Source organism: Phoenix dactylifera, chromosome 18, assembly GCF_009389715.1.
Source record: "Phoenix dactylifera cultivar Barhee BC4 chromosome 18, palm_55x_up_171113_PBpolish2nd_filt_p, whole genome shotgun sequence".
NCBI classification, from domain to species: domain Eukaryota; kingdom Viridiplantae; phylum Streptophyta; class Magnoliopsida; order Arecales; family Arecaceae; genus Phoenix; species Phoenix dactylifera.
Window position 1 is genome coordinate 4,104,707 of NC_052409.1, and position 140,911 is coordinate 4,245,617.

The following is a 140,911-nucleotide window of genomic DNA, read 5'->3' on the forward strand; positions in this document are numbered from 1 at the left end:
CCTATCTGTAATGACTAGGTGGGATGCCAAGGGCCATCCAGAAGTAGCTTGTTCTAATATAAGAGATTGGATGAAAAATCACATGAATGAAGTTAAAAGAGTGAAGCACAAAGAAAGCGAAATCACAATTTTGAAACTTGGATACAAAGTTTCCATGAGTAAATCAACTGAATGCTTGAAACTCGAGACCAAATATTTTTTCCGCAATCAACAAAACATTCCATCTTTTATGCTCTACAATCCTTATTTGATACTCATAGCAAGAGTCCGCCTACTCTGATTCACATATAAAGCATAACAAGATAATACAGGATCCAATTTGGAATCACAGCTCATTAGCTGATTTGGGTGAACAAGCACTATTTGTTTGTCAAATGGCTATGTTTTGTTTTGTTCTTTTTTTTTTTTTCAAAGATAATAAATGACTTTTTTGATCAATATTAATGAAATCAGGGCTGATATGTGTAAGCTGGCAACTAATTAGTGGCAGATTGACATATATCAGCCATGATTTCATTAATATTCATCAACAGAGATGAACATTTCCAACCAAAAAATCTGTTATAATTAAAAATATTTAAGAAATTGTTGCATAAAACAAGTGCACAAATCTCACATGTCCTGTATTAAGGAAAATAAAACCAAAATTAATGTGCAGTTCATCTTTTTGAATTTGAGAATCTAATGATTCTTTGGCTATCATTTTCAGTCCACACATTACAATGTTCTGAACTTGATGATGCATATGACTGAGCCAACCAAAAAACCAACACTTATCTTCTATTTGCAGCTTATGTTCACTTAAACATTACGATAGGACTTTTTTTCCCCCAATTTTCCTACAAACATTCCAGTCTCTACGTATAATATTTATGTAGAAAAAAATCTGCATTGAAAAATATATGCGGACACCCGCACTCGAGGTCGGGGAGCGGAAGCTTACGCCATCGGATGAGAGTTGCTGGCGAGGCGGCACGTGTCCGCCATCAGCTTGGGGGACTTTGGAATGTTTATTTGTACTTGCAGGGACTTCCTTGTAAGTTTGTGATTCATCCGTTCACCGGAGCTCTGCCCTTTCCATTTCCCTTCCCCTTCCCCCGCGAGGCAAAAAAAAAAAAAAAAAAACCATGGAGATTTTAATCTCCCATAATTCCCTTGTTCCTTTATCGGTTCCTCTCCTCTCTCGACCCCTAAATCCCCTTCGTTTCAATCCATCCTCCCCGAGAAATCCTACCTTTTTCTCTTTGCGTTCTTGGAATCGTCGCCGGAGGAGGCTCATCGCGACCTGCCGCTCCCTCTCCGCTTCGTCCGACGTAGTTTCCTCTAATTACGGTGGCTGGGACGATCTGGAGCTACTTGGTGGATCCAATAGGTCGGGCGAACTCGATCCGCTGCGGAGCTTCTTGGTTTCTCTTGGGATTGATGATCGGAAATACGCTTTCCTCTTCGTTTTAGGGTTTCTCTCAGCTTTGGTGGTGTCCAGGGTTAGGGTTTCCTCGATGGCGGTTTTGCCGGTCTCGGTTGTGGTTTTCGTGGTTGGGTTTTCGGCCGGAGTGGCTCAGTCAATCATGGCAAACGGGTCAATTGGAAACGTTGGAAGGAATGGAGTTGATTTTAGGGTTTCTGATGAGAAAATGATGGATTTGGGAGCTGTTTTTGATGAGTTGGAGGTTAAAATGTCGGATTTGGAAAATGAATTGGAAGGAGGCATTGGTTCAAATCAGTTAAAGAGGAGCAAGATTAAAAGTTTTCTTGATAATATCGAGCATATAAGAGCAACAATTGGGCGTGGCCAGAAAACAATGGAGGCTCTGTCTGCAGGTGATGTTGTAGACGGGCATATGGCTTTTGATCGGGAAGGAGGTAGGAAATTGAATCAGAAGTCGATTCGGAAAAGAAAGGAACTGGGATCAATTGCTCTCGATCTTGTCCAATACTTTGGGAGCTTGTTTCAAGAAAACATAATTGGGATGACGCCCCCAAAAGGAAAGGACCCTACCACCATTAAGGGAGAACTCAAAGAGCAGGTGGCTTCTCCTGTGGAAGACCATACAATTCCAAATGCAGTGAGAGCATCTAAAACTAATGAGAAAGGTTCGAATATATTGCCAAGTAAAAGTCTGGACAACTGTAAAGTAGAAGGATCTGAAGCCTTGTTCGGAAGTACTGAAGGAAATGGGGCGGAGAAGGCTAGGAATGTTGAGATGGTAACTGACCATAGTGAGGCAGTTCAGATTGGAGAGAAACCCAGTCATTGTAGAGATGGTAGATATAATAATCATTTGCTTTCATATGATGAGGAGGTTAATAATTTGAATGCAAGCTTGCACTTTGCATCCAAGCAAGGAAGTTACCAGAAAATGATATTCAGTCATAATTATGGTCGGATAACGCAAAATGACATGCAGAATTCTGCTGATCATCATACCAGTCATAGAACAACAAAAAGCATGGATTTCTTCACAGAATCAGAGACATCGTCACTTTTAAAGCAAACCTTTGAGATGCGTGATAAGTTGTACTCAAATTCTCTTGGAGGCAGTAGCAACAAGGTGAAGGTTGAGCAGACTGGTCCCCATGGTTCTAAAGAAGCAGATGTGAAATTTGAAGACCAATCTGTTCAACAATCAGTACATGGTGATGGTATGGAAGAAGGCCACACGTCGTCATCTTCGATGCTTTCCGGTGATGACGAATTTAATCAAAATGTGAAGGAGGCATCAGAGCTTCTAAAACGGGCAAGGGAATATATGATGAATCAAGCTGATGAAGAAAGAGCAGATGCTGTACTGTACAAATCTGCAAGGTTGCTTTCCACAGCTGTAGCTCTAAGGCCAGTGAGCTTGCTAGCTGTAGGTCAGTTAGGAAACACTTATCTTCTTCATGGAGAGCTTAAGCTGAAGATCAGTCGGGAGCTGAGAACTCTCCTATCAAGAAGTGATACCATATTGAGTGGAAAAGGACGTGGCTTCTGGTTTAAGAAAGTGGAGACTCGCATTCTGAGCAGAGAAAATGTTGCAACTGCCCTTACTGACGTGTGCGAAGAATGTGAAGAACTCCTTGTCGAGGCAGGCAGAAAGTACAGAATGGCCTTGTCTATAGATGGGAATGATGTCAGAAGCCTTTATAATTGGGGTCTTGCTCTATCCTTCCGTGCTCAGTTGATTGCAGAGATTGGACCGGTAAGCATTCATATGACTTTCTTGTGACTTATGCTTAGATGTTCAATGTAATGTATAAGAAACCAATGTATCTCGCCAAATGCACTGACTGACTCACAGCTAAAGAGGGGGAGTCATGAGTGGTGAAATTTCAAGTGGTTCCTATGTTTCTTCTTGTGATCTTTACCACATATATATGTTTGTTACATTTAAACATATTTTGTTTGTGCTTACGCTGGTGTTTTGGTATGTTCTTTTTTTATTTTTTTGGAGGGGAGGGGTTTGAGGTGGGGGGTGCACACATGTGCTCATTTGTGTGAGTGGAGTGGGACAGAAGATATGTAGGCCAAAATATTTCCCTAACTTTATAGTTTCTTAGTATATATTTGAACAAAGCATGATAGCCATGACTAGTGGTTTTTTATTTCTGTTTTAGCCGCACCAGGGCATATAGAGCATGATAGCCATGTCAAGCGATGACTAATACTATCTGAATCCAACTTATAGTTTTTGCTGAATGCAAAATTCCATATCAAGCTCGTTCACGAGCATAAGTCTGTCCCCATGTCTATTTTCTCAAAAGTTGCTTGGTTAGATTCTTTTGAAGGCAGCTAGTCCAACTGGTAATCCCATGTATACATAGTACAAACTACAAACTTTTCGCCGTGTCTGCTTCCATGAAGGTCGTCCTGTCAGATAATTATAAACCTTATGTGCTGAATAATTTTTTCTCTCTTTCTTCTTCCTCCAATTTACCTGCAAGTTCTCACGCTGCAAAATCATATAAATTCTGATGAATGTTAATTTTGATGTAGTATGTGTTTGGCGGATATGACATGGGTTCCCCATTTTCAGGATGCAGCTTTTGATGCTGACAAGGTGTACATGGCAGCAATTGATAAGTTTGATGCTATGATGTCCAGAAGTAATGCTTATGCACCAAATGGTATGACTTAGTAATCCATCATACCTTATCCAGTTACTCTTAGTGTTGTCAAACAAATGCATTCTATCAGCCAACAGTTAGGCCTTAGTCTAATGACCATGTACTGATACATGGAAGCTTAATCCTTCTATCTATACTTATAGAACATAAAAAAACAAGAGAGAACTTTTCTAGAGAACCATTTTACTGATGGTCAATATCTGACTTTCCCATCCATGCAAATGACATTAATATCATCTCTTTCATCTTGCATGGTTGTTTGGAAACTATTGCAGGTTCAGTAATATTTACAATCACCTTACCATACTAAAAAAAAATAAATAAATGCAAGAAAACTCAAGAGCCATCTTCATATTATTTTTGTGCAGATTCGTTCATTTGTCATTCATTTATCTATTTATTCGTTTTGACTTGTGTCTATAAGTCTATCAAAGTGAAGTGCTGCTGCTGCATAGTTTTTAACTAATATAGTTTCTCAGTCCTGCAAATTCTCACTTAAAATGTCTTTACAGTTTCTTATAGTTATGGTGCATAAGTGTCATAACTCTGGTAATCTGGAATTTTTAAAGCTATTAGGGATCACTAGATTTGAAATTTCTTTTCCTTGTTTGACAAAGCTTTTTGTTTAATGTACTTTCTGTCTGTGTTTAAGTACTAGCGTGAGGTTTTCTGAAGACTGACAAAAGAATATTTACAACAAATATGCATTTGTAATTCTTGAATAATGTTGTATTTATATAAAATCAATAACCTATTTGCAAGGAGAATTTGGTAGTCCAAGTCAGATGCAGTGTTTGTGGCTGCTTGTACATCGAGTTCCCAAGCCTTAGAAATCCAACTCGTTAGTGGTCAGATATGATGCTGTTTGCTTAAGAACATGAGGAATGAAGTTACAAAAATTAAACTTGACTGGCAGAGAAGACTGCTATATCTAATAGGGTGGGCTTGCATCTGAATGTTCTATTCCAGAAATTGTAACTATGCTAGAGAGAAGTTGGAAGACAATAAAACAGATTTAGAGAGGGAAGGATGTTTCAGAGAGTGAGGAAAGAGAGGGAAGATACATATTGAGGGCAGAAAAGAGAAAGTATGATGGAGATAGAAAATTGATAAATAATTAAACTCAGGGGGTAGAGTGGGAGCAAGGAAGGCATAGGGGGATGTAGTGATTGAGCAAGAGTTTGGAGGCTTTGGCCAAAATCATAAGCCGAGCTCTTTTGCAAAGATCCTTAAACATTATCCAGTTGAACCTTAACATGAATATTAACCTTCAGGTTGTATCCCATCTGTTTAGATCAACCTTATGATTGGAGATTAACTAATCCAACTTTGATCCAGCAAAGCTCAGCAAACTTTATAAAATGATCCCTTGATAAATATTTTGTGAAGCAGTGTCCAGCTTCATTTACTGGGCAACTTGCTGGGACATATGATAAATCAAAAATTACAGACCATAACAGATAAATAAATACATGAAGATCTCCATAAAATCTTGTCTGCAGTAATACCTCTGAGAATATGACAGGATAGATCTCTCCTTAATTTCTCCTCGTCACTTGAATATAAATGCTAAGTTTGACTGTCCTTTACTTTGGCTGTTGTCATTTGGTTCCACACATCCTTAGTCTTATTTTTTATCAGTCCATGTGATCTTTTTCTTTTTTCTGTTTCCCATGAAGTTTATGCCTTGTGCCTTTATGTTTTATTCCTTGTCCCACTGAAACATTGAATGCCTAGGACTGTCTCTCGGCCTTTCTCAACAATAAACTATTAAAAATAAACAATCTTTCAATCGCAAAGACCGATATTTGCAGTGACTAATAAGTGGAGTCTATAGTATCAAACTCTTGATATTTTGACAACATTTTCTTAATGTGGGTCTGGCTTTTCAGGAGTAACGCTAGCAAATGCATGACATAACATGGGATGCCCATATTAAGGAATGATTGACATTTTTTTGCAAGCTCTTTCTTTTATTAAATGCAATCTGCAATCTTCTTTCCCTTCTTTATCTCATATGCCACAAATTTTTCTACTTAAACAATTTGTTGAACGCTTTTCTGATACGTGCATGACTTGCAGCTCTGTATAGATGGGGAATGGCACTGCAGAACCGATCTCATTTGCGTCCACATAATAGCAAGGAGAGGATGAAACTGCTGCAACAGGCAAAGAGTCTATTTGAAGATGTCCTTCGTGTGGAATCAAATAACAAACTGGTAAGAGAGGCTCTATCTTCATGTATATCGGAGCTCAAATACAACAGGCAGTGGTAATCACTGGCTTAAGGGCTCAAGGAGATAAGGTCCAATTCCCTCTTATTCATATGATTGCTTGCATCTGGAACTTCCAAGAGGGTCCAGCAATTCTTGTCCAGCCTCGTATCGACATTTCTGTCATCCATTGGTATATATGGCTGCATGACAAAAAATGCAGCTGTTATCAGTATTTGGACTCTGGTACTCAAATGCAAGTCAGAGGCCAGCAAGTTTTACAGTGCATGTCTTCTGTGCTTCATGCACATCCCTTCCAGGTGGAGTCCTGAAACAGTGCCTGTTGAAGTATGAGAATATTTCTGCAAACAGTGCAGCAGCTTTTTTTTTTTTTTTCTCTTAGTTTTGCCCGCAAACAGCATGGTTGATCTCTAGGCTCCTGTTGGATTATTTAAACAAGTCTCATGTGTAGCAGAAAGATGGAAATTGTACTGACCAAATGAACAAAGAAGAGAAAAGCTTCGACTCTAAAAACTAGATTTTTTTCTGAAGCTAAAAAGAGAAAATACTTCTTGTGAAATTATTATCATTTAATAAACTCTGTATTTGTTCGTCATGCATCTCAGATATACAGCTGCCATGGTTTTTACCATTCCTGGAGTTTGATAGGGAAGCAACTTTTGTGCTTTCAGATTCATGCCTGTCAAGCTCTCGGATACAAATCGATCATTTAATTTTCTGAACAGATGTGACATCAATTCAAGCACTTTTAAGTCTCAGGTATTCTGCTCAGGACTCACTCCAATGTAAAAACAGTACATAAATAAAAGACTGCTGCAGTACAAAGATTTGAATAGGATATTTAATTCGGAAACTAAAGTGTTTGATCCGAACCAGGATGTTAAATCCTGATCCTTTGCAACGACCCAGATCCTTTTGCAGGTATGAAGGTTCAGCCAATAGGTTCTGGATTGAGCTTTGCCAAACTCTATTCTCAATAATAATAATAAATCTTTGGCTATAGAGTTTTCATGGTGAAAATTTTCATGGTGGGCTGTCATAGCCGGATCTCTTATTTCTCTGTGTTGGATGTTTAAGATCACATCTAATGCAGGGGAAATGATCAGTCGAGTCCGGTCTTTGTCTATAATTACCGATCAGTGATCAGTCGATCAGCCCACTTGAGCAATCCAAATTCCAAAGTGAGTTACCATTGCATTTAATTATTTCTAGCGAAGAGGGAAAGGAACATGATCTGATTCGAGAAGCATGCAGGTGGCAAAGGGAAATTTGCAGGGTAAAAGTGCAGCAGAAAGGGAATGGTCGAACAGGACCAATGTATTCACCATATCAATAGTATTACATACAACTCCAAACATAAATGACCATCCAATTTAAGTCTCATTCAATTAGAAGAATGAAGTCTTTTCTTTGCATTGTGTTAGCAGACTATCTTAACTAGCATGCAGATCGAGCTCTTCACAGAATATTAAGCTAGGCTTCGTTACAGTGGGTGTGTTGGTGAATTAAGAAGATGATGGTATTGAAATCGAGGACCGGCTATCCTCTTGCAAATGAAGAGCAAGGCATTTGAAAGGTCGAAGCCACATGAGAATTCAAACTTTTCTTTTGAAGTGAATCATGGCAATCTTCCTCGCTCCAAACTTGATTGATCACTTTAAAATCACTACCTCCTTCACTCGAATGCGCCTCCCCGTAGGATTTTCAGATATTGAGTAAGCCAGATATATCACAATGAAAGAGTATTAGTCATGGAATGAGCTCCATGACATGTCAGTTTTCCTGCACAAAAGCTCTAACTTGCTTGATAATTGCTTGTCTGATGCCCAAACGAAAGGAGTTGACATATTATGATTTTAATTTCTTTTTAATTCAGATATATTACGAATTGAATTCGACCCATTACCTGGATTCAAGGGAATTTCGCATCTATCCACTCTGACCTTGATGCCACCTGGTTCTCTAGTTATGCAAGTATATGTAGATTCAAGGCCATCAATTCTACATCTAGAGAGAAACCAACTAGCATGTTAATTAGTTGATCGACCGTGCAATTAATTGGCTGTTGAAGTTGAACCAACCAATCTCTTTGCTGAGATAAGTAAAGGTGAGGTAGCACTCATCATGGTGAGAATACAACTATCTCTGACCTTGCTTATACCTAAATTTTGCCCATCTCTTTTTTTTCTTTTTTTTTTTGCGCATTTTTGAGATAATCTAGGAGTAACACTAGAAGGTGCATTTATAGTTCTCATCTTAGCCAACATCTTAGTTGAGAAATTATTTTGTATCAAACATCAATGTCAACTATTTGTTTATATGTTGTTTGTAACGTATTGTTACTATCTTGGCCAATATTAAATGATAATATGGTGTATTCAAAAATATCAACCGACCCAACATCTTGATTGGTTAAGATATTTTGACTTTTCTAATTAAATAAATATATGAGTTCGTGAGCATTAACACCGCAGCCTAAATTTAAATACTTAATTAATGGTTATGTACTAGATATGGTCTCTTGATATCTAGATTTCTTTCCATATTGGAGAATTAATTTTTAAAGTAATTAAAAAAAAATATGTCTCTATTGTGATAATATAAAGTATTCTAACCTCTCATGGATAACCTCTAAGCCTTGTTGCAAGCCTCGCATTCACCAAGGTCAACTGCAGTTTCCCAATGAGCATCGAAAAAACAATAAAAAAATTAAGTGATACCACACTTTGTGATATCTTTATCATTTATGTAAAAGTCTGCGAATCCTGTGCAGTATTTTGGAAGTCCCTTTGTTTAACGCGCACGACGCCTTCCCGTCCACGTGGCGTCGAAGAATCCTTTCTTTCCTTGTTTGCGTCCCACTTCCTCTCTCCTTCAAAGCAACGAATACAAGAAAAGGGGAAAGGTGTGGGGTTTGGAGGTTCGAAAGGTTAGGGTTTTGGGTGGGAGAGGAAGGAGAGTTTGAGAGCGAGAGAGAGGAGAGAAATTAGGGTTTCCTCCACTGCTGGATGATTTTTTCCGCAGATGTTCCTCGTTTCCATGCGGAAATCCTTCAAGGACTCCCTCAAAGTCCTCGAAGCTGACATCCAGCACGCCAATACACTGTAAGTGGAGTTCATCATTTGTTCTTTTTTTGATGAATTTGAAGTTGAAACAGCTATTCTCCAATCAAATTTCGCTTTTTTTGGTTACAATTTGAGATGAGATATCTTTTCCCCCCTTCTTCTATTTTCTTCTAGTGGTTTGAAGAATTCTGGAAATCTTTTCAGCTAACCCGGTTCAAAAGTTGTAACTTTTTTGTTCTCTCTTTCTGCATTCTGGGTCATTCTTTCCGTCTTGTGTCAAATTTTGATTGTCATTTGAAATTTTTGGACTTTTTTTTAAGGCTTTTCTAGTCCATGGTTATTGGTTAAAGAATATATCTTTGGGCCATAATTATGGTGATTGGATTTCTAAGCATGTTCCAGACCGATGTTTGACTATAAGTAAAATAATAAATTATGCAGATTCCTTTGATAGAATATTGTAATTCTGTTCTTGCATTTTAGTTAGCAATTTTGAATTGTAAAGTAGTAACTTGTTTTCTTGAAATGATGTAGAAGGTGTGACTTAAAGCTAAGTAACTCTGGGCCCAAATGACAGACGCTCCATTTATATGCTGTGTGATTTGGGGAACATGGACCTTTCAGATGGCTCAGTAATGACTATATTGACACCAGAATTTTTGTTAGTAGTTGTTCTATCATCAACCTTTGGCTTGTGGAAGTGCTCGTGGGATCAGATTAGAGGAAAACTTCATATATATCATGACGTTCAATGTGCATTAGCACACACAATCCACGCGTATCTTGAAAAAAGATTACTTGATATCAAAGCAAGAGAAGGAAGATTTTGGATTTGTTTCCTTGCTCATGTTGTAGAAAAATGGTGAGGACAATTGAACATGATTGAAGAGGAAGAAAGAACAAAAAGGATCCTATCCTTGTAGATTGAAAACACAAGGGAAAAAAATTCTCACAAATGTGCCTACTACTCGCTTTTTTTTTTTTCTTTTTTTTTTTTGAGGAGATGGGAGGCTTGGCCATCCGGAAAAAAAGGTGCCTCCTGCTCACAATTTTTTTAATTTAGATGTCCCTTCAGAGGCATCCGATAAAAAAGTGTCTATTGCTCATATGTAGAGTCTATAGATGCAATTGCAACCTAAGAACCTAGTTTCTAATCCCAAAGGGCATTCTGGTCAACTCACTTGGAGTTCTGAAGCAATTTTACGTTACAAACAGAAACCTAGTCTTTAAGATGCTTTATTCTATTAAGAAATTTCCAAAACGAGTAACTCTTTTTACCGAAAGGCTAATATAGAAAATTCTTTAAGCAAAACAAATGGGCAGTAACGAATTACCTAAATATTCTGATCTGTTTGTTACCTTTGCTCTCAATCTACGTAAAATTGTTTGTTTAGTTTTTGTTTCCAATTTAATGCATTAACTATGGGAAACGAAAAGGGCACTTTGGTGTAGGTCATAGAAGCACAATGGAAAAGAAAGCAGAATAAAGGTGGTTATGATATAGATCTTATTACATAAGTTAAACTTCCAGGAAACTAACTATTTAGTGAGGAGAATCATTCCCGAATTTATGGTTTTACTTGTCCTGTGGCAGCATCTTTATCTCAATGCCAAAGAACTACAACTTAAAGTTTATAGAATTTGGTTGTAGGGTTGGCATCTGTTTATCAGTGTTCATGATTCAGCACAGGCAATTTGATAGTTGTTTTTTAATTTGGCTCCTACCTAGAGTGTACTTGTTTCCTGCTGCTTCTCTCAGCTTATAAACAATTCAGTAAGTGTTACTGACTTACTGTCTGGTTTTCCTTCTACAGTGTTTTCCTTTTCTTTTAATACCATGATTGACAAGAAGTTCATGATTACTATGAGTTTTAGATTCACAACAGTCTGCTCCCTTTTCTAGTTGCTTTTCTCTGGGCCCTTTTCGTCATGATCTTCAGCATTGGTAGCTCCTTTCTTTCTGTATAGAATTTTCTGGTTCACATAATCCCAAAATTTCCTTTCCCCGGTTTGTTGGTTGTTTTTGTACTTGCCTTTATTCCTTTAATAATGGAGAAGGCCAATTTTTCTTTTAATTTTTTAATTTTTGCCTTTTTTGGCTGCTATTTTAAATGGAATAACCACATAAAGGACTTGCTTACGTGCATGTGGGCTTTTCAACATACACATCCTATTCCCTAGACTGCTGTCTCTCTTGTAGTAATTTGGGTGAGTTGACTTCTTGTCATATTTGATTTGGACCATCAAAACGGTAAATACACGTTTTCTAATTCTAGCTTCTACTCCGTTGTAATTTCTGATGCTTAATTGCAAGGTGCAGGGCTTCGGAATTCCGAAGGGAATATGATGGTGCCTGTATTCAAATGCGAATGTCATATAGTCCAGCTGCACACTTATTTCTTTTCCTAGTGCAGTGGACAGACTGTAGCCTTGCAGGGGCTCTCGGTTTGCTGAGAATTCTAATATATAAGGTTGAGATTTCATGGCTTTCAATTTTGAATGCTGCATCTATAGTCAAGGACTTCTTGCATGCTTCTTTCATGATGATGATGCCATTCTTAAGGAACTTCTTGCATGTAGGTTTATGTAGATGGAACAACAACCATGTCAACCCATGAAAGGAAAGCAAGTATCAGGGAATTCTATGGTAAATCGATTGGTTTGCAGTAAATAGAAAGTTTCTCTCTTCAGATCAGAATTTGGTCTTGGTTCTTATGTTGTTGTTCATGAGCAGCTGTGATTTTTCCCTCTCTGATGCAACTGCATAAAGGGATCACTGATATGGAAGATAAAAAGCAAAAGGCTATTTGTATGGAGAAGTACAGGAGAAGAGATGAAGTTGAAAGGAGGCAATTCTCAGAGATAGATGTTGAAAGAGAGGAAGAATGTGGGATCTGCATGGAGACAAACAGCAAGGTTGTGTTGCCCAACTGCAGTCATGCTATGTGCATGAAATGCTTCCGCGAATGGTATGGTCCTTCCTGTCTTGCTCCTCCCTTTCTTAAATTTCAATACATTGCATTATTTTGGTTTTCTGGGGTATCATATATATCAGAATGCATTTAACTCAATGGGGGTAAGGCATTCCAATCGACTTATAATCATATATTCGCAAATAGTAGTTTACATATATGTTATGCTTATGGGGAGACCATATCCTACCTACTCGGCACATATTGAGATACTTCTAGAAATATGGACTGTATAGGAGTATCTAACTGTATGTGATGGAAACAAACACAAACATATAAGCGTGCGATATGGAGCCAATTTCCCTCTATGATTAGATCGTTGCATTATCACCTCGTAATCTTCAACTTACATCATATTACATTAGAGTCGGGGCTTGAACACTATTCTTTGATTCATTTACTGCTACTGCAGCGCTTATAAGAGACTTCTGGTTTAGCTCCTTTTGTTTACAGTGTCTGGCCATAAGTCACATTATAGCAGATGGAAGACTAAATGCTACTTCAATTCTCATCTCTCATCCTTCTGTTTAGGAAAGTTGTGGTCCTCTGCTCTTCTGTACTCCCATTGTTTGTAAGGGTCAATAAAGGATGCAGAAAAAGTGGTAGATACTTTGTGTTACACAAGCGCTCACTGCTGATAAGCATCCTGTTGGTAATCTCCTTCGGGGTCTGCTCCTGAGTGATTTGGTCCACGCTACATGGAATTTCTTCTTTCATTTCTTCCTCTGCAGGAAATGCCCATAGATCCATGAAAATCATTTACTGCTACTAGAATGCATCTACCTCCTACCTCCTAAAGTCCCATGTCTCCAATATTAATGTGAATAATTAGATTATCAAAATCAGATTGTTATTTATATTATAAAATATTTGGAGCTACGAAATTTTATACCATGTGGACAGAATAGCATGGCATGATATCCTGATGAAATTAATGGTTAATGTATTACTTTAAGGCAGGCCAATTGTTTCCGTCACTAAAATAATGAGGGAAAGGGGAAAAAAAAAGCAAAGCTTTCACATCCCAAGGAACAACATTGTCAGACAGAAGGGTTTGAACGATTGTGTGCAATAGTGGCAGTTGTGGCCTTGATAATCATTATTACCAATGAGGGCCCAAATCATATATCATTTTATTATCCATGCAATTTCTGTCTGATCCCTATTTTTTTTTTTTTACACGAGATTGAAGGGATTCTTGCAACTTTGTTGAGATACAACTTTGCTCTTTGCTTTCATGCAATATTATTTTCTTCAAAAATTGCATTTGCTTATTTTGGCTCTTGTGCTAGAAGAAAGAGGGAATGGTAAAAATAGACCATATGGTTTCATCAAATGCTTGGCTCTTCAGCACAGTTATATGCTCCTACCTATAATGTTGTACGAGATTTTAATCAAATGAATGGTGGATGCAGGCGTTTAAGATCGCAGTCATGCCCCTTCTGCCGTGATAGCCTCAAGAGAGTAAACTCAGGTGATTTATGGGTATTTACCGATAGCAGTGATATTGTTGACATTGCGACAATGTCAAGAGAGAATATGAGACGCCTTTTCATGTATGTGGATAAGTTGCCTCTAGTTATCCCAGATTCTGTTTTAGATGCCTACGATTCTCATGTGAAGTGACCTGTTCGGCAGTCTTATGGCTCCTTGTTATAGACCACCCAATTCTTTGAGCCAGTGCTTGTTAGCTGATTGATTTATCCAAAGGATAGTATTTTAATTCCTGCTTTAAAGCTGGTGCTACTTTTTAAGCGGCTGTTGAGCTTGAGGATCTGTTCGAGAAGAGATCTGTAAATTGTGTTCAGGCTGCTGTAAATATTTGTACAGTTGTAAGTTGGTCTTTGTCCAGAACCCAACAGTATCATGTAAACAGACAGCTTACTGTAAAAACTTGACTCATGGATTAATGTGTTGTGGGTTCCTGTATCAGAATTTTATCCATGTATTGAAGCCATGCTGGTACCAGGGAATAGTTAGGGACTGCATATATGGAAGGAAGGGGTGAGGTGGTAGGTTTCATCAGCAATATGATTTCTCAATATGAAAGGGTGACTGTTAATGGTGACAGCTTTTTGCAACTTGTTATTCATTTCTAGAACTACAGTGCTCCAGATTTGATCAGTCTTGGCAGCACATTATAGACCTTGCTGTTGGAGGTTCGCTCATATATGATTTCTCAATATGAAAGGGTGACTGTTAATGGCGACAGCTTTTTGCCACTTGTTATTAATTTCTAGAACTACAGTGCTCCAGATTTGATAAGCCTTGGCAGCAGAGTATGGACCTTGCTGTAATTTATAAGGTACTGTGGTACTTGGATTGTGGATTGTGTTCTTTCCTACCCCCCTCATTCATATTTAATCTATGAGATATATAGATGTCTATCAGTCAGGTGAGCGGGCATATCTTGTGGATTTGTGAATAATGCATGCAAATAATCATAGCTGCTTGTCCCTGTAGTCGAGATGAACGTTTGATGAAGGAGGCGCATCTGTGAGCGAGCAGTGGCATGGACATGGTGTATGCAATGTAGGGTATAATTTCTTTAGGAACAAATATTCTTCTATCCATACATAATAAAAACCAATTGCAATTGGAGAGGTGGTTTGTTACTTCAAAAAAAAAAAAGAAAAAAAAAAGAAAAAAAAGAGGAAGTGGTTTGGGGTCCTCCATGTGTGAGCTTTTTCTTCAGTCATTTTGTTAAAAACCCCCTATCTGTTAAATGACTGTCTATCCGTGGGGTGTTTTATGAGGGAAAAAGAAAAAAAAAATATTTTAGTTGCATTTTAAGGGTTACAATATCGGAAAGGTGAATAGCCATCTGCCAAGGTCAAGTGGGGAGCAAGGTAAAATACTTTGACCATAACGGCTTGTCAGCCGAGAGCTTCACAAAGGCACCTTCACATGCTTTAGCCTCCTCAACAGGTAAAATACTATAAGAGACTTTTGGCTGAAAAAGGAGGGCTTATTCGGAGTGCTTTGAAAAATGTTATTTTTTGATTTTTTTTGGATGCATCCGTATCTATTATTAGTTGATACATCCGTTCTAATAAAAAAACAAAAACAAAACAAACAAAACAGGTAAAGTACTTTATGTATAAAAAAAAAACAAGTAAAATATATTAGAGCACCAACTAATGCACATCAAAGTTTTCTAGCCCATAAAACCTTGACTTGGCAACTCAATATTCATCATCCTCCTCCCGATATCCTATCTTATACCATATATTGTAAAGGGAATACGCACGAATGAAACGGTATCACTCGTTGAACAATCCATACACATCAATTTCTCGTGCCCCAGAAGATGGCTCGCACTTCGTTTTTCCTTCCTTTGCCCCCCACCACAAAAAATAAATAAATAAATAAATAAATAAATAATAATAATAAATAAACTAAGGAAGAAAAAAAAAAAGAAGAAAGAGAGAGAGAGAGACGTTATATCCGGTGTTCGGTGGCGCGAAACGAGGGTCGGACCCCACGGGACCCTCAACCGTACATGAAGCTTTCCATTTCTGGGCGTTCTCCTCGTCCACCGCTGCTGCTTGAACCGCGGCTTCGGCCGGCATTCTATAAATGCTTTCGAATCTTCACCCTTTTCTTTTCCCTAGAAATCCAACCCCTCTTCCCGTTTTCGTCGTGGTCTCTCTCTCTCTCTTTCGCACGGCGATTGGGTCTCAGAGAGAGACGGAGATGGGTGGAGGAGGGGAGAAGAGAGGCGACGGGGAGGAGGGGGTGATGGCGACGGACTTCTTCTGGTCATACACCGACGAGCCGCACGCCTCCCGGAGGAAGCAAATCCTCGCGGAGTACCCCCAGATCAGAGAGCTCTTCGGCCCCGATCCCTGGGCTTTCCTCAAGGTATAAATAAGACCCTTCTAACGCCACTCTCTCTCTCTCTCATTCCGCTTGCATTGCTGATTTAATCGTCAAGATCTCCTCTTTCGCACAAGGTTTTGGTGTTCTGGTTCGTTTTGGGTGGGGCGCTTCTTTGTTTTCCTTGGTTTGGCTTTGTACAGTGAGAAAGATTTGATCTTGGTGAACTTTTGGCCGACTCTTGTTCCATTTGATTATGGTGTCTAGCCACATTAATTCGTCCGATTCTGACGTTTCGTTTCTATACCAGTGTGAAACCATTCTTTTAGAATTTTTTTGCCAGGTAATTGATTTTAAGCGTTTCTTCTCGTGGATTTTATTAGTGTTCAGTTTAATATTGCTTAACTAATGTTAGATCCAATGCTTAAAATCTAGGAAAGGTCTGTCTTGTCCCAACCTATTTAATATATTGTTATTAATCAGGGTTTGATTGATCCAATTACAGCTTCCCTAGATATATATCTGCAAGAGATCTCATCAGTGGTAGGCTATTTTAGGACTCCATGGTTCATTTCAATCAATATCCTTGGAGCCCTGATACATATTTTGCATCTATTGATATGCAATATCCGAAAAAAGCTACCCACAAAGTGGGTCATGTAACTATGTCACAGCTGCGATGCTGAGGAATACTAGAAACATGATTCCGTTTCAATGCATATCTGTGCCTGAGTTTAATAGTTTTCAGACTCTGAAACATTGTAGGTTTTGCAGTTCCTTGTTTGCAATCATTCTTAAGACGCAGTCCAAAAATGTTAGTTATCTATTTGATCAGTTATGGTGCTGCTTTTTCTCATAACACCTGATTGTTTGCATTTAAACTTCAGTGCATTTGCTCGGTTACAAGATTCCATAGTTCCCTTATGATCTGAACATGGATAATCAGGTAGGTGGCAGTCCCCTTTTTCACTTTAGGGCTCGTTTGGTTCGCGGGAAAAGAAAGGAGGAAAGTGTGGTCAATGAAAAAGTAATGAGATGCCTCTTGTTTGGTTGGAGTTTTCAAAGGAGAAAGATGGAAAAGTTATATTCCCATGGGAATATGATTTTCACATTTCATGGGAAATGAGGTGGAAATTACTCTATCTTTATTTTTTTCCAAAAAGGGCCTCCAGCATTAAAGAGGCATTAAAGACCTAATTTTTATTACGGGTATAATAGGAATTACACATAACTTTCCTAAGAAAGTGGATAATCAACCAAACATAAGCACTCTGGAAATCTGTCATTTTTCCATGTTTAACCAAACATGCCAAAAGTACATTTTTATGCATTCTCTTCCTAAGAATCTTTTTTCCAAGAATCATATTCCTAGGAGGGAAAATGCTTCCCGCGAACCAAACGAGCCCTTAGTATATACCACTTACCTTGCACCACTTTTTTTTTATTATGAGCAAATAACAACTGATGCTGTACTGTGATCATAAATGTCCCATCTCGGTTTCCTCATAGTTTTTGGATGGATTTGAATAAAGGATTAGTTGTGTTCTTTGTCGCACTCTACGATAGTTGAAAGATTATTTCATGCTCCAGTTTATCTTCTTGCCCAGTTCTAATTCACTGTTCTTATCCTTTGTTTCTGGCACAGATTACTGCAGTCGTTTCTCTTCAGCTAGGTACTGCAACTTACCTCCACAGCTCCAGCTGGCTGAAGATTTTAACAGTTGCATACTTCTTTGGCTCGTTCCTCAACCACAACCTCTTTTTAGCCATCCATGAGCTCAGCCACAACCTTGCCTTCTCAACTCCAGCCTACAACCGCTGGCTAGGAATCTTTGCCAATCTCCCCATTGGTGTCCCTATGTCCATTACCTTCCAAAAGTATCACTTGGAACACCACCGCTTCCAAGGTGTCGACGGCATTGACATGGACATTCCCAGTTATGTAGAGGCTCATGCTGTCACCAACATTGTCACCAAATCCCTATGGATCATCTTCCAGCTCTTCTTCTATGCTCTGAGGCCACTCTTTCTCAAGCCCAAACGCTCTTGTCTGTGGGAATTTATCAATTTAGTAACCCAGCTAGCTCTTGATGGCTCGCTGGTGTATCTCTGGGGTTGGAGATCTCTTGCTTATCTTATACTTTCAACATTTGTCGGCGGCGGCTTGCATCCGATGGCAGGGCACTTCATCTCCGAGCACTATGTTTTCAATCCAGACCAAGAGACCTACTCATACTATGGCCCCTTAAATCTGATGACATGGAGCGTGGGATACCACAATGAGCACCATGATTTCCCAAGAATACCAGGGAGCAGGCTCTACAAGTTGAAGGAAATGGCACCGGAGTACTACAAGAACCTCAAGTCTTACAGATCATGGAGCCAGGTGATTTACATGTATATTATGGATCAGACCATCGGACCTTTCAGCCGGATGAAGAGGAAGCAATCCAAGAACAATGGGGATGTCAAGAAAGGTAATTAGAAACTGCTGCATTAATTTTGTTGACAGTTGCCATACCTTTCTGTATGATATGATACAAACTAGGATGGCAAGTGGAGATTCCTTTTAGCCTATGATCTGCGAGGAAGTTACCAATGAATTTCTTTAACTTAAATGCAATTTTTTGAGTAGGCCTCATCTAGGCTTCATTTGGAGAAGTGAATGATGTTCCTTTTTTTTTTTTTTGTTCTCATTTGAAACGTGGATCACAAATTTTCTATCTCAAACAAAGATATTAGAGTTACAACAATCCACAAAGATATTAGAGATCGCATGGGGCATGCCCAAGTATTGCCATCAGAGAATTGACTGCTGCATCTCTGAACTCACTCCATGTAAATTTACACCTCTTCAACATGGGGATTTTCAGTCAGGTTACAATCTTAAATTCTGCTTGCAAAGAATTATTTCGACAGGTGCTGGTTGGTGAAACAGGTGTATGAATACAAACATGAACATCCACAAGCTTTTTAGTTGTCATGGAATCGGTGGGATTCACAAAAACAAATTATTCTGAACACAAAAAAGAAATACAAAAATATCCTTCAACATAAAGTTCCATGATAACAGTGACATAAACTGGTCGCTGAGCGTTTCCATCAGCCCCTCCCCATGATTGCTGCCCCGGAGGCATTGCTACATTATGGAAGTCAGAGGATGATGGTTAATGAAAGCATGTCTGCTGAAATGCAAGCTGCAAAGGCTGCTGTCATGCCTAACCGCATTACCGCACGTAGAACTCCTGCTACAACAATTGATAGCTTGCACAAATTACCTTTGGAAGTCAGAAGTCAGACAAGGCCGATGCCCATCTTGCTGTATCATTGTGATATAGCTTCATACAACTACTACTGTGTAAGAATGATGTGAATAAACATTTGTGCAGATACTACAGCACTTCCAATGCCATTTACAGTACCTATTTTTCACCTACATGTTATAATCTCTGAGTACAATACCACAGCATCAGCCCCCCTCTGGACATAATTAAATGTTGCCATAAACTATAATGAAATTATAGTTTCCAGAAAGGAGGTATTTTGGTTAGATCTTTCACCTGCTAACCTGCATGATAAATGTGGAAAAAGAAAATCATATAAGAGATGCAAAGAAGTTCAAGAAATTAGGAGAGCAGACAACCACAAATTCCAAACAACATTCACCTTCTGGTGCATTCTGACTTTCCAAGAATCATTATTTGATAAATTAGGTTCAACGGTGTATGACGTGTGGTGAACCTGGTTTCTCAGGAGCGGTAATCTTGCATGTACAATATCATCATCACTATCATCGTAACTTCCATAGTCTGGCCCAAGAACCCTAAGCACAATGGCCAGGAAGATGGACAATGCCTAGAAATTTAAAGCAAAACACTTCGTGTTAGCAAAATGGAAGCAAGCAATTCCAGTCTAGACCAACTTCGTGGGAAAAAAGGTAAAAGATGTGAATTTCACAAAAATAGACGGTGAGTTGGTTTTCATTTTCATTTGTCGGGGTTTTAGGGAACAGCAAAAAAAAAAGGAAACAAAGAATATACAGACAAAGTTGAGACACCCACACAAGATTGCATGGAACAGGAAGCTCAGCCAAACCATAGAAAAAAAGTATGACGAGGTCATAACATTTGTGAAGCCCTAAACCATTACAAGGAGGAGGCAAAAACAAGCTTGAAGCACTAAACTGCAAACTGACTATATAGCAGTCCCAAGGTCGATGATGGCCCATGCATAACATCATAGCAATCCCACAGTCATGATGCCCACAAGAAGTTTAGATGGGAACATGGGTGGATAGGATGTTAGGGTCCACCCTCGTAAAGGGTTACTCACAAGGAATATCAGCATATTAGGGAAAACGATAAATTCAAGAAAGCACACGGTCTAGAAGATTGCTGCTGCTGTAAAGGAACATGAGAAAAACTGGTATAGGAAGTACTAAGTGGCATAATAAAAACTATTAATGGGCTCTGCACAAATATATCAACTGATTGTGGCTGATTAAAGAATTATATCACACTGTCCACAAAAGAAACATGGAAAAATTTCTCACCATAACTTGAGAACCATAACAGGATAATAACTGCTATCATCTTCAGAAAATAGAACTAGCAACAATCTACTGAAGCTTCAGCTATGAAAGTCCTCATACAGTGGCATTTATATGTTGTACTACAATTATATTTGCCATGTAGACATGCATTATCTAAATGAAATACTTGCCTGTGCAGCCACAACCAACAATCCTATCCATTTGCACATCTCAAAATTTGATCTCACAAAATCCTTAAGCTCATCAAATTTCCCTGTTGGATCCTCTGGGAAATCCTGATGCAGGATCAAAGCAAATTGAAACAACGATGAATAACATAGAGCATACCTAAAGGGGAAGAAAGCTGAAAATAAAACAGTCAAGGAGATCCATACCTCTTCCCAGTTTCTGTTCAGAAATATATCTGCAGTAATTGCCGCCTCCAGCATAACAAGCAAAAACACAAACACCATGTACTACACACCCGTATAAGGTAAACAAGATACACCTCTTATGTTCATAAGAATCATGCTCATGGAAATGAAAACGGCGATTATAATGAAATTTTCATAAAATGTTGTACCAAGAAAACGGATATAATACTATTGCTAGGTTGAAGAAACTGGGGGAGTAAAAGGACTTTATTTCTGCTATTTTTGGAATTAAGGTCATGTTCAGGTGTGCTGGGCATTATGCACATGTGATGTGAGAGTAATGCACATTATACTAGTAAAAGCTGCACCTATGTTCAGGGGATTGGTAATGTTTAGGGTATGATCATAGAGTAGATGTGGATATAATGAGAGTCTGTTTCCTAACAACATTGATTAAGTGCTCTATTGAAAGCTTATTTTGTCTCAAATTAAGCTCCCATTACGAGATTCCCTTCTTGTTTCTACATGGGAATGAGCTGAGCTGTGGGATGGCAACTATTTTTCAATGACTTAACTCATTCTGATTCCACCCTTTTCAATCCTATCCAGTTAGAGTTATCATAATTCAGTATGACCCTAACAGATGTAGAAAATGGAAATAATTCAAAGGACTTCCTTTAAAATGTGAGAAACAAAACCTGGTACAAATCTGGGAACAATTCAAAGAGACTTCATCTGGTGAGGACAGGATGAAAAAAATAACCTATTGCTCCATAAATGGGCAAGACAGCTAAAAAATTGTTGTGCTGACAACAGTCTAATAAAAATGTCAAAATTCTACTGCATCTGAGAACTGATGCTCTGCTATATAAATCCATAGCACACGGGAATAGGTTTCAAAGGTAAGAGAAGATCATAGATAAATTTATAAGGTCTCCAAATATGTTAACTATTTATGAACATCTTCATGCTGGAAGAGGAAGTCCAATACAAGGTTTTGAAACAGGAAGTGCTCAGTAGGACATAAAGCACTCACAGGGGCCTTCGTAAAACTCTTAAGGATGGGAAAACATTAACAGGTAAAAATGTGCAAGCAGCAAATGTAGAAAAGAGCTATAGCTATGGTATTGGCTTCAATAGTCAAAAGCAAAGCCAGAGAACATCTACAGCTACTCACCATTCTTGTAGAGTTTGTGTCTTTCCATCAATTGGCATGGATTAACTATGTGAATTTTTAAATATTCAGACTCCTTTCCATCAAAAATTTCTTCAATTACCATAGCAATGGGGAGACGAGGAGTATCTTTTCTTGCATATAGAGCTGGCACACTCCAATTAGGCATGTGCATGGATTAATAAAAGATAACATGATTCCACATGGAAACTTTTGTATGGATTATTGGTGTGATGTCTAGGATAAGGATGTTGATGTTAAAATTATGGGGAATCCTGTGAGAAATCCAAGACCAGCTGTACATGCAGGAGCGGTGAGTAACAACTTTCGGGAGGTTTAATTTAAGATTTTCAAATGCATTGAATTAACACTTCAGATGAAGTGGAAGATGAAATGATAGCCATGCCAGAAATGCATCAACTGGTGATAGGAAAGGAATAGTACAAGAGACTGAATTAAACCTTTGCAGAAGGATACACATGAGAGGCAATGACTATTAGCAGTTTCAGCAGCAATATGGCCTGAGCAAGTTATCAAGCATAAGAAGATTCCTAGGCCAAGAAATATGTAAACAAACCTGCATGTCAAAAATAACTGACTCAGAAAGATCACAATTGCATCAAAAACAGTAATTTATAATATGAATAGAAGAATGTATATTCTAATAATAGACAAATCACTGTTTAAAATTTTCAAATTAGCGATCTGAAGGATGTGCAGCTTTATAAGACTAATATTCTTAGTTATTTTTTGAAATAAAAAATATGGGCAATACCACCTGAAACAGGCATTCGATGAATCAGGATGCACACATCCACACTTCAAACAAAAGACAATATCCAGACATCATGCTCGCATACAGCAAAGGAAAGCAATATATTTACAAGTGCGTGGATTTAGTGATATCAAAATACCTAATAAGTACCTATTACTCCAAAAATATTACATTTCAAAAAGAAGATATATGGTAATGAATATCTATTAATAACATGCAAAACTAATTAAGGCAATGCCTTTGGGCTCGCATGAACATATAATGCACTGATGGAGGATGCAGTTGCCATGAGAAATGGAACATGATATGATCTCAGGATGAAGGACACCATTAAAAGTCAACGATTTAAGTTGGTCGTACTCCACTCCTAAGATCATAACAGTACCATCCTTATGAAACCAAATCATCAATAGGGTCACTAAGACAATACCTTATACCTCCCCTCTTTTAGAGAGGCCATACAAAGGATAACTTACAACTAAAAACAGGAGGAAATCAAAGATCCCAGCAAGGATGAATTACCCAGACTTCCAAGTTATTAAATATAAAAGTAAACTAAATAATAATTACTCTAAAACAAAAAGGACTCATCTCCTCCATCCAACCCTACATACCATATCCAGCCCAAAAAAGCATATCCTGAAGTATAATCACCTAAAAAGTGGTAAAATATACGAAACATTTAAGGTGTAAACGCCAAGATTACCCCTTTCAATCAACGAAGGGAGGGAAAAAAAACTCAAATCGCTAGAAGGAATTTAAAGACGAATTTTTTTCAGCAAGAAAGAAACAGCAAGGGAGGAGATGCCACACAAACCATGAAGGGGTGGAAACTAAGCCACCGCTTTGCTTGTACCAAACCCGCATCATCCAGAGGGAGTAAAGAATCATTCCCATCCCCGCCAACCCAATCACCGAATTCACGAGCTTCAGCACCGACTGCAGGCAACTCCTCAACATCCTTACCATCCAATCCCGCCTCCCTATAATCTCTCTCAAATTTGAAGAGACTGCAACAAATAGAAGACACCGCCCGGATCGCAAAAATCCTATTTTTAACCCCAAAAATGGTTTTTTTGGGGTGGATTTCCTTCGGATTTTTGAGGAGAGAGGAGAGCCGTTTGAGAGAAGGGGATGAGTTCTCCGATCATTACATGACTAACGAGTTTCTCTACGATTTTTATGAAGGTTGTGGTCAATTTCAGGCCAAAAATTCCACGATATTTATGAAGGCTGTGGTCAATTTCAGGCCAAAAAATGGGAGTTTTTACGCTGGGAAAAAAGGGGGCGGGCTTTGGATTCTATGATGGCGGACTCGCGACCACCGCTCGCGGACTGGGGTTTTGTCCGCGTGCCGGTTCGTCGGTCCGGACTTTGATATCCGTGCGCGATTTTGGAACCTGAAGGATGGTACGACACGAATCTCAAAACTCACTGTGCATGAAAGCCGGCTCCAAGTCTGAACCTGACTTAGAAAATGTAGTTATTTGGCGGTTGACGCTGGTTAATTGCAAAAGTATTTTCTATCCTTGAATTCTTCTACCATACATCCTCCAAAACTTAAGAAATTTGGTATGGATGATGGAGAAATAATGCGTACGCCAGAGTCTTACTCACATAGCATGATTTGGCTGTTACTTGATAAATTATAATGATCCACTTTGAGATGGAATTACTTGGATTCGCTATATGGAGCATGATAGTGTTAATCTAGTTGACATGATAAAACAATACAAGGTACAACAATTCGCGAGAGCCTCTATTATTTATTTTTGAATAAAAATATAATTTTACTTGTTGATATGTCAAGGGCTTATCCGCCGTCAAGAGCCTTCGTGCTGCATTGGACATCAATTTAAAGTTAGATATGCATTACATATCTCATAATAACTTTTTAGAATATTCAAAAGAACAATAAATTATAAATTTTCATAGATTGATAAAAAAGGCAGCTAATTGTACAAAAGCTAAAAAAATATGCTCACCTTGATAATAATATAAGATTTTTGATATGACATGCAAGGCTATCAAGAGCAATACTTTTATTCAAATACCTAAAAACAAAAAAAAGTCTAACCAATTTTCAAAGTCAATAAAAAATGGTTGGAAGATATTAATGGCTTTCTAAAAGAAACCGTTTTGCAGTATAGCAAGAGAAAGAAAAAAATTGATGATACCTCTATCATTGTCAAGTTATGCATATTGAAGTAGATGTTTTTATGTTGTCATCTAACATCTCCAAAAATCTTGATTTCAATTTTATTTTTATTGTATATAAATGAAGTTGTAATTAGATAAGAAAATAGGTGGATGCATGTAATTTCTCTAATAATTTATATGAATTTTTATCCAATCTGATCCCCCCTCCCTTTTTTTATTATCTATTCAATGCTCAGCTCAACCTAAGGTCTTGAAAGGTTTACTTTGTAGCAATAAATATGAATATATATTATGTATATCTACTTTTCTTGTATGCTAGTTATAGTGCACACGTATATAGATAGATTTTCTTGGTTGTTAAAAAAATTATGTTCAAACTCTCAGCTCTAAAAAAACATCAGAATAATTGATATATAATTTTTTATTTAAAGTATATTATACCGCTTATTTTCAGTATACCTTCTTCTTCGTGGAAAGTTTTAGAACCAACATGTACTAAGATACTTCTTCCAGAAATGTTTGAGATTATTTTTATATAAAATTTCTAGCATGTTTTAAATATTTAATTAGAATTCTTATAGAAATATTTTGAATTTTAGTAATCCGGTTAGGAATTTTGAAATTGAAAATGAATAAATTAAGTTATTTTTTATATAATTTATTTAAAGTTCATCTTTGATAGGAATTTTGTATGCGTATCTAGATCCGGCGTCAATGACACGAAACAAAGTAGACGCTATCGGTTTAAAGCGCCGTCCCAAGCCAGACGGACGGCTGATATTTGATCCCGCATACAAGCTTCTATGCACCCGTTCTTTTGTTTAAGATGAAACGGTTCCCTTCCGTCAGTCGCATAATCCTGAGGGAACGGTCGCTTGATGCGCCCCGAGCCCAATTTGCCCTCCGCGAAGTAGGGAGGGAGACAAGAAGAGAAATCGAGGAAGACGAGAGCCCAAAACCTAGAACCTAATCCTTCAAGATCGATCGAAGAAGGCGAAGATGCCGGAGGTGCGGATCGTGGCGAAGAATTTTATGGACATGGTGGCGGCGCTGCCGGCCATGAAGCTCGACAAGCTCTACAGCAGCACCTTCATCTGCGAAGCCGTCCTCAGGTCATCCCCTCTTCCTCTGCTTTCTTCTTGCTTGGATTCTCGTTCCTCTGTCAAAATTGGATCTTGAAGGGTTCTCGGAGCAAGAGCCGCTACTTTCCTGGTTCGCTTCACTGAAATCGCCCTTTTCGAGGTCCTGGAGCATCCCGGTTTTATAAAAAAGAACCTAGCGGTTCGTGTGTGGTTAATTATGTAGTCATAAGGAACGAGGGATTTGATAGCAAGGATATCGGTGTGTCAGGAGATTCTTGATCCAGAAGATTTTCTTCGAAACTAGGGTTATAGGGATATGTTGATCGGGTTATTTTTGGGATTATTTATTATATAACATGCTTGTGTGTGTGTGGAGAAAGTTACCAAGAGTTGGGGGCGTGAGCGTGATGCCACATGAGGCATGCTCGGCTGCTTCACTCCATGTCTCGACGAGTTTCTCAGGAAGTTTTTCTATTTATCCATTTAAATACTTGTGCGCATTTGGTTGTCATGATAAATGCTATAACTGCTCCCATAAAGATAGGAAGGAATGGTGGTTGAGGTGTCGAAATTTCTACAACGAGGCAATTCCCTATCAAAAGTGTATTTACAAAGCATTAGTAGTTAAAGCAAACATGCTTGGACATTTGATATGCTTCCTTCACAAAAAACATCATCATTATGCTTTTAAGAGTGTAATCGTTTATTCACCCAAAAAAGAAGAAGAGTGCAATCGTTTGTTTTCTTGGATTCATAAAATAGGTTGATTCTGTAAGTTCTCACAATTAGGTGTTTGGGAGCACATATGTCAAGTAATTCGTGAAATTTACGGTATAGCGTCTTACTCATAAGAGGCGTCTTTAGCCAATGAGGTTCGGAAGTCATTTCCAGGAAGTTGGAAGCAGCCATGGCTGATGAGGTGCAACTCAATAAAATACAAGTCTTGGTTTACTTTCTCAAAGTATCTTCCTTGTAAAAGGGATAACATCTTTATATGCATGGAATGTCTTTTTGTCAATGATGAATATTTAACTTCTTAATCCAAATTTGGATTTTTATTTAAACCTAAGTTGCATTCTTTTTCTTTCCCTCCTTCTGGGACCTGTCATTTTCTTCATCTTCTGGTGTTCAATTCAGAGCTTCTTATTTTGGCATGGATATATGCAGTTAGTTAGATGCATGATATATTATATTTTCATGAAAGGGCCAACGGCTGTAGGATTTATTAAAAGTTTTTGCTTAATTCCTCATTTTTAGGTGAACATCAAACTGAGTCTGATGTTCTTTTGTGCCAAGGTCTTTGCCTCCTCTGGCTAAGAAGTATGTTTTGCAAATGCTATTCGTTGATTCCCCAGTAACAGCCAAGTCAATGGAAGAATGGCTCCTTGCTGATGGATATTCCAAGCACAAAGTGGCGATTGATCGGTTACTTCAGCTGAGAATCTTCCTTGAAGTCAATGATAGGTACAGTACATCTAATTTCTATATTTGAATGTTACTCCACATCCTCAAGTTGCCACTATTTCTGAGGGCAAGATGTACCATCATTATGATTTGTGGCTATGCAATTCTTGTAGAAAAAATTGCTACTATGTGTACTTAATACTTTATTTGCATGCACTAGTATTCAATCTATGTAAGCAATTTTGCAATCTGTATTGAACGCCCGAAACTTTACTATGCAGAGCGAAATACTTGTTGTTACTCAGATATTGTACACAGGGCATCATTTCTGCTCTAGAGTCCCACAATGATTCCTGCTCTTGCTTTCTAATGGAAATATTTCATTCTTTTGCCTCTGTTGTATTTAATTGTAATTTTATCAAGACTATGTGTCATGCAATGTGATATTGATTTTGAGATAGAAAAGGTTCCTGGAACTGCCAAAAGAATAATAATGTCAGGCATCGGCACTCGGCATCAACTTACCATTTGAAGGAAGAGGGTTTGATAGATCAACTATAAATATGCATATACATATGTTTCTTGCCAAGGCATTTTTCCCCCTTTTCTAAACAATAAAAACTGGTGTATGTTACATGCAAACAAATTAAAGTGTTCTTTCTTTATCTCTTCTCTTGTATTCTTTCCGGGTGCATATTAGCTTTTGGTTTCTTGGTTGTGGAGAATCCTTAAATATTGAAATGAATCCAAGTGTCAATACATTTTCACCTATAAAACTAGCCATGTAATTTTGTGCAACATATATATTCTCGCTTCTGCACCTGAATTTGCTCACTCTTCCTTTGCATTTGGCATAGGGTAATAATTATTTTTTTCTTCTAATTCTATATCAATGTATTGACAGAAAAAAGGAGACTAGTTACAAGATGAACACGAAGTTCCAGAGTAATATGCAAAAATATTTGGTGTTTGGGTAAGTTATTGTGGATGTTGCATTTTTTTTTAATAGCAAGCTTGATTTTTGTAAATAGTTTCAATGCTGAAGACTTGTATATTGAACATTTTGTAGCTGACTAGTTTTTGCTTGTTAATAAAATATGTATATTTGAATGTTTGTTAATATTGTCTTGCTCTCAAAATATATAATGCACTCATCTGTTTTTTGACAATTGAAGCATGAGAATCAGCGTCAAATGTTTGTATTCTATATCCAATAGTTAGCATTTGAAGTGACCTTTATACAGGTACATTGAATCTTTATTAAAAAGCTCAATAGTTTCAAGCAGCAACTTTTCTTAATCCCCCCCCCCCCCCCCAACCCAAAAAAAAAAAGAAAAAAGAAAAGCAGCAACTCTGCATAAATTTCATCTATGTGAATTGCTGAAAATGTTCATGCACCCAAATTGTCTTTTGCAATGGGAAGGGCGCCATTGACACATTTTGTTATGGCTTTCGTGCCTGTTCTTATTTTCACCTATCCTGGTCACAATGAACTGTTGCTGTCTATTTTCATGTTACATATTTCTTGCACATCATAAAATTCAGATTGACGATGATCCGTACATGAACAGCATAGATTTTTTATTCTCTCTTTATCTTAAAATTTCATGGTAATATAAGGTTTACATCTTATACTTTTAAGATCAAAGTAGAGGTTGAGATAATTAAGCAAGAAGTGGACTACAAGAATGGTGTGTTGATGAGTTCCTCCGGATTCACTTTGAAACACCTTCAGGTGGAGGTGCTTCCTATTTCGAAATAGGAGCTCTGAGAGGAACCAGTATCCAAACAGAGGGTCAGTATTTTGATGGAAAACCAGCTTCTTTTTTTTATGCCATTTCATTTGTAAGACTCAAGAGTTCTTCTATCCTGTGACACCTATTGCTTCTTCATTGGTGAGAAAAAATCTATGCCTTCACAAAGAAAGGAGGGGTATTGAAATATATTTAATAATGTGGCAGTAGCTTAGGTTGTATGGTTACAGGGTGCTAACTTCCTGTGCTTATGCATAAGCAATAGTTGTTGACGTGTACGGACAAATGCAGATGTATGATGGTGCTGTCTCTAACAAATTCATGCTTCTATTTTGTCAGAAATAATGACTTTTTTGTAGTCCTTTATTCATGTATCTAATACCCTTGCTAAATAGTAGCATCATAATATATAGGGTCTTTAATAAGATTGTCATATGTATTCTGGCAATACCAATCTAAGCTTACATACTCTGTAAATCATAATCTTCAATATGATAAACCTGTTATTTTAATTTGTATGTTTATAATTGCAGTGGAACTTTACCGAGAGAGCCGATGCCCTTAAGTGTCACTGTGAGATTGCCAACATTGGAAGATTTAGAGGTCTACGCTCTAGAACAATGGGAGGTTGCTACTCTGGCACTAGGTTTTCTTAAATTGTTCTTTACCATGTATGTCTAATGGCAGTGTTTTGTATTGTTTGTCTTGCTTTACCTATACCAATTTATGGATTGATGAAAATTATTTTCTGCTTCTAAAAATTCTGGGAGTTGCTTACAGTTTTTTTTTTTGGATTGATCTTGCGCCAATTGCAGTGCTTCTTGTTGCAACTTATAAACTCAGCTCAAGCGGAAAGATCAACAAGCTTCAGTTCATCTATGATGAGAGTTTTCCAGCGAGGACTTTTGAGTGCAAGGTCCTTAATCTTTGAAATCTCCCTTTTCTGATGCAGCATGTGCTCTGCAACATCTACAAGTATGCATACATCTACAGGTGAATGGAATACTTGCAAGTGCTGATGTAACATATCTGCAGGGAAAATGGAGCTCCAAAGCTAACAGAGAATGGCTTCCAGTTCCTTGTATGTGTTGCTCTAAACTTTATTGGCATATTAGCATTTTACATTTTTTAGCTCCTCCTAATCTCTTCTTAAACAGCTGATGGATACAAATGCCCAACTTTGGTACATAATAAGAGAATATATCTCTTCCTCTGAGGTATCAATTACATCTTATGTATCTTTTTTATTTCCAGAAAACTCATTCATTTATTTATTTATCTCATAAAGTTTTCCTTCAAAAGTTTTCTTTTATCATGGTATAGGATCGTGGAGTGGATCCGACGGATTTAATATCCTTTCTCCTTGAGCTTAGTTTTCATACCCTTGGAGAGGTATCAGATGAGTTTTCCTTAATTCTCAAACTATTTTCTAAAAAAAGAATTAGTTATATTGTTCATTATTAACAACTTAATAACATAATGGCACATTTTCTTGGTAATTTTTTCCTGCTAGTTCATTGAATATCAATGAGCATCTATAATCTTTAATTTTTTTTGTAAGAATAATGAATTTTCACACTGTATAAATAAATCAAATATTGCTTATGCGCAAAATTAAAAAAATTCAAGTTAGGCATGCTTAAAAAGATGACTTAGTACATATCTGTTGTTTGGGGTTTTCTCATTATCTTCAATTTTGACTTGTTGGTATGTGAGCATAATGAAGAAATGATGTATCACACAGCAACCTGGGCCCACTGAACTCACTCTGCTAAGATATGGCACTTTGATATTAGCTAAGGTGTATCAGCTTTGATGTTTGTAGATGTCCATTCTGAATACCAAATCATTATATTAAAAAAAAGAATATATCCTGCCAATATGGGCTTCGGTGACCATCAAGCTACCAGAAGGGGACAAAAAGAAGAAAAGCACTATGCAGCTGTCCAGACAATTTATTAGCATTTTGAAAAGTTGTCTTCAGTTCATTATAGCTTACACGTATAATCTTTTGTCTTTTTGGTATTACAAGTTCAATTTGATTAGTTAGTAAAGCTAATTTCTGTGATTTTTATAGGCATATAATTTAAATACCCTAACTGATGTTCAAAAACATGCTATCAAAGACCTTGCGGACCTGGGATTAATCAAACTTCAACAGGTGAATACGTTATTTGTTCATTTGTTAAATCCTTCAGCTGGTAATAAGTTAACTTTATGAACCACATATTTGAACTCATAAATTTTCTTATATTGCAGGGCAGAAAGGAAAGTTGGTTCATACCTACTAAGTTGGCTACTAATCTTTCAGTGAGCCTATCAGATTCATCATCACGTAAAGAGGTTTCATTTTATGACTTGAATAACATGCATTCTCTATTATTATAGTCTTTGTTTGCTTTTACAGATTCTTGTATGTGCGCTGCTGCCATACCACACTCTTACTTTCTGTTAATAAATTATTACATGTCAAGAATTGTAGTACCATTCTTTTTCTTCCTCGAAAAAAAAATTAGAATTGTAGTACCATTTCCCCCCTTTCCACCCCCCAATGTTTCATACCTATCTGTTATTAAGCAATTCTACAGGGTTGTAGCCATAACCATCAAATCTTGTGCCATTGTATATCTTGTTTGGTTTTATGAAAGCTCATTTATCAGTTGTTCCCATTAACCATTTTTCGTTATTGGAAGCTTTTCTACAATCTCCCTCATAACTTCTATCATGCTAGCTTAGAGTTCATCTTCCCTATCCAAGCCCGTCATCTCAATTTTTTCCGTGTCAATCTTGTTTGCTACATCATGACATGGAATTGAGCATATATTCCAATTATTTGCTCCAGGCATGCATACATGCCACATCAGCAGGAGCTTCTCCACACATAATTACTATATATAGCTAGTGTAGGTTGGTAAGTAGTCTGTCGGCAACATTGTGATTGTTGCATGCCTGACAGAAAGTAAGGTAATTTTGTGGTCCTCGTAATCCACGTAATTGTACATATCCAAATGTTTAGAAGTATACCAAGCTTATGGAAATGAATAGATGAGATTGCCTGGGTTGCTGTATTAAAGGGTTATGAAAGATGTGCTTAGAAATGAATAAACTAAGGTGTCGTGTTGCAAAATTAAAGCATAAAAATGGTTCGTAATTGATTGGAATGGTAGGGCGTGTGGAGTAAAGTTTCGAGAAGTTTACAGTTTGCTATAAGTGGTGTAACTAGGTTTTCTTCCAAAGCATCTGTAAATAGGAAGGAAGACCTAATCAAACCTAAAGGGAACTTCTGGATAGCCTTTATCGGGAATAAATGTGAAAAAGATTATGAAGCCAATTTGAAGTAGTTGTCTGAATCTTGTTGGTTATGGTTGTACTTGCTATATCATCTCAAAGTTTAGCAGGTCATGTTATCGATATTTTCAGGTTAGCATATTACATGATTTTATTACATGGACATCTGTCATCTGCAAGATAACCTAGAGCTGGCTGTGATGAGTAGGTCAATTTTGGCTTTGGTTGGAAGGTCTGGATAAGGTATATGGCAAGCAGATGAAGACCCGAATGGAAGTGATGATAAGATTTGGTGGTGGTGGTGGTGTTGACCCAGCTATATAACCCAAAGCAGCACAAATGTTTTTTTTTTTTTTTTTGAGGAGGGGGGGGGGGTCTTGACTCAGATAAAATAAATGGGATGAGATTTGTTGGTTACAATCTCTGATAGAAGTTGTACGAGCTGTCTTTGCTGTTCCACTCATCCTCTCTTCCATCTACATCTGTCCACACATGCACCTTTCTATCTGCTTTTGAATGTCACTATCAGAAATACATAGCAGTGCATATGTAGTGGCTATAATTTTGTATGTTATCTGTTCACAGGGTTTTGTAGTAGTGGAGACAAACTTCAGGATGTATGCCTATTCGTCATCCAAATTACATTGTGAGATTCTACGCCTCTTTTCAAGGTACATTGGACTTTGCTTATATTTTTTGGAGGCAACTTTTCAACCAAGGCTGCTATCTTCAAAGTACCTTCTTTTGCATGTACAATGCATCGTGTGCACATAAAACATATCCTCTTACATCATGCCAGTCTTTTTAGCATGTGTACATTTGTGTGTGCACGCACATGTGTATGCCTATCAGTTAATTCTAAGCAAAATTTAGCCAACATTAACTTTGACTTATGTTTTTTGAAGTGGCTAGCCTGTCCGTGTATGTCACTGTTGTGAGCATTGCCAGTTAGGAATTTGAAGACCTTTTTGCCTTTAAAATAGTATATATGAGTAAATTTTTATTGACTGGTGTTGGGGTAATTTTTTTGTGGTGTTAAACTGCAGGATTGAATATCAACTTCCTAACCTGATTGTTGGAGCTATAACAAAAGAAAGTCTCTATAATGCGTTCGAGAATGGCATTACTGCAGAGCAGGCAAGAATTACTGTTATCTGATAACCTTTCTATACCCTTGCAACCAAAGTAATATATGAACTTGTTGCTTAGCCCCTATTCCTCATGACTCGGGAGTTTGCTGATTCCAACTGCATTGCTATGTCCCCCTTATATGGCTGCTTTTTTTTCTATATTTCTACCTTTCTAAATTGCTCTTATCCATTATTTATGTTTTAGGTAGTTATGACTCCCTGAAAACCTGAAAACCAAAGAGATAAATAGGGTGACTTTATTGTATTACTTTTTACAGATGGTATGAACAAAGATATCCGGTAACTGGGAAAAGAGGGAATTAAGTTTATATATGTCTCATCTTCTTTACCACGTTTCTTTTAACCTGTCTTCTTTCAGATTATTTCTTTCCTTCAGCAGAACGTGCATCCTCGAGTTGCAACGAAGACACCGGTGATTCCAGAGAATGTCACAGATCAGGTGCTTTTTTTGCAGTAAAAGAAAAAGTAAAGATTTTCAGTTAGAAAGTGGGGTTTTCAAATTTGTAGTTAAATCTGTCAATATATTAAACCACATGATTCCTAGGAAATAAGAATTTTGGTTTGGAATTGGCACTTGAATTTTCAAGCTAGATCAACCAAAATTCATATATTTAACAACGTCTCAAGTTTCCAGGTTGCTTCTTTTATTGTAATAGACAAACATAGTTGCTTCCCTGAACTGTTCATGTGACAAACTGGAAGATATCATTCTGCAGATTAGACTGTGGGAAACTGATCGAAATAGGGTTGAGATTATTCCTTCACATCTTTATGAAGATTTTCCATCAAAGGTGACAATTTCAGCGTGTTAATTCGTGTATCTTGCATATGTCAAATTGCCATGGCCATTTCTTTACCTTGGCTTTTTCTTGATACCTTTGCTGTTACTTAGATATGCTATCTATATGCAGGAGATCTTTGAAGCAGTATGCGACTTTGCAAGGGAGATTGGTGGATTGCTGTGGGAAGATTCAAAGAAGATGAGGTTAATTGTCCGGGGAGAATACCACCAACACATGCGAGATTTTCTCCGTCATCAAAAGTAAAGATGCATTTCCTGCCTTCTGTGAAGGAATTTGTTGAGAAGCCCATCAACAGAACTTTTGGTGGAAAGTAAATTAGTTTATAAGATTGAGAACTGTTGTACTGACATGTTTAAGAGCAGCTTATGATCATTGTTCAGATCTGTGAATCCATTATCTGTCGAGCAAGGGATGTATTCTTCCTCTATGTTTATTTTCATGTATTATGACAATCTGTATGCATGCATCATGCCATGTCATGATGATTTTTTGTCTACCACTACTCTGAAGAGCTTATGCTCTGATTGCATGTCTGTTGCAAATTATACAAGTTTGCTTGAGGTAGTGCACTTTATTTACAAGTCGAAGGTACTGCTACCAAGCGGAAAGAGTCAATGCTGTGCATCTTCAGAAGTCGTGAAATATACTGCAGATTGTACAATCCATTCTTTGGCCAGTATCTAGGATCAAGGTTTGCAGTCTCTCATATTGGTGCCACACAGTACAGTATTGGTACAGTATGGTACAAAATTTTTGGCATATTGAGATGTATTGAATATCAGTATTGAATCGATATATTACGATATGTCTTGTACCGTCTAATTTGGACTGATATAGCATATTTTGATTAAAACATTTGGACTTTGTTATCTTTTTTTATTGACCTGTGTAGCAGCCTCTGCTGAGCTTTTCTTCCACCAGAAAATGTTCGATGCGGGTCGCAAGTTTACGCGTGCCCTCTTCGACCCGTGGGTTATTCAATATATGAGTACGTTATTCCAGCGCTATCTCAGTATCAGCTGGATTAGATGGCCGTTCCACCGAGCGTGTCCGAGGTGGAGAACTCTATATTTAATTGATGTTCACGCATTTTGAACTTAGACTGTGCCGGTGGAAAAAAAAAAAGCTCCGTTCTAACTGTGCTACCATCTTGGTAGCTTGGAAAACCTTTTCAACGGTGGATGGAAGAACATCTGGTGCACCTGCGCGTACCCAAAACCAGTCCTATTAGGGATCCCTAATCGAGCTACTAATTATTTAAAAGTTCCTACCTCAGTTTTTTATTGGAAAACCCTTTTCAAGTCCTTGCGCCACAACTTCGATAAAAAGTCGGCCGCGAGTTGCATGTGCTTGTCACGTGCAAAACCGATCCTTGGGCTTGATCCAAAACCGATCCGTTCCACCGAAACAAGTAAATGGGTGCATTAAGACGACCCAATTGGACCGTCGTGGACGCCGGTTCAATACTCCGCCGCCTTTTTATTTACTTAAACCAGCCACGTGATGTCACGTGCTCGTCCTCCCCTACCAATAGCACGGGCCCCACCCCTGCTCTCCTCTTTTCCTTCAAAACCCTAGTTTTCCTCTCCCGGCGGACGTCCGCTTGGAAAACCCTAAAAGAAGAATCTTTCTTCTCCTTATTCTCAGTTTAGGTTCGATTTGGAGAGGCTTTCAGGCCGCGGAGATGGCGAAGAAGAAGGAGAAGAAGGTTAACGTCTCAGGGAAGCCGAAGCACTCCCTGGACGTCAACCGCAGCAATGGAGCCGATACGAAGGGCGCTCGGACAGCCGCCACTGTGCGGCGGCTTAAGATGTACAACACCCGGCCCAGGCGGGACTCGAAGGGGAAGATCTTGAAACACGAACTCCAGTCCAAGGAGCTTCCCAACTCCCGCATCGAGCCCGACCGCCGATGGTTCGGTAAGCCTTCCTAGACCGCTTTTCAATCTCTTTAAAGCTTTTTCGCTTGTTTTCTCTTTTCAATCTTCTTGAAATTCTATATAAACAAGAGTCAAAACATCTTTAGTTAATCTGTTTTAATATAGGTTGATGTGGTGGGGGTTTTTAGTCATTGTGAATTTTATTATCAAAACTTTGCATGACAAAAATTTCAGAAAGTTTTCAAGATAAGAGCTTCTGCACGAATTCTACCAAATGACATGCATTTGATCTTTAAATTCACAACGTTATGCAAATGTTTGAGAAAAATGAGATTTTCAGATATAACAAGCGAAGTTCAGTTCTAATTCTTTAAAATTGGCTCACGATGTTGCCAATAATTGGGAGGATTTCATTATGTCTTGACTTAGGGATCTGCCAATGCTGAGTAATTTAGTACTTAGGCATTCAATCTTGAAGATGATCACCTCTTGCTATAAAGTTTCTTCATTGTTTTTACTTGTTTATAATTCATTTAGTTGGGTTTTTGTTAGGACAGCTTTTCCTTGATATCTCACGATTAATCGTCAGATTCATTCATGATATATGTGACCACTTTCTTGAATTTCAGGTAACACACGGGTCGTGAACCAGAAAGAACTTGAATTTTTTCGCGAGGAGCTTCAAAACCGACTTTCAAATAACTACAATGTTATACTAAAAGAGAGGAAATTACCACTGTCCCTTTTAAATGACCACCAACGGGTAAGAACTTCTTTGTAGCGCCATTGTATACATACGCTTAAACCTTGACATAAACCACAGCCTTGTCTATCAAGTTTGGTTGACCTCTTGCTTTTACTGATGATCAGTTTATCTGAAAGAAGAAATGTTTCTAATAGGGTTTGTACGCTGCTGCTGTCATCTTGATTTTTCCCCCTATTTCAGACATGCTTAAAAAATAGTGTTTCCAGTTATACCACAACTTATCAAATTTGCTTTATGATCACTTATAATGCTATTATTCCGAATTGATATTTTTAGAACTACGTCGGTGTGAAATTAGGAATAGCTTAAAAGGGGAGTTATAGAATAAATAACAAGGTTATACCTGACTGGAAGAAAAGGCATTCCATAAATTTGCTAAATTTGCTTGTGTCAGTAGTTCATCTAGATCAAGCATGAAGATCAACTGTACTCACATATATGCTCCAAATTGCGTGCTAATTCTGGACTGTAAGGAAGTTTTATATTTCTCCTTCATGTCATGAAAAATGCCTATGAAGGCACAATTTAGTGTAAACTATTAATGTGGAGTTGTTCTTTTACATGAATTGTCTACGCAGCAAGCAAAGGCACATCTTCTTGATACAGAGCCTTTTGAGGATGCATTTGGACCGAAGAGGAAAAGAAAACGCCCAAAGCTTTTGGCATGTGATTATGAATCTTTGGTTAAGAAAGCAGATGGGTCTCAAGGTACAAAATAATTTGTTATGAAGTCGTTTATTTGTTGAATGCCTTTGAGTTGTTTTAAAATTGTACCTTCTATAAAATCTGAGATTTTCTGGCAATTTGTAGTTCTGGTTCTCATATATCACCTTATAGTAAAGAGTAGACTAAAACCTTCTAATTTTATATGTAATCCTCAAGTTGTTCATTTTTTGTAGATGCTTTTGAGCAGAAATCTGCTGCTAGGCAATCTAGGGAGGAGGATGAAGAATGTGGCTTAAGAGACGTGGTCAGGCACACAATGTTTGAAAAGGGGCAGAGCAAGCGTATCTGGGGTGAACTCTACAAAGTTATTGATTCTTCAGATGTAGTTGTCCAGGTTTGTTTCTGCCAATCTGTATCGTAATGCCTATTGTGCTAGTAAATTTTGAAGTATCCAGCATTTGTGATAGCATCTTGTGGGAGGTTGGAGATGTATTGAACTGGTGCATGTAATTTGGAGTCTGACCGTACATGCATCTATGTTTGAATGCCAGCTTCCTTGCTGGAAGAGACATGACATTACTTTTAGACTGAACTTAGGGTGACATGGACATATCTAAGTACCGTTTTAATTGCTGACTTGTAGAGGTTCCTATAATTTAATCTTGAAATATTTAACTGAGGGTCCAGATGATGCCATCACAAATGTTCAACATGTTTGTGTTTTTAACATAAATTATCTTATTTGTTTGCTTATTTGTATCATTCACCTTGATTACAGGTAATAGATGCTAGGGATCCACAGGGAACAAGGTGCCACCATTTAGAGAAACATTTGAAGGAGCACTGCAAGCACAAGCACATGATTCTTTTGCTGAACAAGGTTCGCTATCTCAACAAGTTTGTGTTTGCAGTATTACATTTGGAGTTAGATTTTTGATGGGCTTTACTTACAAATCCTTTTTAAAAGTTTAATAATGATCTGATTGGTTTATTTTCCTACCAATAAAGTGTGATTTAGTTCCTGCATGGGCAACAAAAGGATGGCTGCGGCTGCTATCAAAAGAATACCCTACACTAGCATTCCATGCAAGCATCAACAAATCCTTTGGCAAGGTTTATATTTTATCTCTTTCACTTGCTTGCTTGTAGCGCATTCTTTGGCTTTTATGATTGTATCATTCTTGAGTTACTTTTTGCATGCCACAGGGTTCTCTTCTATCAGTATTGAGACAATTTGCTCGTCTGAAGAGTGACAAGCAGGCCATATCAGTGGGATTTGTTGGATATCCTAATGTTGGGAAGTCATCAGTTATTAATACATTACGCACAAAAAATGTATTTTTCACTGTCACTTTCAATACCAAAAGATGCTGCTTTATCCTTTTTTTAGTTTACTAACTTTAAGTTCTTTCTGTGATGCTACATGGCACATTTTTGGTTGATTTCGCCACAGAAAAAAAAGAGAACAGTTCGGCTATTTTGTAAATTCATAAAACTTCATGGCAACACACTTTGAAAAATAAGTTCAGAAGCCTAGTATATTTGGAGTGCAGAAAAGACGTCATTTCAAGAGATTGTGTCCTAGTAAATAAGCTAGTAAAAGCTTTTGCTTTCCTTTACATTGGCTAAAAGGCTTCCTTTTATAGCTTTCTAGGCCAGCATAGCATTTTCACTCAACCCATTAGACATACAGTTACACAATGCATCAAGCTTAATATTTTTATTTGACCATCGTGTATAATGATTTCCATGTTCCTTTTTTCAAACTTTATTAAGCATTGAGGAAATTGTTGCCCCTTAAATCAAACTTTTAGCATAATACAGCCATCCACTGCCTTAATTGATGTATTCACATCTCCTGTCACCTTAGGTTGAAGTATGCTGATACTGAAGTATAGTTAAAGATGACGAATTTGCATTATGAAATATTTTTATATTGATACAGCTTTTGTAAGGATATTGTGGACTAAGATTCTCTGTCACTGCTATTAATCAATTTTAATGTACCAGCTTGTACTGATGAATCATATGAAAGCTGAACAAGATAACTGTTTCTGCATTTTCTCGCTTTTATGATAATTTCAACAATGTTCTTATGTCTTTCTCGAGCTGTTAAACGCCGTTTGTCTGATTTGGATGAATTTTTCACTTTTTGGTTTTCTGAAGGTCTGCAAAGTGGCTCCCATTCCCGGAGAGACTAAAGTTTGGCAGTACATTACTCTTACCAAGAGGATCTTTCTAATTGATTGTCCTGGAGTTGTATATCAAAACAAAGATTCCGAAACCGATATAGTCCTTAAGGGTGTGGTACGTTTATCTTACTTTGCCTTAATAATTGTAAATATACATATGTGCATATAATATAATATTTTTATCATTTGGTGTCTCTTTTCCCCCCTACTTTTTAAGCGGTCTATCCATTAGAAGTTAAAGGAGTTAATCGTCTTACTATTTTGGTCATCATGCGTTGTTGAAAAACATGTGTCAGAATTTCACCAGTGAGGTGCCCCAGTCTGGAGTTCAATTGCTTTCTATAGTACAAATTATTTTCAGTAACTTAATATTGCTGATGACATGAATATCTAACTAACATGTTTGGAAGACTGCAGCTTTGGTCAGTACCTACATATTAGTGATATGTGGATATTTAATAATCAGCATTGACGTCATATATATACACACACACACACACACACCTTGCATTACACTGACAAACTCAAGCCTCTTCGATGCTCCAAATTCTGGTTGTCTCAGTGATCGGAGTCTGCTGATCGATATGGCATCAGTTCATGACAGTGCTCTTCTTGTTTTGATTTTTTTTTTATAAATCTTAGAAGTGTGACCATATTATGGTATGTGCACCTACATAAGCTAAACAAATGCACATAATTACCAAATGGTAGGGCAACTATTGGTGAATAGGATCTTCCCATCAGATCCGATTGGTGGCCTTAGTATTAGTTCATGAGGATAATCAATTGGATAGCCTTGTAACCATATTGCTGTACATCTTTTAAGAATTCTACTCCTTTCTTTCTACCCTGTTGTTGTTTGTATTATGCCAAACCATACAAGATACGGGAGGTGGAGCAGGTATTCACTCTTTACAATCTGTCATCATATGCCCAATGTATCATTCATAATTTGGATATGGTATTGAAATGAACTAGGACATGTGTTCAGAATACCCAGAAAGCATATATAAGAGGGCTAGTCATTAGAGATGCTAATCTCAATTCAAAATAAGCCAAATGCGGAATGTAGGCTAATTTGGGATTCTTTACTAGGTGCGTGTCACAAACTTGGAAGATGCATCTGAACACATAGGAGAAGTCCTGAAGCGTGTAAAGAAGGAGCATCTGCAAAGAGCTTATAAGATTGAAGACTGGTACATCTTTTTTCTTCTTGTTTTTTATGCATGCATGCATATATTTTGTTTTATACATTTATGGCATAGTTTATTGATTGTACCAATATCGTGCCATTCTTACTTTTCCTCAATGAGTTTGTGTTTCATTGCTTTTCAGAATTAATTCATGGTATTAATTTTATAATTAAGCTTTATCTTTTAAGAATCTTATCTGAGTGGTGATCGCTCTAACTCTAGACATTCCTAATAGCAATGAATTGCAGGAATATGACCACACAATGTGACTGAAAACAGTATTAAGTTTTACTTCTTGTTCCCTGGAGCTTCTAATTCAAAAATTGTGAAGACATTCTCAATGTAATTGTAAACAGCCAGTAAAGTGTTCTTATTTCCTGGATCCTTGCTTTCTGTAGGTGCAACATAGAAGGCTGTGCCAAACTTCATACCAAATGGTTTTAGCCTTTCATGGTTGTGAGGCATTAATATTGTGTTAAGCCATGACATCCTAGTATCCCATCTTGTTGTCAGCTGCCTTGCATGTCCTTTTCCCCCATCAGCCAGTCAAATTTTTGAATGAACTTGTTTAGCCACAATTTTTTTTGGTGTATTTGTTGTGTTTATAGCCCAGAACTGATTGTTTATGCTCTTATTCCAGGGTTGACGAGAATGATTTTCTTGTCCAGCTGTGCAGATCAACAGGAAAACTATTAAAGGTATGACCTAGTTTTTTAATGATCATCAATATACAGATATACTGTATAAGTAAATTCCTGATGGAACACCTAGCACCTTAACGGGTTTTCTCTTTCTATATGCATTTGTTGCTCAGTATCATGTCCTGCTTGTTCGTGACCCCTGCACCCTGCTGCAGTCCCGCAATCATCCATGACAATTGTCTGTATTGCTTGGGCCTTCCCCTGTTTCCCATCTCTTTCCCAAACTAATGCACCTGTAGTCATTAGGGCATCTTCAGATACAACCTGCATTTATGTCAACACCAGCTCGGTTGGTTCACCATCATTTTATCGAGGTTTGGTGCAATTCTGTGTCACACTGAATCCTTATGTCTTGCTTCCTAGACTGAGCATGTCAGCTTGACGATCTCATCTTTGCTGCAGTTGGCTTATTTGCTGGACCCCTCTTATTTTGCAATATTATAAGTCTTACATGAATATGTCTTGTTTTTTCTCAAAGCATGCATTGGTTAGATAACACTCGAAGCACTGATCTCATTATTATGTGGTATCTTGTGACCATCAATTTTGACCAATATCTTATTTTGATTTTCCATGTTACCATCCTTTTCAGTTGATTGGGGCATTTTATGCTGGTTAGGCATGTGAAACCTGAGGGGTGAAAATTAAGCCGTTGAAACTCAAAATTTCAAGTTGTGCTGAATTATTATCTTCTTAGACCAATTACTATGTACCAGTTCCTAATTCCTCCCCCCCCCCCCCCCCCCCCCCCTCTCTCTTTTTTTGGAGATTAGGAAGGGCTAATCCCCACCTTTGACCCTATATCCACCCCACGCTCGACGGGTGATACTATCCGACTATCCGAGGAAGCACTCAGTGGTCCAAGATCCTATATTTCACTAACAGCCACTTTTGACACGAGAGCTTTTATACTATGAGCTATGCTGGAGAATTAGGCAATCAAGCTGTTCGTTGTTTAAAGCAGCAACTCTTCTAATTGATCAAGAGATGATATTCTGATTAGGCAAAATGGATTTGATTTTTAAAATTATAAATAAAAAAAATATTTTGCATAGATGCAAACAGTGACTTGCACCGATCTCCTTGTACATAAATATTTTGGCCCTTCCATGCCAATATACGTTGTTGTTTGTCTTTTGTTTTCTTAATTTATATTTTAATGCAGCAGTTACTGATTGTTATAAACTTTTAGCTACTGCTCATTTTTGTTCTAATCTACTTAGTAGTCAGCTCCAAAACCAGGTTGAATAATCCCTTGTTCAAATATAAGTTGTAGTTTGTCTTTTGCTTTTAAAATGTTTTATTTTGATGCAGCAATCACTGATTGTTATCAGCTATTAGCTACTGCTCATTTTTGTTCTAATCTAATATGTAGTCAGCTCCAAAACCTGGTTGAATAATCCATTGTTTAGTTTTTTCCAGTGTTATATTAAAGATGTCAAGTTTCATTTCAAGCATCTTGCATTTCAATGTATGTACTGTAGTAGGTGACGGATGTTGATGAAGAGCTAAACTTTTTGTGGATTATTTTCAGGGAGGTGAGCCTGATCTAATGACTGCAGCAAAGATGGTCCTCCACGATTGGCAAAGAGGTAAAATACCTTTCTTTGTGCCCCCACCACAACATGAGGAAGGTGATCCATCAGAAAAATCTGATTTGCCTGATGCAAGTGAAGAACCAACAATTAGCACGGACCGGACCGCTGCTGCTATGAAAGCCATTGCTGGTATTATATCATTCCAGCAGCTAATGCATGTTCCTGCTCATAAGGGCTTGTTCAATGGTGGCGAAACAGAGACTGAAAAGATAGAGCACCCTCCTCAAGAAGATGCCAACCCAACTGAAGTCTAGTCAAAATTCCCTGCAGCTCAATTCATTCCTGAATTTTGGAGAATAATGAGAAGAAACAGAGGCCTTCTGTTCTTTGTTCCTCTCTGGGGCTGTATCTATGTATGCTAATTGGTTTTTGAACATTTAAAAGTATCTGGAAGCTGGGAAAGGTTCTGCCATTTTTGAGTACTTGAATGAGATCGGATTTCTTTTCTTAATGACTCACCAGAGGAGAGGAAGAGAGAGGTTTTTTGCTTGTATCTTGCAAATTTTTCCCCTGATGATTAGTAAGATGTTAAAGGAGGCAAAGTCGTATGAAACTAGGTAATCCAGTTATTCCACCACGCTGGGTCAATTTCATGGATGGGAAGGCACAGATTTCTGTTTCTATCAAGTTCAGTTTGTTTAATGTTTTTTATAATGATTTTTAAATTATGTTACAGGATTGTTTGAGAATAGGAAAACTGTTACGCAGGTGAATGGATCGAATAAATAATAATTTTTATGATCATATAGTGTACTGGAACGTTGTCACTTTTAGTGTTGAGATTATACTTATCACTCATCATACATTAACCATCAACCTTGTCCAGCGCAGGTTACCTTCGCGTACAGATGCCTCGGATCGTTTCATAAGCTCTATGGCATCAGGTGACTTTTTTCGATCAGTATCAGCTATTGTTTGCAGAGTTGACACATACATAGACTATTGTACTTTGATGTAACCTGACACAGTCTGACCTGATTCAACAATGATTTACCATTTTAGTTAGTAATAGATTTTGAAATCCTTCTTAGCTTATGTTCATTATCTCGGGATGGGTCAGTTTTTAACTATAATACTGCACTGTGATTCGATCTGCTTGCGGTGCTCACCGAAGAAATGAACGAGACGAGAGGCGATATTGCACACTTCTATTTCAACTGTATCTAGTTCCACTAGGGATCTCGAGCTTAAAAGCCACCACCAAAAGAAGTCTTTCTCTTCTTCAGATGATAGAGAGGCGCTCGGATGTAGAATTGGAATTACATAGTAGAGAGCATAACATGCTCATATTCTTTGATATGGTGCCCCCGCTTGAAACAAGAAAAAAACTATTCGTTGGAGTTTTCCTTCTAAAATTTCATCGGTTCGTTTCTAACGTTTACTCGTCCCTGCTATATTCCCTAGTTATGTCCAAGCATGGTTGTTTTGGTAATTGGGTATGCATGCATTTATGGGGAACAACTTAAATATTTGAGTTTTCAGTTTGCTCCAGCCTTTTCATGATCTATTTTGGCCAAATAATATGTTATCTGTTGAAGAAAATAGCATGCATCTGAACAGGCACATATGTTTGTCTTAGGACTTGCATGCCAATGAGATTTTGCCATGACTCAACACCAGCCACTTTGGTGGGCCTCATCAGTTTAGCTGCACCCACCAATAGCAGACAAGCTATTAGATGGATGAGTGATGGAAAATGGCTGGCCATGCCTCAATTACGTGGGGCGTGTTATCTATACTGCTTGGATGTTGGATCCTGGAGCGGTCTCTTTATGTGACACCCATGCACGGACCACCCCTTGATTCGAGATATTGGGATGATGATTAGGAATGGGGTGGCTTTCTAAGCTAAGTATGTATTTAGAGAGGCCAATAGGGCGGCCGACTGGGTGGCTGCCTATGCGGCTCATTACTCAGAGTATATTCTGTGGTCAGAAGAGGAGGAGCTGCCATAGGCACTTTGTGAGCTTGTATTTTTTAATTTTATTGAGTGTATTCATATAAGCGAACCCGCCAAAAAAAAAGAAAAAGAAAAAAAAAGGATCCCAACTCTGTCACACCTCTCTCTCCTTTTCTTAGACAAGTTTAGTTTGAATTTCAAGTTCCTAAGTACTTAGGTAAATCTTGGGGAGGCTCCATCTCCACGCTCTTTCAAAGGGATTAAAGAGCCAAACCAAGTCAGAAGAACATTTTTCCGGAAGGACGGCTTTAAGTCAGAAAAACACTTCTTTCTTCCTCTCCACCGGGTGATCATTTTCCCAAAAGAAGTGGACTCATCTCAAGAAAGTCTTGAGGTTCACACATGTATGGATTTTGATTTCCTTAGGCGTGACAATTAACTTTTATATCTAATAAAAAAATTGGTAATTATTAAAAATAAATAGAAAGACGGTTTTACTAAAACAAGTTTATAGTTTAAAATGAATAAATTTTACAAAAATGGTTATTTGGTCTTTCTCCGTAAAATCCATTTGGTCAAAAACTGATAAATCATTAATCTGACAAATTAGTTTTATGAAAAGTAGATCCATTGCTATTTTCCGTTGATGTGTCATCCTTTTTTTTTCTCATTCAAAAAAATGTGTCATAAGTTTTTGTTGAAGGTTATTGGGATTGATATATTAACATTATCATAATAGAATATTTAACATCCTCATAATGTTGTTATTACTGTCCTTTTTATGTTATCATGATCACAAGATCAACATGATTATTTTAGCATTGCTGTCAAGCCACTATTTTATCACACTTCTAACTAATAAAAACACAAAAGATTTTTTAAAATATCATTGAATAAACACAGATAACAAAGATAGCCCCTTTAAGCAAATATAACGTTTATGTGCTATGTGGCAAAACACATATAAAAACATAAGTAGAATAAATAATTCTTCTATTTGGCATGTTATTATTTATGTTTTGAAATAGATAAATATTATATTATTAATATGGGATATCTGAATATGATGCGTTAATGTATAGATGATACCGGAGTATGTTAATGTAAACATGGTTAACAATTATTTATTTTATTTTATTTTATTTACATGAGCTATATAAAACGAATGTATTATATGATTTTTATTAAATTTATTTACATCATAGCCCTCATTTGCCTTATATGTAAATAATATTAGGATCATTTGCTTTTGAGTTTGCCAACTAATCCCACAGCAGATACTTACTACAATTTTAAGCCAAAAGCTACAGCATCTCCAAACATACCCTAGATTCACTATAGCATAAGAATCAATCTCTCTTCCCAGCATCTTACTCCATTAAGGCCGCTACAACCACTGTAGAATGTTGCTGCCACCAATTTCGACACTTTTATAGCTTTAGGACATCAACCATCAGCTCCATTACTATTTGTTGGAAAGAATGGGAGTCCTAATACTAGAAGAGCAAGGTATATCTATATATATGCTGAAATCCAATTTAACCTAGGAACCTAAGCTATTAGGTTTTAGATCTAATCATTTATATCAATCCTTCTCTCATACAACTTATTTCATACTATCCTCAGCAATGAAAAATGTGGGATCTATTTGGAGCTCACATGATTCGAGAAAATAAACATGATAGCGACTCAGGGCAGCCCGGGAGGGACTTTCTTATGCGAGATATGTTTTGCAGGCATGCTGTATCATTCTGGAGGGAGATTTAGCTTCCCTGATAGCATGCTTCAAGGAGATGGGGCGGGAGAAGGTGGAGCACCAGCTTCTGAGTGATATTTGCCGGATGTTACAGGAGTGCTGGGTTCTTCAGGTTGGGCATGTCTTTCGGAAGGCGAACCAGACGGCTGACTGGGTCGCCTCCTTCGCTGCACATCACTCCGAAGAATTTCTCTAGATTCAGCAGTCTTCTGTTTCTTTTGCTTTACGTTATTTACTTGATGCTGATGTAGCTGGCAGTGGTCATGTTAGGATAGTGTGAGCTGCCGGCAAAACGGCGGGTTTTTTTTTTATAACGGGTTTTAGGACTCTACACCGACCGCCAGCCGACTTCCAGCTGGCCTTCAACAACGACCAAAGCGAAGATATATCTTAATTCCTTCAAACCCATGCGCACCGGCCCGGCTCAACTCCCCATCTTGGATCACAGCTATCTTTCTACTGTCCATATGCTAGGCTTCCATTAGTAGCAGTGCAACGGACCACACATGAGAAGTACAAAGCTGTAGCTTCAACAAAAGGAGCAATTGAGACCACCATGGAGAGGAAAAGCTACGGATGTGATCACACATGAAAGAGACATGAACGCGTTTACGTTAATTGCATGAGAAAAAAATAGATATGGACCAAACAACAAGTGAAGTCATGATCATGGTATGTTTGGTTGCAACATGCATTGAACAAGTTTGATTCCATTTTGATTAGCGATTTCTCCTACAGCACGAGGATCATATCTAGGTTAGATGGTATGACATGCATTAAACACGCTTGATTCCGTTTTGATTACCAATTTTCCGGAGAGGTGAAGATTTTATTTTAGGATGAATGAACTAACTTGCCTGATATTCATTTAGACTAACTTGTTCATGTGAAAGATAGTGGCATTATTCGGATTGGTGGCCATCTATGTGGCCAGCCATGCGGGTGGTATCCAGTGGGCTAGAAATAGGAAGTTGCTTCGGGCATTCCAAAATATTCTATTTTCTGATTTTATTGGATGTATTTGTACTCGTCAGACATGAGTTATCCATCTAAGTTAAAAAAGAAAAAAAAAAAGGAGAGTAGGAGAGGAAGAAAGATAGTGGCATTATTAAGACATTTTATGCTGTGCAATGCTTATTAACATGTGGTGCAACTGCACCCCAACGATCCAAGTTTTGAGATACGTGCACCTTTAAAATTTGTATCTTTCGCTCATGTTTCCAAACTTCCAAACTTGATCTTGCAAAAGCAGATCCATCACAAATACTATGTAATTGACTTTCCAAGATTGTCGAGCCTGCGAACAAAATTTATATCATATCTGACTTGTGACATGATGTGATCTTATAGACCTCGAAACGATTTGGGTCGGCTGAGCTTTTTCCAAAGGAGCACTGCACAATTTAAAAGCTAAACAACTGGCGCGTGGATCCAAGCGGCACGTTTGGTGAATACTAAAGAAAAAAAAATATATTTTTTTTTCCGTCCTTGTCTCTTTGTATTGATAGAGAGGGAGCAGGTGTCAAGCTTAAGTTGACGGCTTGAGCTGACGGTCTCCAACGATACCAGGACTCTTCAAAGGTCACGCTCTCCTGCTTCTGTTCTTTCTCTCTCTACGAAGTCTCGGGTGGAGGTGGAACTCGGAATCTTCTTTATTTTCGTATTTGTTGGGATGTAAATCTTTTTCGTTTTGTCTGCAAGCTCGGAGAGGTCTTATGCGGCTTTTGGAAAGTAAAGCATTCAAGGTCTCCTTTTTCTTTGCTGCAGTGTTTTAGCGGTCCTTCGCCGAGACATACGGATTGAGCTCTTCTGGGCAATGGCGGTCTCAAAGAAGAGTTTTTGGCATCTTTTTTTTCGTCCTATGGATCTCCCGTAGGAGGGGTGTTCTTTGGGAGCGGGATTTATGGCTTGTGAGTTTGTTAATCTTGTGGTTTTGGGGGAGAACAAAAGAAAGTTGCGATTTTTTATGTGGGTTTAGCTGCGGAGTCTAGTAGTCTTGTGATTTTGGGGAAAAAATAGAAGAAAGTCGAGATTTTGGATGTAGTACTTCTCTTTCTCTGAGCTACGGTTTAGGATTTGAGATATCAGAAGGTAGAGGGCCTTCTCGAGCTAGTTGAGGCTAGTGAGGAGAGAGGAGAAAGAGGGATACGAGTCTTGTTTGGTGTCGTAGAGCTGTGGTTTAATGTCTAAGAAGCTCTACAAGAATTAGAAATTTAAATGACGGTGCAATTGGAGGAAATGCGGTCGCTGGCACTGACCCCTACGTGGTCGGTGGCCACCGTGCTGACGATCTTTGTCGCTGTTTCTTTGCTGGTGGAAAGATCCATACATCGACTAAGCAATGTAAGTGGTTCACCAGTCTTTCTTTGGGTATTATTTCATTGCCTGGATTTGTGTCAGATTGGATACTCTGTCTTTCTTGAATGCTTGGTTAATGGTTTTTCCAGCAATTTTAATGTCTTATCTGTGATTTACCTGTGTTATTGCAATAAGAACAGAAGAAATTTCTTTACATGTTACTTTTGTGGCATGAAATTTTTTAATAGCGTTCGTTCTTCATGAGATGGTAGGGGAATTTGGACATTTGGTAGGTTTGATCTGAATGGAAGGGTCGACTTTAGTTCCTTGAGGTTTGCTTTTATCTAGGGCACTTGAAATTTTGGGATGGCCTTCAATTTTATTGGTGCTCCTGATGATTGGTGACATGCCTTTGGACTGGCCAAGAACATGACAGGGTGTGAATAGGCATGGGATAGGCCAATACCAGATGTCTTTATTAGCGAAGTTATAGAACGAATGTAAGTTTTGTCACACCCAAAAGTTACATAGCTTCTGCTGATCTGGAATTTGAAGAGATGCTTTTTGCTTCATAGTCTTCCTTTCAGAAAAAAAAAGCTGGTTGCTCGATTTTTGCTATAGTTCTTTCCTCTTTGCTATTGAAGTATTGGAATAACCTGTCTTCTTCTTGCTTACCCAAACAAACAACAAAGATCTGATGAGCCCTTTTGTGTCTCAGGTTTGAATTTCTTCCCCTCATCTGTTCTACTATCTATGAATATATCTTTCTTCCAGAGATTTTTGAAATTTTTTATCTTCAAATGCAAATCAGGATTTGTTGGTTCTGGCATAGTAAATGATGGTATAAGCAATTCTTTGTCCTGGTTATGTTGGTTCTAATTACATTTCCCTTGAAGAGAATTTCTAATGTTCTGTTTTGCTAGGTCCAAACTTGGGATGCTATAATTTTTTTCATTTATCCCAATAGAGGGTTTTTTTTCTTTTATCAATTTTTTTTTTGAAAAATTCAAGGAATAGCTCAAGCATTTTTTTTTTTTGTTTCTACATGATACAATACATCCACCCCTTTTTATGTTGTATATAATACATTAAATATCTCATAATTGCGTTTTATAATTTCTTAATCATTGTTTATGCTTCTTAAATTTACTTTACTGTAGTGTGTTGGAGGTAGGAAATGCTGCAGCGATATATTGGATTGTTTTATATTTGGTATGTTGGATTTCGAGATTTGTTTTCTTATAGCCTAAGGATCTATGCATTTAGAAGAATCCAAAACTGCTGCAATACAACATGGGCATGCTAGCTTGTTTGAATTATGATGAAAATAATCAGCTTGTTCTACCAATCAATTTGTTCATTCCTGGCCTCTAATTTGAATTATAAGTCTGATTAATAGTGCAGTGCGCTTCAAGTAACAGGGGCTTAAATCACGATGTTCTTTTGGCCTATTAAGCATACTTAATTTTGTTCGAGGAAAAGCTAATGGTGTTTCATTTTTTTCATAGTGGTTGAGGAAAACCCATAGAAACCCGCTTGTTGAAGCATTGGAGAAAATGAAAGAAGGTATGCAGTTTTTATTCAGCAAAAGATCCTTTAGGGTTTTTGACAAATGAATTTTAGTCACTTTGATTAATCAATGAGAAACAATTTCAAAGAGATAAAGCTGCAATTCTCCCCGCCCTCACATATTTGCCAGATAATGCATGCTCCTTTGATTATCACGAAGCTCTATTGTTTGATACACTCATCTCTTATGCTGCAGAACTGATGCTACTAGGCTTTATATCACTGCTTTTGACGGCCACCTCAAGAACAATTTCAAATATTTGCATCGACTCAAAGTTCTACAATGGTCATTTTTCTCCATGCACCAGAGATGAGGTTGAGGATAGCACAGATGCTGAGAGTGACAGTCCCCAAGATCGCAAGAGACTAATGGCCTTTGTTCTTCACCATTCAATTAAGAGGGCACTGTCTGAACTCAATCAGGAGACGTGTACAGAGGCAAGTGATTAAGCCCATTAAATTATCAAAATCTTATCAATTGCAGATTAAATTCTACGACTTATTTTTTCCTTATGTCAATGAAATTGTCACCATTCATAGTTACAGTTTGAATTTGTTCCATTCAGAAGCTTGCAGCATTAGTCTTCAATTATTTCTGTTAGTCATACTTTTGGACCATCTTTATAACATATCAAAATAAAAAAATTTATCCACTGCAGGGTCATGAACCATTTGTTTCATATGAGGGTCTGGAACAGCTTCACCGGTTTATTTTTGTTATGGCCATAACTCATGTATCCTACAGCTGCTTAACAATGTTGCTGGCTATTGTAAAGGTTTGCAATTAAAATGTCTTTTTGATTGTTACATTCAACAAGATTTGGTGCATGCATCATGGTTCCATCTCCCTACCCATGTCTGTACAGAAACAAAGATGCCCACACCTGCATTCATGTTCCACAAAAATGAACTTATATTTTTGATATTACAGTTTGGTTACACGTGTATCAATCTTCACAAACAACTTCTGGGCAGTGAACAAATATTTTTTCTTCTTTTTTTAATTGTCACTTGTAGTCTTGCGACATTCACCGATCTGTTAGTTTATGCATATTTTGTAGTACTGGAAAGGTTGGCAGCTCATGTTCCCTATTCATGTATTCTGGTTTTACATAAGGAATGAGTGTGGTGCAAGCCAGAAAGCATTACTGCTTTGCAGTTACAGTTATTCCCAACTGAATTTGCAGCACTGCAACCAGTGCTGCGGCTTCCTTTCATCACTATTTTAATAGAAACTATTTTGTTCCGAACTTTGGTTGGTTTGAGCTATGGCGTGTAAAGACATATAAAGGAGTTACTAACTGCATGCATACTGTTCATTATATGTCTGCCAAATTTTCAATTCTTTCTTGCTTGAGATTCAATGAATGCTACTTCAATTCTTTCTTGCTTGATATTCAATGGATGCTACTTTTATCATTCACCAGGATGCATGCGTGACTAAGTGTAGGATCCTTGCCAAGCTTTTGATTCTGAAATCATGTTATTATCATCATTTTATTGAGCAATAGTAAAGTGCACTAGGTATCTCCTTCTAAGGAAAAAATTTTCAGAGTTGCAACCATTTTTACAATTTTAGATTGATACTTGTATAGGGGCCTAATGCCATACGTTCTATGTTATTCTCAGATACATACTTGGAGAAAATGGGAAGAAGAGGCTTATCGAGAACAACATGATTCTGGTATGTAATTTTAATGCTGCCCAAGATACTGGTGATAAATCCTTCTAACAAAATGAAAAACAGTCGCAGTATCCAAAATGTAAGTTATGAGACTAAGAATAAATCAGTTAAAACTAACAGTTTATGGTTAGTTGGTGTAACAAGCACAAAAGCATGGCCATCACCTTCTAATAATTTACATTAGTGGGCAAGATTTTTTGTTAGCAGTATCTTTATCCTTACTGTTAGTTTAATTCTAGACAGCATATCTAAAACGAAGGAGCAGCATAAGTTACTTTGCTATTTTTTCCTTCATATAGTTGCTAAACTATCAAACACCTTTGAAACAGATGAAGCATTAACTATAGATACAACATCCATCATTACTTGTCTTCTTGTTTTTCTCATATATGAGTTTGTTGCTGATTCTAGAGGACAAAATTTAATTATGTAAATTTAATTCAGTGTTAACATTTCTCTTCAGCCTTATGCTCATTCCAGCAAGTAGGTTGACAAATGTGCGTTTCATCTGCCAGTCTGTTTCTGGTCAAGAAAAACCATTTCAAATGTTTCATGGTTACATGTCAGAAAATATGGATTCAAATGGCACCACCTGTGTCTTCTCTACCATATTTGTTTGCTACAGTAATTTTGATTTCTTTGTAAAAACCTTCCATCATGGCACTAAATCTAAGATTATTTTGTTTGGTTGAAATATCTCTGAAGATTGCAAACGTTGAAGAAGATTTCCCTGTTCACCACCTTAGCTTGACTGGACCTTTCCATATGAAATTGCTGTCCTTGAATTTTTCTTATTTCAGTAGATAAAATTCTTGTGGATGCAATAGCCATCAAACTCTTTGAAGTTTGTCCTTTTGCTGATTGGTGGTAGCAATCACGTCAAGCATTCTTTGTTGGGGTTAAGAATGACTATCTTTATCTCATTTTAGGAAATGGCCCGATCTTATGGAAGCAACATCTACAACAATAAGCCCACCTCTGACTTGGATCCTCATGTTACAGAATGTAGAGACCACAGAATTGAATTGTGGTGCTTTTGCATCACATTGTAATTTATTATCATGTAATGCATATTTATTTTATGACGTGTTGAGTTCTTTTTTTTAAAGGCAAGATTCCATATGTACCTTAAAGGGCAGTTGAAACTGCCTGCAAACCAGGTTATCATTCTCATAAGAGTGTTTTCTATATTGTCTTTTGATATGTATGGCATACATAGTATTGTTTAGCTGCCTTAGAGTTGTAGGAAGGTTGCATTATAGAATATTGTGCCAGTTGTTCAGTTCAACCACCACTTTTTTCACTTGCTTTTGAAAGTCCCCTGTAATATAATGCTTCTGTGGTCAAGCGGTGATCACCTGGAGTTTGTATTTGAATGAACTTTTCTTGCATTCGAGGCATTGTTTGAGCTGTTTGCCTCGTTGATATCATGAGGGTGCTAGATTGAAATATTATCTTTCATCTGAAAGACAAAAACAATTACTTTAAGGGTCATTTGCAGCAATTTATGTTATCCTCTGTTAGTTCCTTCAATCATCCATAACTCCTGGTTTATGCATTGACAGAAATCACCAGAACATTGACAATGAGAAGGCAGTCATCATTTGTAAAGTTTCATACATCAAGTTCTTGGAGCAGAAATAACTTTGTTGTTTGGATGGTAGGTTTAGTTATGTTCATGCGATACTCTGAAGTGTTAATGTATTCAGAAGGCATAGAACAATATCCTGTGATGTAGTGGATCAGTTTATAAGAGATCAATCAGAAGTAAACAATCAATTTTAGAAATATTCGGCACATAATATTGCTTTGCATTTGTTTTTTCAAATTTACTGTTTGCAAATAGCAGTGGTAATGATAGTTTGATTTATTATTTTTTGCGCAGACCTGTTTTCTCCGTCAGTTTGGACGATCTGTTGTACGAGCTGACTACCTTACCCTTCGCAGGGGTTTTATCTTGGTACCATCTTCTTACCAGTGAAGTTTCTTGGAGGCAGTTGTATATTCTTTACATTTAGGAAGGAAATATTTGTGTGAAATTTTCAATACTTCATTTACGGTTGTGTCTCCTTTTGTTCTAACAGTAAAGAGAAGCTTCTAACGCAAACTGGTCACCATTGTTCCCTTAGGGCTCGTTTGGTTCGCGGAAAGCATTTTCCTTCCTAGGAATATGATTCCTGGGAAACAAATTCCTAGAAAGAGGATGCCCAGGAAAGTACTTTTGGCATGTTTGGTTGACCATGGGAAAGTGACAAATTTCCAAGGTGCTTATGTTTGGTTGGCCATCCACTTTCCTAGGAAAGTTATATATAATTCCTATTATGCCCTTAATAAAAATTAGATTTTTAATACCTCTTTAATGCTTCTTTAATGCTGAAGGGACTTTTTGGGAAAAAGTAAAAATGAAGTGATTCCCGCCTCATGGGAAAGTAACTTTCCCATGTTTCTCATGGGAAAGACTTTCCCATGAAATGTGGGAATCACATTCCCATGGGAATACAACTTTCCCTTCTCTCTCCTTTGAAAACTCCAACCAAACAAGAGGCATCTCATTACTTTCCCGTTGACCACACTTTCCCCCCTTCTTTTCCCGCGAACCAAACGAGCCCTTAATTATTTTCCATGAGATTGCACCAATTCTAGAATAGGAGTAAAGCATATTTTATTCATTTCTTTTTTTTCCCCCCATGAATTTGTATCTACCTGCAACTTTCCAATTAAGCATATCTTTTGGTAATATGTGCTCAATTAGAAATCTTTGGTGTTACTTTCGGTGATGTAATTGCTTTTAAACATTCACTGTTCTGGCAAAGGTAATAGAAAATCTCTCCCACCTTCATTTATTGGACTATATCTATGACAAGCCCAAGAAGGAATAGAACGAGGAAAAGATAAGTTTCAAGACTATGATGCTTTAGCATGTTGCCTGGTTGGTTGGTCTAGTCAGCTTTGTGTCACGTATCCTGAAAAAGGAAGCTTTCGTCATTTCTGATAAAGATGAGCTTAGGTTTTTGAAGTTTAATCTTCTACATTCAATATTCTTTTTATTTATGGCAGAACCACCATCTTACACCAAGATATGATTTTCATGGCTATATGATACGCTCCATGGAAGAAGAGTTTAAGAGGATCGTTGGTGTGAGGTAAGTCATGAATTATTGAGATATGATAATTTCACACTAAATTGGCTTAAATACCTTTCATTGCACATCTATTGACGTTTAAGTAAAACAAATTTGCATATTATTGGATCTGTAATTTCTTTACTTTTTTTATGTTTACATCTGAAAATTGTCCAACATTGGCATTAGAGCCACAGCAAAGTTAGAGATTAGTTATTGTTTTTTTCCCATGAATTATAAAATGTAAATTTAAAAAAATAGCACTTTACTATTTTCAGTCTGAGGTATTCTTAAGAGTAGTATCTCTGACATCATTAGACTGAGAATGATCTGAATATTCTGCCAGCCACTTCATACTTTTGTAAAAGGAAAAATGTGGTAGGAAAAATATGTTACCACATTTCATACCCTGATTAACTGTTGATTTAGCCGACTTTGGACTTGGATCGTTAAAATTTTGGACATATTTCTCTATTGTTAACATGGATTTGGGGCCTGAATCCATTAAATTCTGCACATATTCTTTCCTGAATAGTTGTATATATTTTTGTTTTTCAATCAGTACATTCTTTATCAATCCTTTTTTAATTGATCATCTCTAACAAAACATGGAATCATGTGGAGGACAAATACGTTGTTTCAGTATTGTATTGAATTATCAGCTTGCTTTTTATAAACTGCCAAATGCCGACTAATATTCTGCATTTTTTTTCCTTTTCTTTTGCTCTTGCAGTGCACCACTTTGGGGTTTTGTTGTTGCTTTCATGTTATTCAATGTAAATGGTTAGTTGTGTTCTACTTATGACCCACGTGACTAAACTTCTTTTCCTTCTGTGGTGCCGTGAGGTTCATAAGCTCCAAAGACAAAGATCATTTTTTTTTCTCAAATTTTTTATTTTGGAAATCAATTCGTTTTGGTGCACACATTAGTTTTGTAGTTGCTTATTGTTAGAAAAAAACCACCCACATTGCAGGTTCTCAGCTTTATTTCTGGATAGCTATCATTCCTGTTGCTGTAAGTATTAGATTGCATCCTTATCCATCTATTGATTAAGAAAAATTTCAAATTTAATGCATGATTCTGAGACTTACCTCTCTGCTTATGTAGCTTGTGCTTCTGGTTGGTGCCAAGTTACAGCATGTGATTGCAACCTTGGCATGGGAGAGTTCTAGCTTGAGTGGATTTGGGGCTAGATTAAAACTTCGAGATGATCTCTTCTGGTTTAAGAAGCCAGAACTCTTACTGTTTTTAATCCATTTCATTCTTTTCCAGGTTAGTATTTCTTTAAGATGGAAAAAGTTATTATATGCGGAAGTCATCTTTCCAGTCTCAACTTGCAAATTCAAAGAAGATGGCTTTACTTAAAAGGTTTGCATTTGAATTGCTCGTCTGCAGAATGCATTTGAGTTGGCTTCATTCTTCTGGTTTTGGGTACATTTCTTGTCCCTCACTTCGTTTCTCTTCCAATATATGAGATGCTCCACTTGGAACATGTTATATCTCATTGATTACTCCATATCAACAGCTGGTTGTAGAACTCCCACTGGGACAGATTACAGAACGTGCATGACTTTGCACAGTAACTAAATTTAAGCTTCTGCATGAAGCTGATCGTGTTATCTTATTTACTGACAGTGGCAATTCGGATACGATTCATGCTTTATCAGGAACCATTCGCTGCTATATGCACGCCTTATCTTGGGGTATGCTATTGCTGAAAGCAGTAACATTTATATTTTATATTAGTTGAAATTGGTTTGCTGTGAAATCTTCAAATATTAATGCAAAGGTCTCTGACAATTGATTTTGTGACTGGCTAAATCTGTGTTCAGGTTTGCCGGGCAGTTCCTCTGCAGTTACAGTACACTGCCCCTCTATGCATTGGTCACACAGGTATTAAACCATAGAGTGTTTGTTAATTTTTCAGTTCTGGTCATTATTTGCTTCAGCTATTAAACGAATTTTTGTATGAGCCTCGATGGCTGAATCCATATGGGCACATAGATTGTAATTTCTCCAATTAGAGCATTCTAGTAATAAATGAAGAGGTGTGAATTGCAATGCAAAAATGCATGGATATTATGGAAAATCATAGTAATTATGGTATGATGAGAATGTCATGATAATATTTGAACAGTTTATCTGGTTTGGCTTTGCATGAAATGGCAAGAGGGTAGCCATATTAAATGACAGATTAGACAATTCTTCTCCATTTTAGGTGCTATGAGCAGCCGATGAACTGCCTATCGTGTCTCTAAAAGGAACTGCCTATAAAATAAATTAGTCCTGACAAAGTTATATATGTGCATATATGAAACTTTATACCCTGTAGATCTGCTTTATGCGTCCAAAGTTTATAACCAGTTTATGTGCATGCATGCAAGGTTAAATGTAAGTCATGAACAATGGGTAGATATACTTATTTAAGGGATAGCTATTGCACACGTATGCATTTCTTCTTACCTTTACTTTGTTGATATTTTCAGTGTGTGATGTCTGTTGAATCCTCTCAGATGTTTGATATATTTCATTTTCGCAGCAATTGAGTTTCTAATCCCTTTGCTGCTGTCCCTGTCCGAGTTCTTTTTACTGACTAGTTTAATTTCGCAAACCAGATGGGTTCAAACTACAAAGCTGCCCTTATTCCGCAAAGAATCAGGGAGACTATCCATGGATGGGGAAAGGCAGCAAGGAAAAGGAGGAAGCACCGGCGTGGCATTGATGATTCAACAATTCATACAGAAACGAGTACAGTGTGCTCTATTGAAGAAGATGAGGAGCTGCTTTACGATCCCTCTGACAACTCTTATGTATGTATTGAATTGCAACCAACATCTACTACAGCTACTACTGTCATCGATAGCAATCACTCTCCAATTGGTGATGGACATTCCAACTATAGTGGTGATGAAACACCTCTTCTCCAGTCCTCGGTTTCTGTTCCCTCGTCTCCAGCTTTTTCAGGCCTTAGAGGAAATGGGATTTCACGGTCAGCTTCTATGCCAATATGGAGGGGATGAGTAGAATTCAGAGATGTATGTGTTTATATATTAGATAGGATTACTTGTAACACTCTGTTAAACTTTAATGCTCGGTTCTGCATATAGAGCGAGTTCTGAAGAGATGATAGGGGTACAGGAATCCTTCAATAGTTCTGAATCCTGAGTTCTTTTTTTCCCTTGTCATTTCTCAAGGTACATGTATAAATTAAATTAAAAACCAAAAATGAATCCTTATAAAGGAAAAAAGGAAACAGAACATGAACAACCTCTCACCTTTAATTCTTCTTGGACATCTGTGAGCTCGAGCTGGATTTTTCTTGTCATAAACATCATCATTATTGCAGCCTTTTACCATCAATTTAGGCTTAGTTGTGGAGCACAGGAGCAGTAAACCTCATTGCACTTGAAATTAAGAACCATGAGATGTATAGTTGGTACTATTCTTAAGAACAAGGACTTGTTAGTGATCTATGATGGTGGAGTATGCTCCTATTGATTAGGGTGAGCTGTGATGACTATCTGTAAGGAGTGGCATGTTCAGTGAGATGTACAAGAGATACATAGATGCAATACTTGTTTCAGCAACAGGAAAGGATAATTCTGATCAAAAGTGGGGATGGTGGGGGCAGATGCAGCAGACTAACTATTGCTTGAATTTATAGGTCATGGTGACCAGTTTGATGTTTGGATCACCTCAGAGGCGAAGGATAGATATGTTTTTTTTTTTATGCAAGGAAGTCTTCTTCTTCTTCTTCTTTCTTTTCTTTCTTTCTTTCTTCTTTCTTTCTTTTTTTTTTCTTTTTTTTCTTTTTTTTTTTTTTTTTTTGCTGTTGCTGCTTAATTAGATGATTCGTACAAATATAGTACGAAGGCATCCAATAAAATCAAAAAACAACAAATCGCGAAGTGCCATAGACAGCTCTCTCTCCCCATGTCATAGGGGGCACTCGGAGTGATCGGCTACTTATAAGGCCATCCAATTCGCCGTCCCATTAGCTTCTCTAAAAACATGTTTGGCCTAGAACTCCACACCATAATCATGTCCCATATGTCGCATAACAAGGGATGGCACCTATGCACACTGTCGATGCTCTCTATAATCTAATTAATCACTGTAGTCGAGTTTTGCTCTCTATAATCCAGTTAATCACTGTAGCCAAGTTTTTCTCGAAAAAGACTGCTCTAGCCCTCAGGACGAGCCAGGCATGGCCCAGCCATGCAAGGAAGCCCAGCCATGTAAGGAAGTCTCTTAGCCCCGAAAAATCTGAGATTTTTAAACAACGACACTTGCAAGAGGGACCACAAATCAATAGGGCATGATTCAATTTTATTATTCAAAATCATTAAAAAACTTGATCCTGAGAGCTGCAGCGCCGGCCATGGTTTCAGCACTCACCGTTTCATGCTCCGATGCAGCACCGGCCATCGACCGTAACATTGAGATTCCCAAGATACACGTAGCCAAGTTCAATAGAGCCATAATATTTTACGCATCTCGATGCATGAGCCACAGCCTAGTTTTTTGAAGTATCTGCGACAGGCAATTTTTCTTTTTTTCCAGGTTGGCGGCTTTGCTTGATAGGTTGGTGGTTTGGAACCTTGGCTGTCATATTGACTTCCATTCCACGGTCTACACCGTGCTCGGAATCAATCCAACTCCTCCAACCGTTACAGTGTCTAAAAAGCCCGAAAACAATCCTAAAATTATGACATCCTCTCTCTCTCTCTCTCTCTCTCTCTCTCTCTCTCTCTCTCTCTCTCTCTATATATATATATATATATATATATATATATATATATATATATATATATATATATATATATATATATATATATATATATATATGACTTATTTGGTTCGTAGAGAGAAGAAAAAATATGACCAACAGAAAAATGAAGAAATGTTTCATGTTTGATTGGAATTTTCACAAAATAGATGAAAAAATGACTTCCGGCTCGAAATTAAAACATTTTTTTAAAAAATATTCTTTAGTTTTTAAAAATAATGGAATAAAATATTTCTTTTTATTAAAGGCATCATAGATATTTTATATAATTTTTTTAAAAAATATATGCTCACCTAAATATAGAGAATTTTGAAATGTACCACCTTTTTTAGAATCAACTACTTTCCTAACCATCAACCCAAACATCAACTTTTCAAAAAAAAAATAATATTATTTTTTTTAACGAGCCAAACGAATCTCTTGTAATAATAAAATACTTGAGATCTCACACGACAACGAGACCAAGGATCTCAAGTCAAGGAGTTCAAGCGTTTCTTGAAGAAGGCAAAGAAGGTGGTGGGGAGAACACGCAAGCGGGGCTGGAAACAGGTCCAAAAGCTTGCGGAGCGACGGCCTTCTTTCCTCGCTAGAGCTCATTAATTTTTACCGTACTTTCCTTCGGAAGATTCTTTTCATGCAAACAATCACTCGATTGATTCAACTAATGTAAGCCTCCATTATTTCATTTTATTTATTTATTTATTTGGTTGGATCAATTGTTTCTCCTTCAATCGGCTCTGCTTTTCAGATATATCACCGACTTTCAAGGGTCTGATTCCATTAAAATAATAGTATTAGTTTTAACAACAAATATACACACATACATGCATATGTACACAACACATATATTTATGCATATATTAGTTTTAAGAATGAATCCATGTCCATACTATGTATGCACATACATACATTCATACTTACGCAGTACACATATCCATCCCTCTAATTCATACATCCGCCATCATGTTTCCCGCACTGATACGGTGCAATAAATAATTGAGTCTTTTCATATTTCGATACGTAATAAAAACTGAATAATTATAGCTTCAGTTTCATGCAACAACCTGGTAGGTCACAGCTATAACCCACGTATCATCCCTAGTATAACATTCCTAAACTTTATGCCGTAACTTTATCCCTAGTATCATCCCTAGTATAATCTATATACACTAGAAAACTAATAGAAAGATATTATTTGAATTCCTTAATCCTATACAAATACCCAATACCTTTTAACAAATAACCAGTGTCAAACTAAACACACACCAATACGGTCCTCATATACTCTCCTTATTTGAACTCTGACGTCCTCGTTAGACAAGAGATCTAAATCCATTCAAATTCAATCACATACACGACGATCAGCTCATGATCAACTCAAATAAACCGATACTGTAATATCCCCTAAGCTGTATACAGTATAGGCCGGATCTACTCTCATACCATTTGTCACGGCTCAAAATCTCATTCAAAAAAGCTCGTTGAAAGATATTATTTAGATTTCTTAATGTTGCATAAGGAGGAATCTCACTAAAAAGCTTCCTTAGGAACAAAAAGTGATTGTAACAGGTAAACAAATTGTCGAGGAATCATCTTTACTTCTGCATCACTGATTTCAATGCATGAAATTAATAGACAAGCATGGAATTTAGCATAAGAAGGTGAACTTCCACAACAACCAGCAAAACAGAAAAATGAGCGGAAGACACCAGGAAGAGGGATGATGCATTCACTTTTAAATTGCTGATCTGAGAAACATAACAAGAAAAACATACATGTGCTCAAGGTCCCTGGGTTAGCCTCTGCATTTCGCCTTGGCCATCCAGCGTTTCCATGAGAAGTGGAGGTGCATATTGTGCGGCCCCTTGATGCTCTTCTGCATCTTGGCAAAAGGAGAGGATGATAGTGTCGATCGACATCTCCACAACTGCAAAGAAGAGGGTTGCAACTACGTAACCAAGGCCCCAGCACACCTACAAGAGCAGCATAGACATTTTGTTTAGGCCTTCTGTATAGTAAAACACATTAAAAGAGAGAGCATATTTATTGCAAACTGTCATAAAAGCCGGCAGAATGTAATCCATGTGGATGTTTTGGCCACCAGAGTAATTGCAGAAGGTGCAAGAGTCATTTGAACGTCCCCTCCTCAATAACAGAACTCATGACAATGGGTATAAGTATTGTTAATTGGCCTGTCTTTGCTGCATGAATTCAACTCGCCTAAGTCGCAATCCAAGCCACTGATAATTACCTAGGAGATAACTTGTTCCTAGTGGAAATTGTTCAGTATCTCCACGTCAGATTCTAAAAGAACCGAACATCATGTCATTAGAAGTCTTGTCCACTTTAATTTCTTCCATTTCAACTTCTCTATTTTAATACGTTTTGAAGGATTTGATCTAGAATCCGCCATGAGAAAAGGTGTTCATTACAAAAAGTCTCCTTGATTTTATCAATCTCTGAAAAGTCATAAATGCCTCATCCATTTTTTGGCTACAAACTAGCGTTCATCCTTGCCAAACTTATTTTAATGACGAGCAAACAATGCCCAAAAAATAGCTTTTTAGCTCCACCAGCTTGCTTGATTGACTTCCCTCTTCATTGTTTTTATCTTGCATTCCTACTTTTTTGTCTGTTATGTATTATGAGGTACAAGTAAGTTAACATGCTTTCCAAGAGGACATCCAAGTTAAGATGTAAAAGAATCTGTCACATATGTTAGTGCTTCAATTGTAGAACTTGCTTCCCAAAATTTTTATCCAATTCCATGTCCAGTCATCCATTCCTTAAATAATAAATCTTACCTTCACATAGAGACCCCCAGCAAACCTCTGTTAGTTTTTACACAAGTGAAGTATTTTAATCTAGCCTAGTTTTAGAGCATCAACTTATTGCACTCAGAAGATTCTAAAGTCAATCTCTACTGTCTGCAGATATAAATTTCAAAAGAAACAGCGACACCTTTTAGATTCAGATCAAAAGATGGAGAAGGAAAGACGAATTGCTATAAATGGAATTTGAGAGCATTACCAGAACAGGGAACAAAGGAGATGAAATCTTGTTGTGGGCAGATTTGTATTTGTGAGTGTCCAACATGAGGAATGCAAATAGTGCACAGAAGAGGCTGACACACAACTTCCCAAGAAAAAGAATAACATCTCCAATGACATTTACTTTTCCTATGCGCAATATATTATTCATAATTAGACCTGTAGCAATTGCAGACGCTTTGCAGAACCCTTTGCCGGTTATAGCAATCTGTGTGAAACAAGCAAAATTGTCAGTCACAGTGCATGCAAAGAGTCACTAATGCATAAACTCACATTTATTCTTCTTGATATGAATATATTATTATTGTCATCACATAAATTTCAGTATCTACGCAAATTAACTTCTGATAATCCACCAATCAAATCTTCCTTAATCTTTCATCTTTTTTTGATGGGTAAGGTTTACAATTTTTAAAAAGCAAAAGGACATTTACAATTATCGGAAATGACATGGTTGAGTGTTGCTAAAGAATATCTTCTTGCCTCATTCCAGCCTTTCAAACTTATCCACTAAACGTTCTGCAACTCTAGAGGCACAGGTAAAGCTTATGGCCACAACTTGATGAATTGAATGAGAAAAACCATTGAAAAATTTTAATTATGTTTTAACTGAAAAATTCTCTTAAATAGAACTCTTAGCAAAATCAAGCAGTGTGATTTTTTTCTTCAGCAGAGTCTCAGTAAGCTGAGAGAAACATATTTTTTGGAACTCAGTAAAATAGCAAACCTGGTATAGATTGTCTTCATTATACTCAATATTCCATATCAAAAAAAATTGTTAACATGTTACTGGATCAACAATCATAATTAACTAAGAAGCTTCAAACATCAAAAGGTTTACCATCCAGGATTATACTGTTTTCTAGTTACTCTATCATTACAAACAGGTCTGCCAGCTTAATTCAACATATAACACACCCTTCACTAATACTTGAACTCATTCAATATGGTAGGTCTTTAAGAGTTTCTTAGATTGGCCGAAGGCTCGCCATTGTTGCATTATATATGTAATGTGTTATTCAGGCATGGAGATATTATTGCCTCCAAGTTGCATTATCCAATTAAACTTATGTGTTCTTTTTTTCTTCTCTACATTACATAACTAAAGACTGACCATTGCTTTTGGGACAAGAGGTTGTGCAATCCTAAAATACAGTGTTAACAATGGACCTGAAAAGTCAGTTGATACTTACAGAACATGCATAGGAAAATCAAATGCAACAATACTTATCCAAAGCTCTAATCATTCACATGTTTTGCACCCAGCAAAACCTCAGCATATATTAACGAGATGAGGGGGGAGGGAGAGAGAGAGAGAGAGAGAGAGAGAGAGAGAGAGAGAGAAGATTTCAGGTTTTCTTTTGAAAAGAAGATGACAGATCTTCGGGAAAGAAGATGAGCAAATTTGTATCTATGCATCAGATGTAAATTGCAAGTTTAATCAGACACTTACCATGATATATGCATTCCGATTAGCAGACTTGATGGTCCAATCAATGCACCCTAGGCAGCACTGAGAAGAAGAGGACATCATTTTTCCCATTAGGCTCACAGGAGAACTGTCAGCAAGTTTTAACCTGCGGCGGAGTGACTCTAGTATAAACCGAATCCATTCAACAATGGATACAATCAGTGAACCAAGAGCCACAGATCCAAGACTATAACGCAAGAGCCGCTTCAGAGAAGAAAATACAGGGAGAAATGGAATCTCCTGCTGCATTCAACATAATACCAGCCATTCAGTCAAAAAGGAAAACAAGAGAATTTCCTCTTAAAAAGTCTAAAGGAAAAGTTAAGATTCTAAGATTTACAGAATGCACCAGACATTTCTTTTCCATGTTGTCTTCCTTACCATATATCCAATGTTTGGAAATAAAATGAATCATAATATTTTGAAGATACATCGGATGTCCATGTCCTTCACGAATAGGAAGCAGAAAAACCCTCTAGAAATAATTTTGGCCATCCAGATTGTAAAGGTGGTAATTTATGACCCGGCCCATCAACTCCGCCCGTGAATGACCGCTTTAAGCAGGTTTGGGTTTGACATAAACGGATTGGATCGTAAATAGGTTAACCTGTCTAAACCTATTTATTAAATGAGATGGGTTCGGGTTTACACCTTTGACCCGTTTAACCTGTTTTGACCCGTTTAATAATTGAGTTGGGTCATAACTTGACCCGTTTAACCTATTTGAAAAACTTGTTTGACCTATTTGAAACTTGCTTAACCAATTTCCGACCTATTTAACTCGACCCATTTAACCTGTTTAAATCTATTTAATGGGACATCTAACCTGTTTAATTCGTTTAACCTATTTAATAAATGGGTTATGTGGGTCGGCTCGGGTTACCTGTTTAATAAACAGGTCGGATGCATATTTGAAATTTTGATATGTTTAATAAACATGTTGGGTTTGGGTTGATGAAGTTTTGACTCGACCCACATCCAACTCGACTTGTATCTGATCCGACCCGACCCGACCCGATTGCCACCCCTACCAAATAGGCATGGTTTTGATATTAGGCTAGTTATCATCATCATGTCCGCTTGTTTAATGAACAATGATAGAATTAAGCATCAACATATGGTCTAGACTTAGGGATATAAATTGTGTAGCAATCCTTATAAGTAGATATTATTAATGAAGGTAAGACTTCCCCACCTACAATTGAGTTACATCCTGTAAATTAAGAAAACCTACAATATCAAGAAAATCAAAGGCGTCCTGAAACTCTTTGCCCATGTAACAAAGTCAAAATAATTAACCAACCATTAAGAAGCTCATATGTGAACTGATTTCAATCTCAGATATCAGGAAAGTACTCACATAATCAAGTTTCAAAAGCCAAAGCCATGTTTACTAAATTCTCAAATACTGATTGAAGAAATCAAAGTGACTTGTTTAATACTTTCAGTTTGGAGAAACCTCCAGTGTGCATACAAAGTTCAGTAGCAGTTTTGGCAAAAACACATCCAATCGAGTTTTTTAAGTCTGTAAAATTTTCCAACTTCACATGATGCACCAGTGAGTCTATATATATCTATGTGAGACTTTAGATTCGTACAGCTTTCAGGTACATAATTTGCTTACTGAAATTTCACTATGAGCCCAGTAGTAAGATGCAACTGATCCAGCAATAACAGTTGAAGAGCATGCAATGATGAACTGCGTTGCCCAGTAACATCCAACTAGGTGAAAAAGGATGGAGATACCAATATGAGGGGTGTAATGGATGCTGTAGCCACAACAACTGTCACAATTCACTCTGTTGGACTTCAGGTCATATGAACAGCAATTGGCATTACAATCATTTCTGAGTATCTGACCAGAACTGAAAAGATGGAGTGCAGCAGAAAGCCAGAACATATAGAAGATTGCAAGGATAAAATATGGCAAAATTGGGAAAATTATCAGAGCCTGAACTTCGCCTATAACCTTTGCAGCAACCTGCATACAGATTATGTTAGCCATTAAGTCACAAAACCGGACTAAACTTCTTTGACAGACATGGAGAAGCTACTGACAAATAATGCAGTTCTTTGACAGAAATTATCAAGTCAACTAGGTATCCATGTTTCACAATTTCTTGATTTACAAATTTGGAAAAAAAATAACTGAATTCCCACAGAGAGCATTCATGTTTTCAGCTACATATATTTGTGCCAATTTTAGTAAACATAATAAGGCTGTATATGTGCTCCTGTGGTAAGTGGTATCACATTTACCACCTGGTTTACATGCATGCTTACCTTCAGAACAGATGTTGCTATGAGAATACGGCGGATGATGGCTATTGAAGAGAGGAATGTGACAATCATTACAATCGTCATAAGAACAGCTACAGCACGAATGTGATTTATTTCCTGGAGTAAATTCAGGTAGTAAGCCAAATGAAAGCAAGATTTTGCTTAGGAATTGTGCTTAACAATAAAAACTTACCCTCCCACTTATGTTGACATATGGATCACTTACACCAATGACAACTGATATGGGATCATGTCCAATCCATCCAGCTATTAATTCATATAATATGAAAACATGAAATGGTTAATAAGAAGCAACTATTAATTCATATAACATGCATCTCTTAAAATAAATACTCAATCAGGAAACTATCATTCAAAATGAAATTATGCCAAAATATCTTACTATGGGTGATGAGTAAAAGCAGTTAAATTTTCACTATGGCCTAGTGTATTGCTGCTTCATTGATCATTTGCTCATAAGGTATCTTAGCTTGATAACAATTACTGGTCTAGGAAGCAGAAAATGCATGTGGTCGAGACCAAACTGAACTATCTATGGGCTAAGCAAACAGAATAGTTAGGCCAATTAATAAGTCGTATTGTCAAACTATTTGCAACATGATAAATCTAGATTCAACTTTAGATAGTCTTGCACTCGGTGATGTTTCATGATGCTTGATACTTGGAAAGGCAAAATTTACATATTCATTCTACTTTACATTGTGTCCCTCAAAGTTGATGATGAAGATCTCTTATCTCAACATTTGTGCTTGGAGCATGATCAGCATACTTGGCCTCAAAGTCTAAATTTAAGAGGAGGGATGACAACCAACTTATTTAACAAACACCATTACTTTGCACCACATCAAGGAAGGATGAAAAGATTGATTCGTTGATTGTATAAAAAGCATTTGCTGGAGACAATGACTGTGGGAGAGATGTTATTCAGCTTGGTGTGTGATTTACAACATCGAGTCCGACAAAATGATACGATTAGGTAGGATGATCAAATGACATTTCCAAGGCTCTTCCCTGCCAATTTCCTCAGCTTCTAAGAAACCTAGTGTAAGTCGAACCCCCCAATGTACATGCCTGGGGCCTAGAGAAACTTTATAAAACAGTTTATTTAGTGACTCAAGTTTTCAAACAGCTTTATTTTTGTTCTAGGAGTTATTCTACTGACAAGGTATTCTGTAGTTAATAATGAACATATTATTTGATGATTATGTGTGCCTTGCATGTATACTACATGATCTATAGAAAAAAAAAAAATTCTATGACTTCTCATAGAATGCGAAAACTGTCTAACATCATCAAATAGATGAACAGATGTATTTTTGATTTTTCAAGATAAATTATAGGACCTGATTGTCACTTATTGGAACATTACTGGCATTTGCACCAAAGATATTAGATACATATCAGATGTAAAGTAGCCATTCACTCTGTAAAAAAAATAATTATAAAAGAAAAAAGAATTTGGAACAAGCATATCTGACCTTTTGTGTAGTAAAACATTGTAACAGATACTATAAGGGCATTGAAGAGAATCACTGTTATCCATGTCATTCCAGCAACAAAGTGGCGAATCATTAATAGCCAGATCACGGATAAAAATAGTGGCAAGATTCCTCCACAAACAATCAACACAGGCCATGCCTTTCCAATATCTGCCACGTATCTCTGCAGATCATGCAAAAGTGCATGAGTGAAGTGTTTTTTTTTTTTTTTAATGATAACGTTCAAAGTGAATGAAGATAAGCATGCAATTTATATGTTCAGAAAAGTCATGTCAGGTTCACCTTACAAAGGCTTGTGAGACACCATGAAATGTCTATCATGCAGTTTGCAAGAATCAGCTTTGACTTAGATTCTAGAATGAGCTTTTGACAGCATTCCATGAGTATTCTTTTTAAAGAAAAAATGGCTACAAAGTTATTTCTGTTTATCTCAAATGACTTGCCGGATTTCAATTGAAACTGACTTAGCAAGGACATTTAACCAAGTTATTTATTGAAACTGACAGATGAGAGAGCAAAAGCACAAAAATAGGTACTGCTTGAACACAATATATATTTTGGTTATAATTCCCTAAACAGGTAGCAAACCTTTAAGACAGCAGATGGAGAATTGATTGCTCTGTGAATAGTCTTATCTATTAGCATGTTCTCCTCAATGGTAGCACCACCCATCTGCAGCCAATGCTTCAAAGAAATGTTGGATGCACGTGCTATGAATTGGCAGCTCCAGTAAACTGAAAAGATACAAAGAACAGAACATTAATCAAGTATTCCGCAGAAAACTGAGATGAAGATCAGAATTTGAAATGGATGCGTGAGAGGTAGGACTTCATGCATCTTCAGTTGGTGCATACAAATGGAAAGAAAAATATATGACCTTCATTTCACTCATTTTACATTATGTTAGAAAAATGAGGATAACTGATATTTCCCATTGAATGCCAGATGGAAGAAAACCATGCAGATATTTCAAAATCATTTTTCTACAATGCATAATATTGCATATAGTCTTGGATGAACCGTGCTGTTCTTAACTCGACAAATACCACTACAAAAAGGTAGATCTTTTTTCTAGGATTCTTTTCCATGAAGCACATGTTTGCATTTTAAAAAAAAAATCACAGAACCAAAAGGAACTAGCCAGTTCTATGGGAAGCAATTCTGAGAGGAAACAAGTTGATCAATGCATTTCTTTAGTCATGTCCCTTCTAAATCTTAGATTTTCAGAATGCAGAACCATTTTTTAGTTCTGCTTCAGGTTATATAATACTTGGTCACTTACCATTTACACTCGGAAATATTATAGGGTAACATGGACCTTGGAGTTGGAGAGAACTATTCCTCATCTCCGGCGTGAGAAACTCAAAATAATCATAGTTCCTGTCAATCCAGTCATCCACTGAGAGGTGAATGTCACCCTCTGGATAATCACAAATGTAGTTGAGGCCATCTTCGGAAGGAATGGGACATTCCATCAAGCAGATACTCTTAGCATCAGCCAGACTGAACTGGCTACTCTTCAAACCACTTTGGTAGACCTGGTTGGGATTCAGCCAATACCTAACCTCCAGTTCACGTAAATCTGGGTCAGCATGTTTGTTGCCACAAACATTTCCTTTGTAGTCCAGTCCATATGTGAGCCTGCACAAGATGTTTGCCTTTGATTAATCAACCAATCAACAACAAAAAGCGACTGTCAGAAAGACTTACAGTCTAAAAACAAAGAACAAGCTTAAGAAAAATCATGTACACATTTTAAACAACAAATTTATTTTATTCTTTCCTTTTTTGATTAGTGATAAAGAAATAGTCACAGAAATGAGAAAAAAGAGAAAATTCTCTTCCCATGATTTGACCAATTGAAAGGTGCAAAAGAACTAAAGGAAAATCTTAAGGGCATAAACTATGAAAAATAAATCTTGTTGATCAATACCGGATTTTCTCGACTGCTGCAGCAAAATTTGAAAAAAAAAAAAAAAAGAAGTTCTGTAGTGCTCAATGGTCAAAATAAGCCAAAACCTTGAGAAGAGGAAACGAAGCAGCAATTATCCTAATCAACACTAATAAAATGCGTCTGCACCATAATCCAAGCATCTACCATGAAAATGGGGTCACAAATGTAGGACAAATATAAACCAAGAAGGCTATGGCACCAAATAAACACAGTCTTTATAAAAATTGTGTGATTGCTCCATATGTATGTAGCCTCGTGCCATAGTTCGAAATCCAAACAGTGGGAATAGATTAAAGGGTTTCACCAAGTCATTATTCCAGAAGCTCACATCGTTTTGGCACTCAGATTTACTCGTTACATAACCAAACAAAAGTCATTACCTCAGGACCAGAACAGGCAAAAATCCACTTGAATCCCTAATAAATCAAGTAAGACCGGTACTAAATACTCACATGTTTCAATCTTTCTAACATAATCGTGCAGACAAGCCATCTAAGAACAACCCCAGTAAGAAAACACCCTCCCATAAGCTCGTTACAAACACTAAACGCGACAAACAGAACCCTTTTCCTCCCATCTTAGGCTATATTCTCCTCGAGTTAGAAAAATTCTTCCAAAGAATGCAGTACCTTGGTCGTATATAAGTTGACACTCTCAAAAAGGAAACATCCGAGCATCCAAAAGCAGCAATTTGACCATACAAGGAAGACCCATTCGAGGGCTTTGGGTTTGGATTGAAAAGATGAAAGGGGGAAGGGATAAGCACGACTAATATTAGTACCGAAGTGGGTTTCCTTGGTTGAATCCGAAGCTGGAGTTGACGATCATGGCCACCCAGAAGGCGATGAAGATGGCGAGGAACACCAAATCCCTGCACTTCCTGTTCTTCCTTATGATCCCGCCTCCCATCTCGCCGTCGCTTCCGCCGCCGCCGCCTCCCGCCGTCGGGCACTTCCCTATGATCGCCCCCAGCGGCCCCCCCATTTCCCCGCTTTCTCTTCCTCTAAAGCACGAGAAAGAGAGAGTGTGTAAACTGAAAGCGAGAGTGAGAGTGGGGAGCTGGGATTGGTGGGGAGAAGGGAGAGCAGCTTCGTCTGGTGTTCGTGAAGAATAGTTTTATTTTGGAAAAGACGAAGGCCTTTGCTTCTAAATGTCCCTTTTTTTTATGGATGTGCTCCTAAATGTCCCTTTTTATTATTTCTTGTCTTGTTACGTAGAAGTGGTTAGTTATATTGTGCGAAAGGTATAATATAAGGAAAAAGTATGGGCTCTTGCGAAAAGTTGAGACAGGGGCTTTGGAAAGCAAGGTATTTTTTTTTTTTTGCTCCAAAAAAAAAGCAAGGTATTCACTAAGTAATTCTAAATCTTCTATTAGATCGCTTTTAAGAATCCGTGTCGTCTTGCTTTACTCGGGACAGAATTTGGTCCTGCTCTTTGACTCGGGATCATGATCGAGGTGAGAAAACTCGGTCGTGTGACTCACAACATAAGTCAGAGAATGAACATTCGACTAACTACTACAATTGTTATTTGTCATCCTATAATTGTTATTTGGGACAAAAACTAAAGCTTTACTAGGTAAATAATGACTAACTTTTCTACTATAAATGGTGAATAACAAGTTTTGAGGGAACCCATTTCGAATGATATTGACATAATTGAATCCCTAGGTGATATTGAGGTGTCCATGTTCGCATATTCATGCAATGCATATGATTTCGAGACTCATTAAATTATCTTAAGTCGATATAATTAAATAGTTGAGATCATATCGATCCTTAATCGATGTTCGATGAATTTTCATATGCTGATGGCCAAGATTTGGGTTTATTCCAAGTTCGATGCTCTCTAGGCATTTGATCATCCATTATAATCCACCAGTCATGTGGTACTGAAGATGCCCTAGGCCAGTGCATGTTGCACATTCTATGCACTCATGATTTCTCCGATCCTAGCCTCGCTAGCTCCTTGGTTTTTTAAGTCAGAAAAAAGTATAAAAATCAAAAGAAACAGAAAAACATATGACTTTCATGTGCTATGGATCACTGGTTGGTGTGATTGTTTTGTTTGGGGGCAAATTGGTTAGTTATTAGCCAACTTTCCAACCTTTCGAAGATTGCGTAGCTGAAAAGATAGCAGACAATGATGAATTTCTATTTATACTTTGATAGATTAGGAGATCTTAATGTTTATTATGTGAGTGGATGAGGTCTTACCTTAAAGTAATAGCTAATATGATCTTATGGAAGCAACAATGATTATATGAATCCTACAGGTGGAATCAACTCGCTAAAGTTGGTTTTAAGGTCTCCAAAGGTTGTTAATAGTGGATGGCCAACTGCTTGATATAAGCTTAGCATGGCTTTTTTTTATCAGTGATTCAGTGAGAAATAAAATGATCCCACAGTGCTGTTAACGCCAAATCCATGCGGCTTTCAAACTTACGTCCGTTGGGCTTACCCGTGACACCAGCGTTGGAATGTCTGAAGTCTGAACACAAAGGAACCATCCCAATCTTCTAAGACTTGCATATTTATCCTGCCTTGTTGTTGTTGTTGTTGTTTTGTTATTATTGTTTATTAATTTTTTCTTACCTTCCAAAATAATAATAATAATAAAGTGCTTAAACCACTGCCATGAATGTTTAACCTAAGTCATAACCATCAGTGCACTTATTAGGAGCAGGAAGTATGAATATGCAAACATATAAATAAATAAAATTTAATAAGAGAGATATTTTGTATTTTTTACAAAAAAAAAAAAACTTAAATCGACTTTATCTTGTCCAATATCAATTAATTCAGATGCAGAAACTAGGTGTGAGCACGAAGGCGACGATCAATGAGAGGATGTTCCATGTACCCATGTAGTACAGCATGCTACTATCCATCCACAAGTTGTAGTTATTGATTCCTCTATTGACATGGATTGTTAAAAAGTCTCTTATAATCCAGGAAAAAATATAGCAGCTAACCTTGGAATTTCCAGAGATAATTGCTGATGATCTTAACCAAGGAACAGACACAGGATGCAATTCACCAGTTTAGCACTATGTTGTAGCCACACCACAACCTCATCCTTGATTGAATTGTGGTGGCTTAGGTTAGAAAGAACAAAAGTTCCCCTTAGAGAAGAATGTCTGGCCTGTCTTCCTGTTCTTAAATTTTTATCTTCCCATCTTGCTTAAAAGATGACATTCAGCATGCTGAAACCGTGGTAGGAACTGATTATGAGCTAGCTCAAAAAGTGAATTTAACTCCTCATGAGCGCATCAAGTGGATTGATATTTTTCGGGTTCGGTAGAGCCTAATTAATTCAATAGGTCCACTGCTAGTTTTTCACCATTAACTACCGAGCAACAACTGGAAAATTTTCTTCTAATTTATGAACACATAATAATTTGTATATTCTTCTGTCTGCTTAGCTTGCTTGATTCCACTTATCATTTGTACAGACTGGATCTGCTCTGAAAAAAAAAATCATGGCGATATACTGCTCAAACATGATTTTGAGGCCTTCACAATTCTATCCAGCAACCCCTGCTACTTGATCTGCAAGAACGCCTCCCAATTAGAAGCAGATAACCCATTTCATAGAGACAGCAAAATGTTATAACTCTACAAACTAAGTGTCATCACTTGATTTTATACTGATTATTATTCTGAAAGGATCGAAGCTAGTGTAATCACATAACACAGATGCTCCTCTTTGCCCACCCGTGTTCTTTGCTGGCTCCTATACTGTCAACTCTACACTGCCAATTAGATCTCCAAGAATTCCTTGCTGATAGTTTGTTTACTTGCCATGAGATCAAAAAAAGTTACAGATGATTCTGGGGAAAAAGAAATTAAAAAAAAGTTCAGACCAGATTAACTGATCTTTCAATGGTCCTTTCAAAATGTTAACATGATAATTGATTGAGTCTCATCATTGGATTGGAACCTACAGTCATTTTCACATCTGATGCAGCCCTCGTCGCAACATTCAGCCAACAGTTGAAGGAACTCGCATAGCAAGTGAAACACAGAGAAAAGGAGGCCATCAGATTCCTCATCAAATCCTAAACCAATTTCCAACAGTAAATGCAATGTTGACAACAAAGTTCCCAGAGACTTAGGAGTGAGCAAAACCTTTAGTAACAAGGACTGGATTGTATATTTACATATTCTGGCTTAGAATACAAACTGCGGACTGCGAGTGAGCGAAACCTTTACATCGATATTTCACAACGATACAGGTAACAAGGATTGGGTTGTATATTTACATATTCTGGCAATACAAACTGTGATTTGTCAAGGGGACATGAAGTTGACTCCGGCTCCAACGTCTCACTACCAATGTGCCTCCTCTTGCAACAACTAATTATTACCTTCTCCAGAAATGCTTTGGCCCAACTTTTAGATGCCAGTCTTTATCCCCATAGATGAAGTATGGGGGCTTGTAGTCCTTCATAACAAGAACAGGAATAGAGCTGCACAGCAGAACAGGAAGAGCCATAACTCGTGCAGCGAGCTCTCCACCTGCATCTGCTGCCTCCTCAGCCTAGGACTGTTCGTGCTTGCTGTTAAATCATACGGGCAGCTCCCGTGATACAGTCCAGCCTCATGATTCCTAAACATCCATGGAAAGACAGCAGCAGCTAACTCCAAGAGCACACCACCTGCAGTCGAATGGAAGACTGGTGCTGCCAGCAGCGATGAAGGTGCTGACATGAAACTGTTACCAAGACCACTATAGTAAGGATGGTATCGTTGGTGGCGATGGTGATGCGGAAGTTGTGGCTGGGGCATCAGTGGATGGATATCAAAATATTCCTCCTCATGATCACGAGGGGACTGGGGATCAATTACTGAAGCAGTCAGAGCATGACCCCGGTAAATGGAGCGCCGATGGGGGATGTTGAGGCTCTGCTGAGATCCTTCTTTGGTACTGAGACCCCGGCCATAGAGTGGGACAAGGGTATCCTCCGAAAGCGGGGCCTTGCAGACAGGGCACTGCTGAAGGGAAGTAATCTGGACCAGCAGCCACTTGTAGATGCAGGGCCAGCAGTAGAGGTGGCCACAAAGGGTGACAACTGGTTCAGCTGCAGAGTCCAGACAAATGTTGCAATCGAAGCAGCCATTCGCAGAAGGTGAATGAGCATCCATGCTGCACTTCTTTGATGGCCCTTTCTCAACCTCAGATTCCTCAATATATCCCTGCACAGTCCCTTCTACCTCCATGTACTCTTGAGCACACTCTAGTATTTGGCAATTGAGAGCAGCCTGTCAAATGAAAGGTAGCAGGGAAACTTGAGTCTTTCAAGTACTGCGACAGTTTTTCTAAAGCAGTGTGTCATTCGAGTTATGTTTTCAAACAGGGCGATATAAATATGGCCAAAGATTGGCACACCTTACAAGGTGCCCATGACCATAAGGATAAAATTCAAACAAGGACCACATAAGGTGGTAGATTTTCTAATTTCTATGCGTAGGTTCAGGGGATGACATTGTCTTACAGATGGAAGGTTTGGCTTAAGACTGCTAGTAGAAAAAGACGAGTTCATAAGAATGGAGCCAAATTTTGCCAAACTAAGGGTTTAGCGTGAAGAAGAAAGCTGTGTTTTTTTGCATGCCAGTGCCAAACAAAAAGATTGGTGTAATATAGATAAGTTTCCATGTCTCCTGCTCCGCAAAACTATGTATAATCCCAAAGAGTATAGATAATCAATTCCCCCTCGAACAAACTATTAAAAGCACAGCCATGGCAAGAAAAGAATGAGAGGCAAGCTCAGTTCAACCAAAGGTGGAGTGCACTACTAATTGAGAATTGTTTGCTCAATTCAGTGAACAAATATATATATATTCCATGAGATAATGAAAGGGTAAGGATAAAGTGGTCTCTCATCGTCGTTTTGAATAATCAACGCTACAATAGAATTTCACAGGAAATGATTAAATCTGAGTCTTCCTAGAGATTTATCACTGTGTTGTTCCTTTCAAGACTTCATTGTTGCCGTAGCTGAAAGGGAACTTACCAATCTAACATCTTGAACTTCATGAAAAGCAACTTTTTTGATATAGAGATCTAGGCATCCTTTTGCCTAAAATAAAACCTTATTTTCTATAGACTCTCTTTTCATGTGTCTTTATATTTTTCTTTTTTTAATGTATTGCTGGTTGAAAATGTAGAGTTCTTATCAAGCAGACAAGTGAGCTAGAGTAAGAAAGAATTCAAAATATTGAATACATCCAGATATGCCTTTCAGTAAAAATAACAACGAATGAGCATAAGTTTTCGAATACAGCTACTACTTTAATCCTAATTGTGAGGATTGTACTACTTTCATCAAACAAGAAGCAGAGATTAGCATTAGCATACGTGATATGAGTTCAGAGGCATCTCCTCTCATGTCCAATATCAAGTGAATGGATCAATAATAGACTAAGATAGAGAGGTGCCTGATGGCAACATTAGGAAGTCTGTATATGCCACTGGGGGCCACAAGAAGAACAAACTCTTCCTTTTCAATTACTCTTTCTTTTTCCAATAGGATGGAGCATTGACAGCGCGCTATGTATAATGGAGACAAGCAACAAGAACTTTTTTTTTTTTAATTTTGAGGGTAACAAGCAACAAGAACTTGATTGAAAAAAAGACAAACATAAGAATAATTCACCTGATGATTCATTGCCTGATTGAAGTTGATAATTTTACATTCCTTCATCGTAAGATTTGAAACCACATAACTAATATGCATTTATTAATATTTTAAAACTATTTAAGATAAGTTCAAGCCGTACCGAACGAACGGCATGAAGAACAGATGGCAGAAGAATGGCTAATAAAGTCAAACCCCAATTTAACTTGGATAAGGCTCAATAGTTGGTCAGACAAATGTAGAAGGTGGATTTATAAGATTCTGGGTTGGTATACCGAGCACAACAAAATGGGTGGCTAGTAGCTGACCCTCTACTATATTTAAAAATTAAAAAAAAGAGAAGCAAAAGATATTAAAAAGAATTACTAGTATTCAGAGGATATATTCTATAAAAAGGACTTGAAATGTCCTTCAGACGATCACACATCCATATCTAAAAGATCAAGCTAATTCAATTTATATAGCATTCAATGCCAAAAATGTTGTTCTTCTGTGAAAAAGAAGAAGAGTGTATAGAATCCATCCATATATGGGGGGAAAAAAGGACCCAGGCATATCCGAAAAGATGAAAATCTCCGGTTTTGAGCATGTTGCGAGTAAAAATTGGTAGGTTCTTGGCCAGTTATCCAGAGAAATAAACTGTAACAGGGCGAAAAAGGAAAGCAGATATAGAACAGTCAAAGTGATAACCAGACCAAAATGGGGGAGAAAAACTCAACTAATTCCAAAAAGGGTGAAAAAATCAAAAAAAAAAAATCCAGGGATAGGTGAGGGTGACATGGTCGCAAAGATTTTGTGGAAGAGGGAAAGAAGACACGAATGACCGACAGTTTCAAGAGATCAAGTGAAAAGAGAAATAAAATAAACAAAAAACATTTTTTTTGGATGGAAGTATTAATTAAAACTTCTATCTTATCTTCCCGTCTGTCCTTGCCGGCTAAATCTCGATTGCTGCAATCAAAATCCCTAGATCTAACGCAAATATCATGGACGAGCTATGGAACAGGGAATGAATCCTTTCAAACCAAATCCTAGTTACTAATTTACGAGTGACTCGAAGAAAAGCAACCTAGCACTCGAGAATCAAATCTCAAAACGATTCAATGAAAGTTCCATCTTTTGATTCTCTGTGCTCTCTTCTATTTCTGGCGATTGACCCAATGAGCCATTCAAAACTACAAACATTAATCCATTTTGGGATCAAAATCCCAAACTTCCTGACTATCGGAACGGGTTTCCCATTAAAGCTCAAAGAACGAAAAAAAGAGAAACACAGACTTCGAATAACAATTAACATACCGATTTGGCAACAGCTAATCTCTCTCTTTCTCTCTCCCTCTCTGTTCTTCAATGGATAGCTCTTATGGGCGTCCGGAAGAAGGCGGCGCGAATAGCTCCGGCGACGGCGAAGAGCGAGCGATGGGCGGAGCAGCGGAGACCCTTCTCCTTCGTATTTATAGGCCAACCGGTTTTAATTTAACCACGGGGAACTTGCTTATTATGACTATTTTAATGCGAGTTGCTTATTATGATTTTTTTTTTTCGCGAGTTGCTTATCATGACTTTTTTACAATTCCACGCCTGCCGAGTGCAATGGATTTTTTTTTTTTTTTTTTATGAACGAGCTGAGTTTCGTGGAAGCTTGGCTAAAATTAGATAATTTTTAATATATATACAATATATTTATTTAAATTTTTTCTTGTATGCTCTACCTAGTTTTCTAATATTCAACTATTTATTTGGTAGGCTGTTTAGAAGCAAGTATATAAAAGTAAAATTTTTAAAAACTCGTTTGGTTCACGAAAAAAGAATGGAGAAAAGTATGGTCAACGGAAAAGTAAAAAAATGCCTCTTATTTAGCTAGAGTTTTTAAAATAGAGAGATGGAAAAGTTGTATTTTCATGAAAATATGATTTCTACGTTTCATAGAAAAGTCTTTTCAATAAGAAATATGGAAAAGTTACTTTTCCGTTAGCCGGAAATCGAAACATTTTTATTTCTTCCCAAAAAGGCTTTACAGCATTAAATCAATGATCCTTATTTGATCCAAAACGTTAAAGACCGAATTTTGATTAAGGGTATAATAGAAATTACACATAACTTTTTCAGAAAAGTGGATGGTCAATCAAATATAAACACTCTAAAAATCTGTCACTTTTCCATGGTCAACCAAACATGCTAAAAGTACTTTTCCAGGCATCCTCTTTCCAAAAATTTGCTTTTTAAAAATTATATTTCTATAAGAAAAAATGCTTCCTGCGAACCAAACAAGTCCTAAATACCATATAAATGCTTTTTATGAACGAGCTGAACTTTCTGAAAGCTTGGCTAAAAGTTAGATATTTTTTAGTATATATATAATACAACTACATTCATTCAAATTCTTTCTGATACGCTCTTCCTAGCTTTCTAATGTTCTACTTATGGTACTTATTCGGTAGGCTATCTTAGAAGCAAGAGTAGAAAACTAAAATTTTTAAGTGTCATACGATAATTGCATGAATTCTCACATACTCTTTTTGTTTAAGCACTTATGTACTCGTCAAGCTAAGAGTCCAAATCTATTTAAATCTCATCAGAAGTACTACGATCGGTCCGTGGTCAGTCTCAATGAATCAATATAGTGTTCTTTAGTTTATATAAGTTATAGAATGGATCTGCTCTGATACTATTTGTAATAACTCAAAATTTCACTCAAAAAAATTAATCGAAAAGTTTTTTTTATTATTTAGTCCTATATAAGTACCCAAAATCTCTTAAGCAAGTAACCAATGTGAAACTAATTACAGCCCGCATGGTTATATTGTGGAAACACATCACCAACATCAGAAAATAAAGTGTGTGAATTAGGAACACGATGTAACAAGAAAATTATGTTTCAGCAATATTGGTTTTATGCAGTGAGTCTGGTGAAAAGAAGGATAGAAAAAGAGCATTTTCTGAAAAGAGGGGTGTCTTTGTCAATGTAACGCGAGTGTTCATGTGTGCGGATTGGCGCTAAATATTTGAGCATTTTAACCTTTTTGAGCTACAATTATTTTTTTTTATTTTTTATTTTGATAAAAACAGCTACTTATATCATATAACTCGAACGTGACTATCTTTTTCGAGCTACATTTTCCCTAGAAACAACTGTTCTCGAGATGGATTCACCGACAGGGGAGCGTATCTACGAACTTGTCGTTTGAGAGTTTCTGGGCCACGGATTCATGAGTGTTTTATGTGGGCAAGGAATACGGACAATGCATTTAAGATGCAACGACCATCTTTAAATGCTTAGCTTTTGGATGCCATGGTTTCATGGATGAAAATAGATAATTCCCATGTCACGCAACCACAAATGAATTTTAGTATTTTTTAGATGCCATGGTTTGTTAGATGGAAATAGATAATTCCCATGTCCAAAGTTACGCAACCACAAATGAATTTTAATTAAATGAAGAAGAAAAAAATAATAATTTCCTACCATAAAAATAAAAAAATTAAAGAAGAAGAAGGAAAACCAAGGCGAGCAATAACAACAGCATCATTTTCTCGAATATGGAAAATTAACTTTGTGAGTTCGTAATGCTTTTATTTAATAATTTTTTTATTCTCTTTATTACTCTCTCTTCAAGCAAATATTTTTCGTGCTTGCTCTCACGATCTTGAGCATCGGATGTTCTTCATACATAGGATTGGGACGCGCTATATATTAGAAATTGTAAAAATCAAATGGCCAAAAAATTAGAAATTATATATTTTCAATCAATTCTAATGGTTTAATGCTATAGACTAATGTCATTGCAATGGATGCTCCTTCCAACCTTGGGGACCACTTATGAGGACCCAGGGAAAACTACACATCAATCCATGTGCTAAGTTTGTCGGTCGATAGTCTCAAAAATATGGTCGGTTGGAAGAGTAAGTCGGTGATTTTCTTTTAGGAAAGCCGGTAAGTTAACACTGTGAAGCGTCGTTTTGTATTCACCACACTTAAGATTGGATACCGAGGATGTTGAAAATGTAGTCCTCTTGTTTTATTTGCCAAAAGATTCTTGGCAAGCCCCAAGAAGATAAGCTCATGGCGTGTCTTTGAATCTAGTTCAGTTGCAATTGGACAAGTGGAAACTTGTATGTACCAAGGGAAAGGATTATCCATCCACAAAATGCACTTTATATGCCACTTTGATATATGCATCCCCTAAAGTCCCACTATGAAGAAACAAGAATCCTCTAAAAAAGATGAAATCTTTAGAAATTCTTAATATATTGCTTTAATAATAACTAAATCCTTTGGAACTAATTTAATTCCGATATATAGCTTGTTGCCTGGTGTGGTGCTCCACTTCATGCAATCATGGGAATAAGCCTCTTTTGACCATATTTCTACATGAAGATTGCCCTGACTGCATTAAGAGAACATCTCTCCCAAGATAGCTTGTCATTAAGCATCACCACGCATGTGAATAGGTGAATTACATGCAGATTTTGCCTCCTATGACTTTTATTTACTTTTAATCTTTTATCGACTTCTCTTTCATACATTACCAGTATGTTCATCAATTTTGACTTATTTTATTCTTTATTTTGCATATGGAGACCGTAGGTTTTTGCCAAATATTTTATACTCCAGCATAAAAGAGTTGCCGACCAACGATTTGAAAATCTTAGCAGTTTTTTGTGTTTTTCATTTTTTTTTCTAATACCAGTTAGATTTTTTAAAACAAATTATCCTATTTTATAGAAAGCCAACCCATGTTGGAGATAAAGACAGATTACGAAATTCACTATAGACTAACCATAAGATTTAATAGGCAATAGCAACTAGGGGTGGAGTTATTCTTAGATACCAATCCATACATGATCATATATGTACCTAGATTAAAATTTTCTCTAGCTAGGCCAAGAGTGTATAAATTTTAAATTTCAAGAAAAGAAGGATATGTACCTATGAATACCTTGTATCTATTAATGTATTGTATCTACTTTGAGCACCTAATTGTCCAGGAATGAAGTATTGCTTGGAAAATAAGTCTAAAAGATGCTAGCTCATCAAAGAGGTGAAGTCACTTGATGGTTACATCTTTTCAAATATTTTAGTAACTCAGATATGTAACTCAAAAAAAAAAAAAAAACAGCAAGCGTGTTAATTTTTCATTGCTCCCTTTGTATTTACATTGTGAAGCCTTAAAATGAAGCAACATGAATGGTCAAAGATAGGTGCATGATTTTTGTTTTTGAGTAATTTTTATGAGTTATCATAACATTGCTCTATTTTTTCTTTTTAAGAAGTCACTTTTATCACAAAAAAAATTCAGAAAAGGAACAGGACATCTTCAACATCCTTCAGATTTTTTATTTCGTTCACTGCAGTCTTGGCAGCCCTCCAACCTTTAGTATTATAGAGATGGACAGCCACATGCGGGGCATATGGCCTACATCATACCTACAAGGTGTAATTGATTATTGGGTTTTAAATCTCAAGGCGCATCTCAGTGAATTGACAATTTGAGATATTTTGAGATCTATGGAATTTTCTTCACCATGTAAATGGAAAATAAACAAAAAAAAATTCCAGTATAAGATTAAAAGTGTCAATGGAGAATCATAGAATCTAAATATAAAATTAAATAAATTATTAGGGTTGGATATGGGCTTGGTTCTAAGTATATGTATACTCAAAGCTTGAAACTCAATCCAATTACACACACACACACACATATATATATATATAATTATTTTCTGTAGTCATTATTTTTTTCGTGTTCCACAATTTGTGAGATAATATTTGGATATATTGAATAATTTTAAAAGATAATTAAAAAGTATAGTAAAATATCTTATTAAATACTCAGTTTCCACATAACCTGATCTGATGTCTGGTTTTTTTTTTTATTTTTGGATTTAGAGTCTGGACATAGAGTTCTAATTGATTTTGGATCTCTATTTGGATGTGAAAAAATTATATTTTAGGATTTGGATATATGGATACGGACAAATCTAATCTGAAGACGACCCGCTGCATCATATCCTTGGGCAGATTCCCTCGGATCGGATGGATACGAACCGACAACCAGTCAGCGCTGCGTAGGCGCACAAACCCCAAAGAAAAGGCGCGTTTAGATTATTTTAGAAGAAAGATTCTCCCATCCACCGGCTCTTTAAAATAAAAATAGAAGGAACACGTCAACATTTGACCTCCTCCGTAACGGCTTTGGCGTACGTCGTCAAGTTGGAAAAGAAAAAAAAAAAGTATGAACGTACCAGGAGCGTTTTAACTATTAGTTGTTTTTTTCTTCTTCTTTTCAATTTCTCTGCACTTTTTTTCCCTCCAAAACAGAATTTATTAAAACAATCTAATAAAAATATATATCCGTATGAATTAAAGAATAAATATATAAAAATTTTTAAAAATATTAGATGCATCAAATGAGAGAATGATTTCTGTATGATAAGAAGCAATCATTTTTCAGGAATCTCATATTAATTTCAGTAGTTATTTGATTTGAAATTCCACCAAACCTTTCTTCCCCACATATGCAGTTGTTTGATTTGATACTTCACATCCTCCTTCATCCAACATAAACAACGCCCGTCTCCTTACTATTTTGGATTGCAGCATCTCATATTTTATGCTGGAAGGCCAAGCCAACTTGCTGTTCTTTCAAATCCATTAGTGGTGCCGCCATTACAATTATTTTTTTTGGGTAAAAAATAGGATGGGAGGAGGAGGGGCAGAACCCCACCTGTGTAGCAGCCCCCTACTGACCCTCCTTCAATCGGAAAATGTTCGATGTGGGTCACAAGTTTCCGTGTGTCCTCTCCAAACTGTGGAAAACTCGTCACCCTAACGCTATCTCAATACTGATGAAAAAAAAAACATATCCACACGAATCTATCCGGGTGTGAGACATGCGGTCCCCTGATTTAATCGAAGCCAGCATATTTCGAACTCGGACAACTCGGGTAGAGTCCAAGCCTCCTTACCACCAGGCTACCACCTTTGTGGCAAAAAAGATTCTTTACTCAACCTAGACTAATGAACAACTGTGATGGTTCAACGTGAGATGTTAAACTTTAACACTCAACATGTGCAGGACACGATATTATTGTGTTAAAATATTGGGACCGTCAGAAATATTAGATCATAAAGAAGTTGAATTATCGGGTTGGGTCATGGAGCTAGATGCAACTATTTAGTAAACAGAACAATCAGGAATAAGAACGTTTACTTGCAGCGCTATCTTCTTCCACGGTGACATCTCCATTTATATGGATTCAGGCATATCGAATACATGATGAAACATGTAAATTGGATGTCATCTGAGGCACCAAAAAAAAAAAAAAAGTGCAACAATGTGCATCATGAAGACAAAGTCAATGCAATCTAAATAGTATGGAATGTCTTCAGCGTCCGAATGGATATGGGTTGGATTGGACACAGATTGGGATTAAAAAAATTTCAACCTACAAGACTTATTAATCAAACATATTAAAAATTCAAACCTGAACCTAATATGTTTATTAAACATCCAACTCAACCCCCATCATCTATTTATTTAAGTAGATTTAATAGCCATTTATAATCGAATCCATTTATGTCAAATCCGAACCTGCTTAAAGCAAATTGTTTGCAGATCAAATCATAAATTACCACCTTTAGCTGTACCAATTATCGCATCGCTACCAACATCTAAGGAATAAGCCTATGGATGAGAGTGCATTTTCACCATACAAATAAATAGCAAGTCATACTTAGATAATTTATTAAGTGGCATTAGCTGAGCTTTTCATTATTCATATCATATAATAGTCAGCAGAACAAGGGGTGCCAGAAATAGTCTCAATGCCTCAGATTATATATATATTTCAAATAAAAACAGGGAAATTACCAGCAGAGAATCTTGGTTCTTGATTTAATTTCGAATGAAAAACTGCATCTTGTCAACTCTTAGACTTTCTCCAAAGTGAATTGAAGTTATAACGTGGCAAGAAAGCAACAGCACTTTGTAACCTCCATAACTATGCACAAGGCTATAGAGCAATGATTGCCAGCAGAGAGGATATAAACTTCATCACAAGTCTTCTGTGACATGTTGAAATAGACTGGCTTCTGAAGGAGAAAACAAAAGAGCCACTTACTTTTCTATGAATTTCTCAATGCATGTGATTAGAGTACTCTCTGGCACAGCTCCAACAATGGTCTCTTTCTTCTCCCCATTCTTAAAAATCATGATAGTTGGAATGCTTCTAATCCCATACTTGGTTGCAATTTCCTGGTTCTCATCAGTGTTGAGATTCAAGCATTTAAGCTTTCCATCATATACCTTTGACAATTTGCCAATAATTGGATGAATCATACGGCAGGGTCCACACCATGGAGCCCAAAACTCAACTAGCACTGGAATATCGCACTCCATGACAAGCGACTGCCATGTTGATTTCGTCACTTCTGGAACTGTAATACAAATAACCAAAAATGTTTATAGTATAGTCAAGATATAAAAGGTGACAGAATCACAGCAATAAAACTTTACAGGAAATGGCAATGCTGCGCTCTAAGCAGAGCTATGAAAAAAATAGCTGGGCAAGTTTGAAGGGCTAAATTTTCATGATATGATCCTCTTTGAATAAAAGAATGAAAGGCACAACTTTGAAAAACAAACACTTGATGCTTAGAAAGGTATCATCTTCACTTATATATGATACCTACATATATAACAGAAGGTACATTGCAGCTGGTTGGATAAGATAATTTTGTTTAGCATCATAACGTTGCATAGTGAATTAAGATATTTTCAACATGAAAGGGCATACGGGCAAACATGTAATGGGTGTTTGAGTACCATGACAGTGTTATACAATGTTAGGATGGTTGAAACATCAAACCAACACACTGAAATTTAGCTAGAACGGAATGGGTATTGGTCATTTACCAAGGAGTCTCCAACCTTGTCCTCAAAACAAATACACCCCAAGAATTCAATCTCTTACTGGTTCTGACTCTGTCCGATGTGGACAGTCCTGGTCCCCGATACTATAAATTGGAGAAGCATGGGATCAAGTAAATGTACTTATCATCTAGATAAATCTAGGTATCTCCAATATCAATGGAATCACACCTAGAGGTAAGAGAAAGGGACAAGGGATCCATTTATATACCTCTGTATGCACTAAATACACAGTCCATGTACATATTTCATATAGGAGAAAAACAAATGTTACACAAAAGAACAGATTTAACATGAAAATGATGTAATCAATATATAACTAAATTGGCTACTACATTATATGCCTCTAACAAAGAATAAACATATATCAAGCACATGAAAGAAACTAGCATAAGATACAATACAGTGTGCCAGGTGAGAATGTCAATCCCATAAAGAACATTGGTAGATAGAATTTAACCACCTAAGAAACAGAGCTCCTCATTGTCATAAACTGTCATCAAACAAAATTTCATCAACATGCCTTATCACTAATCCACAACCAACCCAATTTCTAAGCTACCCAACATGAAACCCAACCAAGCCATCCTAAACCCGACATGAAACCCAACCAAGCCATCCTAAACCCAACTCCACAATTTCTAACCTAGACATAGTTCAAGTTCAGTCAGGTTAGGTAGTGTTGTGTTGGATTAAGTCTAGCTCAGTCAAGTCTAATCAAGTTAGGTCTAACTCAGTCAGGTCAATTCATGTTACAAGCATTGTCAACTTGCTGGGGGCAAGGACTCAGTCGAGATGGAAGAAAAACACAAGCTAAGTTTGGTCAACGGAAAAGCTGGTTAGAATTTGGTTTGCTTTGGGTTGCCTGAGATACTGACATAGCACTATCTAGGCCCAGCCCATTCAGACTAACATGGCCTAACTTATGCCCTAATTAAAATTTCCCATTGAAATACAAATACAAGTTATAATCTATTTGAAATTTGTTCAAAACCATAATTTCAATAAACTTCTAAGATAGAGACTTTCAAATGGTTTACGAAGAGACTTTTCATCTACAGGCAGTGATGTGTGGCCACAACATGCTTGTCAGCTTATTATAGGCGCCCAAAAGCGCAATATACATAAACATCCAAATACAAAATTTTTGAAAATTTTCATGAGAAAGACCACACAACATTCACTTGGTTGCCATCCATCTATGTCACAAGGCCATGATCGCCATCAAACACATAGATGCAATTGCTAGGCAACACAATGCTTAGAGTTGAGCTTTGAATTCCATGAATGCTTGCAGGCTCAATACCCTATGAAGATAATTACACTCACACAATACCTCAACAAGGGTTTATTTTTGATCGGTAGGAACTACAAGGCAACAGTCGGTCTAAACATGGGATTGTTATGTCAACTTTCCACTCCCTCGGCCATTGGTCCATATTTCCCAACAAGCCTAGGTCAAGTGGTACATGGGAAGCTATTATTTAAACAAACCTCATCAACACTGGAGAAAAAAGCATCATAAGAACGAGGGAAGGAGAGAGAAGACAATATGGATGACCATTTTAGTCCTTCCCTCTACTAGGCATGATTCATATTAGCGTTTAGAGTTGTGTTGGGATCAAATAAGTCCTGTAAATATTTCAGAGTATATAATAAAAAAAAACATTTGGTTGCCTATCTTTCTTCAAACAATTCTGACTACCCAACACCTATCTTTCAACCATGCTCCCTGAACCTACATTTAGTAACATTGTTCCAGATCTCATTCTATACTTTTCCACATATCATATAGAAACCTAACATTGTTGAATTGGTAATTTTCCATGAACCAAATAGTCATAGAGACCCAACCTGAACTTGGCCCAACTCATGATGTCTTTTCTCTCCTTTCCTCCACCTCACAATGCATGTCCACCCATCCAGATGCATGATTAATCATCACCTCCTCCAACATGGGCATAAAAATATAACCATGTCATTCACCTCTTTGGTGTCCATAACTAGCCACACACCAACAATAAAGAAAGTGGAAAGCTGTCATGAAAAAACCCATCTTGATGGGCTTCTAGCTAGGGGTGGCAATCGGGTCAGGTCAGGCATAAACAGGTCGGGTCAAATACAGGTCGGGTCAGAAAACTATAAATCTGAACCCGACCTGTTTATTAAACGGATCAGGAATTACAAACCTGAACCTGACCTGTTTATTAAACAGGTAACCCGACCCGACCCGTTTGACCTGTTTAATAAACAGGTAACCTGTTTACCCAACCCGACCCGACCTGTTTAACCTGTTTGCCCAACCTGACCCGTTTAACCTGTTTAGACCTGTTTAATCTGTCCAACCCAACCTGTTTAACCTGCCCAACCCGACCTGTTTAGATATGTTTAGACCAGTTTAACCTGTTTAGACCTGTTTAACCTGTTTAACCCGTTTAACCTGTTTAACCCGTTTAACCTGTTTAGACTTGTTTAACCTGCCCAACAGTTAAATGGGTTAAACGGTTTAAACGGGTCAGACATCTAAAACCCGTATCCGACCCAATTAATAAACAGGTTAAACGGGTCGACCTGTTTACGACCCGAACCTGTTTAGGCCAAACCCAAACCTGTTTATGGCGGGTCGAACACGGGTCGGGTTGGCGGGTCGGGTCATATTTTGCCACGGCTACTTCTAGCTTGGAGTCCCCAGCCACTAAAAACCGCCTCTCTTTTAATGTCTTTCACCAGTATGACAGTCTTGGTCAATGTTGGGCCTGCAAAATCCCTTGGACTTTAATGTCTTTTAATGCCTTTTAAATCAGCTAGCATGACAGCCACTAAAAACAACTCTTTTAATTGGCTATACCTAATGCATAAAAAAGATGATATCTTAACGCAAAATAGATTTGAATTAATATATTATTTTTGTCTTAATATGTGATCCAGCAACTGCATCATAATTAGCTTATATTCTACCTTTGTAATATTTTCTCCTCAAATTCTCCCTCCCACTCTTTCTACTTTTATTTAAACGCAGGTGATGAGGTGAAGGGTAAAAGATAGTTCTCTTAGGAAGAAGTGAATAACTCCAAAGCAACACATATCACCGGCCAACTGAAACCACCTCTTAAGAAAAAGGAAAAGAACAAAAAGGAAACACCAACACCATCAAGTAGCTAAATTTAGAGAATTACACAAGTTATTCAGTGTTATGAGCACCATTATTCAAGGATGGCTGGTTTTACATATCAAACGAGGTTGCAATTAATTCAACAATTTTGCTTCACTTGAAATCCAAAGACGCCAATATCACCATCAAATTCCCATATCAAAAGGCAAATAAAATCAATGTAGAAGCAGAAGCTATGGAACTTTATGTCCATAAAAACCAACGGATTAGAAGGAAAAAAAAAAATTTATTTGATCAGCTCGACTATCATAATATACAGCAGCAATTATTATCTCACTCACGGCATGATTTAAAGGAAATTGGTACCTGATCATTTAGAAATAATAACCATGAAAAAAAGTAAAAGATGTCCCTTTTCCCTTAAATAATTCAAGAAATTACAGTATAGATTTAAATCCGTTACAAAATCAAAAGATACAACAAATCCTACAATACTAAGGTCCAGATCACCAATCAACCAAGAAATTACGAGAAAACAAAATCCAAAAACAAATTTCAAAATAACGTTTTTTTGAGTCAATCACAATACAAGGTTAAAATCTTTACCCTCTATAGCGGTCCCTTGCGCCTCACAGACAACCGATCCACGACGAAGACCCTTCTCAGTCCCCGAGCTGGCCGCGGATGGAGCCCTAGGAGGGCGCCGAGCGATCCTCAAACCCCTAAATTCCGGCAACAGCCCCGTTCTCCGGCGGCCAAGAGACGCGGAAACCGGCGGCCCCGCAGCCCGTGATGCTGATGATCCACCAAGAACGGGACGAGGGAGGGGAACCGCTAGCGGCTCAAGAACGGCGGCGGCGGCAACGGTGGCGGCGGCCATTGGAGGAGGTGGAGGGGGGCGAATCGAGGGAAGCCAAACCCTATAGAATTGAGGGGGAAATGAAGCAGGGGATCGAAAGCAATCAAGGAACCCACCTAAGCTGAATTCAGAGTGAGAAACGGGATTTTTATGCGATGAGTGGAGAGAGGGGCGCTCTTTGATAGCGAAAATTGTGGTCGGATTTGGTTCGGGTCGGGGTCGAAATCTAGGCATTGGGGCTAGGGATCCATTTTAAGTTGTATCATTTAGGGAATAGTTATTTGAAAATAAATTAATTATTTCTTTATTATTTTCTACTATAATATCATTACAACAATCATTATAATAATTATTGTCTTGGCCTCAAAATATGAAATCATATATTGTAGAATAAATAATAGCTACTATAATTAATATATCCACTCTAACTCTAGTTGATGCAATTTGTAAGGCTATCTTTTTTTTTTGGCATCAGTTCTTTCCATTGCATCTTTTTATTTTTCCTAGTTGTGTGCTTGTGGCAATATAATAACATGCACCGATATCAAAACAAAAATATAATTTTTATTTTTTTGAGTGTATTTCTAATACTCTAAAAAAATATTTATTTTTATTAAGAACATGTCTTAGACCTATTTATAAGCTAAAAAAGCTGTTATCATCTATTTCATCAAAAAAATATAAGCTACAAAAATATTATTCTTTTTATTGCCAATTCTCTTCAGCTTGGATGCGAAAGATCGAAAAAGCCAGTAGCCAATTTATTCAAACAAAAGGTTCCACTAATTTATTTCAATCTACTATGTATGAGAATTATATGTAACTAGAGCATAGAATGCACCATGCTCGCAATTAAGAAAAATAAAGAAGAGTTTGGACAGCGGAAGAAACATATATATGGGAAGTTAGATGTTTGAATTTTGCTAATGGTTGTTTCTCCTTCAATATTAATTGTGATAGGCTTTGATGGTAAAAGATGCTATCAAAATTACAAAAACGATATCATGTTGAGATAGTGGCTAGTTCCCTGTTTGTGATAGTGCCTGGGACTTTCTAAGTGAACTTACAATGAATTAATCTTTTAACAAATTGCAGTAATGCAAAATGGAAACATGATATTATATTGGAGAGAGCACACAACGATAATGGATGCCATCAAAACTAATCTTACAGAGAGAGTATACTTCTGCCTTTCTCTCAATAAGTGATGGCTTAACGGCTTTATTTCAGAATCAGTAGAATAAAACACTAGTCTCTAGCTTGGACAAAGTTAGAGCATAAATTTTAGCATCAAAATAAACCTATTCCTGGCCAATAACGTGTAAGAAAAACATATTCTCTATCACACAAACAAAAACAAAAATAATGTAGAATTCCTCCTATGATTAAAAAGGAAGTTAAATTGGAAGTTTCAATGGATTGATCAAGCACATGAGAGGGTCACCATGTATTGAAGTTCATCAAGCCATCTAAATTGTATTTCTTAGAGTGCCAAATTTTAAAGCTTCTTGAAACTCATCCTTCAAATTATAAAAGATGGCCTTAGCAAGTATGCGTAGCTTAATTTAAGAGGATCAGGATAGCTTTGAACTAGCTTTGGAAACACAGTTAACATTTTGCAAGATTGACACGGTACTTCAGATATCATTTCGAGCAGTTATTTACCTCAAAGGCTGGTGTAATATCTGCAATAAGAACTAATAGATATAAATAGCTTTAACACTCTCCAAAATATTGAGGATTCATCCCATCACACCAGCCGTGCTATTAGCACATTTAATTCCCAACTTAGAATATTAGGGAGATATTTTTTGAAAAATATATTTTAATTATTATAAATATTGTGGGGGATAGGTATTTTGAGAAAGGTAAAGTTTTTATGTGATATATTAGCACACTTAAATAGTTCAGGATTTTGGGAAGATGTAAAAAAAGAAAAGAAATACTGCTTTAGAAGAGAAGAAGTATGTATATGTCTGAAAAACTTATAGCAATGATAGAAAATAATATTATGATATAATATTGAATGATAATATGTATTATATTTATTTATAATATATTTACTCTTTACTTTTTGTATACATAATAAATTATTCTAATTATCATGTTTAGTTTACTTCATAATATTCACAATCATAATTTTGCACTCTCAATAATCACTCAGTTTAGTATTTCAAAATTAGAAAAAATAAATTTATACATAGAAATAATAGAGACAAAATACTCAAATCTTCGATGAAGCCAAAATTATTGTTTATTCTCTAGTTAAGAAAATTCCAGCACTTTTTTATTTTTATAGTGAAGATTTTACTAACAAAATTTATTGGTTGAGAATCCGTTTTAATCCATATCAGTAGGTGGTGTCATAAAATTTGATACAGCAAAGATGTCATATATCATACATAAATGATAAATAAATATTTGGTGCGACAATTTACTAAATTATCTTTTTCAAACAAATATATATTACTCTCTTCATTTTTGCTAGGCTTCTTCAAACAATCCAAAAGACTACTATAAACCCATCTTTTGAATTATAGGGCTAACAGAAAAATAATAAATTACTTTCTTGACTTTTTTTTCGGTTTCCTCAAACATTTCAAAAAGTTAAAAACATTTTGAATTAGGAAGCAAATAGAAAACTTTATCATGATGTAGGCTATTTGGAGTAAGAGGTGCTATCGACCTTTAGATGATTTTTCTTGGCATCTCAATTTAATAGTACTAGTATCACATACAATGTCTTGCTTTCTTATCTATTCACACAAATAGTATGTTTGCAGAGCGATGATAAATAATAAATTTTGAAAGGAAGGGAGGGATATCCATCTGCATTTTATTACCTAGGTGCAAATACTTGAAAATGCATTATCTTAGAGACAAGCTGAGAATTAATCTCTAGTTGTTAAGCAGAGGGCTCTGGAGAGATTATAAATTTTTTTTTTTTAAATGACCAAAATATATGAAGTGCGAAATTCCATTAAGGTTTGATAAGTGCTTGAAAATTTTTAGATGAGCAAAGATTCAAGGAACTTACCTTAATGTTCTCCAAATGCAAATACTGATGCATGTAATTGCTAATAAATCTAGGAGGGGATTGCTAATAATGTAATTGGGATTAAATTAAGGTGGCCTTCCTAAATCACTTGCAGCACCATGTTTTCATTTTTTTTTTCTTGGCTTACTTGTTAAGCAGCTTTATAGGTACAGAACATTTGTTACACTCAGGTTCAAATACAATTCATATTGGAGGACTATAGGATGCTAGGATGTTGGAAACACATTAGAGAGAGCGGGAGAGTCCAAATTGGTTCCACTAAAGAGAAAGGCTAAGCATTGAGATTTTCAAAGGTATCAAAAGTTCTGCATAAAAAGAGAATGATAAAATAATGGAGTCACTCCAATGAGTAGGCTTTATGGTTGAGTTGCTTTTAGTAGGTGAATACACTCCAAAAGAGTTTGGAATGATGTATAAAGATCATTGATTTTTTTAATTACATAATCAAACATTAAGTCCGATCGATGTCCACTTAGGGCTGATCTTGTGTAGTGAGACAAATGACGCGAGCCACCCCATTGGCCTGCAATGACATCTAAGTGAAATTTATCCTATCCATGGCACCTTCACTTTGACATAATTAAACTTCAAAGATATATCCACAATAGAAGAATAAAATTTTATTGAAATAAAGACCCTCGATACCTAAGGGAAAAATCTGTCTCTAAGAAGCCGGCTAACCAAAATGAATGAAGAGGTCTACAATTTACACATTCTTCACCTTTTCTTAAACTTCATAATAATAGCTTGAAATTCATGCTAAAAAAATCATACACCAGAAAAGACTTTTTCTCTTTTATTCAAATTCCTCCGGTTAGTAGACCCTTAATATATACTGATATGTATGTTACTTTGTTCTTAAGAATTTAATCTGTGGGATTTTCCCACTTTGTTTCACCAAAAAAAAAAATAAAAAAAAAATCATACAAGAAAAAAGACTATTTGAACCAGCTTAGATGTAGATCTAGCTACTACAACGGGCCCAGGGTCTTTAAACCCTTGGTGTTAATGGGCCAAGACTGCATGAAATTGTGGTGGGCTAAAATCCGGTCCAACCCATAATAAGATGGAGAAAATCCTGAGTTATAACGCTTCCCCTTTCACACTTTCTTCTTATCTCGCTTGCGTCGTCGTTCGATCAGCCGCCGGCGACGATGGTGAAGTCGGTGGTCGGCGAAGAAACCCAACTTAAATCCGCCGAGGATCGCCTCTTCCAATCCTCCGTCCCCGCCGAAGTATCTCTCTCCCTTCCTCTCTCTCTCTTCTCTCTCTCCCCTCTCGCTTATTCTTGGTTCTTGATGAAGGTTTGGATGTTCTTCAACAGGTGGGGCTTGTCGTAGGTAAGCTAAACCCTGATTCGAACCGAGGATTCGTCTATGATTTGATCCCCACGCCGCCCACCGACGGTGGAGGCCCCGCCGGTTCCCTTGGATCCGAGGTCGGGGGCCGAGACGACAAGAAGAAGAGGTCCAAGGGTGGGAAGCCCTCGGCGGAGCCCTCCCTTCTGATCGATGGGGATTGGGTTGCGGAGCATGCCCGCCAGGTGAGAAGAAGTGCTTTAAGGATGAATAGCTATCAATCTGGGGCTTTTTACTGCTCAAAGTTTTCATTCTGATGCCCTTTTAGGTGTCGAGGATGCTGCTGGGCGGTATGAATGTGGTTGGGATCTATATCTGGGCGTCCGAGGCCTCTTTTAAGGCCACAATGCCATCGATACTCGCTCAGGTACCTTTTTTGTTTCCTTAGTGAAATTGTGGTTTTTTCTTGATTGTTCTCCAGTAATCTGGGTTCAGATTAGTAATAGGTTGAAGAAAAAAATTGATCTTTTTGGTCCTAATTGATGCCATGAAAGAATTGAAGGACAAAAATCAAGCTATATAATCTAAGAATCACGTGGTCATGATCGTAATCCTTCAATTTGCCCTTTTTTTCACTCGGCTTTGCTTATTTGATGCAATCATTATTGTTTCTTGTCATATTCTTGTTGAGTTGGGTAATAACGTATGTCTTCTTTGTCCAAGGTGTAACTCAGGTCTTAAAGTGTCATAAGTTGTATGGTAATTACTGAGTCTTCCTTTGAATTGTTGATCTATACTCCTCAAATGAAACTTAGTACTCTTGTTTGGTGTGTGGTTGACATGGACATTCTACTACTACTGCAGGCACTCAGGCTGGTTGCTCAAGCAGCACCTTGGTATGATAGTGAATTTGATGAGAGGCTGCTCATTCACATTTCTTATAGCCCAAGAAGGTTCTTTAACCAAATTCTCCTTCTTTATATGGTTAACGGTGCAGTCTTGGTTATGAGTTTCATATTTCATTTGTTGTGACTTAAGTCCTTTTATTCTCACTTGTAAAAGATTCTCAGAATTTAGTCTTAAGTGATCTAGTTCTTAATGTCAGACCATGTGTGTGCAAAAAGGAGCAGAAGGAGAGAGTGCATGAAATTCTCCACAAACTCAATCAAGTCCCAAATTGTTTTTCTATCAATTAATAAAATCCGTCAATACCTGTAACATAATTTATGGAATAAACACGATAGCTAAATTTCCACATTGACTTCAAAATTAACCACTATTAATTAATGATTCCAAAAGAAGCTGCTTAACTATCTAGAAGCCTGTGGAAAGTTCCCACCAGGCCTGATCTTTTGAAGTACTGGATAGAAAAGTTCTATTATTATATATGTCTACTTATACCTGCTTCTGGAGAGTGTCTTATCATTCCCAAATTATTGGTCAATTTCCTTGCACATAACTGGAAACATTAATATATTACTCAAGTGATCTTACTTTTCCTTAGAAATCTTCTGCAGTTATGCGTCTAATGCATCTGAGTGTGGTGTTCTGACCATTTAACTATACACAGTGTCCATTTAATCTCTTGATGGGTATTTACTAATAAAACGACATCTTTATTGCAATTCAATAAATTTTACTATGTGGACAGGTGGGCTTGTCGTAATTGCTCATTGGCATCAGGAAGTTTGCAGCCATGTGACTTCAGAATGGGCAAGCTGTTAGCTTCTCTTCAAGCTTTTAGATGCATGTATAACTTTGAGATAAGGTATTATTTAACTTTCTCTTTTAAAAGTTTGGGTTTTATTTTCTTAACTTATCTGTAGATATTTTTTTTGCTAGAATAGTTCATTTACAAAATGATTTTTTCCCTTTTCACATATGATATATCTACTACCTGATGAAACTGACTCTGCATGCATCATGTAGCATTTATTGAATTTCTTGTTTTTCAAGTATCTCAAACTCTCAAATTCCCAACTATTTCTTCTTGATATAGAAAATATTTTATAGGCCTCATGAGTATTTCAGCTCCCCCTTGTGGTTGAACCCTTTAATCTGCTAAAGATTGAGTAGATCTGCAAAACAGATCCGCCACTTGTGGGTCCTTCATGAAGCAATTGGCCACCCCATAGCCCCCCTCATTGAGTTTGTTTGTCCAAACTCTTAGCTCCAGGTTCTTTTTGTTTTCTTTTGGGAGAGCCTTTTTTATTTTATAATTTCCAATATGAGAGAGCATGGACATTTTCAACCCTCCCTTGTTCTTTGCCATTTTGGCTTTTATTGACAATTAAATGGTGAAGCTGTCAATTTCTCCACAACCAGGTCCAATGTTGATGTAAAGATATTGGATTGCATACTTTTGTCGCTTCCTATTACTGTGGGATACATGTGCAGTTACATAGATAACTAGGTTCATGCTTGTTTTAAATTATAGGTTGTGCTTCAACTAATGCCTGTTCCCTATATTATCATATAGGTTACCCATTGTTCACGTGGGACCTGTAGATTCCAATACTTTCAGGAATGTTCTCTTCAAGGGAATAACTTATCATGCCAAAGATCTGCAGAGTGCGAAAGTCTTAATAGATGGAAATTTGGTAAGACCACTCTCTTATCATGGTTTTGTAGGATCTACATCTAGTAGTATTGCTACGCTGTCTGAAAGATTGAAAGGTAGTAATGCTGGTTTACTAATTTTTGGGCTTATTGTTATGATGCTCAAAGAACTAAAGCTACTACTTAGTTTCTTGTTACTGTTCAAATCTTATGCATAAGGTATGTTGAAATGTATTGAACTCTTTGATTTATTTTCAATTTCTTGCTGATGCAAGTGATTAATGTTTATTGGTCAGAAAGGTAGATATACAACTCAAAGTTTGACTTTATAGGGAACATTAAGGGTAAAGCAAACGTTGACTAAACACGGCGATCAATGTCTTTATTAAGCATTAGGACAAAACTTTTTTTCTCTTTTGAACGGGTTTCACAAAAGATATGATACTCAAAGTATGTTTCACTGGATACAATAAAATTGAAAAACAGGGAGAAGCTAAGCACATTATCATAAGCGATAGCTGCCAGTATAGTCTGAACTGTTGAGATGTGCTGTCATCACTAAAGATGAGCAACATCACCGAAACAGCAAACTTAGTGCCTTAGCGGGGAGCTAAATGTGGTCTGTGGAGGCTATATTGGAGCTGAATTCCATTTCATGATTGGCTGTAGGTGCTGGCAGAAGATTGTGTGGCTATTGGGAATTCCCTTGACTGATACCACAAAGGTAATGTTGTCATGCTGGGGTTGTTCTTCAAACTTACTATGGAGTATGAGTAAGGAGGGTTTATTCACTCTTCTTTACAGGAGTGGATAAGGGATGGAATTTTTCTTTTACTCTTATTTGAAACCCTCGTGGAATTTGATGTAGGGTGAGTAGGAGGTTTGGAGGGCAACCATTTCTGGTTTCTAAATGAAGACGATCAGGTTCAAAAATCTACTTCCATATTCAACGGTAAAGAAAAGTCAGTTAACTAATAAGTTATGTAAAATGTAATTCAATCTGCAGTTTTATAACAGAAATCCTACTTATTGTGGGTTTATGATTTTAGAAACTATTGAAGGCCTAATTTTAGGACCTAATCATCCTCTACCCTCTAAAATTGTGCTTCTTTGAGGTGACAGAAAATAATTACAGTTAATCTCTAAGGTAATATACACTTGTGGAATCTGGATCCATCTACAAAGATATTCCTACTCTAGGTTGATAGTTCCCTACACCCCTCATTCATCCACAACATAGATAGTATGTCTAGAATGTGAGCCACCAATTAAGCTGTTGCCTGGAATAGTGTTGCTTGTAAAATGACCTTTTCAGAATTTTGCTCGTGTTTGGGTGTGACTTTATATATATATATGTATATTTATCATTTAGGTGACTGAAGATCTGCATAGCATTTCAGAGGGCTTTCACAAAGTCGAATTTCTTTTACCATTCAAGAAAGACATGTCTGCTGAAGGTGCGTGGCCATTTTCTAAATAAATACATTTTCTTTTATATATTTCTTAAACTAACAAGCATAAACAGAAAGAATGGTAAGTACAAGCATCAGTGATAAACCTATTATCCTATCTGTTTTTTGCAAGTAGCTGATATTTTCTCTTCTTATCAAATGGAAAATATCAGGCAAAGCATGCAGCTCTGAGGAGGTTTCAGGCCTTGTTGTCTTTAGTGGATCGGTTTGTGCCTCTGCATATTTGGGTCCAAGAGAACCTATTTCACAAGCTATAGCCGATCTAAAGGTATTTTATTAGATATCTTCTTGTGTATTAACTTAGCTCTTTTGAATCCCGTTTCTATCTATTGAACATACCTGAACTAGTTTGGGCCAGATAGTGTACCAATTGAAGCATCGACACAATAAGCTTTTAAAGTAAATGATGAACATTTTTTCAAGTTTAGTGAACATGTCGGCCCATAACATATGGAAGAGCGAATGTAAGCTCATATTTGCATACACTCTTCATCCTAGATGAACATAGGTAACAAAAATGTGCACACTAGTGGGCTTCAAGTTTAAAATATGGACCCAATATAATGGATCGGAAAATAGTGAACACGTTCCACATCATAGCTTACGACTGGTGCAACCAAAATGAGGGAAGGACATGGAGAAACCTGGAAGTTTTGCCATGGTGATGAGATTGTTTCTAGGTTATCTTATCTTTAGTTCTTCGTGGAAGATGTGGAAAAGTTTTGGCCATGGTTTTATCTGTCACCCAATATTTTTCATGCCTTTTTGTTTGGGTGGGGGCAGGAAACAGGGGTTGCACTGTCTCTGTGGTGGATTTCCTCTGTACTTTCGTGGCTCCTCCATTATCTTTCCACCTTGGTGCAGGGAATTGCCCTTTCATTTCAATACTGTATCTTATGATCCTTATCAACACAATTTTCTCATCTCTTATTTATTTGAGTTCTTCTGTATATGCGCACTTACCTGACTGTATATGTGATACATGCATGAACATGTAGATTCATGTATATTCATCTATTGCTGAATTTTTAAAACCATCAAGTCTTTGTTGTTCTGCTTAAATTATATCCTTTCATAGGTTTATGAACTTCAAGACAAAATTGATTATGGGTTGATTTTCTTGTTTTGATAGATTTTGGGGTTTTGAGTGATGGCAGTTACTCATGAACTTATGATGCCAATTTGGTGAACTTGCTATCTTGCGCTTTTGATTGTCTATAATTTAATATTTTATATTATGCACGCTTGTTTTGGTTTGTGATGAATAAAGTATGTTCACAACTCTTATAATTGAAACCCGTGGATGTTCTAATATTTCACTAACAATAATTGATTTCTGCATCTCACTTTCTCCATTGAGGTATCTCTTTGATTTAATCTGCATTCCAAAGAAAAGAAGTGTAGTTACTGCAGAAATTGTATCCTTCTGCATGTTGATTGTTTTAGACAAGTTATGTGGTTCACTTTATTTTCTTATGCTAAGGGAGATATTATCACCAGTTTAAGAAGTAGACTTGATGTCATCTCTGATGAGGCGGAGGGAGAAGCAGCCTTGGCTGCTAATAGTAACATTGAAGCAAGTGAAGATGCATCATCTGGGAAGCCCATTCACCAGCTTATCATACATGAATTAAGGTAATCTTCCCTGAGGTATTTTTTCGTCTCATGCTTAAAAAATAACAGTTGTATATTTATTGCTCTACCGACCAAACATCATTTATTGTTCAAGCTTTTAAATGCTGACACACTAGTCTTTTAGATTATGAATATATCCAAATCTTTTCGGGACTTAATCATATTATTGTTGTTCTCTTTATTTTTTTTTTTGGCTCACTTGAATCTAGATAGTTATTCTTGTTGGGAAAAACAATCCTGACCCAAGTTTTGACACAATTTCTTCTAGCGTTCTGTGCATAACAATTCACAGGCATTCTTGTTTCACATAATTAATAGCAAGATTTGCTTCCTTGTTCCATGTTCTTCTTATTATACTTCCAAGTCGTAACTATGCTATGTAACATGTTTATTTTGGCAGTGCATATGGTATGGCGTCTTGCATTCTGCATATAAATCTTTCTTTCTGCATATAAACTTACCGCCTGCATACTTTTGAAAACAGAAAGCCCTGTTGCCTCTCTTTTCCTAGAAGAGTTCTTGTTCCATGGTTCGCTGGCATCTTCATCTGTGACTACATGCAACCATCAGAAACATTTGAGGTTTGCTCATCTTTGGCTTCTGGCAAACTGGAAATTGTACTTATTTTCCATATTCTTGTAATACCGTCGTTGTTCATTTAGTTTTCTAAGGCTAACATTGGTTTCTCCCCTATTTTCAATAGCATTTGGCCTTTTCTTTTATATGAGAAATTTATTATTGTTTTAGCATTTATTTCAACCTCCATTTTGTTAAACTAATCGTCTGTGCTAATAATGCGTAAGCATATGCTTGGCTTTTGAATCCAACAAAAGTAGACAGTTGCAGCCTTCCTCTCAAGATAAAGAAGAGCATTATCAGGATACATTCTTCATAGTTTTTCTTCACATTTTTTATGTTTCTGTCGTGATCATGATATAAAATTTTCTAGCATTATTAAATTGGTATCAATCTTTGAATCCATCAATTCCTAGTAACTTGATTAATGGCCATATTGTAGAAAAATCCTTTTCTTTTAATTTCTCTAGTAATTATCTTAGAACGTGAGAAGATTTTCTTTGGATTCTACAACTTTTTCTGATTGCTGCTTGTACATCTAGGCATTACCTGCATGGAACAGTATATGAACAACTTACTTGGCGCATCCTTCCTTTGCATCAAAGATCATGATAGAGTGCTGAGTAATTTTCTTTTTAAAAAAGGTTTGATATCAATTATCTTTACTATCACATTTACCATGTTTCTAGGATGTGAAAGATCGCTGCAAGGAGATGATGTCCATGGAAGCACCAATAGAGGCTTCCGCAATAGTAGAACCAGAAACAGCAGCAGCCACAGTGACAGAAAAATCATTTTGGGATGTAACTCATGGAGATATAGCATCCCTTATTGATGACTCCAAGAACAGAAGACATTTAACCGAAAAAGCAGGCAGTGGAAAATCAAAAGGCAGCAGTCTGTACTTTCCAATTGCTATTTTTATCCTCCTAGTGGCTATCCTAGTTGGGTGGGCAATTACATTCTCTGGACGAAAGAAAGTTGCTCCTTAGGTCAGTAACTATATTTTTTCACCCCCTCTTGCTTTTAGTTTGATGTAATTGCTACCTTTCCATTTAATTTTTGAATTCTTTTTTCTTCCTTTATTTCCTCTTTTTTTGGTCCTTTTGTTGTTGTTGTTGTCATTGGTTGTATGATATGTGTACTCGATGAGTAATGGAGGTATTGGTCGAAGTCCTGGTAGTCGTTTTTATTGTCTATTAGCCATGTTTACAGGAGCCTCCTTTAGCGAGGAATATAATTCCCGTAATCTGAAATGAAAATATTGGATGGCTCTCAATCTGCAATGGATGTTGAAATTATGCAAAGTAGGTCTTCATGTGCTTTGCTATTTGAACCATCCGACAGATGTCTTCACTCAGGATCGCTTACAAGACCAGTTCAAGGTAAAAATGCTTGATTTCATCAAGCACTGGCTGGTCTAGGAGACAAGCCGGAAACAATCAGCCATCTCCAATCTCCGTTGGATCTGGACTGATGATGGAAAATTGGAAATGCGGAACAACCTGAGCATAAGCAAAGAGAGTGGATTCATCTTTATTCTTTTCTCCTATCGTAGTCGCCGAGCATCCCCAAGTTAGAAAATAATGGGTTTATGCTTGCACTAGGTGAGATATTCCGATCTTGGACAGGGGATGCTGCTCGGATGCAAATGTGTTCGTTTCATGGTTCCATGCGGTGAAGGCCTGAGTTCTTAAGATCAGCGTCAAGGCATGTGTGAAGGATTAAGACAGAGTAGCCACCAAGATAGTAGCCTGGTGGTAAGGGGGCGATAATTCCGCCCAAGTTGCCCGGGTTCGAAACGCGCGGGCGTCGATTAAATTAGAGGACCGGATGCCCCACGCCCGGCTGGCTTGTTGGCGGTTATGCTTTCCTTCCACTTGTACCAAGGTGGCGCTGGGGTGACGTACCCACACGTGAGGCAGTGAACCCAGTGGGGTGAGCCCACGGGTCGGGGAAGGCACGCGAAAACCTGCGACCTATATCGAACATTCCCTGGTGGAAGGGGGGCCCAGTAATGGGGCTGCTACGCGGGTGGGCTGGTCCCTCCCCCTCCCCTCCTATTTTTTACCAAAAAAAAAAAAAAAGACAGAGAAGAGTATAAAAGTAGTTCTCAGAAAGGGCAAAAACTTGAAGAGGAGTTTGAACTCTAATCCACCTTTCCTAAGTTTTCAGCTTTTTATCACGTGTAAAATCTCTCGATTTTCAGCTTCATATGGCATGCTGAATTTCTCAAAGGAACCTTGGAAGTTGCTCCAAACTGATGCTGTGGCCGATTTTCTATCATGTTTTCTGGCTCATGAAAACAAATTCACCTCGAGAATCCACCTACAAGTTTCACCTTAACGTCCGTTTCTGGTCTTGGATTCACCAGCTGCTGTAAACGAAAAAATAACAGTCACTCAACCACTTGAAGTTAATGCCATAGTGTCCGGATCAAATCAGATATATAATCAATCATTTTGTGCACTTAAGATGGACTTGCATTTTTTGCTTCGGTTGAAAGCTCCTTTTGCCCCTCAAATGCGCAATCGTCATCACCACTTCTCCTTATACATATAAATAACATTCACTAACTGAGGTAATCCCCAACCCACTGATCGTTCACAACCATCCACATGAAAGTGAACTGAAAATGCCCTCTACATAAATTTCACTTGCCTAACATTGCTCTTGAGTATGTTGAACTTGATCCATCTTCCTAAGAACCAATACGGTATCTAATAACCCCAACAAGTCATCCAATCACTAATTATCCTATACTTCACCCCAGTCAAATACGCTACCTGGCTCTACATCAGCACATCTTCAATCAGCTTCCAAACTAATTATAATAATAATAATAATGACGAATAGCAGATAATCTTGCCGAAAAAGCTGATAAACTTATCCTTGGAGAACAACGTTCGACAGCCCCATTTATAATCTCAGCTATCAAGCTTATCTAACCATTTATTTCGTTTCACATGGTCATTATCATTACCAATACGTCTTCTACCAGAGGAGAATAAATAAACAAGTCAAGAGCCAAAATCAAGCTGATAAATATATTCGATCGATTTTTTTCCAAAAATCACGAAAAAGCAATTTCGTACACCAAAAGAAACTTAAAAACGACAGAGGATCGTACACAATAAGCAAGAATTTGTCATCCAAACACAGATCTACGTCTAAGCAATCACATCACTGTCGGCGAGCACCAGATATATCCGACATGAACATCGAAAGGAAGGATTTATTATTATTATTACGTTCAGGTTCTTGTGTTCTGTTAATCTGAAAACCATCCAAAAACCCAAACAAAAAAAGAGCAAGTTCTGACGCCCAAAGAAACTAATAAGACACAAGAATTCAGGATAAGAAAGAGAAAACATAGACCTAATTCTATATACTCCAATCAAGCTGTCACCCAGCACCTAAATCTTATATTGGCACGGAACATCATTGACATCATGTACATCGATTTCGATCCCCAAAAGAGAGTAGCAGCGAGGGAAGAGGTTTTCAGACGGGGGGCAGCTTACCGGCACCAGGGTTTTGAGGGCCGGGCTTGGCGGCTTCGTCGGAGGAATCGTGGACGCTGGGCTTGGCGAGCATGAGAGGGCGGTCCTTGGCCTCCTCCACCTTGGCCTCGTCCTCGTTGTCGGTGGTGCTGAGATTGATGCAGGAGCAGCGCTCCAGGGAGGCGAAGAATGCCGAGGAGACGCTCGCCCCGACCCAATTCGCCATGCGATCCAGCTTCTCGCACGAGAGAAAGCCGGAAGTCTCCATCGCCAGGGAGGGGAAATTCGAGGATTCTGGGAAGAGCGAGAAGAACCCTAGGAGAAAGAAAGGGAAATAGAGACACCAGAGGGAGGCGTCCAAGAGCCTAAAAGGGACCTGAAGACCGCGGTCACGGGCGAGAACTCCAAAGAGAGAGAGAGAGGAGAGAGCACGAAGGCCGTGGGTGCCGGGGTATTTTGGTTATTTCAGTCTACTCTCGTTAGCAAAGTAAGTTATATTTAATTATTTATTTAAAATATTAGTAATTGTGATATCGAGTATGGGAGAACACAGGCGATAGGAATCGGTGGGGAAAATTGCTGAGTCTTTTATAGAAAGGTTTTTTTTTTATAAGAATTCACGAAGTACCGTGTTTCATAGTCTATCGATAGAATTGTTATGTTTCAGTCTATTAAAAAGTTCCTATTTGCGGAGCTTTTGACAGAAAGTCTTTTTAACAAATTTGGATGAAGAGAGCATTAGTACTACTAGTGTACTATAAACTAGGACTTCCATCCTACGTTAATTTGAATCTTCGAGCAGGTGAAGGATTGCTATTTCAGAACGCATCTTCATCAAGCCGTGCTGCTGTTGTAAGCATCAAAAAATACTGAGCCATATGGCGTCGAAACCTGAGTTTGTTCTCATACGATGGGTGATTCAATGGTGGATTTTTGTAAAAAAAGGTGAATCCTTCTTTCGTGCCCTTATCTGTGTTGCTGTCAACACAAGGGAGGGAAAAAACAGATATTTGCCCTAAAATAGTTATCTTGCTTTATGTACGATGATTAGATAACCTTGATCTGAATTGACAGCTGATACATATTTGTCATGACCAAAAATAAACATTGTCAAAGGAAAATACAGCTGATTAAATAGAGCATACCGTATGCGACAAAAATCAGAGGAATGGGAAAGCCTAAGACGATTGGGACAACTTGATAACCTAGCTTTGATAAAATTAGCACTTGTGGCCTGCCTTTAGTCCAAAGAACATTATCCCATCCTGACCTCGCCTCTCACCAAAACTCCATAGCTATACCCCCACCATGCCTCTCCTTGACCTCTCACTGACATCTCAACAAATCTCCCTCATCCATGCCCTGTCGAACCTCCCTTCAATCTCTCTGTCGCCCACATCTTGCCAAATCTTCCCGGTTGTGCCTCGCCCGAACTCCCCTAACCTCTTTGCCCATGTCTTGCCCAAAGTCCCCGACCGTGCCCCATAGGCTACAGGGCCTGGCCATCATGCACCCAGGATCAGGGAATTGGGGGACTCCATATCAAATACAATAGTGGGATAAACAAAGGTCAAACCTGCATTGCACTTTGAAATATTCTACAAAATTGCATTGTCATGAATATGCTATAAGTTTTAATAGAATATTGGCAAAGGTACTTTGTGAGATTGGTGTATGTGTGCTGTGCATGCATGTTTTGAGGTAGGGAACAGATCTGATCAATTTCCAGAGGACCTCAGCATGTTCTTGTAATCATGGAATGTCCCTGAAAACGGTGTGACCTTGCCCTCTGATACTACCCACAGCTCGTCAACACTCCCTGATATTAGATGTTCATCATGGCTTACCTGACACAATATAATAAGAATAGAACAAATGTAAGTCTCCTTCAGAGAAAATTGTGCATTACTATAACCTCAACAGCTGTGGTGCCGGCTATACCATTAGCACTCCTCCTTGGAAGAGAACAAGACCCTGGATGAGTGCCTCAACAGCATCTAAGTCCTGCAACACAAGATCACAAACTTTAATGAGCATTGACTGATCTCATATAGGAAACATTTACTATAAGTAGAAGGCTGGACCTAGCCACATCCATCACATCCGAAGGGGTCAACCATGTCCCCCATTTATCCCTTTTGCCTTATTAAAGATTTCAGATATGAATTTTTTTGAAGCAAGGCATCTAACGATTGGGAATAATACATATGAACCATAGCAGTGGGCTTTCATGTAAAGTGAGAGCAAGTCGATAATAAGGCCCAAAGAGCTTCCATGGTTGCAAGAAATGTGAATGTGTAATAGCATATGCAAAGAAATACGTAAAACCACATCCAAGAATTGGAGAGTTCTGCCAGACGTGCACAACATGTTAGCGTTTACTTCCATTTTGGTAGTATCGCTTTTGCTTGGCCGTGAAAGCAAAACGAAGGTGGAAAAAGCAGCAGCCGAAAAGGAAGGGCAGGGCGGCATCAACACTGCGATTTGAAACTCACCCCAACCAAGAAGTCTTTCCAGGTAACTGGTCACTAGTATTTGAACTCAAACCATCACCTAATGATCCACTACTCTTGCTGAGCTGCTCCAGAACATATCTATATCTCACCGAAATGCCCTTGAGAAAAATTTAAGTAAACTTCCAAGAGAATCAAGGGTTGATGCTTTAACAACTGACAATAGACAGACCCAGCATGCCACAGTGAGCCATCGCCAAGCTGAACTAGGAAAACCCATTCAGTAGTTGGCATTTTCAACAAATAGTTCTGGTTTATCCCATTAACCTTTTCTGAAAACCATTTCAAGCGCACTTTGATAGAATGTTACGAAAGTAAAGCCATAATTTGTGCACTCAGGCCTAAATTGCAATGATAGAAGATTCCTATAACGAACCAAAGGGTTAATTATTGTGATATTTCAGATACAACCAAAACAAAATGGAAAGAGTAAGAAGTTAAAATTTCTCCCTCAAAAATCACTACTTTTTTCAAAGGAAGAATGCCATTATCCACATACCAATTAGATTACGGACAAACAAATACAGCACCATATAGCCAAAAGAGGTCATACAAATATGCACTTATCAGATATGCATGAACTATATTGCTTATGGATGGAAGCTGCAATGGAGGTATATCCTATTTATTGACAAGAGACACAAGCTGAGGTATACCCTTATATAAGGGGGGAAGTTCCAACAAATGGATGAAGCAATGGACAGCAGCAGCGCCAATAAAGTGCAATCTATTGCAAATTTGCAATCCACTATGAACCTTCAACAACGTGGTTAGCATATGGTCTGATGAGCCGAAAAATTTGCAAAATTTTTACCTGTGTCTCATCAAAAGGCAGTCACTTGGTCAGCACACCAAAGGTTGCATTTGGTTGTGGAATAGGTTGGGACAGGATAAATGCCCTTCATTCAGATTAGTCTGATTTTATTCGGATAAGTGTGGATATATTTCGTGGAATAGGATTTTATATCTTTTGGTTATGCATGGGATATCCTGTAGAAAATAAAGTTGATGCTGTTTGGCTGGACAGAACAAATTCATGTTTCATAGGCAGTCGATGAAATTGCCAATGGTCAAGTCAGGAGGAGAATAATGCATTAAAGATGCCATGGGTAAAATGGTAATTAGGCAGGATAATTTCTCACCCAATTACAATGGAATAAAACTATTCAACCCGGAGGGTCAAATAGTTCTCTCATCTGACACCATTTTACCCCATTGACCAAATAACTCCCCCCACCCCACCCCACCCCAAACAACAACAAAAAGTAAATCTTGGAGGGATGTCCCCCAGTTATTCCAGCACTAAATGCAGCCTGAGCCAATAAATTCCAGTGCCATACAGCATGCAAGATTGCCAGCAATTGAAGACTTTCTGGAATCATACCAACTATATCTCACTTGAAGATGAGAAGTGCACCTATATGGAAACATCACCCAAATATTATTCATAATGTCCTTCGACATGACTGCAGTATCCATCAAAGATTCCATTTTCTATTAAAGCCACAAGCCTTCTTCAACTCCATACCACAGTACATGTCAGTTCTCCCTTAAGAATGATCTCTAAAATCCACCATGCTTTCCTACTTTCTTCGTGCTTTCCAAGAACAATGTATAATGGATCTTCTCATACTCTGATTGTACCAAGTAATGGAATACCCTTCTTCATCAACAAACTTATTTGTTTTCTTAGCATACTTGCTTCCCTGACAACATCAGCATAAAGTGAAAGTTCCCACCAATCTTGAACCTATTCCATCACCATCCAGATAATAGTGCACTTGACTCAAGCTCAGAAATCAAATCATAAATAGAGAATATGCCAAATCTTAATGTCTTCAAGAGAACTTTTAGAAATTTCCAGATATGACCTACCATGAAACAAATTTGACCACCACCACCATCCATTCGTTAAAATCAGGGGGATAGTCCTCACCTTGCAACCTTCAAGGCATCACCTACTTTAGAGGACTCGCGAGCTTGACAATGAAGATCAGTCCTAACCTCCAAAGTAATGTATTAAGCACTTGCAGGCACTTCATCACTCAATTTGCCACTACTAGGCTCCCAAGACCTTCACATCCATCCCGTCAATAACAAACTCATGGCACCACAATTATACTACTGTCCTTCCAAAGTCATACTTCGTGATCATCCAGTTCTAGCAAGAACACAAGCAGCATTCCACCTTAAGCAAGAGTGCTAAATATATATATCATATTCCTTACCATCTTCATTTATTCAAAATCTAGCATCATCAAACAACAGCAATCACCATTAGAAACCTAGAAACCCCTCGAGATGCAAAACCTAAAGCAAGGAAGTCGATCTTAGAACGAAAAGGTTCATCAAATGTTGCAGTTCTGTGGGCAAGTTTCTAAGATGACATTTCATTATCAAGTGACAAAATTTTCCTCCTCTGAACAAGAAGAATGCTTCTTTTAGCTTATGGTAGAGCAATGCTAAATGGGCGTTCATAGAACTCAGAGGAATCTAGAACTGGACAGCTAACTTCGAAGACATCACTCATCTTGATGTGTTTGTTTACGTTTATACAGTACTATATCAAAGTAAATTAGTTTTCATGAGCAATTTAATTTTGATGCTTCCATAGTCCACATTTTAGGCATTCAGCTTTATAATACATATCATATGAGTGACAGAAAGAACAAATATGATCCTCAACTAGATGTACTTACAAGATGGTTTGATGGCTCATCAAGCAATATAATGTGGGGTTTTTTGAAGGTGATCTTTGAAAATGCAACCCTGCTTTTCTGACCACCTGAAAAAAAGGGGAAAATTTAGATGAGCTTAAATTTGGACAAATATTAATAGCAGCATGAACACAATCAGAATCTGCTAAAAATGGTAGAGCTCTACATCAATTTGTTTTTGTTTTAAAAAAAAACAGTGAGCATAAAGATCATTGAAGTTAACTGGTTAATTTATGCAACTTGTAGTAAGCCATCAATCCTTACCTGACAGAGTGTACATTGGCTGGAGTGCAAGATTTCCCGTAATACCAAATGAACCCAAATGAGCTCTAAGTTTCTGTTCAGGTACTCCCTGCAAAAAGAAGTTGTCACCTTGAGGGGTTTCTTCTAACAAATTCTCTCAAGTAATGGCACTTTCACTTAAAAAAATTCTGCAACAATTGATGGAGATAATAAAATTAAACTATGATAGTGAAGAGTCCTATTCCTTTGATAATGTACTGGTACATTTAACCTTTGGGAATGAGAATATCAATTGCAAATTTAAGTGAACTATAAAAATACGCAATGGAACAAGGGTAGTTTAGTTACAATCAGCTACATGCACTTGCCAGGGCAATCTTCAATACGTATTGGAACCAAATGCACTACCATTGGTATCATAGCAATTCAATTATTACTATTGTTCTCCTCACTAATCCTTGCTCACACTTCACACCACTGCAACTTGCCTAGAATAACAGTTAATACACCCTCTTTGGAAAACATTCAAGTCAACAACCTTGTATCATCACATGGGAAACAAATGGGTGGAGCCACATGTCAGTGCTCATGGACATTTACAAAATACCGTCTCAATTCATCCTATTTCATCAGATTTGGGATGTGATATGGTTCCGAAGGATGAATTGGATATGGAAAGTTCCAATAAGATTTCATTCTTGAGAAAAATCCTTTTTTCGATTTATTTCATCTATTCCATGAGTGCCGCTAGAAAATCCTTACTATCAACCTACCCATGAGTGTCAATAGAGGAATAACGAGCAATAGTACTAATGCTATTACATCAATTTCTAAACTTTCAACATCTTTTTAGCGTGCATGTATTTTGAAGATCCTTTATCAAACATCGTATCAAACATCTGAATACACACTTTTGATGGGAAAAAGAAACTTGGAGAAAAAGCAAAATAAAACACTCTCTACTTACAGGGTAGCATCGCATCATATAGAGAAGGGGATTTGAAGATAGGTCGAGCCCATCGACATGGTGTTGACTAAATACAGCCATACGAACCTGTGGAAAGCAAATTGAAAGATTTTAATTCCTTATAGAATACCAGAAACGAGTCAAAAAAAACTATCTAAATGGATCAATATTAACAATTTATGTGTTATAAAAAATATAATTTATCAAAGCAAATACATAATGGAATAATAGGAAATTGAGAAGGATGGTATCAATAGGCTACCAACTAAAGCATATAAGAAGCAAGTTAACTGGATCACCATTTCATAAGTTCTCACACACAAATTTGTCACTGGAATGCATCTACATCCACTAGTTAGATGCCTGCAGAATGCATGTATTAGTGCATGTTCCTTCCCAATTAATCTAGCAGCCTTCATTATTAATTGCTCTTCCCTAAACACCTATAAAGGAGCATTATAGAAATGGAAAAGTGATAAGCATAGGCTAGCATGGCCTTCTAGTGTGGCCCCTATGTGCCATCTTCCAAATTTTCTGTTATTCTTTGAGACACTCTCTTGGAACTACCAATCTTTCACAAGACATCCCACAAGGACATCTGGAGAAACATAACAGCGAGCATGGGCTAAAAGGTTAATCTTCCCCAAGAATTCCCTTTAGCAAACATGACACAGGACTGTTATATGATGATAGCAGGTCAAATGGACTAGTTTCCAGTATGACTGCAATTATCAGACTGGATGGCAGCCAGATAAGGTGACAACATTCACCTAAAAAGGAGCTTCCAAGTCCAAACTCTACAAGTGCAGGAAGAATCAGAACAATGATCAATTATCAAGGAGGGAGATAGGGAGCTTCCCCATCCGAACTCTACGAGTGCAGGAAGTATATGGTGACGCAATTCACCTCTAAAGGTGCCTCCACGTCCAACTCTAAATTGTCTAAAGTGCAGGAAGCATTAGAACTATGATCAATTCAGGAGGGAGACAGGGAGCTTCCACGTCCAAAAAGTGCAGGAAGCATCACAACCATGATAGTTTAACAAAGAGGGAGAAAGTTTCCAGATGCTACAGGTTGGAAATGCAAACCTAGCATGCTGAAGTGCTTTCCTTTTCAATCAGCAGCCAGCAATATAACTGTAAGTGGTCCATAGCACTACCTTTTAAAGAACATCTCAGTAAAGAGATTACAATACACATGCAGTCCATAGCCAGGCAATCCAGCTCAAGTACACAATTTTTAGAAACCACAGGGATAACAAGCATCCTATATTAAAAAGAAAGTTCAGCCAGAGAATATGAAAATCAACATTTTTATCAGCATCATGATTTTCAGTAAACTTGCGTTCTCTTTCAAAGAAAATTTAAAAAAACTACTGACGTAGAGGAATTTTTCATATGTCACTCTTAAAAGCCAAGGTACAGAAAAGATAAATAATGTCAAAAATGTGTTCTCATAAGTCCACATAAAAGAAATGCACATTCTGTGACAGCATTGACCATTATGAGAATTAATTATCAGTAATGCTTTGAACAAAGGTTCTGTGAAAGACTAAAAGGTCCATTTTTTATTGTTTGCTAAATATGATAAGATCAGCAACAGGTCCTATATGCCCTGCACTACAATATGCTCCATCATCCTAGAAACTTTATGTGAGTCAACATTAGATGTGAAAACCTTTCTATTCTCAAATGACCCCTCTCCCAGAATGCCCCTATAATTCTAAAATAACCCTATCTTATGAAAATATCTCTAAAAACTTTTATCCTAATTCTTAACAATGTTATATCCCTAATAAAGCCACTCTCACAAATCCAATACAACCATATCTAGGAGTTTCCTACTTGGCTAAACTCTTACTAGAGAAGCTGATAAAAATTAGCATCCTCATTTTACCTCAAAAAAAATTTTTCCTCTTCACTTACATAAAAACACTAGAGAGAGACAGAGCTCCCCAATCTCTTAAGGGCTCCTAAACAAGTATTCCCTATCAGGTTTTTCATCCAGCCCACTACATATCACTACATACACTGCCATCAAAACTAGCATGCAAAACTCTTTAGAAGGGGGAGGGAAGGCAATGCCCTTTACAGTATTTATTCATTTCTCATTAATGAATATACTAATAAAATGACATTAGATATATTCTAATATTTTATACCTGAGATAAGGTTTAGCAATTGAACAGCTCAAATCCACACCCTTCTAGAATGAAGCTTATAAACTGAATTAACATGAGCAGGGCTTTTTAGTTTTCATGCAAAAGAATTCAGCTTAAGTTAAATTGTTGATAACTTAGATTTACCATGATCCTATTTTCATATTCAGCTCATATTTTGATAAATTCACAACTTGGCTGTTTTTCTAAAATGTGGTCATATCATAAACACTCAGAGAAGAATGACGGAGAATTGTCTCTCAAAATTTCATTAAAGTGCAATGGACATCTTTAGGTTATCCATTTACAAACAATGAAGTAAAAAATAATAATAATACTTGATATAGTTTTTGTCTATAATGATGACTCATTTATTAAAAGAAGGTTGGCTTGGTGCATGATGCTCCTGCTATTGAGGGATCTAGAAGGAACAGATGTAAACGTCCTTACCCGGGTGTTTGGAGAGGCTATTCCCATATTTGAACCCATTACAACCAAGTCACAATGGAGCAACCTTACCCTTGCACCAAGGCATGCCCTCAATATTGACTCATTTAATGTTATTTTTTCTTTCACTTATGTACCTATGCACGTGCACTATAATTATTCCAATAAACGGCAGCTTATACACAACCAAAGACATATCTGACTCCGAAATTGTGTGACTGCAGACAGAATCATAATCTTTGTTGTAACGACAAACAACCCTCACTGTACCTCCACAAAAGTTACAAAACCATATCAAATGGATTTACTTCCAATAATGTATCAGGGAACAGAATACTAGACAGGAAAACACTATCCTTGTAGAATAAGATAAAAAAAGCATAAGAAGAACAAAGAATACCTTTGCAGAACGAAACACGGTTCCAGAAGTTGGTTGAAGATCTCCGGATATTAATTTGAGTAAGGTGGACTTGCCAATGCCATTTGGACCAACCACTGTATAAATTAAAATTAATTAAGGGTCATAACCATGATTTGAAGCACTTACACTATGGAAGAAAAAAAATCATATGGATTCAAACATGTTAGACCCCACAAAAGTATTCTCATATGACATAGCTATTCCATGACAATCAGCCTAAAATAAGGTGTTAAAATAACTTAAAAGAACAAGCAGATTAATACAAGTCAAAATTAAATGATAGCAACCACAAGAAGGCTTTGCAATGGACTTCTAAAAAAGTTCTATTCTTTTCCTCTCCCCCTCTACTATAATGGACATATGGAAATTCTTTTTTTGTGCATGTGTGTGTGTGTGTTGGGGTGGGGTGGGGTGGGGTGGGATGGGTGGGGGGGTGCATGCTTCAAATTACACATCAATCAAGTTGCACCTTGCAAATACTTTGTAACAATAGGGCAGATCTATCAAATTGCAGAGAACACATCCCCCACAAAAGTAGATTACGTTCTAATTTGATATATAAGCATGAGAGAGTCACTGATTCTTACTTGAAATGCGACTGTCAAGGTCTATACCAAAATTCAAGTTTTTAAACAAGATGGGCCCTCCTGGATAACCAAATGATGCATCACTGCAACCAAACATGAGATGTTCAGTAAAATATTCATAAAAACCCAGACCACTAAAATAATCGAGTAAAAAGGGGTTAGACGGATTAACATAGTAAGGAACATGTTGTGCTAAAGGGCTTATTGTTTTATAATTTAAAGGAGAATGGAACAACAACATATAGCTAAAGCTTTACAAAATGGAACCTGAAACTTATAATTGGAGGCCCTGGTCTGTCATCCGGGGTTGGGAACTCAAATTTGTAGCTGGGACGGAAAAAAAAAAGCTTAGCATATGGAAGACAGAAACAAATGATCTGCATTATTAAAGATCATATTGGAAATCAGAAGAACGGATACTCTGGATCACTGACGACAGCATCTACATGACCCATTCGCTCCAATGCCTGAATCATCCATAATATGAGTCAACAATGACAAAAATGCACAACTATGTATTTTAAGTAAATATAGCATAATTACAACCCAGAAGACTATTGGGACTGAATCTGAGCCACTTAGCAAGGGTATAATCATGTTTTCTGACACCCAATAAAAAGAAAGAAGAAAGAAAGAGATAAGCACCTTGATTCTCGACTGAACAAGGGATGCCCGCTTTGCATTGTAACGAAATTTGTCAATGAAAGCCTGCATAGCAAAGCATGGATATCAGATATTACAGTTGACATTTTCTGTAAGTGAAGAAATGACTTTACCAATTATTATCATTCCAGTCCAAAAATAATTTAATTCACAGAACACCTCTTTACCATCAGATGAAAGAAAAAGGGGGGAACAACATACAATGGTGGCTGCTTAGGCCTCTTCCTGGAATGCACGTGATGCAAAATTTAGTGATTTATCATTTGTACCACTAGCCTGCCAGTTCTTTCTCGTTTGGACTACTTACAAGTATTTGACCAGATAACTTGAAAGAAAAGAAGATAAATGACAGGTACTCCATTTCTTAAGTAGAAAACAGTTAATGATATAATTGGATAAATCAGTGTCTTTGATACAGGTAACAATTTTTTTACTCTGTGTATAATTCAGATTGAACAGAAGCATATTTCATCAAATTAACAAAATCATATATAGATTCCCCTCATAAAAATAAATAGATAACTGATTGAACCAAGACAGATAAAATATCATCTATTAATAGTAATATCTGAAAAGGATAATAATTCCATATTGCCAAATATCCCTCCTGAGGATAAAATATTATCCATCAACTGGATCTCTTCTTCCCACCCCACCCCCCAACTCTTCTTTGTTAGAAACAATATGATGGAAGAAGGCAAATAATTTGTGCAATAAAGCTTGATGTACCAGACCAAAATTTACCAAACAGGGCATTGAATGCTTCTATAAGCCATCACTACTAATATGCAGCAAAATTTCATGCCTTGATCAGTAGGTTTCAGCTAATATCCTACAGAATTTGGATAAGAAAACTATTTTAACACCAGTGATGCATATGTACAACAGGTGTGTTTTTTTGGTCGCAGACCTGCATGTGGGCCCTAGACTTTTCGCTTGATTCAAAGGCCTTCTGTTGATTTTTGAGCTGCTCTTCACGTGACCTCTCAAACGTGTCATAGTCCCCTTTGTAAGTAGTCAGCTTTTGTCCATGTAAATGGATAATATCTGTAACTACCTGGACAAGATTGAGAAATGATCATCACATAAAAAAAAATATATTTTCTGCTTCATGCTAAAGGCTAGATGGATAAAAACAACTTCATTTTGAGAAAATCTTACGTCAGAGATGAATTAAAAATATACCGTATTCAAAAACTCTCTGGCATGAGAAACCACAATAAGTGTTTTGGGCCATCTAACCAGATATGTTTCCAGCCATAATACAGCATGAAGATCAAGATGGTTCTGCAAAAATGAAACATTTGAAGTATCTCTCCCATAGAGCTAGAAGAATCTAAGGCATATCATATTCACAAATTACCGTTGGTTCATCAAGTAGTAGTAAATCAGGCTCAATAAACAGAGCACGCGCAAGAGCTATTCGCATCCGCCATCCACCAGAAAATGTTTTTGTAGGCTTCCGCTGCATTTCTGGAGTAAAGCTAAGACCCTGAAAGTTTCCAATTCATTACAAGATCCAATACAAGCTAAGGCAGCAGCAATAATTTTGAAGAAAAGGGTGAACAAATGCTTAATTAAACTAAGTGATAAAATAATTTTACTTTTATACCTAATTAAATGTTTATATGTGTACATGCCTGTGCATTGCTGACATTAGCACATGCATGCACATATAGATGTTCATCTGTTCTTACGTGCATATGCATGTAACAGTCTAAAAGAGAAAAAATGTTGCATGCATGTATGTAACAACATGAATAATATCACTCCAGTAAATAACTGGAACAAAGAACAGCAAAAAAGCAAAGGAAACATAAAGCGTCAACTCTTTGGTCCAGAAAATTCAGCACCAATACTTCCAACCAGCATGAATACTGCAACTCCTTAACTGTCAGTATAAAACAGGCAAAATCTGTTTTCTTTTGGTTTTCTTTTTTTAGAGTAAAACTACTCTTCTGACTTTGTTGGCCGCATCCACACCCATTATGTGTGAGCCGCCCTTGTACCAAAAAAATTAATAAAATAAAATAAAACAGATAAAACTACTCAGCCAAAAGTACTTTTTCAATATTTCCATCTTCGCGGCGGCGGCGGCGGCGGCGGGGGGGGGGGGGTGGTGGAGGGATGCCAAATCAACTCAGGCCCTTTTGATGTCATAAAAAAGACAAGTGACAGACACCAAACATACATTCAAACATAACATTTTTTTTGCAACACTAATACTTTATTCTGTGGTAAACAAGTGAATTCAAGTTAGCACCAAGCAACCATTTCAAAAGATGAGAATGTGAAAAATCTTCAGCCTCCTTTGAAAATACAACTGCCAAAATTGCCAAAAACATATCTCAACAAATAATTTGTTGTCAATTGAGAGCACACTGTATTTTTTCACCTTCTTTTCTATCCAGAAAGCCAATAAGAAGATAAACTAAACTATGGATCCTTTGTATCCCATGGGCGTAAGCCTAAGCATACTTGGAGCAAGAAATTTGTAAGAAGGTAATTTTTCGTTAGACTTGAGTATCATAGGACCTGCAATTCATAAGATTTTTGGATATCTATCCATTTACCATAATGTTTTGCTTCCTTCTTCAGATACTTATCCTGATGGTTTCATATGGTATAATTCTAATGGCCAAGAACAAGTGTTACAAAAAATTTGATGCCTCAATATATGAGAAATAGATATAGAAAACTCTAAATTGGAATCTTCAAAATCCTGAAACAATAAAATATCTTTGTTCAGTAAATAACTTGCAATGAATCAGTAAATGATTACACTGATAGTAATGATCCTCCATCTCACATGGGAAAAAAAAACTTTCATATGTGCCAGAATAAAAACATCATTTCTCAAAACAATGTAGCATGAATAATCTCCACAATAAAGTTTCAACTACAACTCATGAAATTCATCAGAGACTTGATGGCTCTAAAATACTAACCGCCAAAATCGAAGCAGCACGTGACTCTGCAGAATAAGCATCAATAAACTCAAGTCTTTCATATATCTGTTCAAGTCTTTTTGACATAGCATCTTTGTCTATTGAACCATTAACCTTGGCATTACTCTTTCCCGTTTCTTCATCATATTCTAGATCTCTCTTCCAGACAACAGCAAATGTGTCAGTGCATTAAGTGATACAGCAAACAAATAATAACACAAAGTGACTATGCAGAACTAAAGAAAGTATGTTGACCAGTAAAATTGTATAATACAACAACGACACCGTTAAACCTGTTGTGAAAGTAGACGAGCTTCTTCTTCCAAGAGTTGAATTCTCTCAATATCAGAGTTCAGGATACACTGCAGGGCTGATGTGTCATCTCCCTCAACTTCTTGCTCCACATGTAGTATTTGGCAGTTCTTAGGAATACCATCAATAGCATGCATAGCCATATGCCTCAGGAAAGAAGTTTTACCGGTACCATTTCTCCCAACAAGACCTAATAACAAAGAAGCATGAAAAGGTGTAATTCTGCAAGCGAATTGATCTTAAGAATTCGATCGACATTGAGATAGAAACATGCTCAAATAGGAAAAAAGTGTAGCAGATATTTTGCAAATATAAATTTTAAATGAGGATCAAAGATGGTAGTAGTTATTATTCCTTTTACCCTTGATTGCAAGCTACAGCATTCTAAACGATAACAATGCTGGCCTAACAAGCTGACTCCACAAACAAGCTAATATCTCTGCCACTATATATTCAGAACCACTTCTGCAATCCATGAGATATACTTCCATCTTTATTATTCTAATCACGAAATATTTATACACAGTTTCCCACAACAAGAACATTTAATACTTCATCTATCATTCTTTTCACTATTTCCATTGTTATAGTTTATGCATCACATTTTCTCTTTGAATTCATTTTTCAAAACTTGGCAGAGACACTGAAGAACCCAAAATGCAAGATCTGTCTTTCTTTTAACAGCCAAATTGTACTTCCGGAGCATATTTCTGTGGGTGACAATTTATAATCATGGCAAGACAAGCTGGACTCTTTTTTTCTTCATTCTAATGATCAGTGGCCGACTATATTGCATTAATTCTGTGGATGGTAAAACAAGAACCAACAACTTTAGATACGATGGCATGCACATAGAGAATGCACAATAATACGATCACCATTAATAGTCAAGAGCATACAAACTATTAAATATAAAAAATATAAGGCTATTATTTGTCCAAATTTTATATAGAAGTCGTATTCTGTTAGAATATCTGGAAAGCATGAACATAGCTTATGCAAATGCTGTCTTTTTTTTCTTTGTCACTGGATATTTAAGCACATGTGTCAGTCTCACTGATATAATGGAAGGGGGGAAATGACAACATGCAGCGTCCATTACAAGCAGCAATGTCATAAAGGAGAAACAGATGTATATAAGACCGGTGACACAAGCATTTGCAAGATAACCAACAAGAAGTCTTTGTGAATATGTGGTATAAACTAGCAAATCAAACAACTTGCCATCAAAGGAAGTTCTCCACTATCTTTTCAACTTTATGGAAAAAAGATCAAGAATAAATTGGGCATTAAGAAAGTCAAACGAAGGTATCATCACCTTGGAGACGACAACAAACTGCAACAGCTTAGCTAGCCACATCCTAGTTTTTTTCCTATGAACAAAAACAACGACAGCTGTAGAACACTATTGAACCAGAAAGGAAAGAGGAGAAACTTATATTCCAACCTTTCTCTAATTCAGTGGCAGCATAGAAAATATATTTTTAAAAACATCGATTTTGAATTAAATATAGAAGGTCTTGCTATGTGCCAAAACTTTATTTCTTAATCAGGTTTAAACATACATGTAACATAGCCTGCCAAGTTCGAGGGATAAAGTTTGAATCCATATCATGCCATTCGCACAATAATCATGTTACCGACAGACCATCAACATAACAAGAAAAGTACATGATTTTCCTAGAGCGACAAGCTGTGAAATTAAGTCACCTAACTACCATCTATCATCCGATGATAGCAAATACAAGATGAGTACCTACAAGTTGTATGAATTAGAAACTGACCATAGTGCCTTCCAAATGAAAGAGTCACTGAAGCATCTTTGATGAGATCACGGCCACCAACCGAAACAGTAAAGTTCTCCATATGGATATCCCTGACAGCTGGTCCCTCATTTCCACCATGATATACGGATATAACAGGCATCCCTGCTCTAACTGCCTCCATCTCCGCCAAATGCATTTGATATTGGGCCTGATCAGCAAAAGGTACCAGCATAAAGCGAAAGCCAAATGACACATAAGTAGCTGAACTCAAATGTTATTATAAAACATAACAATAAGCCCCAGGACTTGATGACAGGTCTTCAAACGTACAAGATTGGTAAAGCCAATCAATACAGAAACTGCAGACTTCACAGGGAGTAATGTTAATCCAGGAACAGGAAAAAGAGTTTTCGCATAATATGCCCCGAGGAAAACTAAGTGAATTGTACCAATTTAATAAGCACTGAAAAAACTGCTTAGGGAAATCATATTCAGAATTTGCGTTCATTTGCACTTACCTGTCTCTGTCGCTCATCTTTCCTCTTTCTTCTTTCAAGTTTTGCCTTATCACGTTCAGAGAGCACTGGACCATCAAGCACCTCCGGCTGTTTCTTTCGGGTTTCAGTCTCATCCATCCCATCATACATCCGCAAAGGTGTGGCTAGACTTCTAACAGCTTCTTTAGGTTTCACTAGCCCATGTTTTCCAAACTTCTCTGAAATTTTGCTGCAGACCTGTATTTCACGATAAGCGAAAGAAAACATATATCACAATGTTGAATAACGCAAAGCTAGGCATAGAAAAGCATTCTTCTTTGTAAAACATAGAAAAAGAGAGTTCTTGTTCAGTAATATCACACACATCCCTAGCATAAACATCCTGACATAAGAAGTACAATAGTCTTCTCCTTTATGGAAAACAGTGGGAAGAGTTGAAAAGAAAAGAGATGAGTAAGAGGATAGGAAGAAGAAGACAGACCCAGATTTCCTTATAATACCAAATTCTCCACCATGCATAAAAAGACAAAAGAAATTAATAAATTTGTGAGAAAGAAGAAACCTTGATCATAGCGTATGGGTTTTTTCAATGTTACTCTGACATGTGACCCAGTTATCAAGCACCCAAGTGTGTAAAAGAATCAGATACAGCAATCTTCCAAAAATTGGACAACTAGTAGACCTTTGTATCTTATAACACATGTCTCTATATGTGTTGATATATGCATATAATACATAACGAACTAGACCTGCACTAGTTAATTTCATTAAGATTGGTAATATGGTCACTAATTATTTTTTCAGAATAAAGAAATTTCATCTAAGAGTGTCAAATGATGATGGCATCATAATTAGAGTGTTCGAGAGTGTCATGAAGTGTCTCGAGTGTCCAGCAGTCCGACACCACTGCGGGATCTGAGGAGGGTCAGAAATGTGCAGCTTTGCATATGTGCACGGAGAGGCTGTTTCCGTTGGAACCTGTGACCTCCAGGTTATAACGTAGCAACCTTACCATTGCGACAAGGTTCACCCTCTGTAACACTTCTTCCCATCTATTCCTTTTGAGAGAAAAAAAATAAAAAATATCGAACTTCGCCAATCTGCCATTAGAAATTAATAATGCAACCAACATAAACCCTAAATTGAGGACGCTATACATTGAGATTTCCTCTCGTTTGCCTAGAAACAATTATCTGCATAAAAGAGAATTTTACACCGGAAATTCCTTTCAAACCATCTAAAGCGTCAATTGGCAGCAACAGAAACACAAACATTTCCAGGAAACTAACTTTCTCCAGAAATTTAGACCGAATTTCAAGCAATCCTCGAATTTCGACGATGACGGAAACCACTGAATTGTAGGGTTTCCCAAGTTCACATAATTAAATAAACAAATCGATCAAGAACCACAAACAGACCAAATCGGCGTGAAAGGGGAGAGGTTTTGCAAGCACGGAGATTGGAATGATGGGGGGAATACCAATTGTCCCTCGGCGTCGTCCCGGACGCAACCCGAATCAACGAGGAGCTCGCCGACGGCCTCGAAGGCGCCGTCGCCGTCGACGCCGAAGTCGAAGTCCTCGTCGGCGAGGACGTTGATGATGTAATCGATTATGGGCTCATCGACGTCGCGCGCCCGGTCGCCGAGCACCTCGTGCACCACCGAGCTCGCCACCTCCGCCATCGCGCTCTCTCTCTCTCTCTCTCTCTATCTCTCTCTGCCGCCGCTCCGGCCGTCTAGTGATACCGGCGTGCAAGAAGGGATTGGCCCGAGTTATTAACAAGGGAGAGTTGTGGTGACTCGCGCATCAGTTTAAAGCCACATGGACTTCACCGGACGGCGCTTCGAAGGATAACGGGTTCGGAGTTCGGACGGGTCGGATGCGAGTGTAGTAATCCAATAATCCAAAGAAGTCTCGCCGTTAGATTTATGACGGCGCGTTGATGGGGCTATGCTGTCTGCCGTTAGATTTATGATGACGTACCAATTAGTCGAATACCAATGATTCCGGGGTTCCTCCGGACTAATTTTTTCTAAAGAAATTTGGAAAAAGCATATATGCAGCAAGTTATGTGGTACATTCTCATGCAATGAGACAAAATGAGGAGGAGAGACAAAGGATAAAGCTATCCCCACCCCTAAACATAAGTATTATTGCTAGGTGTATATGATATGCATCCGGAACAAGCAACAAATTAGGTTTTCCATGCCATACATGGGAGACACATGGTTTATTAAGTATTTTGATGTCCATTTTGCCCTATTAGCGAGAACTAGGTGCAGATACGTGCCCAAATATCTATTGAGGTACATGAAGCAGTGCTTTCTAAACATACATCTAAATGCCAGATACATTAATATGTTTATAGCATCCCATTATTCCATATATGTATTGGTCATTTTTCTAGATGCAGGAGGGGTCAGACTAATATGCTTGGCAGACCAATATGCATATGTGCCAATTCAAATAAAAAAAATAGAGAAACAATTGTGGATCTTGCTATCTTAAATTTTTAAGGACTTTTGTCATTTGCATGCCACACGTTTGGAGAGCAAAAACTAAGATAAGCAGGAAAAAAAAAAAAAGGATAGCACTAATTGAAAAGTAAAAAGAAAAGTATGGATATAAAATGTAATTATGATTCAGAAGTTTCAAGAGACATCCTCTTCTACTGTTACAACCAGATACTTGTTGGGGTAGGTGCCCTACCATTTTTGATATCTATCCCAACAATTAATAGAAATAATTTATAAGTTATATTAACTCTGGCCTGCCAGGTACTTTGTTCCTGCCAGGTACTTTGTTTTATTGGTTAAGTACCATGGCCTGTTGACCAAGTTCATTGAAGGTTTCTCTCCAAAATTTTTGGTCTATGTCCCTTCTGAAGATTCATTGGTACTCGATCCATACTGGATTACCATTACCTTTTGGGCCTGCTATTGATTAGTCTATGAATCGGGGTTATCAATCTGGATGTGATAAATAGGATGATATTTATCTTATATTTTATTTGTGATTCTTTAAGCATATGCACAAAAATAGTTATACACAAATGGCATATCCCTACGAATTCAGTTTTCCCATGTAATTCAACACATGTTTCAATGTCACATAATTTCTCTGAGATTAGTCAGAGATTTGAACAGATAAAATATATTAACCGAGAATTCTCATCATTTCAAACCAAGTGTTTGGTAAAAGTATAAAGCATGCATGCCAAGAAGTGAAAGGGAAACCATAAATCAATGAACAGTTCAACATGCAACTTATCCTTTCTAAACATCCATGAAAGCATGGTATGAATAACCAATCATACATAGAAATATCTGAATAATTTAAATTTTCCTGCATTCTATTCACAGTATATTTTGATAATTGGAAGTCTTAGATTTACTATAAATCTATGATTTTTTATTAACATAGTTTATATCTTGATGGGACTAGAAATATCTCAACACCAGAATAATTCTTCACATGGATGCAATGCCACCCACTCTCCTACACCTACAGTGTTTCCATATGCCATAGAGAAAAAACTTGCCATGAGAGATTAACTAGGCATGGGTAGTAAATGATGTTGGCCCTTTCTTTAATGGCTTTAATTGTTTTGACATCGGCATGAGAACATACATTTGGACGTTCTTAGTTCTTGTTAAGCCTTTGTTTCTGGGAAACAACTTGTTTTTGTGCATTTATGGCGAGGTGACGATGGACTTGCCTAAGAGGACTGGCTTCAGAATTTCCTGCAGTACAGTCAGCTGGTTCTACAGATAAAGATGCAGTAACTGCTAAATTAGAACAAAAGCTAGTCGCAGTAAGCCTATCGAAGCTTCTTCTGTTTTTATTTAAGCCAAAAAGGAGCGAGATCTTCTGTTTTCTGACTTTATTAAATATATTTGTGCTTATTAGATATGAATCGCCCATCCTAACAAAAAAGAAAAAAAAAAAAGCAGCTTTGAGCTTGACTAATGAAATATGGCTTGGCTCCAGGAGTGTCTACTAGGGTGATGCTTTGAGCTTGACCAGTAAAATATGGCTTGGCTCCAGGAGTGTTTACTAGGGTGATGCTTTGAGCTTGACCAGTGAAATATGGCTTCTTGGCAAGTGCTATAAAAGAAGAGTCATCTGCTGACGCTGATCATGGCAATCAATTTGCTGCATTTCTTGAAGGTTTTTCCTCAAGAAGTTGAATGACATGCCGAAAAGGTTAGGTTTATCAGGAGGATTACTACTTAAAACGCAAAACCATCAAACCCATCTTTCTTCTCCCACGCTAATATTAGTTATGCCATTGTTCGTAAGATGACATTTTGAATCCATTAACTTAACTTGAAAAAATAATCCGAAAACATACCAAATAAATGATAAAATAATGAATAAATTTTCAATACCTAACACTTATTTTTGGGTCCACCATTAAGGTATAGCCGTATGGAGGTGATGTTAATGAAGACGCAAAGGTCATAAGCCCATAACCTCACTTCATTTGGTTGCAGTTGCTCAAATTAATCATTTTTCTGGTCACCCTTCTCTTGAATTGAAAAGCCACTCGACACCTGAAGAGGATAAAAAAAAGAGAGAGAGAACAAAATCGAGCAAATTTGGCTACACCCAGCAGAGAATAAGGATGCCCTTTCTTATGCCATGGAACATGGAGTTTAAATCTAACTTGAAGTGGGACAACAACAAAAAGATCAAGAACAGATGCAGAAATCGATGGTTCGCTCATTTTACAAAAACAATAAGGTATCACCTTTCTCCCACAATACAAAATCTCAATGGCCAACTGCCCATAAATGTTAGTAAATTTTTTACAGAACATACTATTTGATGCCGTAGCCGCTGAGCTGAATGAATAAAAATGGGAACCTTGGATCCAGCAGGACTCAGTTGCTGTGTAAAATGGTAGAATTATCCAGTTTAGGTTCCAAAAATATGTCTATGGACGGGGGCATCAAAGTTCTGGGCAACCTCCATCCACCGCTTCTCTAGTATCAAAAGGTTATTTTCCGACAGGTGACCAACGAACAAAACAGGGTCTCCAAATGCACAAAAATCAAAATTCTTATTCTTATTTGGGCTGGATTCTTGATCAAAATTCTTTCGTTTCCGCTTTGCTCTTGCATTTTTGCTAGAATCGTACTTCAATAGATCTGAACCGTTTGGATATTCACCATCTTCCCGATTGATTGGCATCCCAAAGTCAATTAAGCACATTGCCCTGCATGTATATTAACATAAGGAGCAAAAAAGTGAGCAAAGAGAGTAATAAATAATTGAATTTGCAGAGTGCAACATGAGTCAGGCCTTAATCTTGCAACATACTAATGATTCCTTGGACAGAATAGAGATGCTAAGGCCCTTTCCCCTCATCATTTAAATGAGGAAATAGTGAAATGCATAGATTCATGCAATCAGGAACAAGGTTTTAAATAGCTCATTATCACTATTATAATGGTTATAATGGCCATTATTTGCCTCAGAAAGCAACTTTTCAAATTTCGACTATTAGAATACCACTGAAATATGGGCTGCTATAACAAGAAATAACCGAAAAAGTAACCACATTGTCATTCCATTCGCTTTTTGCTAGATAACATAATATTATTTTTCCGACCGTATAATCACTTTTGGAGGGAATTGGAAGGGAAAAAATTTAATTTTGAAAATATTGATTTATTTAAAAGAAGGTACACGGGAAAATAATAGCCATTATTTATGCTAACAATAAGCTATAATGAGAAATAACAGAAAAATAAATGCCGTTACATTTTCCCACATTATTTATTTATCTCAATAATGTAAAGGGGGGTTAGCTAAAATCATCATGACAGCCGTTGTAATGGTTATAACACTGTTATTTAAAACCATGATCAGGAATCAATTTCAAATTTCACATGGGGCATGATATTTGCAAAAATTAGTTGTGAATTTGCCATCGTTGCTGAGAGTTGCCTTATGAGCGATAAAGTAGGTCTGAATTTGAAAACCAGGAAGAGAAACTTGGAATGTACTAATCCTGAACCTGGCTAGACTGCAACTGGAGAACTTTTAGCAGGAAGAAGACCTTGGCATTAGACATTATCTACACTGCAATACAAAGCAAATGCTTAGAGTTCGGCCATGTGATGCCCATCGCAAAAGCCTGATGACATCTACTTTTACCCCTCACAGAAAAATATGAAATGTAATCTAGAGAAAAAAGGTAGCTGGCTAATAAATCCAAACAAGGGAACAAATATAGGGACCTGTCAGTTACATGGCTTGGTTGATTCCTATTTTCAAGGGATCCTAAATTGCAGCCACAAAAACAAAGCTCCCTTCAAGCCTCTATTAATGAAAAACTTTGATTATCGGAACTTTAAAAAAAATCATGACCTTCACAATGTACAAAGTCATTTCGACATCAAGATTCTTATCTTGCCTATAGAATCCTGGCAACTCTCATCCCATGGGAGTTGCCATAACTTCCAGTCATGAGAAGGAACCATCAGGGCACACCATACGATCACGGGTCAACATCTGATCAACCGAAGCAATTCCAACTAAAACACATTAAGTCACAGCCACTAAGACTTTCCTCTTCACACCTCGCACGTGCCAAATTCTAGTTCAGATTCAGAAGATAAAGCGATAGCTCATAGATTGTTTCAGTTCGGTGTCTAGCAAGAAGCAGCAAGAGGAAGGACTCTTTAGCAAACTAGAGCTGATGAGTGGATAAGATTAATTCTGTAAGAGGAATGAGACTTTGGAGAGGTCTGTGCTCTCGTAGGTGGTTGAATTGAGGAGGATGGTGATGCAGACAATCTCCTGGTCTTTGTTCTCTCTATCTTCCTTTGTTCTGTTTCTTTTGTGTCCTTCAAGGGTGATTCTTTTCACTACCTTAATGAGAAGTGTTTAGGCTTTGCCTAACTTTCACTCTCGAAGAGAAAAATGAGACGTTCGTTAATGAGTTTCGCAGTGATTAAGATCTAGATAAATTCTGACTGACAACAGATTTTGAGTGTTTCAGATGTGTCCACACCCAAAATATATGCACTATGACACCAATCCAAAGGCTCCAGGCAAGCAGAAGGTAACACAAAGTATGATTCGGAATGCCTAGAGTTGATAACATGATGAGAATGTGCCCCAGTAAGCTAGCTTGGCACCTGCCAATTCGACACATCATAGTGCATAGTGTATAACACCAAACCAAACCACTCTCGTGGGAAGGGTAATTTACATACATACATTAAAAAACTTAATGAAGGCTGAATTTTCCATAGATTTCTCACCAAATGATGTATTTTAATAATCTTGCCAAACACAATAAAAATAAAAAGAATCACCAAGGAACTTAGAGGAAATGTGTAAGATATACAGCTCAAGGAAATTAAAGCAAATGCATGCATGCAAAAATAACTAAGGCCGGTCATACCTTGCACTATATACAACAACTGAAGTTGACGACGAGGAAGGCGGAAAGGAGAGCCCAATCACTTCCCCTGGAAATTCTTGAAATCTTCTAGGTAGATGATAACTGTGGCGCCTTGACCATTCACCTAACTGTTTTGCTTCCACGTCAAACACATATACCTGGTTTGAAGATGTTGTGATGACAAAAACATTGCTGCTCCTAGGAGGAAAACCACCAGCAGTAACAGAAGCATCATTCAACCTGGATATGAACCAGTGTTGCCTGCAAACAAAATTTAAACCCATGTCAATAGACCTTGAAGGTATTAACAAATGTACAAATGATTAAGTGCAAATTGTTACTGCAGTTGTTTAACATAACTAAGATATTTATCACACGCAAGCCTATATCCTAAATACAGAAAGAATAATTACTATTTACCAGACAAGCATACTCAGGAAATAAGATTTTGGGGTAGATAACAATTTATTTTGCACACAACAAGAATGAGACAAGTTAAACAAGCATGATTCCTAACCCATCCAAATATTGTACAAGACCGGTAAAAGAGTATATTACAGAATCAAGTAATCTAAACAGAAAAACTACAATGGATTTGCCTCTCTTGTTCCTTCGGAATTGCTTTAACACTAATCAATTTTCACAAATATCAAAATACCTAACTAGTGATGCATGCAACTTTAACTGCAATTATATGTTTTTTAAGAAAATGAAATAGAACATAGAATAGTTTCTAATGGTCAAGCATAGCTAACATTGCCTACCTATATATCTCTAGATTAAATATATAAATGTCCCCGAAACAATTGATTGCAGCCAACCACTGCCCATCCGAACTTGTAAACATTCTTGTTATGGGAGGTTCACTAGGTGGAAAATTCATATCTTCCACCTTTCGCTGAGGGACAAAGGTGTGCACCAGCTCGGATTTTTTCACATCCACTACCTGTTGTCCCAAAGAAAAAGAAACAAGATTAAGAACCTATTATAGATCAGTATATCATAAATGAAATGAATATTATTATTAACAGGTGCACAATGGTAACAGGGCATGTAAAAGGGTAGCTGACCAAACCTACACACGTGCACAAAACAAGCACATTAAAATCTGGCTGGGCCATTAAAATAGCAAAACATCTTAGAGGAATTTAAAAAGATCCAAAATAGTGCCTAATCCAGGGCAATATCCAGCCGACCAATACTACAGCTAAATAGATTCATGCTAGATTATTAGAGGTATGGCAAAGACTAAGGAACTTACAAATATTTTTCTATCATGGCCAGCTATCATCAGGCGAGAGGCATCAACACTAAAAACCATACAGTGTGCATATGGCAATCCCTTAGGTAGCTGCAATTTGTCAATAGACCACCTGCTTTTTCCACCTTTATGCCTCCTTAATTCAAAGAGGCAGGGTTTCACATGATCAGAGTACGCCAAAAGCATTCCGGTGCTGGATATGGTGCTACATATGATTTTTCGGGATCCCTTGCTTTTAAGACGAGCCAAAAGTTGTGTTATTGTATTTCTTCCAGAAGACACACTCGGAGCCACAGTACCATCTAATTTGACAAGAAAAACATCTAACCACACAGAGGACTGGACAAGTAACACTGAAGCACCATCTAGAACAGTATCATGTACCAACTTCACTGATGGCCGCTGAGGTGCAGGGCAGATATCATGGGGTGAGAATTGGGTGAACTCTTTGGCAGAGTAAGCAAAGAGCTTGGTGTCATCACCTGCAGAAATAAGCATGGGGACACCTAAATGTGCCCATTTGTGATAACTGAAATCAATAGGCTTCTCTTGACAGCGGACCCTAGGAACCTTTTCAACAGGTAATGCATCTGTCAAAGAAAACAGACGTGGAGAAGGATCAAAATGTAAGTTCAACAACAACTTAAGGCAAAAGCTGACAGAACCGAAGCTTAACTAATGGGTCATCTCGACCAACCTTCTCTGCAAATAGGCACTGCCATTGTCAAGGCCCTGACATCATGAGTGTGAGCTCTTATATACCCAACATACACCCATTTCATTATTTGTTCCTTAGGAAGCTCGTCATTCCCAACACCAAGTGTTTCATTGGAGCGTTTATAAAGAATAACCTGGACATCAAGAAGAGTTATTAACATGATCAAATAAAAAACAGCTATATGAAAGATACTTTACACGGTTTGGTTACATGAGTTCAATTATATAACCAAGACTGACTGCCCTTCTTGGAAAAGCCGTCTCTAACCAAAATGATCTTGACCAGGAATCAACAACTTATAAAGAGCTAAATCAGGTTCAGAATCAAACATTGGAAAAGCCGTCTCTAACCAAAATGATCTTGACCAGGAATCACCAATTTATAAAGGGATAAATCAGGTTGAGACTAAACATTGGAAAGAATTTGATAGATAAATCAAACTTAGATCCATATAACCAATCTCAGACAGATGAGACATGTATTGACAGTTAAAGGTTAAGATACATCATTCGAATTATCTTAGCCAGTGTACCTGATTTTACACAAAGCTTTCCACTTGCTAGATTTTTATTACCTTTTCACAGTTGCAAATTTAACAACAAGAATATATGTAGATCATTGATGTAAGATGATTAATGAAGTAATTACTGGAGATTTAACTAATCAACAAAAGGCAAAGCCTACTGCAAATTTTGGACTACAAGCCTAATTAATGTTCTCTAATAACTTATCTCAAACATATTCTGTTCGCTGATGTGAAATTCTTTGTAAAGTATACATCTAATTGTTCTCGTATAGCAAGTCCCCCAGGTTAAAATCATGTTAGAGAATGAGAGAAACAATATAACATGAAGTCATGAACTACCTAAGGCAGCGAGACACAGCTAAAATGAAGATATGACCTAGGCATGCTACTGCTTGTATGGGCATCTGCATCACTGATAGCATCATTTAGAAATTACACGTAAAATACAATCCTAAATTTATGAAGCAAGTTTATGGAGCAAGTTTATGCAGCAAGTTTATGGCTGCTGCAATAGCATAATACAAATACCAGGGGGCAACACCTAATATATGCACTGAATATGCCATAGGTTGTTACAATAACAGACTCATACCATGGATGAGTAAATTATATATCTACAGAGTGCAGTCATATAGGGTCAGAGATATCATTCAGAATCTAACACGCAAATCCAACTCTGCAAAGGGAATGATTAGTCAGTATTTTTCCCTTTAGTTTTCAAGATATAACTACAGAAAAGGCATAGCAATCTACCACGTCATCCAATCAGTTTATTTCTATTGGAAATACCTGATCCTCTATCCATTACTATCTTAATAGTTACAAGATAGCCAAGTTTACCAATACGAAGATTGCTGCTGCCTCCATAATTGAATTAGATCAATTTTTTATTTTTATTAAATTGCCATTAAGTACTCTCCACTTCATTTGTATTTATTTCTCAACAATTCAAAGATTTCCTCCTCAAATTCAAATTCAACACTGAATCATTCTTCTTACTAGTTAACAACAATATCACGAGCAAATAATACTCATTGTGCTTTCTATTGCTAATCATTAGGGCTATTGATGCGGGACAGTTGATTTAGAGAAGAAATTAAGTAGGGGAAGGAGGAGGGAGGAGTCTGGAGTCCACCAGATACTAAAGCGAAGTCTCGTTTTTAATCCCCAAAATATTCTGCTGAACAATAGATAAGGGGGTGCCATATATAGCCCCAATACAACTACCCATGATCCCCACAAATGAGATCATGTAACTACCCATGACCCAACAACATCATGGGTCACTACACTAGCTAAATACAATCAAACAAGCAAACAACTAATAAAATACGAAAATACATAAGAAATAAATGAAAATACGCAAGAAAATAAAACTAGGGTGGCCAAAGTGCTATGCACGCCGGCGACGCCTGTATACATGCTGGAAACGGTGGTTTGTGTCCCCACCAACTCCCCTCAGCGGAGAAGAGTTCGCCTCTGGCGAAACGGATGTCTGGTAATGCTCCAACAGGTCTGAAGCAAGTCGCTGGAGCTCATCTCTGCTAATCCAAGTATCATCTGACGGAGGTCGACCATGCCATCTGACCAGGTATCGCTGATAACCACCGTTCTGCGTACTAACAATCTGATCATCCAAAATCTGTTCCACTGTGTCTGTGATCTGCGGAGAAAAAGGTATAGGAGGCAAGGCAGGAGCAGGAGATATGTTCTCAAAATTGGATGTGCAGTCAGTGTCAGGCTCATTGAGCGGGTCTGTAGGAATAGTTGTCGGACCTCGGTAGGCAACTAAGTCTTCTACGTTAAAAACTGGATTAATCCCAAAATCACTTGGAATATCCACCACATATGCATTAGATCCAACCCGTTTCAGAATTTTGTATGGACCCATACTTCGGGCGTGCAATTTCCTAACGGCTCCTGGTGGAAACCGTTCAGGTCTGATTCTGATCATTACATCATCACCCGCTCGAAATTCTTGATAACGTCGACGTAAGTCAACGGCCGTTTTATATCTCACATTGTTGATTTCAATTTTTTTCTTAATCTCTTTATGTAAATTTTGCATGTGTTGCGCAAAGGATTCAGCGGTCTCAGAGATTCTATTGTTAGGGGCTACTGGGATAAGATCAACAGGTTTTCGCGGTACATAGCCTAAGACAATTTCAAAAGGGCTCAAGCCAGTGGTCCTGTTTACAGAGCTATTGTAGGCGAATTCAGCTATGGATAAAAGAAGATCCCAATTACCTGGGTGGTCACCTACCAAACATCGTAGAAGGTTTCCTAGACTGCGGTTGACCACCTCAGTTTGCCCGTCTGTCTGAGGGTGATAGGCTGTGGAATATTTAAGCTTAGTACCCATAAAGTTCCAGAGGGTCTTCCAAAAATAACTAACAAATTTGACATCTCTATCAGTCACTATCGAGGTTGGAAGCCCGTGGAGCCTAACGACCTCATCAAAGATAATCCTCGCAACTTTGGAGGCATCAGAAGTCTTGGAAGTGGGTAGAAAATGTGCCATCTTAGAGAACCGATCCACTACCACGAGAATGGAATCATGCTTACTTCTAGTCTTTGGCAATCCTAGCACGAAATCCATACTAATGTCCTGCCAAGGACGATCTGGGACAGGAAGGGGCGTATATAAACCAGTGTTTTGTTTGCGCTGTTTGGATAGTTGACAAGTACGACACTGACTAACAATTTTTGCAACATTCCGTTTTAAACTAGGCCAATAAAATCTTTGTTCGACCATATCAATGGTCTTATTTCTACCAAAATGGCCAGCTATTCCTCCCGCATGAAGTTCCCAAACAAGAAAATCTCTAAGGGATGTTTGAGGGATACATAGCTTGTTTCCTCGGAACAGAAAGGAATCAACCACAAGGTAATCACTATAGTCCCTGGTGCGACCATCTAAGACGCTTGCATAGATCTCAGCGAAGTCTGGACAAGTTGCATAATCGTCAATTATACGTTCAAATCCAGTAACATTTATGCTTACCGACAAAAGTAATGCTACACGACGGCTTAAGGCATCAGCTGCTTTGTTGTCAATACCTGCTTTGTGACACAACACGAAGGTATATTCTTGAAGAAATTCAGCCCACTTTCCGTGTCGTGAATTCAATCGCTTTTGGGAATTTAAGTACCTCAAAGCTTCATGGTCGGAATATAATACGAATTCCTGAGGTAGCAAATAGTGACGCCAGTGACGCAGCGCTTGTACAACTGCATAAAATTCTTTGTCATAGGTGGAATATTTTCGTTTGGCATCATTCAGCTTTTCACTGAAGTATGCGACAGGATGCTTTTCTTGGCTTAAGACACCACCTATACCTATACCAGATGCATCACAAGAAACTTCGAAAACTTTAGTAAAATCTGGGAGGCGCATCACCGGGGCTTCAGTCATTCTAGTCTTGATCTCTTGGAATGCCCTTGAGGCCGCAACGGTCCAATGAAATTCACCTTTCCGGATACAATCCGTAATCGGTGCAGTGATCGTACTAAAATTCTTGATGAACCTTCTATAAAAGGTGGCTAGGCCGTGGAAGCTTCGCACCTCAAATAATGTAGTGGGTTCGGGCCATTCAAGAATAGCTTGGACCTTCTGTGGGTCTGCTGAAACACCCTCAGAAGAAACAACGAATCCTAAGAAGATTACACGATCAGTCATAAATGAACACTTCTTAAGATTCGCATATAGGCTTTCTTTTCTCAGTGAATCGCAAACCAAACGTAGGTGCTCAAGGTGTTGTTCCTTGTTTTTGCTGTAAATTAAGATATCGTCAAAGTAGACTACAAGGAATTTACCCATGAAAGGTCTTAGTACTTGTGTCATAATTCGCATAAATGTACTAGGTGCATTTGTTAATCCAAAGGGCATGACTAGCCACTCATATAACCCATCCTTGGTTTTGAAAGCTGTTTTCCATTCATCACCTGGGCGGATACGGATTTGGTGGTAACCACTCTTAAGGTCAATTTTGGAAAAGATAGTGGCACCTGCCATCATATCAAGCATGTCATCCAATCGTGGTATTGGAAACCGATATTTAACCGTTATCTTATTAATTGCCCTGCTATCCACACACATTCTCCAAGTGCCGTCTTTTTTGGGCGTTAGAAGCGCCGGCACCGCACACGGACTAAGACTTTCTCGGATGAACCCTTTTTGGAGTAGTTCATCAACTTGCCGTTTCAATTCAGCGTGTTCAATCGGATTTAGTCTATAATGAGGCAAGTTCGGGAGAGTCGCCCCTGGAACCAAGTCTATGGCGTGCTGAATGTCACGCATAGGGGGAAGCTCATCAGGAAGGTCCTCAGGAAAGAGATCCTTAAATTCTTCCAGAACATGATGAACTTCCTTCGAAAAATCTATTTGAACATCAGGAACAACTTCTTTGGACACTAACACAATGACTATGGATCCTTGGGTTGCTGCTTTCTCGAATTCCTTAGGACTAATGATTTGAAGGCGCTTTTCAACCTTCACATCCTTCTTTCCAGCAATAGAAGGTCTAGGCGGTAGAGGGTTTAGTCGAATTTTCTTTCCTTGGTGAACAAAAGAACAGGAATTGGATTTGCCATAAATAGTCACATCCAAATCATAAAGCCACGGTCTACCAAGGATGATGTGTCCGACGTCCATGGGAATAACATCACACCAGACCTTATCATTATATTCAGAAAAGTTGATTTGGACGAGGCAACGCTCAGTGACTGGTATAGCGGTTTTATCCACCCAAGACACATTATAGGGGTTAGGGTGAGGCACTGTCTTTAACTGTAGCTTCTTGACAGTTCTTGTGGATACAACATTGACACAACTCCCACTGTCGATGATAACCTTACAGCTATGTTCGCCACATTTGATATAGGTGTGAAATATGGATCGACGCCTCCAGTCATCATCTTCTCGCTTTGGTTGTGTAAGGACACACCTGACTACACCTAAAGGAGTGGAACCCTCAAGTGAGTCCGGTTCCTCACCTTCATCGGACTCTTCAGGGTCTATCTCTGGTTCATATACCAACTCATTCTCTTCATCATTTCTATCTTCTTCGATGACCAATGTTTTCTTAGTGGGACATTGACTAGCTCTATGCCCAAAACCAAAACATCTGTAACACTGATCTCGAGAAATTTTGGGTGGTTCACTTAAAATTCCCTTACTCTTTTGATCATTAATTTTTGGGGACTCGGTCGCTTGATTTCTGACATTGGGCTTACTCCAAGTATTAATCTGACTACCGTGGGTGTTCTTATAATTGGTCTCCTTAAGATCGAATCGCCTAAAGGTTGTCTTATTAGTATAACGCTCAATGTCTTGGACGAGTTGATAGGCATGTTCTAATGAATTGACCTCGCGTAAAATAAGCTCTTTTTGTAGATCATCTCGTAATCCGGACCTAAACCTAGAAAGGGTCAATTCCACACTCTCGCGTGCATCACATCGCATGAAGAACTCATCAAAGCGAGCGATGTACTCAGACACAGGTTTGTTTCCTTGAATCAAGCGTTGCCACTGATCTAACAGGCGACTCTTATAGGATGTTGGGAGATATTTTTCTTTTAACTTCTCCTTCATTTCATCCCAATGTACCACAGGGGGTTGTCTAGCTCTAGCAAGCATATTTTCTATTGTGTTCCAATGTAATTTTGCAGGACCAATGAGCTTCATTTTTGCAAAACGAACTCTGCGATCGTCAGACAAGCTATACCATTCAAAGTAATGGTCCATATCAGCGAGCCAATCGATGAAGACTTTTGGGTCAAGACGACCATCATAACTTGGTGCATCGATCTTAATACTGCGCATTACATGCTCATCTGGTGTCTCACGTGCTCTTAGATAGTCCCTTTGGTGTTGTGGCCCAAAGCCTCTGGGGCGGGACGGTTCAATCTCACCAAGTTCAGATTCTCCATCGTTGTGAGTAACTTGGAGGTTGGTGATTGAATTTTCAGCTATAGTCAAGCGAGTATTCAGCCTAGTTTCAAGGTCAGTGATTCTTGCTCCTAATCTGGTTTCCAATGCTGCTATGGCATCTAATACCTGTTGGTTTGGGTTGGTCGACATCTCATGTGAGTAAGATGTACCGCTGCGAGTTGTCATACTCTAGAATTCAAAATTCCTAGATATATAATTAACATTCAGAATAAAATCAACGATGTTGAAATAAAGACGACTTTTGACGTAGTCTCGGTTACCTTCGAATTAGCACAGGTGATAACAAAATATCAGGACCTTAGGTACTGCTAACCTTGGTTTGGATCATGCAAAATCTTTGCAGGTTAATCTAATGAAAGTGGGGTCCTTCAAATTGATTTGGGTTTCACCAGATTCAAGTAAAATTTCCTAGTTGCCTTTCGAGGATTTGAAAATAATTTGTAAGGCTCAATATGTGTTTTCAAGGGGCATAGGCTTTTATAAAAGTAAGGTCCTATCTCAAACCGACAACATGAAGTGAAACAATAATAATCTAAAGATAAGCTAGTTTATAGGGAAAGGCTGAAAAATAATTATTTAAAGGAAAGATACGACCTCTTCTTGCAGATCTGAATCAGTGGATGAGTTTGGATGGCAAAGTGTAGGATGCAGAACCGGAACCCGACGATTTGTAGAAAATGCTGCTGGAAGATGGCTGACTGCAGCGTCGTTGTAAAAGTCCAACTCACGGCTGGGTCTGGATCCAGATGCAGGGCCTGAAAGCGAAGCCCGCAAAACACTGGGCCAGAAGATCAGCTCGGCCCGCGTGACAACAGGCCGAACACAGGCCGGCCCACTCGCCCGAAAAGCAAAGACTAGAGGGGACCCGAAGCTTCTGGATGGCTTCGGATCCCGCTGTGCGTCGTTGGGTGAGGAGCTTCTGATACCAAGGAGCTGAGGGTGACACCGGTGGAAGAAGAGAGGGGAGATCTCCGTTTTGGGGAGCGAAGAAAGCGGCGAGGGCGGACGATGGAGTCGGCAACGGAGGTGGAGGTGGTGGCGCGGGGAAAGAGATGGGATGGAGGTTTCGGTGAGATGGGAGGGAGAAGGGATGGGAGAACTCGAGGGTTGGAGAAAGAGTGGGAAAGAATAGAAGAAGAAGGGAAAGGAGCGATATCGGAGGTGGATCCCTCGTTCTGGGGAGCGAGGGGGTCGGCGAAGGCGGAGGATGGAGTCGGCAGCGGAAGTCGGAGGTGGCGGCACAGAAGAAGAAGGGGTCTTGGTGAGATGAAAGGGAGAAAAAGAAAGGGGTTTAGGGTTTAGTGAGCCGAGAGGGAGAGGAAGAGTCGACTGAGGGAAGAAGAAAATGGGAAGACTCAAGGTCGGTGGAGGGTGGAGGAAACGGAAAAGATGAAAGAGGGGGAAAGGGGAGGGTGGCGGTGTGATTGAATCAGCGGTGCGTGCGGTCGCTGAGGTGAGCTGCGGCGGCGAGCGATGGTCCGACAACAAGGAGGAGAGACGGCTCGGTGGCAGCAAAGAGCGGCGACAGTGGCGGTGGAGGCGTGACAGTGAGGCGTCGACGGCGGCGGTGGTGGCGAAACCCTAGATCTGGGTTCTTCTCCGTCGAACGACAGGTACGGTCTTCCTTTTTTTTTTTTTTTTTTGAACAGCACGTGCAAGTCACGTGCTGCGTCTGGGGTGGTCACGTGTGAAGTCACGTGCGAGGCTCACGTGAGGGTCATGTGACCTCTTTTTTTTTTTTTTTTTTTTTTTTTTGGGGCGGATCCGGCTAATGAACTGGTAACGGGTGAGGGACTTACCCGTTAACTGGTGTTTCTGCAACCTCCCGACGGTTTCGGGAGGTGGTACCGGGCTCTGCGGCTACAGTTGCTGGCAGTTCCCGGCGGTCGATCGTGGCGAAGTCCACGCTAGCAGTGCAGAGGAGGGAGATCTCAGTGGTCTGTGGTGGTGGCCGGCGACCGGTCACCTGCTCCGGCACTGGGTTCCCTCGCAGGAATGTCTCCTGTCTCTCTTCGTGTGCGCGGTGGCCAGCAGACGCTTCGGCGGGTCCGAGGGACAGGTCTGAAAGAAGGGCAGCGATGCTCCTCTTCTTTTTGACAGAAGGAGTCACCCGTGGTCCGTCAGCTCGCTCCGGCGTCCGGGGTCGGGTTACCGCGTAGATTTCGTGTGCCCACCGGAATCCTGGGATCCGGCGATGCTCTGCCATACACTTGGTAGATTTCTGTGGGATTTTCGGGACAGAGGAGACAACAAAAGTTTTTTTTTTTTTGCAGACTGTCCCACTGCGGCCCAGAAAATGGCAGTGAAGAAAAGGAAGGGAAAGGATCACGGATCGGGGCGTTGGCACAGAGGCAAAGCCCAACAGTGCTCTGATACCAAACTGATGCGGGACAGTTGATTTAGAGAAGAAATTAAGTAGGGGAAGGAGGAGGGAGGAGTCTGGAGTCCACCAGATACTAAAGCGAAGTCTCGTTTTTAATCCCCAAAATATTCTGCTGAACAATAGATAAGGGGGTGCCATATATAGCCCCAATACAACTACCCATGATCCCCACAAATGAGATCATGTAACTACCCATGACCCAACAACATCATGGGTCACTACACTAGCTAAATACAATCAAACAAGCAAACAACTAATAAAATACGAAAATACATAAGAAATAAATGAAAATACGCAAGAAAATAAAACTAGGGTGGCCAAAGTGCTATGCACGCCGGCGACGCCTGTATACATGCTGGAAACGGTGGTTTGTGTCCCCACCAGCTATGAATTGGCAGGACAAGCTCTAGCATGTGTTTAGGACGAAATCTATAATATAGACCTGTGCTTGAAAAGTTACTCAACAGCTTTTGGTTATAACAGGATCTGTTTAAAACAGGGCATGAATTTTACAGAACTACCATTTTCTGATTGACAAATAAATTCAAGGCTCAATGACCTAGCCCAACCAACGAGTAGTCATCAATGGAACATGACACGCTCAGATCTGGTTACACCAGACCTGCTGACACCTCTCAATTGATTTTAGGTAATGAAAAGTGCAAAGTATGAGCTCAGAGACAAACTGTGGTATAGACTCTGCAACTTCAAACCTAACTCACCAACCTACACTAGTTACTGGCCACTGCACCTTCATCCCTAACAATTTATATAAAACCATTAAATATACCTTTTCTCTTGCATTCCAACCAAATTATCTATCATGGTTCACTATAATATACCTCTTAACCAGAAATCGCACATCATATTAATCTTCTTTTCTTAAAATTTATGCATATAATATTTCCTTTTCTTGAAATCTATCAATTGTCTAAGCAAGCACGCAATAGCTTTCATGACTATTTTTCCTATCTTAAGGCCAGGAACCTGATTATTACATACTGTTTTCACTTTCTAATATCGTCTTTCCTATCAGTTTCTTCCATAACTTTATAGCGCGGTTTGTTAAGTTTATATCAAGCTTTGCAATCCCAGTACCAAACCCTGCACCGGTACATATTGTTATAGTTTCAGTATGATTGGTATATAGTCAGTTTCTTATTGGTGCGGTATGGTACAGCCGGTATGGGGTGGTACGTACTAATACGGTGAATCTTGGTTTATATCGCTATAGTTGCTACTGTGGTCCAAAACCTTTATTTTTAGAACTGGATACTTTTATTATTTCATCTAACACTATTTATGCTGCAGGTCAAGATTACTCAACAAAAGATTGTAAAAAAAGAGGCACAAGCTATACAATGTGAATACATACATACATACATATATATATGCATGATATATTTGTAGAAGATAGAATAAATTAGATTTCATGTCCACTTCAATAATACAGCATATAACAAGGCCACTTAATGGTATGCAGTAATAAAACAACGTACCTGTCCATCTGAACCAGCAGAAAACACTCTGTTGTGACTAGGAACGGTTGCTAGAGAATTCACATCACCCTTATGAAAAGTGTGAGCTTGCAAAAGAGTTCCATGACAACTATCCCAAAACTGAACACTCCCAGTACTATCTCCGCTAACAAGGACCCCACACCTAAACATAAGTTTAAGGGG

General features: G+C 37.7%; 14 protein-coding genes across 22 annotated transcripts in view; 7 read left to right on the forward strand and 7 right to left on the reverse strand.

Annotated features, from left to right (window-relative positions):
• Window positions 1–1,059: 1,059 nt before the first annotated feature.
• LOC103698140 lies at window positions 1,060–6,936 on the forward strand. 2 transcript variants are annotated; one of them, XR_003383759.2, is made up of 3 exons: window positions 1,060–3,182; window positions 3,977–4,107; window positions 6,190–6,936. XR_003383759.2 is itself a non-coding variant. In XM_008780133.3 (3 exons), the coding sequence occupies exons 1-3, from the start codon at window positions 1,128–1,130 to the stop codon at window positions 6,381–6,383; spliced, it is 2,340 nt and encodes a 779-aa protein (XP_008778355.3). In that variant the 5' UTR covers window positions 1,066–1,127; the 3' UTR covers window positions 6,384–6,936. The 2 variants fall into 2 exon arrangements, 1 of the variants encoding a protein (XP_008778355.3); XM_008780133.3 differs by having other exon boundaries at window positions 1,066–3,182; window positions 4,017–4,107.
• A 2,274-nt stretch (window positions 6,937–9,210) lies between these two features.
• Window positions 9,211–14,422, forward strand: LOC103698155 (E3 ubiquitin-protein ligase AIRP2-like). 2 transcript variants are annotated; one of them, XM_026801546.2, is made up of 6 exons: window positions 9,226–9,445; window positions 11,588–11,614; window positions 11,727–11,877; window positions 11,987–12,053; window positions 12,141–12,375; window positions 13,794–14,264. In XM_026801546.2, exons 3-6 carry the CDS (start codon window positions 11,770–11,772, stop codon window positions 14,002–14,004), a joined length of 621 nt encoding a protein of 206 aa, XP_026657347.1. In that variant the 5' UTR covers window positions 9,226–9,445; window positions 11,588–11,614; window positions 11,727–11,769; the 3' UTR covers window positions 14,005–14,264. The 2 variants fall into 2 exon arrangements, with proteins under 2 accessions (XP_008778372.1, XP_026657347.1); XM_008780150.4 differs by lacking the exon at window positions 11,588–11,614 and having other exon boundaries at window positions 9,211–9,445; window positions 13,794–14,422.
• A 1,546-nt stretch (window positions 14,423–15,968) lies between these two features.
• Window positions 15,969–19,609, forward strand: LOC103698206 (sphingolipid delta(4)-desaturase DES1-like). The gene is made up of 3 exons (XM_008780199.3): window positions 15,969–16,242; window positions 17,843–18,674; window positions 18,933–19,609. The coding sequence occupies exons 1-3, from the start codon at window positions 16,075–16,077 to the stop codon at window positions 19,007–19,009; spliced, it is 1,077 nt and encodes a 358-aa protein (XP_008778421.1). The 5' UTR covers window positions 15,969–16,074; the 3' UTR covers window positions 19,010–19,609.
• Window positions 19,136–24,376, reverse strand: LOC103698188 (tetraspanin-19-like). 3 transcript variants are annotated; one of them, XR_602688.4, is made up of 7 exons: window positions 23,869–24,376; window positions 22,754–22,853; window positions 21,124–21,204; window positions 20,920–21,024; window positions 19,864–20,052; window positions 19,635–19,765; window positions 19,136–19,442 (listed from the first exon to the last, which is right to left on the reverse strand). XR_602688.4 is itself a non-coding variant. In XM_008780177.4 (6 exons), exons 1-6 carry the CDS (start codon window positions 24,018–24,020, stop codon window positions 19,754–19,756), a joined length of 639 nt encoding a protein of 212 aa, XP_008778399.2. In that variant the 5' UTR covers window positions 24,021–24,376; the 3' UTR covers window positions 19,136–19,753. The 3 variants fall into 3 exon arrangements, 1 of the variants encoding a protein (XP_008778399.2); XR_602685.4 differs by having other exon boundaries at window positions 19,620–19,765; XM_008780177.4 differs by having other exon boundaries at window positions 19,136–19,765.
• A 1,686-nt stretch (window positions 24,377–26,062) lies between these two features.
• LOC103698213 (general transcription and DNA repair factor IIH subunit TFB2) lies at window positions 26,063–35,199 on the forward strand. Of its 2 annotated transcripts, none has more exons than XM_008780209.4 (15): window positions 26,063–26,323; window positions 27,590–27,757; window positions 28,602–28,670; window positions 29,985–30,078; window positions 30,267–30,367; window positions 30,487–30,532; window positions 30,609–30,668; window positions 30,775–30,843; window positions 31,529–31,612; window positions 31,711–31,794; window positions 33,325–33,410; window positions 33,786–33,876; window positions 34,249–34,329; window positions 34,607–34,681; window positions 34,802–35,199. In XM_008780209.4, exons 1-15 carry the CDS (start codon window positions 26,211–26,213, stop codon window positions 34,934–34,936), a joined length of 1,356 nt encoding a protein of 451 aa, XP_008778431.1. In that variant the 5' UTR covers window positions 26,063–26,210; the 3' UTR covers window positions 34,937–35,199. The 2 variants fall into 2 exon arrangements, with proteins under 2 accessions (XP_008778431.1, XP_008778436.1); XM_008780214.4 differs by having other exon boundaries at window positions 26,064–26,323; window positions 27,551–27,757.
• Window positions 35,200–36,248: 1,049 nt separating this feature from the next.
• Window positions 36,249–44,432, forward strand: LOC103699913 (nuclear/nucleolar GTPase 2). The gene is made up of 11 exons (XM_039115449.1): window positions 36,249–36,612; window positions 37,202–37,335; window positions 37,917–38,046; window positions 38,238–38,398; window positions 38,783–38,884; window positions 39,013–39,117; window positions 39,211–39,339; window positions 40,171–40,311; window positions 41,292–41,392; window positions 42,030–42,087; window positions 43,625–44,432. The coding sequence occupies exons 1-11, from the start codon at window positions 36,378–36,380 to the stop codon at window positions 43,940–43,942; spliced, it is 1,614 nt and encodes a 537-aa protein (XP_038971377.1). The 5' UTR covers window positions 36,249–36,377; the 3' UTR covers window positions 43,943–44,432.
• Window positions 44,433–48,867: 4,435 nt separating this feature from the next.
• LOC103698230 (MLO-like protein 14) lies at window positions 48,868–59,299 on the forward strand. Of its 2 annotated transcripts, XM_008780227.4 has the most exons (16): window positions 48,868–48,977; window positions 49,112–49,687; window positions 51,151–51,208; window positions 51,408–51,649; window positions 51,871–51,987; window positions 52,841–52,895; window positions 54,461–54,555; window positions 54,781–54,855; window positions 55,953–56,038; window positions 56,751–56,800; window positions 56,992–57,032; window positions 57,126–57,290; window positions 57,414–57,449; window positions 57,654–57,721; window positions 57,851–57,911; window positions 58,634–59,299. In XM_008780227.4, the coding sequence occupies exons 2-16, from the start codon at window positions 49,562–49,564 to the stop codon at window positions 59,036–59,038; spliced, it is 1,680 nt and encodes a 559-aa protein (XP_008778449.2). In that variant the 5' UTR covers window positions 48,868–48,977; window positions 49,112–49,561; the 3' UTR covers window positions 59,039–59,299. The 2 variants fall into 2 exon arrangements, with proteins under 2 accessions (XP_008778449.2, XP_008778457.2); XM_008780235.4 differs by lacking the exon at window positions 51,871–51,987 and having other exon boundaries at window positions 48,949–49,687.
• Window positions 59,300–62,385: 3,086 nt separating this feature from the next.
• LOC103698258 (choline transporter protein 1-like) lies at window positions 62,386–72,176 on the reverse strand. Its single transcript, XM_008780252.4, has 10 exons — window positions 71,864–72,176; window positions 70,411–70,769; window positions 69,717–69,862; window positions 69,108–69,291; window positions 67,802–67,875; window positions 67,612–67,725; window positions 66,953–67,309; window positions 65,311–65,571; window positions 63,838–64,065; window positions 62,386–62,780 (listed from the first exon to the last, which is right to left on the reverse strand). The coding sequence occupies exons 1-10, from the start codon at window positions 72,064–72,066 to the stop codon at window positions 62,589–62,591; spliced, it is 2,118 nt and encodes a 705-aa protein (XP_008778474.2). The 5' UTR covers window positions 72,067–72,176; the 3' UTR covers window positions 62,386–62,588.
• A 2,952-nt stretch (window positions 72,177–75,128) lies between these two features.
• Window positions 75,129–79,175, reverse strand: LOC103698249 (E3 ubiquitin-protein ligase RMA1H1-like). The gene is made up of 2 exons (XM_008780243.4): window positions 79,022–79,175; window positions 75,129–76,346 (listed from the first exon to the last, which is right to left on the reverse strand). The coding sequence occupies exon 2, from the start codon at window positions 76,302–76,304 to the stop codon at window positions 75,531–75,533; it is 774 nt and encodes a 257-aa protein (XP_008778465.2). The 5' UTR covers window positions 76,305–76,346; window positions 79,022–79,175; the 3' UTR covers window positions 75,129–75,530.
• Window positions 79,176–85,462: 6,287 nt separating this feature from the next.
• Window positions 85,463–90,785, reverse strand: LOC103698587 (thioredoxin 1-like). Its single transcript, XM_008780620.4, has 2 exons — window positions 90,374–90,785; window positions 85,463–86,162 (listed from the first exon to the last, which is right to left on the reverse strand). The coding sequence occupies exons 1-2, from the start codon at window positions 90,645–90,647 to the stop codon at window positions 85,843–85,845; spliced, it is 594 nt and encodes a 197-aa protein (XP_008778842.2). The 5' UTR covers window positions 90,648–90,785; the 3' UTR covers window positions 85,463–85,842.
• A 3,995-nt stretch (window positions 90,786–94,780) lies between these two features.
• On the forward strand, window positions 94,781–102,473 carry LOC103698276 (protein odr-4 homolog). Its single transcript, XM_008780271.3, has 11 exons — window positions 94,781–94,919; window positions 95,009–95,227; window positions 95,311–95,409; window positions 95,847–95,935; window positions 96,634–96,750; window positions 97,462–97,582; window positions 98,914–98,998; window positions 99,166–99,281; window positions 100,497–100,648; window positions 101,133–101,229; window positions 101,914–102,473. The coding sequence occupies exons 1-11, from the start codon at window positions 94,839–94,841 to the stop codon at window positions 102,214–102,216; spliced, it is 1,479 nt and encodes a 492-aa protein (XP_008778493.2). The 5' UTR covers window positions 94,781–94,838; the 3' UTR covers window positions 102,217–102,473.
• Window positions 102,474–104,432: 1,959 nt separating this feature from the next.
• On the reverse strand, window positions 104,433–105,139 carry LOC103698284. Its single transcript, XM_008780282.4, has one exon. It carries the CDS (start codon window positions 104,993–104,995, stop codon window positions 104,729–104,731), a length of 267 nt encoding a protein of 88 aa, XP_008778504.1. The 5' UTR covers window positions 104,996–105,139; the 3' UTR covers window positions 104,433–104,728.
• Window positions 105,140–105,784: 645 nt separating this feature from the next.
• On the reverse strand, window positions 105,785–122,754 carry LOC103698293 (ABC transporter F family member 3). The gene is made up of 18 exons (XM_008780291.3): window positions 122,447–122,754; window positions 120,988–121,203; window positions 120,488–120,677; window positions 118,685–118,893; window positions 118,392–118,550; window positions 116,807–116,935; window positions 116,629–116,730; window positions 116,354–116,500; window positions 115,426–115,488; window positions 115,201–115,247; window positions 115,048–115,107; window positions 114,781–114,863; window positions 114,173–114,267; window positions 111,168–111,254; window positions 110,222–110,309; window positions 109,940–110,025; window positions 106,669–106,731; window positions 105,785–106,574 (listed from the first exon to the last, which is right to left on the reverse strand). Exons 1-18 carry the CDS (start codon window positions 122,648–122,650, stop codon window positions 106,446–106,448), a joined length of 2,157 nt encoding a protein of 718 aa, XP_008778513.1. The 5' UTR covers window positions 122,651–122,754; the 3' UTR covers window positions 105,785–106,445.
• A 2,814-nt stretch (window positions 122,755–125,568) lies between these two features.
• Window positions 125,569–140,911, reverse strand: part of LOC103698302 (WD repeat-containing protein PCN-like) — a 19,055-nt gene continuing 3,712 nt past the window's right edge. For all 3 annotated transcript variants that reach the window (XM_026801600.2, XM_008780306.4, XM_008780298.4), the window contains 6 exons: window positions 140,729–140,891; window positions 130,347–130,500; window positions 129,650–130,239; window positions 129,153–129,334; window positions 128,389–128,649; window positions 125,569–126,189 (listed from right to left, as the gene is read on the reverse strand). In XM_026801600.2, the coding sequence (XP_026657401.1) occupies window positions 125,889–126,189; window positions 128,389–128,649; window positions 129,153–129,334; window positions 129,650–130,239; window positions 130,347–130,500; window positions 140,729–140,891 (1,651 nt within the window). In that variant the 3' untranslated portion in view covers window positions 125,569–125,888. The remainder of the gene's footprint in view (window positions 126,190–128,388; window positions 128,650–129,152; window positions 129,335–129,649; window positions 130,240–130,346; window positions 130,501–140,728; window positions 140,892–140,911) is intronic.

Coding starts and splice junctions, on each gene's coding strand:
- LOC103698140 (XM_008780133.3), top strand. CDS start 1,128: ATGGAGATTTTAATCTCCCATAATTCCCTTGTTCCTTTATCGGTTCCT. Junction 3,183..4,016: donor TGATTGCAGAGATTGGACCG/GTAAGCATTCAT, acceptor CCCCATTTTCAG/GATGCAGCTTTTGATGCTGA. Junction 4,108..6,189: donor TAATGCTTATGCACCAAATG/GTATGACTTAGT, acceptor CATGACTTGCAG/CTCTGTATAGATGGGGAATG.
- LOC103698155 (XM_008780150.4), top strand. CDS start 9,366: ATGTTCCTCGTTTCCATGCGGAAATCCTTCAAGGACTCCCTCAAAGTC. Junction 12,054..12,140: donor AAGTATCAGGGAATTCTATG/GTAAATCGATTG, acceptor GTTCATGAGCAG/CTGTGATTTTTCCCTCTCTG. Junction 12,376..13,793: donor ATGAAATGCTTCCGCGAATG/GTATGGTCCTTC, acceptor TGGTGGATGCAG/GCGTTTAAGATCGCAGTCAT.
- LOC103698206 (XM_008780199.3), top strand. CDS start 16,075: ATGGGTGGAGGAGGGGAGAAGAGAGGCGACGGGGAGGAGGGGGTGATG. Junction 16,243..17,842: donor ATCCCTGGGCTTTCCTCAAG/GTATAAATAAGA, acceptor TTTCTGGCACAG/ATTACTGCAGTCGTTTCTCT. Junction 18,675..18,932: donor CAATGGGGATGTCAAGAAAG/GTAATTAGAAAC, acceptor TCTCAAACAAAG/ATATTAGAGTTACAACAATC.
- LOC103698188 (XM_008780177.4), bottom strand. CDS start 24,020: ATGGTAAGGATGTTGAGGAGTTGCCTGCAGTCGGTGCTGAAGCTCGTG. Junction 21,205..22,753: donor ATAGTCATTGCCTCTCATGT/GTATCCTTCTGC, acceptor ACGGGTGTGTAG/TACATGGTGTTTGTGTTTTT. Junction 21,025..21,123: donor TGAACAGAAACTGGGAAGAG/GTATGGATCTCC, acceptor ATCCTGCATCAG/GATTTCCCAGAGGATCCAAC.
- LOC103698213 (XM_008780209.4), top strand. CDS start 26,211: ATGCCGGAGGTGCGGATCGTGGCGAAGAATTTTATGGACATGGTGGCG. Junction 31,613..31,710: donor GATTAATCAAACTTCAACAG/GTGAATACGTTA, acceptor CTTATATTGCAG/GGCAGAAAGGAAAGTTGGTT. Junction 34,330..34,606: donor CAGAGAATGTCACAGATCAG/GTGCTTTTTTTG, acceptor ATCATTCTGCAG/ATTAGACTGTGGGAAACTGA.
- LOC103699913 (XM_039115449.1), top strand. CDS start 36,378: ATGGCGAAGAAGAAGGAGAAGAAGGTTAACGTCTCAGGGAAGCCGAAG. Junction 38,885..39,012: donor TGATTCTTTTGCTGAACAAG/GTTCGCTATCTC, acceptor CTACCAATAAAG/TGTGATTTAGTTCCTGCATG. Junction 42,088..43,624: donor CAACAGGAAAACTATTAAAG/GTATGACCTAGT, acceptor GATTATTTTCAG/GGAGGTGAGCCTGATCTAAT.
- LOC103698230 (XM_008780227.4), top strand. CDS start 49,562: ATGACGGTGCAATTGGAGGAAATGCGGTCGCTGGCACTGACCCCTACG. Junction 51,650..51,870: donor ATCAGGAGACGTGTACAGAG/GCAAGTGATTAA, acceptor TATCCACTGCAG/GGTCATGAACCATTTGTTTC. Junction 57,450..57,653: donor CTTCATTCTTCTGGTTTTGG/GTACATTTCTTG, acceptor ATTTACTGACAG/TGGCAATTCGGATACGATTC.
- LOC103698258 (XM_008780252.4), bottom strand. CDS start 72,066: ATGGGGGGGCCGCTGGGGGCGATCATAGGGAAGTGCCCGACGGCGGGA. Junction 67,726..67,801: donor ATGTCAACATAAGTGGGAGG/GTAAGTTTTTAT, acceptor AATTTACTCCAG/GAAATAAATCACATTCGTGC. Junction 64,066..65,310: donor ATCGGAATGCATATATCATG/GTAAGTGTCTGA, acceptor TGTTTCACACAG/ATTGCTATAACCGGCAAAGG.
- LOC103698249 (XM_008780243.4), bottom strand. CDS start 76,304: ATGGAGGTAGAAGGGACTGTGCAGGGATATATTGAGGAATCTGAGGTT.
- LOC103698587 (XM_008780620.4), bottom strand. CDS start 90,647: ATGGCCGCCGCCACCGTTGCCGCCGCCGCCGTTCTTGAGCCGCTAGCG. Junction 86,163..90,373: donor GCAAGGGACCGCTATAGAGG/GTAAAGATTTTA, acceptor TTTGTATTACAG/TTCCAGAAGTGACGAAATCA.
- LOC103698276 (XM_008780271.3), top strand. CDS start 94,839: ATGGTGAAGTCGGTGGTCGGCGAAGAAACCCAACTTAAATCCGCCGAG. Junction 98,999..99,165: donor GAAAGACATGTCTGCTGAAG/GTGCGTGGCCAT, acceptor GGAAAATATCAG/GCAAAGCATGCAGCTCTGAG. Junction 101,230..101,913: donor AACCATCAGAAACATTTGAG/GTTTGCTCATCT, acceptor CCATGTTTCTAG/GATGTGAAAGATCGCTGCAA.
- LOC103698284 (XM_008780282.4), bottom strand. CDS start 104,995: ATGGAGACTTCCGGCTTTCTCTCGTGCGAGAAGCTGGATCGCATGGCG.
- LOC103698293 (XM_008780291.3), bottom strand. CDS start 122,650: ATGGCGGAGGTGGCGAGCTCGGTGGTGCACGAGGTGCTCGGCGACCGG. Junction 121,204..122,446: donor ACGACGCCGAGGGACAATTG/GTATTCCCCCCA, acceptor CGTGAAATACAG/GTCTGCAGCAAAATTTCAGA. Junction 115,108..115,200: donor GCTGTCGTCAGTGATCCAGA/GTATCCGTTCTT, acceptor TTTCCGTCCCAG/CTACAAATTTGAGTTCCCAA.